The 121039-nt window shown below is 36.2% G+C and overlaps 3 protein-coding genes, 5 long non-coding RNA genes and 1 pseudogene across 16 annotated transcripts; 4 read left to right on the top strand and 5 right to left on the bottom strand.

Annotated features, from left to right (window-relative positions):
* Positions 1 to 25130: 25130 nt before the first annotated feature.
* LOC110800640 (uncharacterized) lies at positions 25131 to 52968 on the bottom strand. Its single transcript, XM_056842426.1, has 7 exons — positions 52960 to 52968; positions 37050 to 37236; positions 36568 to 36701; positions 36341 to 36453; positions 33416 to 33671; positions 32927 to 33076; positions 25131 to 25199 (listed from the first exon to the last, which is right to left on the bottom strand). Exons 1-7 carry the CDS (start codon positions 52966 to 52968, stop codon positions 25131 to 25133), a joined length of 918 nt encoding a protein of 305 aa, XP_056698404.1.
* Positions 52969 to 55825: 2857 nt separating this feature from the next.
* On the top strand, positions 55826 to 56466 carry LOC130459983 (uncharacterized). Its single transcript, XR_008919778.1, has 2 exons — positions 55826 to 55945; positions 56168 to 56466. It is a non-coding gene; the product is annotated as an uncharacterized lncRNA (long non-coding RNA).
* A 146-nt stretch (positions 56467 to 56612) lies between these two features.
* On the bottom strand, positions 56613 to 57519 carry LOC130459626 (uncharacterized). The gene is made up of 3 exons (XR_008919144.1): positions 57273 to 57519; positions 57139 to 57188; positions 56613 to 56961 (listed from the first exon to the last, which is right to left on the bottom strand). It is a non-coding gene; the product is annotated as an uncharacterized lncRNA (long non-coding RNA).
* Positions 57520 to 65253: 7734 nt separating this feature from the next.
* On the top strand, positions 65254 to 65886 carry LOC130460075 (uncharacterized). Its single transcript, XR_008919981.1, has 2 exons — positions 65254 to 65373; positions 65632 to 65886. It is a non-coding gene; the product is annotated as an uncharacterized lncRNA (long non-coding RNA).
* Positions 65887 to 66203: 317 nt separating this feature from the next.
* Positions 66204 to 81615, bottom strand: LOC110800639 (uncharacterized; annotated as a pseudogene).
* On the top strand, positions 70122 to 72010 carry LOC130459921 (uncharacterized). The gene is made up of 2 exons (XM_056827552.1): positions 70122 to 70636; positions 70860 to 72010. Exon 2 carries the CDS (start codon positions 70861 to 70863, stop codon positions 71647 to 71649), a length of 789 nt encoding a protein of 262 aa, XP_056683530.1. The 5' UTR covers positions 70122 to 70636; position 70860; the 3' UTR covers positions 71650 to 72010.
* A 1981-nt stretch (positions 81616 to 83596) lies between the features above and the next one.
* Positions 83597 to 84203, top strand: LOC130459920 (uncharacterized). The gene is made up of 2 exons (XR_008919655.1): positions 83597 to 83716; positions 83949 to 84203. It is a non-coding gene; the product is annotated as an uncharacterized lncRNA (long non-coding RNA).
* A 233-nt stretch (positions 84204 to 84436) lies between these two features.
* Positions 84437 to 100462, bottom strand: LOC110800631 (uncharacterized). 4 transcript variants are annotated; one of them, XM_056827547.1, is made up of 12 exons: positions 100390 to 100462; positions 97889 to 97963; positions 91601 to 91666; positions 90302 to 90546; positions 89044 to 89230; positions 88563 to 88696; positions 88336 to 88448; positions 85716 to 85971; positions 85226 to 85378; positions 85052 to 85131; positions 84918 to 84967; positions 84437 to 84740 (listed from the first exon to the last, which is right to left on the bottom strand). In XM_056827547.1, exons 2-12 carry the CDS (start codon positions 97944 to 97946, stop codon positions 84538 to 84540), a joined length of 1545 nt encoding a protein of 514 aa, XP_056683525.1. In that variant the 5' UTR covers positions 97947 to 97963; positions 100390 to 100462; the 3' UTR covers positions 84437 to 84537. The 4 variants fall into 4 exon arrangements, with proteins under 4 accessions (XP_056683525.1, XP_056683527.1, XP_056683526.1 ...); XM_056827549.1 differs by lacking the exon at positions 91601 to 91666 and having other exon boundaries at positions 100390 to 100446; XM_056827548.1 differs by lacking the exons at positions 91601 to 91666; positions 100390 to 100462 and having other exon boundaries at positions 97889 to 98066.
* Positions 92889 to 96783, bottom strand: LOC130459919 (uncharacterized). 6 transcript variants are annotated; one of them, XR_008919654.1, is made up of 6 exons: positions 96523 to 96783; positions 95218 to 95250; positions 95039 to 95130; positions 93833 to 93951; positions 93561 to 93670; positions 92889 to 93274 (listed from the first exon to the last, which is right to left on the bottom strand). It is a non-coding gene; the product is annotated as an uncharacterized lncRNA (long non-coding RNA). The 6 variants fall into 6 exon arrangements; XR_008919653.1 differs by having other exon boundaries at positions 93561 to 93667; positions 96523 to 96780; XR_008919650.1 differs by having other exon boundaries at positions 93561 to 93667; positions 93833 to 93934; positions 96523 to 96775.
* Positions 100463 to 121039: the final 20577 nt, after the last annotated feature.

Below are 121039 nucleotides of genomic sequence, written 5' to 3'. Positions count from 1 at the left end.
TGGTGGTTGCACGTGGCTGAGCAAGAAACAGAGAAGCAACAAGTGGAGAGATGAAGGAGGGCGGTGGCTGGTCCTTTCGGCGGCGGCGATACAGAGGGTACGGCGAAGGGCGACCGGTGGTCTGGTGATTGGTTGCCGGCAGTCGAGAGCTTGGTGGTTGCTGGGATTGCTGTCGGTGGTGGTGAGAGAAGCACGTAGAGGAGGAGGGAACTCCACGCGAATTGAAAGAGGAAGAGAGTAAGGGAGGGCGCCGACTGGTTGACGGCAGCGGTGCAGCCAGGGGCGTGGTTGGTCGACGATGGTGGCTGAAGCAGAGTTGTGTGGTGGTGGTGGCTGAAGCAAAGGGTGTAAGAGTTCACGTGAATTCTTGAAGAGGGTTTAAGGGTTTTTCTGCTTTTCTTTTCACGTGAAGGAGAGGAGAGGATTGAGAGTTTTACATGAATTTGGAATATGGGTAAGGGATGTGGGTTTACTTATTTTGGGCTTTGCTAACTTGGGCTAGGATTAGAATTAAGTTTGGTATTTGAATTCAACACCGCTTAAGATTGGTTTCTAAATTCAATCGATTTTCGTAATTTAAATTCTTTTTAACTTAAAATTCTAAAATTATTCTTTATTGCACAAACCGTTAAAATATTTAGAATATACTTAAATAAAATTAAATATACATTAAATATATAATAAAGTTCTAAAATCGTTAAATATTTAGAACGTACTTAAAATAAAATAAATATACGTTAATTATATATTTATTACTTAAAATTCATAAATTCTATTTAAATATAAATAATGTACGTTAAAATATATTAATAAAATTTATAAATTTACGGGGGATTACAGCTAAAATTACTACGCATCTACTAAATTCTATGGTAATCAAAGCATTCAAATAATTAATGTTTGATAGATATCTTTTTCTAGATTATACTCCGTATCTATTTATAGTTTCATTTGTTCTTGAGGTAGAGATATATTGTTGTATATATTGATTGATGGAATTACTATAGATTAAAAAAAAACAGGGTGTATTTGTTGGTTGTAGAAATAATCTTTATCCATATAAAGATATACGAGAACATAGTGGGTACTATATTGATAATGGGTATATAATTGATGGGTGTTAATTTAGGTGAAGATTAGAGTATGTCCGGCTTAAAAAGGTTAACTACAATCCTCAACAAATGTTTATATAGATACCATAGAGATGTGAAATAATTTAACTTAAAAGCAACAAGATAATATAAAAGTATTTTGAAGTTAACATGATAAATAATTAATGAGAAGAAATATTCGATACGAAAGAAAATCGTTATACATAAACCCCATTATCTAATTTTTATAAGTTAGTATATGTTCTTCTATTTTAATAAAATACTAATTAAAGTTCTAGATTTTATTTCTTAAATTGTCAATCCATTTATGAAGAAATATTATGCATCTCAAATAAAATTAATAATGACATGGAAGTTTAAAGCGAATAAAACGCTTAAAGGATAAACACAACCTTTTATGGAAAAAAAGATAAATGAGTATAATACCCGTGCGATGCACGATATAATCATCTAAATACCCGTGCGATGCACGATATAATCATCTAAATATAAATTTGTATGAAATCTGGTAGACAATATCATCAAAATAGTACTTATGGATATTTTCCAAATTAAAACTAACCAAATTAAAACTAAGGATGGATAAATTTGTTGTTTCTCATTCAATTTCTTATTTATTAAAACAAATAAGGATAGATATATAAAAAAATAAATTATTCCCACTTGTGTCAAGCATAAAATTATTTCGTTTACCCTTTACTAATTGGATAGTAATACCTACTTAATACTCGCACGGTCACCCCATCAACCTCATTACCTGATCACTTAGCACCTACATACACCACTTACTTTATTCATTTAGAGATGACTTGAGGCGGGGTTGGCTCTGCAGACACGTATCCACCAACAATTCTCTTCCCCATCTTCTCCATCAACAATAGGAATGATAGCCACCACTCCCAATCCACGTCTCGGGAGGTACAAAATAAATTTCATCCCCAATCATCACCCCCCCCCCCCCCGGTATACCCACACCCGCCTCAAACCCATCCCTAGGTTCAACTCTTTTTTTTATAAGAGTTTTTTTTAAATATATATATAATCAATTAGATGAAGATTAACGACGCACACAGGTCCAATCTAAAATCCACCATCGCCCCGTCGTCACCTGTGACGAATTCATTTTTTAACCCCGTCACCCACCAAACTTTCTTCAACCCCGCCCCACTTGGGAAGGATGCACGGGGGGATCTCCCATAAAACCCACTGACATCCCCATATTCGATAAATAATCCACTTTTCCTTTCAACTAACTTTTAAATATATTGACATAAGTTTATTACGAAGTATTAAAATTGATTGTTTTAGCTATAATATTGATGAAAATATAAAAAAGTGACATACATAATTAGGAGGTGAGTGTTCTCAAATCCAATCGATTCAAACTCGTCCCATTCGATGCACGATTTATGATATGAATATTAAATTTGCATATCTAAACTATAACTATAGACAATTATCATCGAAATAGAGCTTATAGATAATTTTCTTCTTAAACTAATGATTGCTCAGTATGTTACTGCTCATTCCATGTCTTATTTATTTAACAAATACAAAATAATAAAATAAGGGCATGTAGATAGATTTACGTTCTTCCTCTTTCATAACAAACCATGTCAAACATAAATTTATTCGCATCCATTCTTTACTTCGATAGTCATACCCACTTAATTCATAAATCATCTAAATCATTACCCGATCATTTAACACCTACCCCACCATATATTTTATTCAGCTAGAGATATCTTCGAAGCGGGGTGATGCTGGTCCCTCAACACAACCTGAAATTCTCATTCACATGCCCGTCACCACGATAAGTGTCATACTCATCCCAGTCCTAATTCCCGCCTCGTAAGCAAAAAATAAAATTAACCCCGCTTCATCCCCGTCCGTGTATCTACACCCGCCTCAAACCAAGCCCCGGACGGCTTGACCCAACATTATTTTTTGATAAGAGAGCTTTGAATTTTAAAACTCTAAGAGTATTAGACAATTTGGTTGTCTGGTTACATTATACTTTAGACACATATAACTTATAGATATTTTCCTAATTAATTAAAATTAATGATGGATAAATTTTTTATTCACTATTCGGTGTCTTATTTATTTGAAAAAAGAACCAAATAAGGGTACATAGACAAAATTATTTTCCTCCATATTCATCACACGTGTCAAACCTACCCCTAGACGACTGAACCCGACATTTTGGTAGGAGAGTTTATTTTAAAACTCTATTCTAGAGTATTTGACAATATTGTTGTCTGATTACATTATAATTTGGACACATATAGCTTATGGACATTCTCCTAATTAAAACTAATGATGGATAAATTTTTATTGCCCATTTGGTCTTACTTATTAAAAAATAAAAACAAATAAAGGTACATAGAACAAATTATTTTCATCCCCACTCATCACATGTGTCAAACCTAGCCCTAAACGGCTGAACTCAACATTATGTTTTGGTAAGAGAGTTTTGAATTTTAAAACTCAAATCTCAATTTGGTTATCTGGTTACACTATACTTTGGACACAACCTTATGATATTCTCTTAATTAAAAATAATGATGAAATTTTTTTCTATTTCCCCATTCGGTATCTTGTTTATCATAAAAATAAAGTCAAATAAAGGTACATAAACAAAGTTATTTTCATCGTTATTCATCACATGTGTCAATCATAGTGTTATTCTCATCCATCCTTTACTTTGATGGTCACATGTGTCAATCATAGTGTTATTCTCATCCATCTTTACTTTGATAGTCATATTTATATCATTATCCGAGCACTTAACAACTACTCCACTATTTTATTTATTCAGCTAGTCATGACTTTGAAGCTGGTCGGAGTCTCCACACTCGTACTCGTCCAAAATTCTTATCTCTATTCCCGTCACCCACGATGGGAAAAGTACTCACCCCTCCCAATCTCCTTCTAACGGGTTAAAAGTAAAACTCATCCCCAATCTATCACCTACACGTGTATCCACACTTGCCTCAAACCCACTCCATGACTCAATTTTTTTTGGTAAGAGAGTTTTGATTTTTAAAATTCTACTACTGAGTCTTCTTCAATTGCAGTATCTTATTAGAATAATTGATTAAATAAACAAAACATTATAATATGTACTCTCTCCGTCCGGATTTAATTGTTGTAATAGTATATTCACGGAGTTTTATGCGATAAGTTATTGTAAGATTATATTATATAATCTAATAGGAAAATAGGCATGATGGGATATAGTGAATATTTTTTATATAGAATAAAGTATAAGATAGGGAGTTAGAGAGAGAGACATTTTTATATAGAACAATTTCTTTTTTCAATAAGCATCTTTTACAAAACCTTGATAAATACTACTTTGAATATTAAAGTAAAGATAAATATTCGTTATACATATCCACGGTCAATATAAGACACATATTTTAAATAAAAATTGACAATATATACATACAGTTAGTCATTTTATTAAATTTTTATTATGATATGGGTATTAAATTTGTATTATGTAAGTATTATATAAATATTTAGATAAATCCAACAAAATGATACGGATTACAAGACTATGTTCATCATCTATATTAAAATTCACCAAATAACATTAAAATTACAGAGATGTGTGAATTTAATAGTTAGTGTAAAAACAAAAGAGTTGCAAAATTTTAAAAATTGAGGAGTTACATAGTAGAGTAGTAGATAGATAAGGTTACGCAAGTTTTTCTCGTGTTTAAGGAAGTTACAATACTCCGTACTTTCTTTTTTAAAGTAATAAAATATTACTTATAATTATCAAATTTAGTTGTTAAAATATTATATAGTATTATAGTAACCTTTTTTATACTATATTCATACTTCGTTGTTTTTCTAATTTATTTGTATTCTAATTATGTAAGTACAAATCGGTAGATTACATTAATTATTTTTTGTAAATATCCTACTACGTAATCCGTAAAATGGATTAATTTTTTTAATAAAAATATAAGCATATATTGTTATATTTGTTACCAAAATATAAAAACAGATTTTATATAGTATTCCTCATGTATAGAATGATATTTATTTTTTAGGAAAATAGAATCAAATCTTTATTGGGTAAAAAGGTAACAAAATAATTTACAATTAATTATTTTATTTTTTAATTTTTTTATATCTAAAAGAGAGGCCAATCAATGAGTGACATTTGTCATCACCACATTGATTTCCTCTCTTTTAGTATAATATATAGATTAGAGTATGTCCGGCTTAAAAAGGTTAACTACAATCCTCAACAAATGTTTATATAGATACCATAGAGATGTGAAATAATTTAACTTAAAAGCAACAAGATAATATAAAAGTATTTTGAAGTTAACATGATAAATAATTAATGAGAAGAAATATTCGATACGAAAGAAAATCGTTATACATAAATCCCATTATCTAATTTTTATAAGTTAGTATATGTTCTTCTATTTTAATAAAATACTAATTAAAGTTCTAGATTTTATTTCTTAAATTGTCAATCCATTTATGAAGAAATATTATGCATCTCAAATAAAATTAATAATGACATGGAAGTTTAAAGCGAATAAAACGCTTAAAGGATAAACACAACCTTTTATGGAAAAAAAGATAAATGAGTAAAAGAAAATAGAAATTACTCATAGAAAATTAAGTAGATAATAACTGGCACAAAAAAATGTGTTACTCCACTCTAAACAATATTTTAAAATCATGGCAAATTAAAAAATAAAGAACAACGCACGGCCTTATGTTAAAATACGGATTTTAAGAAAAATGGAATATAGTACAAGGAAAAATGGAATAAAATACATGGGTTTTCAATGCATTTTTAATTAATATAAAGAATTTAACCCGTGCATCGCACGGGCTTTAAATCTAGTATATATATATGGGAGTTTTTTTGGAGAGCATCTAGAGTGTCCACGTAGGATTTCCACGTCATCATATATAATTAACTAATATTAAAAATAAATAAATAATAGGAAAATTTGTAATTATTAATCCAACCTTTGCCCGGTTTTCTTTAATTAAGCCAACCTATGCGATATTTCTAAATAATCCAACCTTTATGACCCAACTACTATTATTAAGCCTGGATGACCGGTTACCTGCTACAAAGTCAAGGAAAATTTGTAATTATTAATCCAACCTTTGCCCGATTTTATTTAATTAAGCCTACCTATGCGATATTTCTAAATAATCCAACCTTTATGACCCAACTACTATTATTAAGCCTGGATAACCGATTACCTGCTACAAAGTCAACGTCAAAAACGTTGACAACCTAAAGTTGGTTTCCCTGCTAAAATATTGGACACGTCATCATCACTTGCCACCTAAACAAGGATTTAATTTTTTTTTCAAAAAACCCTTAACCCTTCTCTTCTCTGTACCGTGTTCCAATTCCTCTCTCCTCCATTACTGCTGCTTCAACCACAATTCTACTGGTTCATGACATCATCAACGAGTTTCTTGTGGAAATAGGTGACTTCATCCACGCGCATTCAAATTTCGTCTCCAAAATCGTACAATTGAAGGTGAACTTACGAACCTTAGCATTTTTGTTCCTGTTTTGTTAAATTTTGAATTTTGGGCTTCCTTGATGGTCAGTTCGTAAAAACCCGAGCTGTTGCAATAATATAGTTTTTTTTAATGTTGTGGGATGTTGGTTATTGTGGTCTGTTGATAATTTAGAAAGAAAAAAAACTTTGAATTTGAAGAAGATCCAGATCTAACAGGCAATTGCTTTACCCCAGCCATAGAAATTGCTGATTATTTTTTATGAACTTCGAATGGAGAGGTATGAGGGATCGACAATGGTGGAGAAGAGGTAGAAGAGAAATAATGGAGAGGAGTTCAGAGATGAAGCAGAAAATCGCAGAGGAGAGAGGAACGAAAATTAAAATAGCAATTAAAGAAAATAAGGGGGAAAAAAATTATAATTGTTATATGTCACGTAAGGATGAATACCGCCTATAGCAGGTTAGTAACTTGTTAGGCTTAATAATAGTAGTTGGGTCATAAAGGTTGGATTATTTAGAAATATCGCATATGTAGGCTTAATTAAAGAAAATCGGGCAAAGGTTGGATTAATAATTACAAATTTTCCTAAATAATATTAGAGTCTTGCTATCATTAAATTGTAGATAATACGATAAAGATATATTCCAATAAAAAATTATCCTACTTCTCTCATACCTATTTTTTTTTAAAATATATATACATATATAAGATTGGTGTTTTTCGGGAGCAGGAAGGCATGGTTCAGCAGCTGGAAACAAATTTAATCAAGGCCCGACCTCCATCGTGATGTACCTGTGCCTTTTAAATCTTAGTTCATGCTATACATAAAGCAATTTTAGTACTTCGTATGATAGATTCATCAGGTTTAAAGGAACATGGAAGTGGTTGTTACACCATATTGTGAGGGGGTCGAAAAAGCACGAGGCTAATGCGTGACCTCGTCCCTCGTGGGTGTGACGCTTCTTTTTGTCAAATCAAGTGTAATTGGATTTCCTGTGAGTTTACACCCAATTGACTAGTAATATAGGAGTCGCCATTCAGTTTTTAACGACAATGAGAAAAACTGACAAAACCCGGTTATCGTGACATAAAGGGAGTGCAATTATGTTTGACCACGACGACCGTAGGTTCCCTTGTGATCCATGGTGGTGGGGATCGCTCAACGTACACCCGCAGGGTAGAGATTGAGGGTTCGGGGGATTAACTACCGAGAGGAGTACTCGCTCTTCGATAACTCCAGAGGCAGGATATCCTTACTAGCTCAGCATAAATAATTGAAGGGACATGCGTTAACTATTAAACTAATCTGAGTTGATTTTATCAATATGCAACATATAGTACTAGATCGAACGCGATTATCTGATTTAGATTGTTTTAAGGGACCTAGCATGATAATCCAATTTCCCAAAAATATCATTTTTATTAAGCGTGATCGAACAATCAGATTTTAGTTAGTTTAACAGTTCATAAAAGGGCGAGGAAAGCAATTAAACCATGGAAAAGGGACACATTACGACGCACCCATGAGAGGTGCGTCACGGTTCTCAGAAAACTAACAACTTTGACTTTGCTATTTCTCCTTTTATTTAACGAATCTCAAATTATGGGACGGGATACGTTCTGTTCGATTTATGGATCGATTGCGATAGAACGCGTGATCAGTTTTGCAGCGTGAGGCTTAGGCTTAGGGGTTTAGAGTCAATACTCAGAATATAATTGTGTGTTGTTGTGTTGTTTTCACGTCGAACTTAAGGGTCTATTTATAGGAAAGAGTTCGTGGAAATATAGAATTGCAGAACTCTAATCCACGAGGAATTAGGAAAAAAACACGTACCAGGTATTTTCAGCGCCCAGAGCCAGGCGTTGAAAATAGGGTCTGGGCTGTTTTTCTTAGTCAGATTCGGATTCCTAGAATCCGGAGTATTTGAGATTTAATTGAGTCCTTTAGTGCATATTAACCTTGTGACGGGATGCGTCTGGGCCCGTTACGAACTCTAGGCTCGTTAGGATTTTAATTAATACGTGACTCTTACTTTCGAATCATATTAGGAATAGGATTCTCTCGCAATTTCTATCTCATTTAGGATTTATGTTGGAGTGCAACACCTAATTCTGACAGGTTTCTATCTTTTATGACTTGCCACTTTTAACAACTACCTATTACGGCAGTTACTATTTTTAGCAGGTTTCCATAAATAGCAGGTTTCTATAAATAGCAGGTTTCGGGTGAAATGAAAAGGGGATTTGAGATTCATTATTTTATAGGAGATGCGTTGTCAAGTGAAGATTTACGTTTTCATCATCGAACCTTTCCCTTTCGGGAATGGGGACAAAAGTAGGTGTCTACAGTTAGCCCCCACTTTGACTGAGTCTCGGGATGAGACGATGGTCAAAGTACTGGACGGAGTGCGCCACACAAGCCATGGTGTGTGTGACCTGTTTTGCGAGGGTCTCACGAGCCCCCGAGTGATAACATTTGACTTAAGGGTCATCACTTGAAATGTCGACATATCCCTCACGTGTCATTGGGATTTGTCAACGGATAGTATAGAATACTCCCTCACTTTGTCATTGGAAGTATCTAAAGAGGCGTAGAAACTCCCTCACTTTGTCATTGGGAGTAGCTACAGATGTTTTCGAAATCAAAGCTATAAAGTGTAATTGGGCCTGGCCAAGCCCAACCACGAGGTAAAAATGTTTTTTTTTCAAAGATTCTCATTTTCAAGGCTAGTTAAACGAGAAAACCCCCTTGTTTTAATGGGACGTAAAACGAAGGAAAACCCAGCACATCGTTCTTTTTTGGAAAAACGGAAAACCAATCCTTTAATTTTTGGAAAAAAGGGAAAACCAATTTCATCGTTCTTTTTTGGAAAAACGGAAAACCAATCCTTTAATTTTTGGAAAAAGGGAAAACCGATCCTTTAATTTTTGAAAAAAGGGAAAACCGATCCTTTAATTTTTGGAAAAAGGGAAAACCGATCCTTTAATTTTTGGAAAAAGGGAAAACCGATAAAGGTTATCGCTGCAGCGACTAAGGACCTGCGCGATTAGTGACGCAGACCCCGCCGGCTAAAGATGGCGAGCCTGTCCGCTAAGGGTGGACACCCCGTCCGATAGAAGTGGACGAATCTGTTTTTGAAATTTGAAGATAAGGACCTATGCGGTTTGTGACGTAGACCCCGCCGGCTAAAGATGGCGAGCCTATTTTGAATTTGAAGACTTTATTTTTCGAAAACTGAGGACCTGCGCGGCTAGTGACGCAGACCCCGCCCGTTGAAGGTGGGCGAGCCCATTTTGAATTTCTTTCTTTCTTTTCATTTTGCCTATGTAGAAGGGCTTTCGTGATTACAACCTGTTGGTGGGTCGCAATATTTCCTGATTAGGTGTGTCCTATAAGTGGGCCCACACTGAGTATATTTCTGTTAGCGATATTTTTAAAATACTGTTTTTTTTCTTTTCTTTTTTGAGATTATCCACACACCGGACTTGTGTATAGCGCAGCCCGGGAATGTGATTTTGATCGCGCGCTCTCTGTTGGAGTATACTTTTCTCGAGCCCCCAAGCACTCGGGCTTTGGTGGTCATTTTTCGCATACTTCACAACGTTTTTTAATCATGTTTGGGGTCGAGCTCGTATGTGCGAGCGACCTTTCATAGTGATGTGCTACTTTGGCGAAGTCATGGGGTGCGACTTCAGTCTTCGGGCGACGAAGTTTAATATTATTCGGTTCAGCTTGGCCCTATTTAACCCTTTGACAGACATTTTTTATTTGAAAAACCAACGACTTAACAACATTTTTTGGTGTTTCGAAGAATGACCTTGATATTTTTTGTTTTGAAAAGTGTACATATATGTTTCTTGAGACAAGTCTAAGTTTCGACCAAGTTTTACCATTCATTTTTGCTATTTGGGAACTTAAAGGTGCTTTTGGGCTTGACCTTAATTGTACATAGGGCCTCGTGTCTAGCAACACGGTTTTAAGTCTGTTCCTGTTCCGCATTTTGTGAAATCTGGGCCTTGGGCTGCATTTTTGGCGCCCAAGGCTGGGCGTTAAATATTTCGGCGCCCAGCTTCGGGCGCTGAAAGTCTTTTCCTGGCGAATTTTGACTTTCGGATTTCTTAACGCGTTTCCGAATGGGATCAGGATGTCACTTGATGCGTTCAGCTATATATAGGGGCTAGATACGTCCCTTATTTTCCATCACTCTCAATTTCCTTCTCTCTTTGCTGTGTTTTAATTACTCCCTGCTTTTGTCATGTCAATTCCCACTTTCTCACTCCAAGGGCTGTTAGGAGTTGGCTACGGGCCCTTAATCCTACAGAAAAGGCTTTATTGAAAGAATACCACTTAGAGGCACTTTTAGGCTTACAACAAATTAACATTGACTATAATTTTCTGCGCGCAGCCCTAAGCTTTTGGGATTCTGATCATCATGTTTTTGTCTTTCGGGGCAACGAAATATGTCATTTGCCAGATGAATTTGCTGCGATCCTTGGTTATCCTACTAATGCTATCCCTGCCACTCCTGGCACTATTGAAGAGAGTAAAACAACCATAGGGGCTTTCCTAGGACTAGATGCTAACATGCTTGCGGAAGTTGTTGTAGGTGATGAAGTTAATTTGGCAAAACTTGTAAAACACCACTTTAGGCCTAGTAAGAATATGACCGAACAGAAATTGAATATTCGAGCCCTTGTATTTTGCTTGTTGAATCATTATTTGCTGTTGAATAACAATGGCGAGTTCGGTGACATAAGGTTGATCCCCTTGATTAGCCAGATGGAAAGTTGCTATTCTATTATGCCGTTGGTTGTTGCCGAGACTTTGCTGAGTGCGGATGAGCTGAAGAAGGATGCCAAATCTAAACATTTTAAGGGAAGCCCCCTATTACTGTAGGTAATCGATTTTTTCTTGCGCACGTATACACGTTTTTTTTTTGCGTACACATTTTTTATTCGTCCTGCCTTGGGGCTGAGTTTCAGCGCCCAGGGCTGGGCGCTGGAATTTTCGGCGCCTGGTCCTGGGCGTTGAAACTGCGCCCCAGGAACCGTTTTCTTTTATTATTATTTTTTGATCGTGCCCGTTTTTTGCAGATTTGGCTCGTGGAACGGCTTAGACTCTTGGAAGCCCCTGCCGATCCTAAACATTATCGCCCTATAGCCTTGGGTAACCGAAAATACTTGCACCAAGGCCAGGACGAGCCCGAATGGACCTCCTTTTTTACCTATGGCATTTGTTCTATTAAGTGGGTGGTACCATGGTGGGGTTTGACTACTATGACGGGGGGTTCTGATGTATCGGTTTATGTTTCTTTGTTGGGGCTATCTCGTCCCATTTATATTTTCCCTTATCGAGTCATGCGTCAATATGGTTTAAGGCAGACTATCCCCTTTTCTGATAAGGTACCACCTAAGGTAGCGGCCTTTTCACAAGCACGGGTTCTAGCGTGGGCTAAGTATTATGATGGTCTCCCGCGTTGGGCCGTAGCTACAAATGGCTTTGTGGGTCTTTCTGAAAACTACAAGTTGTGGATGAGCTCCGATGATAAAGCTGTGAGGACCGAGGCTCGAAATGGGTAGCCGGCTGAGCTTTTGATACCTCGTATTCGTGTTAAGTATGAGGGTCCTGATTCTGCCAAACCTCGTACCTATAGTATTAAGAATGTGAAAGCTCGTCCTGATCGAAAGCGAAAGGAAGTTCCTCCCCGTTCCAGTTTCAGGCCTAAAAAGATGCCTAACATGAAGGGGCCTGCTGTTGTTAAAAGAAATGCAAGCTCTCGCGGAGATCGTCGCCGGAACAATGTATGGGTTGGGAAGGCTCAGCCGCCTGTAGAAACAGTGGCTAGTCTAGTTGATGATAATAATCCTTCTCCCACCATTGTCTGTGCCCTTGAGGCTGAGCGGGCTATAACTGAGAATGTTTCTGAAGCCTTGGCATCTTTGGAAGTTAGTGTCCAGGAGCCGGTTCTTATGGAGATTGATATTGGGGCAGCGCAGAAGACTTTGGGGGTGGATCATGCGAACATTGCCCTCTACAAGACTTTATTTGATGATCTAGAAGAACTAGAGTAGTGTAGTTCTTGCTAGGGTGTAGGTGCCCTTTATTTATTTCAGTTGTGTTTGTTTTTTTATTCCTTAGCACTTTGTTTTCCTTCTTATTATTTTTCAATAAAGGTGTATTTTATTTTTTTCATTTTCATTTTTTTGTTTCTCCTTCTTTTTATATTTTTACATGTCTAACACTTTTTGCACAATTTATGTATGTTTGTTTTTTGATTGGACCGAATCCTTGGTAAGGATTGCCTACGTATCTTGTCAGAATCAGGTCGCGCGTAGTTCTGGCTAGAATAAGTTCTAGGATGCCAGATTTTAATAGATATGCCCTGAGGTGGAAGCATATTACTTAATCGGTCAAACGAGTGAAGTGTTATCATTATTTTCGTCTGCCGTTTTTTTTGCCGTAAGTCACGTAAAAAATGAAATTCGACTACTTTTTGTATGGCTATATTTTTTGGTGAGCCTATTTGGATACGTGCTGTACCCCCCAAGTGTTCGTTATTTTTCCTTTATGTGCGGATAAAATGACGAGCTAGCACTTCTAAAAAAATTTAGGCAGGCAGAGAGTTTCAACGCCCAGGCTGGGGCGTCAAAGATTTCGGCGCCCAGCCCTGGGCGCTGAAAATGACTTGGGCGGTCAATTTTGACGCTTTGCTTCACGTGTTCTTGCATTTATTTCTTTTTTTTCCTTTTTTAGTGCTTTGATTTTGCTCGTATTTAAAATCAATTTTGAGGCTAATTCGGGGGCTTTTTTGACTGTTAGCGTGAGATGCATTTTTGTCCGGATTAATTTTTTCTATCCGTGACTTGAGACGGCTTTGAAAATGGAGTTAAGGTGTGGAAGATATGGAAATTTTGTGTAGGCTTTTTGGGTGGATTGAGGTGCGCGTTGTTAGTGAAGGGTATGATGGAATTATGTTTTATGAATCTGTTTTTTTGGTAATATTTGCATTGTTTGGATTTTGATTTCCTTTGTTTTTTTTTGGGTTGCATGGATTGACTCTTGTGATAACACTGGTTGACTTTTTAGGTTTTTGGGGATATGAATGGGATGGTGCGGTTTATTTTGTGGGTTTCGGGAACTGGTTCCCATAGCACTATTTCAAGACCGAATGGGCCTCGTTTGTTGGGCCTTAAAGTGGGCCGCCTCTTTATTTTTGTGTTTTGCAAGTACATTTGGTGTTTACTTAGTGTTAGAATAAAATTTTAGGAGAAATATTACGCCTTTATTAATTTGGAAAGTAAGGAAAACACACTGAAACAAACTTGACCTATATTCTAAGGGGTCTTAGGACCATCTAAAGTCTTTATTATTTTTCTACCAATCTAAAGAACTACTAGGCGCTTTTTACTACGGTGCTCTATGTGGCTCAAGCCTTGGGTTTAGTCTCGTAAAACTTTGGTCCTTCACCGGTACTCATCTTGAATTCTATTCCTTTTGCATTGACTCACTGATATGTCTTCACCCATCCGTTCTCGATCTCTTCTAGTGTTGATGCAGGAGCGATTAACCGGGTTGGATTGAAACCTTCATCTTGTAAAGCTAGGGTAGTCGTCACAGTCTCGTCCTCCATAGGCCTCGATTCGTTAAACAATATCCATAGAGCCTGGTCGTCCAATATTTCAGTTGTTTTAGTCTTGGTGAGGTGGGGTGCCTCATCCAAGGTGTGGCAGTCATGGAAGATTTCAAATCCTGGTTTTAGCAAGCCATCCTGAACGAAGGGTTCAGGGAAATCACAGCATGGGTGTCCTTCTCCTTCTCGAACGAACATCCCGTTAAGGGTTCTTTGATATGGGGAAAGGAGGGTGGTTTGTTTGGCCTTCTTAAGGCGTAGCCTAGACAGGCGGTCAACAATATCTTCCTCCGTTGGTTCATAGCCTAAGCCAAAGGGAGTAGATTTGTTGGGTAAAGGATGGAATGTGCATTCCTTCTTTCTTATGCCCAATGGGGTTCCAGGGAAATAACCTTGAGCTAACAGCATTCTAGGGATGACTCGGGATGCATGCGGGTCTAGGAATGCTGGATCATAATCTTCGATGAACTGGATTGTTTCTTCCATTTGAAACCCATAAAGGTCATCTGCAGTTTTGGCCGTTCCAACCATAGTACAACTGACGTCGAGAGGAGGGGCGCGGATTTCTAGTATTACCCCGTTATGGTAAGTTTAACCATTTGGTGCAAGGTAGAAGCCACACCTCCTAAGTCATGGAGCCAAGGTCGCCCTAAGAGGAGGTTGAAAGTGGGCTTGATGTCAATTATTTGAAACTCCGTGGTGCGTGCCACAGGCCCGGTTTGTATGGTGAGGTTGATTTTTCCCAACACAGGCCTTCGGGAGTTATCATAAGCTCGTACCCCTTGCGTGGAGGTTTGGAAGTCATCATTTCCCAGTCCCAAGCAATGGGCGGTTCGCAATGGGCAAACATTGACCGCCGAACCGTTATCTACGAGCGCTAGGGGGATGTTTTGTCCTTTGCATCCAACCACTAGATAAAGGGCTTTGTTGTGAGCACCCCCCCTCTTTGGGCAAGTCTTTGTCAGTGAAAACTATGGCCTTTTCTCCGGCATCTCTCGTGACATGGCTAACCAGTGAGTCAGGTGTGATATCTGTAGGTACTGAGATGAGGTCGAGTGAGCGAATAAGCTTTTCGCGATGTTCCTTTGAAGTACACATGAGATCCCAGATGGTAATTTCGGCTTTGGTTCTTTTTAGTTGTTTCAAGAGAGGATTTTCAATGACTTCCGCGACGGTGGTGTGCCGTCCATTCTCAGGAGTTTGCCTAACTGGGATATCGCCCATAGGAGGTGGGTGAATATCCGGTTGGTATATCCTTCCGGATCGGGTGAGGTTGTCGACCTCGGGCTCCTGAGGGGTGGTGTCAATGAGAGCATACCCGGGCCAAGTTTCAGTAAAGAGGTCCTGGCCCGACACTTGAGATAGGTAAATATCTTCAGCATCATCATTCCACACACCACACACTTCTCTCTCGATTCGATCCATAGGGACCACAGCGAGTGGTGCACCTTGGGGTGTAATGTACACCGTAGGGTCAAAGTTCTCATTTTCTGGTTGGTCGAGAGAGATGTGAAAAGAGCCGAGTGGGCTCTTGTTGTTGTTGGGCTTGCCAACGTTAGGGAGAGGTATCACTTCATCCTCTATCATGTCCTGGATCGTATGTTTTAGATTCCAGCAGTTTTCGATGTCATGCCCATTTCCTTGATGGAATTTGCAGTAAGTACCTTCGACCCAATATTTGTTCTTGACAGGAGGGTCACGGGTAGGGCCTATAGGTCTCAACTTTCCTTGATTGGTTAGTCTTTCAAAGGCTTGTACCAAAGTCGACCCGAGTGGGGCAAACTTTCGGTCTCGAACCCATCTTCCAGAGGTTCTTCGGGCGAGAGTCTCCTCTACGGCATGGACTTCTTGGGCTTGGGATGTGTTGCCCCTGTTGTAGGTATTGCTTTTGTATGCGGGTTTACTTTGTATTGTTTTTGCGAGATCATCCTCGATCTTTATTCCCACATCATAAACTCTTTTGAAAGTGTCAAGTCCCAGGTACCTAAGGTGCTGTCTGTAGGCCGGGTCCAGGTTGTCAATGAATTTTTGGACCAATTCTGTTTCGGGAGGCCTATTGATTAGCTGGGCCGCCTGATCCCTCCATCTAGCAAAGTAGGTTGTGAAACCCTCATTTTTCTTTTGGAAGAGAACTTCCAGCTCGCGCATGGCGACTTGAAAATCCATGTTCGACGGGTATTGCTTGATGAAGACATTGACAAAGTCTTCCCAAGTGGGGAGAGCTTAGGGTCCTGGTGATAGTACCATTTGAGCGGCACAGGTTGCAAGGACAAAGGAAAGGCAGGTAAATACATGGACTTGTCCACGCCTTTCAAGTTCATGGCATTCACAAAGCTTAATAGATGATCACAGGGATTGTCCGTGGCTTTAAACTTTGGTAAGTCAGATGAACTAAACTTTTCTGGTAGTTTTCCAGGAAAAGGTTCAGGATCGAGGGAGAAGTACTTGCTCCCCATGGTTTGCTGTAGGACCATTTTTTCAATCCTCTTCTCGTTATCGAGGTCATTTTTGGCTTGTGCAGCCGCTAAGGCTTCGTTTTCCATTTTCAGTTGGCCCATGAGTTGGGTCATTTGAGCCATCTGCTCTTGCAATTCTTCGATGGACATGTTTGAGGGTGGGAATCGAAGTTGGGGAAGCGGAGATCCTTGAAATGAGGGATGACGGACGGAGCTTGGAGTCACTAAACCTGGTGCTGGCGATGTATCTTCGAGGCGCACTAACCGTTGATTTCCTGATCGGCACCAAGTGGCAGGACCAGTCCTATGCATAAGATAAGCTAAAGTTTAGGTCCCAAAGTTTCAAGTGTTACTTAGTCTAGACTTCGACTCTCTCTATTGGTTTTTCACTCTTTCTTTTGTTGGTACACTTTTTAGTTTTTTTTTCTTTTGGTCATTCTTTGGATTTTCGAAACACTTGCCCGTGTGACATTCATAATTATTAGCATGTTCGGTTTTTAGTGCCGAGCATTGTCGTCGTAGGAGGCCTAACAACGATGCAAAGAGTTATTAATTTTTTACGAGTTGCTTTTGAAATCGAGTGCTTTTCTTACGCCCCCGTAGCAATTCTTTTTACGAACGTTTTTTTTGTGCTACGTATTTTCCTTTTGCGCGGGCACCGAGGCTGCTGCGCCTGACCAGAAGGCCAAGCAGCAACTTCAGCGCCCAGCGTAGGGCGTGAGAAATTCTGGCGCCCACCCAGGGGCGTTGAAAATGCGTCCCTGGCTGGTTCCTGTTTTCTGTTTGCGTCTACTTTTGTTTATGCGACTTCGATCTTGCGTGCTTGCCTAATAATGTCCTTTACGCGTTGTGCAGCGTTTTGTGGGATTCGTTACAGGCCATCCCGAGCGTCGCTTATTTTTGTGGCGATCGTTCGGGTTTGCGGAACACGTGTTTCGGTATAACTCTTTGGCAAATTGGTTTATGAATGTTTGGGCAATTTTTAAGGTCGTTGGTTTTTCTAGGACGGTTTGTCACACACAATCATATATTTCGCTACACATAACTAACATTCCATCATGAGGCAATAATAATATGTCACGTAGTTTATGATAGGCTTCTATTGGTAGTTATTTGCGCCTGGCTTGGTACCGCTTCTATCGTAGATCCAACACATGCCCCGGTCGAGGTAGTGTCTTCAGCAGACGAATTTCGCTCAAGAGGCCAACCCGCAAGTGCAAGCCAAGGGGGCATGCAGGCGAGAGAGACCTAATGGGCGAGCGATTGGGTTTTGGACGGGTGTACTACTAGCGAAACTGCCGAGTGGACAACATTCGAAGCGTATGCACCCCCCGGTTGGCGATGGGTATCCTTAGTCCCAACTCCCAAGATGAAACACCAAGGGAGCCAAGATTCGTTATGCGGTTCTGTCCGTTCACATTAATATGCTGATTTTCAGGTCGTCCCAACTTGATTGGGAAATAAACGCGGGGTAGGATCGTTTCACCCTTCGGCTATTTTGATTACCTACAAGCACGAGTATTTCCTTCACTATCCCAGTGGAGTCGCCACTGTGAGGGGGTCGAAAAAGCACGAGGCTAATGCGTGACCTCGTCCCTCGTGGGTGTGACGCTTCTCTTTGTCAAATCAAGTGTAATTGGATTTCCTGTGAGTTTACACCCAATTGACTAGTAATATAGGAATCGCCATTCAGTTTTTAACGACAATGAGCAAAACTGACAAAACCCGGTTATCGTGACATAAAGGGAGTGCAATTATGTTTGACCACGACGGCCGTAGGTTCCCTTGTGATCCCTGGTGGTGGGGATCGCTCAACGTACACCCGCAGGGTAGAGATTGAGGGTTCGGGGGACTGTAACTACCGAGAGGAGTACTCGCTCTTCGATAACTCCAGAGGCAGGATATCCTTACTAGCTCAGCATAAATAATTGAAGGGACATGCGTTAACTATTACACTAATCTGAGTTGATTTTATCAATATGCAACATATAGTACTAGATCGAACGCGATTATCTGATTTAGATTGTTTTAAGGGACCTAGCATGATAATCCAATTTCCCAAAAATATCATATTTATTAAGCATGATCGAACAATCAGATTTTAGTTAGTTTAACAGTTCATAAAAGGGCGAGGAAAGCAATTAAACCATGGAAAAGGGACACATTAATTACGACGCACCCTTGAGAGGTGCGTCACGGTTCTCAGAAAACTAACCACTTTGACTTTGCTATTTCTCCTTTTATTTAACGAATCTCAAATTATGGGACGGGATACGTTCTGTTCGATTTATGGATCGATTGCGACAGAACGCGTGATCAGTTTTGCAGCGTGAGGCTTAGGCTTAGGGGTTTAGAGTCAATACTCAGAATATAATTGTGTGTTGTTGTGTTGTTTTCACGTCGAACTTAAGGGTCTATTTATAGGAAAGAGTTCGTGGAAAGATAGAATTGCAGAACTCTAATCCACGAGGAATTAGGAAAAAACACGTACCAGGTATTTTCAGCGCCCAGGCCTGGGCGCCGATGATTTCGGCGCCCAGAGCCAGGCGTTGAAAATAGGGTCTGGGCTGTTTTTCTTAGTCAGATTCAGATTTCTAGAATCCGGAGTATTTGAGATTTAATTGAGTCCTTTAGTGCGTATTAACCTTGTCACGGGATGCGTCTGGGCCCGTTACGAACTCTAGGCTCGTTAGGATTTTAATTAATACGTGACTCTTACTTTCGAATCATATTAGGAATAGGATTCTCTCGCAATTTCTATCTCATTTAGGATATATGTTGGAGTGCAACACCTAATTCTGACAGGTTTCTATCTTTTATGACTTGCCACTTTTAACAACTACCTATTACGGCAGTTACTATTTTTAGCATGTTTCCATAAATAGCAGGTTTCTATAAATAGCAGGTTTCGGGTGAAATGAAAAGGGGATTTGAGATTCATTATTTTATAGGAGATGCGTTGTCAAGTGAAGATTTACGTTTTCATCATCGAACCTTTTCCTTTCGGAAATGGGGACAAAAGTAGGTGTCTACACATATGCATTTGTTTTAGCAACATATATACATAAAGTCTTGTAATTGAATTATGGTGACTTATTCCTATGATTATTTTTGGTGGATAATACGGTATATTACGTACGTAGTATCCTTCTTACCTGCTTTAAATTGATAGTCATATGGTAATCAGTTTATTCATACTTACGTAGTATAAAGCACAAACTTTAATTTAGGGAGGACGATTACTGCAGCAAATTATAGTAGGCTGCTACTGTGCAATTGAGGAATTTTAAAAAAGATTTTACTTGGATCGGTAGATGTTATTAGATAGCTTTGCTTTGTGGTCTTCTTTAATTTCTCCATTTATTTGTTTGTTGCCTTCGTCTCCGCTTTCTTTAGTTGTTAATGTTATCATAATTTTATCACAACGATTTCCTACAACCGTATACAGAGTACTAAATATTGTATTAGTAATCAAGTAAATAAAGTTATACATACACTAAATTCCAAATAATACATGTTTCTGGATAACTTTACGTCCAGTATACATTATTTTGAACCCGCGATAACATACACATAATATAAAATTAATTTATTTTTTTAGATAATTATCAAGTATGTAAAAGAGTTTTATTTACATTAAACCTTTGATAGTAAAAGATAATAAGAGAAAAAGATACAATTATCCCCTTTAAAAAAGTCCCCTCCAAAATAAATAAAAAATCTTATCTTAAAGTTTTTATTTTAAAAGGGAAAAAAAGTGCTCCGTACAAACCCGTGCATCGCACGGGCTTCAATACTAGTTCAATAGTGTTACGGAGTACCTTGCATCATCAATTCTGTACCAATTTTTTTCCTTTTTTTTTCTTATGTAGTTATTTCATTTAAAAAAACACCTTTTAGATAGATTAACCACGGCTGAGTTAAGCTTGAGTTTAGTGGTCAGAAAATGAGAAAGAGGTCTCAAAAGGTGAAAAAAAATGTATAGGTTTTGAATGATGAAAAATATGAAATGTTGGACCCCCAAACTTTACATTAACTCTCTCAACTTGTCGTACTGATGTCATATGGTCAGATACTCCTATTTATTTCATTTTGGTCCCTAGCTGCTCTATAAATAACAGCGATGCCTATGCCCATGCCCCTTGCTTTTTGTTTATTTCAAATTTCGTATGGACAACCTTTGGTTGGGATATTGACGACTAGATTAAATGGAGTAAATAAAGGAAAAGAAATAAAGGGCAGAAAATAAAGAGAAACGAGACAAGAGATGGTGACGCGGAAAATCCGAAAGGGATAAAAACCGCGGATGGCAATGAGTCCACCAATCCACTATGTTGTTGGCAAAAAAAGCCAAGTTGAATACAAGTACAACGTATCTCTGCGTATATGTAAGTGATGCTAATAGTAAAGTATAAGTACAAGATAATGGGGTGTGCAAAGAGAATACATAAATGGATGATATGCTTCGTACTATGTCAGTAGGTTATTTGGTTCAGTATGTATTTGCGACATAAGGTATTTAGGTAATGGTGATTGAGGTGAATGGAGGGAATAATATATAGTAGCTAAGGTATGGAGATTAATTGTGGAATGTCTACGTGGAGGATAAAAAGGGAAGTTTGCTAATCTTTGTTGATGAAGCTACGGGAAGGATTTGAAGTAATAATGTGAGAAGGGGAGTAGCAGTTAGCGAAGGATAATAGTAGAAGGTTGCCCCTCACCATAGGTCTTGGAGTGTCTTTCTATAGGTGTGACATTGTTGAGGGAATAAGGGTGGTAGTGCTCCTTGATAATCTCAATCGCTTCCTCGATCTTCTCAACTGTTTTGACCGAAGGTTGATCTCTTCCTTAGTCTTTGCTAACAAAATCGTCCTTTCCCAACAAGCCACCTTTGACCCGGCAGTGAAGTGGGGATTGTGCCCCCATAATTATAGGAAACACCACGAGAATAGCACCCATTTTCCTAATTACAGTGAGCAAAAAATTAGGAAAATAATCTTTGACGCCTGTTACCACGTTCATTTGCTATCGACGCCAATCTGTCATTGTCTTCGGCCTGTCTGTCGTCTTCCGTATCTAGTCTTTGATCAATGACGTCGCCTTCTGGTGTCATTCATGATCTCCGACGTCACTTGATGTCGTCATGCAACATTAATGCCTCCATGTCGACGTCGATGTTATCAATCTTTGACAAAAACACGATATCTTGTGAAAAAACGTTTTGCTTAACGAACATAAGACAACATCATGTAATTCTTAAGAAACCTACGCGGAAACATGTTAAGACGTAACGTTAGTTAGGTATCTGGCGTCATGGCCGACTTTCGTATCTTCGTTTGTCGTATGATGCTTACAGGCGTCGTGGCCAACTGTTGTATCTTAGTCTATCGTCTGATGATTACAGGCGTCGTGGCCAACTGTTGTATCTTAGTCTATCGTCTGATGTTTACAGGTGTCGTGGACAACTGTTGTATCTTAGTTTGTCGTCTGATGTTTACATGCGTTGTGGCCAACTGTTGTATCTTAGTCAGTCGTATGATGTTTACAGGCGTGCCTCTATTGTCGATGTTGTGTGACATCTATCATATGCAGGCGATTTAAGCATCTTCATTCGTTCGTAGTCATGCGAATAATTTGGAGAAGGAATTTGCGTCGTTAGCTTAAAACGTTGTTTAAGTTGTCGTTGTTGTTCGTTGTGGAATAGATGTCATCCGTGAGGTACTCGAAGAACGAAGTATGTGCACATAAATAGTACCTACGTCGTTTATTAGTCGCGCTTAGTGGCGACACATCGTCGTTGGGATCCAATAAGTTTAAGGGTCATGACCATGGAGACGTGTCGCTTGTAGTTGATGGCGTCATTCGTTAGTGTCGTTTTCAGATGATGTCGTTCGTTGCTGTTGTCGTTGATGATGTCGTCAACAAGTGATCTGTAGAAAACACAAAAGGTAGAGGTGGACGTTCGCTTGATGCGATGATAGCGTTGCTTTTCGAATAAATAAGATGAAACACGACTATAATATAATTGCGTTATCATTCATGACCACGGATATAATGTTTAGAAAGAGATTTTTAATGCGACATATAAGAAAAACTAAAATTGAAATTTAATCATATTGTAGCGAAATTAAGAATAAATTAATTATTTCACGGATTAAGTGTTAGATATTACTTAATTAGGGGTTGATGTAGCGGGATTACATCGTGTAGCTGAATGTCCCTTGATGATGACTCTACAATCAACAGCATTGTCCTGACGTCGTGACACCTCTCTTCGCCGATCATGTTGAGATCATTGTCATCACTTATACCGCCATCGTCACATCTGACGTCACCCCATCATGTTGAATGAGTTTGACACGTCAATGGTCTTGACGCTATCCACTCCAACGTTGGTCGACTTATTGGTTGATCCTCGCAATGTGACACAAGAAAGCTAACATTTGGTTAATGTGAGTTCCTTATACTTGTATTAAGTGGACTTTTTCTTGACGTCTTTAGTAAAACCATTTGACAAACTTACATAACAAAATATCGTTCATTAAAATACATGTGAACTCTTTATAAATTTCCTTTCTTATTAGTCGGTTGACATCCTGTCACTTATCGTCGTTAAGGAACCATGGGAGTTTACTTTATCCACCACTTCGATGTGGGATAGTGGTTGAGCCCCCAATAGTCTCATGAAAAGATCATCATGAAAAATATATGAAAAATAAATCATATTATCGCGTCGTTAGTAGCATTCAAAGTTATAACAAATATATTGAACTCAAAAGTAGTATATACTATCTTGCCCCTCTGTGGCGACTTTAGGAAGATGTTATGACTAAAGTCAACCACATATATGATGATGTTTGTTTATATTTGATGTCGTGCGTGCGTGCCGGTGTGATGCAACCTCTGGACGTCCTGTTAAATCAATTTACCTCAAATGTTTTTGATAAAATGGTTAGTCACTAAGAAAGTTGGGATAGTCGTGGTGCGACACAATAATTTATTAGTTAACTTAATGAATGTTAAATGCGAGACATGTTAAAATAAGAGGATGACATTAAACGAATTAAAATGAGAAAGTTGGTGCAAAATAGTTTAGAAGTTACTCATGTGTCATCATGATCGTGATGATGATTTTTTGACATTCGAATCTCCTTTGGTGTCGTAGTGGCCTTGTGGCGTCGTGTCACCGATCGTTGTCGTCTCGCGGCGTCGGGGTACGTATATCGTCATGATCAACCAGGCTAAGTGTGACATTGAGATAATCTGTAGTTATTAATATACGTATAGTCGCGCCATGTCATTAGCGGATAAAAAATAGTTACCACAAATAAAATGTGAGAAAGTATTGATACGGTATAAAGTGTTAGTTTATAAAAATAAGAAATTTTAACATAACTAATTAACATAAATGAATTGCGTCACTCATACCATTCGATTGTGTTGATGACCATCACGATCTGCGATGTACATGACAAGGATAGTACATATATATATATATAATAAATAAAAGGTAACTTACTTCGAAATTATGTTTGTATCCTTTAGCCCCCATTCCTGGTCATGTATCAACGATCTATTGGCAAACTTACGTAGAAATATATGGTTAAAATAAAGATGTTAGACAATTATTTCTATGTACCATGTTTAACGCCAAGAAACTCCTTGTCGTCAAGGGCATAACTGGGATGGATGAGTCATGCTGTCGAGACTTGGTGATGAGGAGATGGGAAAGGGACACGACGCCAGGTATATGATGTCAAGTGGTTTGATGTTAGGGGGGTTGAAAATATGTGACATGGAAAATATGATGGTGAAAGGTTGATCTTTTGAGGTGTGATTGTGTCGTAGGCTTGGCAATGTCGATGTGCGAAGTCACTTTGAGGTGTTACATTTTTTGGGTCTGGTTGTGTGAATAATCATTTGATGTCGAGCCCCCGACGTCACATACATGGCTAACATCTTGTCTTCAACCATATTCTCATATGAAAACTTTATTGTTAACTAAATTTGAAATCATAACAAGTGACATGCATAAACATGTAATAATAATTCAAATTACTTTCCGAAAATAAATAAGACAAAGTATACTGTATGATATTTAAATCAAATTAAGTATACTAGATGCTTCCCTGTGGCCACTTCAGGACAATTGCAAAGTCTCCTACTTGACACTTGGACTGAAGTTAGCCACAAGATATGGTGTTGCAGATAACTTGTTGTTGAATCTCTATTCATCACCTTCGTTCGCGGATAGACGTCGCCGACTGGCGTGGAGGGGACGCCGGACGAGACTACATTGACTTCATGTCGTTGATGGATGACATCACTTTCTCATATCTGTTTTAGCGACAACAGAGACTAAAACCTATGTTAGTTTAATTCAACAGCATTGTGGTATGCAGTCGTCATCCTTCTGTTTTCCTCATAACCTTGTCGCCAGCCTTCTGACGTCGGTCGTCTGCTTTACTCACGACCTAGACAAGCAACGCGTCAATACCTGCAGACAAGACAGTACCTGTAGACACCTACTTTTGTCCCCATTCCCGCAAGGGAAAGGTTCGATGATGAAAGCATAAAAACTCCACTTGACAACGCATCTCCTATAAAATAAACGAATCTCGATTCCCCATTTCATTTCACCCGAAACCTGCTATTTATGGAAACCTGCTAAAAATAGTAACTGCCGTAAAAAAGTAGCGTCTAAAAGTGGCAAATCATAAAAGATAGAAACCTGTCAGAATTAGGTGTTGCATTCCAACATAAATCCTAAATGAGATAGAAAACCGCGAGAATCCTATTCCTAATAGGATTCGGAAATAAGAGTTATGTAGGAAATAATGCCCTTGGTCCAAGTATGCATTCAATGTTAAGTCTAATAAATGCGGTTCAGTATTAATTAACAAGTTAATAATTCAGTGAGATCAAGTGAACTGAATGCCTAGCTAGAGGCCGCTTCAGTTCAAGTGGAATTAATGATATTAATCCACAGCTTACTCTTGACTGAACCCGTAGGGTCACACAAATAGTACGTAAACGGATCAAGTATTTAATGGCATTAAATACTCCATCTATGGATATTCGGAATCGACGGATCTTGGTTTCAGTGGGAGCTGAGATCGTCACAAGCAAGAAATGAATACTCCGGAAACGACGATATTGCCGGAAACGGAAATATGGATCGTATCGGAAATATTAATATTATCCAAGTCGTAGATGTTGCCGGAAACGGAAATATGGTACGTATCGGAAAAAATTATCGGAAATGGAAATATTGCCGGAATCGGAAATATTGCCGGAAACGGAAATATTGTCTGAATCGGAAAATAATTCCGGAAACGGAAATATTAAATATTTGTTCGAAACGGAAATTAATTCCGGAATCGGAAATGTTAAATATTGTTCGTATCGGAAATGAATTCCGGAATCGGAAAATTAATCGGAAGCGCGTCGTACGAATTAGCATTGGACGAGCTTGCTAGACGAAGGCCCAGCACGAAGCCAGGCCCACGTCCAGCAAGGGAAACGCGCGCCACAACACGCCAGCCCAAGGCTGCGCCAGGCCCACCGCAAGGCAGGCCCAGCGCGCGCCCAAGGCTGCGGTAGTCGTGGGCTGCGATGCTCGGGCTGTGCGCGCGCGCGCATGGCGCCCCTCGTGGGCTGCTGTGCGTGCGTGGGTGTTTGTGTTCACATACGAAACCTAAATCATACAGGATTCGTTTAATGATTAAATTCCTAATTCTATTTGATAAATTAATTAAATAAGAGTTTTATTGTGATTCTAATTTAATTAATTCGTATCCTAATTCGATTCCAATTCTCTTTCCATACCCCTATAAATATGTGGCCTGGGTTCACAATTTATAACAAGTTTTTCAAGTATTCAAAGTGAGTTTTTGAGAGAAAAATTCAGACACATTCCTTGCACAAAAGTGCCAAAATTTTTAGTACCTTAAGGGCGATTCTAGTTGGTCAATCTTAAGGCGGATCCGGACGTACTGTGGACTATCTACGGAGGGACGACACTTGGAGTCCTAAAGACTTGTTCTTGTTCGGTTCGGGCGCAGCTAGGGAAGGCACGCAACAAAGAGTATGCATCTAAACTATGCTAAATGATTATGTGTAAATAATATGTTTTCCTGGCTAAATGGTTTTTCCGCATGATTTATGAATTGTCATATGTATCATAACCTGACAGTGGTATCACGAGCCTCTTATTATTTTCATAATCTAAATTGCATGAACATGGTTAAATATTACAAATTTGCAAGAATTAAAAGGGGTGATTTATTTTCGTAATTGTTAATTAATTGCAAATTGCGTTTATTTAATTATACGTACGCAGTTTTTCGGCAGTTTCTTCGTTACTCATCCAAATCGAGTGATTTTTGTGTCAATTCCGCATGTAAAAGGCATTCTAAAATTTTGACAAAAATAGTGTTTTCCTGCCGAACCCAGAATTCTCAAATTCGAAACCTAACTATGACTTTTCGAAGGTTTTAGTTTTTCGAATGCAAAATTTCGTAAATTTAAGATGTTAAATTAAATATTTGCGATTCTTGTTGATAAATCTTGAATTTTTGATTGACCTACTGTATATGTTTAAAAAGGTTGAATGCCTAGACTTGTTAATTATGCAATCTAATTTGTAATTATGATTAATTTGTTGAAAATTAGAATAATTTAGAATTAATTTGATTTTCATAATTAATTATAATTTAATTAGATACCTATGATTAAAAACCACCATAAAAATTGTAAATTTATGATAAATTTTGAATTTTTATGACCTAGACTTGAATCCATGTTAATCGGAAATCAATTGAATAATAAATTTTCGATTTTTCGCCCTAAAATTATGAAATTAATATTAATTTATTAATTTGTCATTAATTTTAAATATAAATTTTTTAAATTTTATGCGATTCGTTCAAATAACTTGCACGCACAAAGCAATGGACGCTACATGTTACCCTTAAGGGGTGTTGTATAGTGCGGGCATGCGACGACGAGCAAGGGAGCTCGTCGCCCGTGCGGCACGAATGCAATGAGCAAGGGCATGGTGCACGAGCACAAGGCAGCAGCCCTGCCTTGTGTCGTGGGCTACGAGCACTGGACGAATGGGCATGGGCGAAGGCAAGGCACGGCAGTCGCGTGTGGGCAGCAAGCGAGCTGCGCCACAACGCGCACTGCCTCGCGCAAGCGCGCGCAGCCTCGCGCGCAGCGAGCACAAGCTCGCGTGCCACGAGTGCTGCGCCCAGCGTCGATGCTCGCGCACAGCGAGCGATGGCTCGCGCACAGCGAGCGTTGGCGAGCGCGCGCAGCGAGCGCTGGCGAGCGCGCACATCGAGCGATGGCTCACGTGCATCGAGCACTGGAGCGCGCGCAGCGAGCGCTGGCGAGCGCGCACAGCGAGCGATGGCTCGCGTGCATCGAGCGCTGGCGCGCGCGCAGCGAGCACCAACTCGTGCGATGGCTTGCGAAGGGTAGAAGCAGCAGCTATGCGACGAGCGCATGGGCTGCGCGCACATGGCCAGCGATGGCTGTGTGCGTGTGGCCCATGGGCGTGAGATGCGTAGGGTGTTTTGCGTTGCGATTAGATCGTTTTGAATGTTAATTTAAAATTTTCAGTTTACGTAATTTTAATTAATTTTAAAATTAATAATTTAAATTATTTTCTTGGATTTTAATTTTGAATATTGTAATTATAATAAATTTTATTTATTCTAATTATTTTACTAAAATTAAAATCATGAATTAATTTAAATACGACTGAAATTAAATTAAACTTTTTGGATTCAATTATAAATTTATATGAGCTTTAAATTTTAATTAAATTTGTATGTTTCCGGTTAGACTAGAAATACATTTTTATGTTTAAAATTAGTAAAGCATATGAATTTATTGGTTTGAGTGGGAGCCCTTTTTAGTCATAAAACTCTTGATTAGGTCTACAAATCCTTAAGGTTAAAACAACTTGATTAGAATTAATAAGGACTGAATAATTGGTAGATTATTGGTGCCCTTGATTAATTGCTGCAAATGTTTACGTGATGCATCATTTGTTTTACTAACCAGCTATGTGGGCCATTCATGATAATGAATGGGTGAATGATATATATTTTATGTACTATTTTGCAGGTTATGAAGTGACTAGTATGGCCCAAATATGATAGAAAATATGGTCTGCGTACCATTAATTTGAATGTAATTGGTCTAAAGTACCAAAGTTGTTTTTCAATTCAAATATGGTCTGCGTACCATCAAATAGTTGTAATTAGTTTTAATTATAGCTTATCCTATTTGAAGAAAATGGTGCCTCCCACGGAGATTTTCAAGACGGACTTTGAAGTCAAAGCTTCAAGATGAAGTCGGGCCATACTAGATCACATTTATCTTATGCATGTTTTAAGTTATTTATTGCTTTTAAATATGTCTTAAAATGCATGAGATCAAAAGCTTGATTATGTTGCATGATTAAGGATTTTAGTTCACTTAAAATCTAACCAACATAGTAAGAGCCTTAAGTTCCAAACTTAAAAATTGAGTTATAAGGTGCCATGCCAAAATATACACTTGCTTGGATATCCTTTACATCAATCTAGTAATAGTTTTCGCTCAGCGAGGTGTTACTTATTGGTCCTAAAGGGGCAAGGTACACAAATAATTGTGAGTACATGTTAGTTTTGGTGAAACTCAACGATATAAGTAAGGAGTCCTTTTATGTCGTGGCAAAATCGATAGGTTTACCTAATAAGTTCTTAGACGTACCTATCAACCAAGAATAGTTTCTAGACTATTAGCAAAAGGCTTTTGCTTACCTAAGATGTTTTAGGATTAAGTCGACAAACTGTGCTTAGTTCTTCAATGATTTTAGGATCTTGGAATCATTTTATTCACACCTGCCGGAACACATAACTTGAATAAAATGCGTAATGAACATTGAATTATGCATGAATGCTAGAATTTAAGTTTATTAAGAGAAACTGTGAATGGTTATTTATTTGTTTATTCTTTTCAATTGTAGTTTTAAATATGGCAAACAACAATCAAAACATCATCATAGGTTCTGAGCTTATGGTCAAGCTGAACCTGGCAAATTTTCTTGAATGGGAAGCTAAGCTAGTTGAAATAGTCAAACTCAATGGACTTGAATATGTACTGTCACATCCCATGCCAAGCTACTATGCCAGAGACATGACCCCTGAGAGATTTTACGCCTGGGATGCGGATCTCAAAAAGGTTATGAGTCTCATGCTGAACAATATCCCTGATGATTGGGCTAGAAGGTTTGTAGCCTATGAACCTTTTACGCTCATCAAGAATCTGAGGGATATCTGTCGTGGAAGCACGGAGGACAGGGACCTGAACGTCCATGAGTTGATTGAATCAATGTCTGGTCTAAAGGTTAGTTCTCCCAACAGGTGTTATAGGATGGAGGTCCAAGAAACACATGTTCAGCTCCTTCGCACTAAACAGAGGGTAGGCGTCCCACTGAGGTTCCATGTGGATCTTATGCGTTCATACTTTGATCGCCTAAGTCTACTAGGAACACCAATAAGCGAAAGGATGGCAGTCTCTATCTTGCTCAATTCACTACACAGTGGGTTTGGTCGCTTCAAGCAACTATACCTAAGTGAACCAAGAGAAGAAACAGTTGCAGAATTTGTTCACCTTGTCAGAAAGGCTGAAATAATACTGGACTGTGAAGCCAAAGATTTACTCAAGGCTAGAAGGAGACCGTTCAAGAAAGGTGGAAAGTCCAAGGGCAATGCTAAATCAAAGCAGGACAAGTCCACATCAAGCTGTCTTTATTGTGATGGAATAGGCCATTACAAAAGAGAATGTCCAAAGCTAAAGGAAGCTCAGAAGAACGGAACAGTCGTTCCATCTTCAGGTATTTTCGTTATAGACTGTATACTTGCTAATTCAACTTCTTGGGTATTAGATACAGGTTGTGGCTCACACTTATGTTCCAATCCACAGGGACTAAGAAGAAGTATAAAGTTAAGCAAGGGTGAAGTCGACCTACGAGTGGGAAATAGAGCACGGATTGCTGCATTAGCTGTAGGAACTTACTATTTGTCGTTGCCCTCCGGGCTAGTTTTGGAACTGGAAGAATGTTTCCATGTTCCAAGTCTTACTAAAAACATCATTTCAGTTTCTTGCTTAGATGCCAAGGGATTTTCTTTTTTAATAAAAGACAATAGTTGTTTGTTTTATTTTAAAGAGATGTTTTATGAATCTGCTAGATTAGTCAATGGACTTTATTTATTAGATCACGACAAACAAGTATATAACATAAATACCAAAAAGGCCAAAAAGGATGATTCAGATCTCACCTATCTGTGGCATTGTCGATTAGGCCATATAAACTTGAAACGCTTAGAAAGACTTCAAAAGGAAGGAATTCTAGAACCATTTGACTTAGAGGATTATGGTAAATGCGAATCATGTTTACTTGGCAAAATGACAAAGCAACCTTTCTCTAAAGTTGGAGAAAGAGCAAATGAACTATTGGGTTTAATCCATACAGATGTATGTGGACCAATGAGTACAAATGCTAGAGGTGGTTTCAGCTACTTTATCACTTTCACTGATGACTTCAGTAGATATGGTTATGTCTACCTAATGAAGCATAAGTCTGAATCCTTTGACAAATTCAAGGAATTTCAGAGTGAAGTAGAGAATCAATTAGGCAAGAAGATTAAGGCACTGCGATCTGATAGAGGCGGTGAATATCTGAGCTATGAATTTGATGACCATCTGAAAGAATGTGGAATTCTATCAGAATTGACTCCTCCAGGAACACCACAATGGAACGGTGTGTCAGAACGGAGGAACAGAACCTTGCTAGACATGGTCAGGTCAATGATGGGTCAGACCAAACTTCCATTAGAATTTTGGGGACATGCACTAAATACAGCTGCACTCACTATAAATAGAGCTTCGTCTAAAGCTGTCGAAAAAACTCCATACGAATTATGGTTTGGAAAGCCTCCAAATGTGTCTTTTCTTAAGATTTGGGGATGTGAAGTATACGTCAAACGATTAATTTCAGACAAACTTCATCCAAAATCTGACAAATGTATCCTTGTGGGCTATCCAAAGGAAACAAAGGGGTATTACTTCTACAATACATCTGAGAACAAGGTGTTTGTTGCTCGAGATGGTGTCTTTTTGGAGAAAGATCACATTTCCAAAATTACAAGTGGGAGAAAAGTAGACCTCGAAGTAATTCGAGTCGAACAACAAACTCTAGAGAATGCTCAAGATGACATTCAGGATGAAACTCAGAGATCTTTAGAAGAATCTGTTGAGAATCATGGTCAAACTAGAAATGTTACCCCGCGTAGATCGCAAAGATATAGATCTCAACCGGAAAGGTACTTAGGTATTTTGACGAACGAGAGCTATGACGTTCTATTACTTGAAAGTGATGAACCTGCGACTTACAAACAAGCTATGACGAGCCCTAGCTCCAAGCAATGGCAAGAAGCCATGCAATCTGAATTAGACTCCATGTCTGAAAACCAAGTATGGGATTTGGTCGATTTGCCAGATGGCTACCAAGCCATTGGAAGCAAATGGGTTTTCAAACTGAAAAAGGACAAGGATGGGAAACTTGAAGTTTTCAAAGCTAGATTGGTTGCAAAAGGTTACAGGCAAGTCCACGGTGTGGATTACGATGAAACCTTTTCACCAGTTGCAATGCTAAAGTCTATTCGGATAATGTTAGCAATCGCTGCATATTACGATTACGAAATATGGCAGATGGATGTCAAAACTGCTTTCTTAAACGGCGTTTTAACAGAAACTGTGTTTATGACACAGCCTGAAGGTTTTGAGGATCCAAAGAATGCTAGAAAGGTATGCAAGCTAAAGAAGTCAATCTACGGATTGAAGCAGGCATCCAGGAGCTGGAATATACGTTTTGATGAAGCAGTCAGTGACTTTGGTTTCATCAAGAACGCAGACGAATCTTGTGTATACAAGAAGGTCAGTGGGAGCAAAATTTCTTTCCTAGTATTGTATGTCGATGACATATTACTTATCGGAAATGACATTCCTATGTTGAACTCTGTCAAAATTTGGCTTGGGAAATGTTTTTCGATGAAAGATCTAGGAGAAGCACAAAAATAGATAAAACTTTAGAGGAAAAACAAGAATAATAAATAAATATGAAAAAAGTAGGATTGATTACCTTACTACCGAAGAAGCTAATCGGTGGTTGTGGGTTTGGTAAAACTCCAAACCTTGACTGGCATGATTTTTTAAATTCGATGAAGTTAAAAGGTTTGGCGGGAAGCATGGTCTCCTCGAGACATCCCACCGGGAAGATGAGCTTGCATCGCTGCCCCAAATATTTCAAAAAGTACGTACATTTAAGAATTATTTCAATTTTATGGAAAAAACGTGAAAAGATAAACATTATATTACTTAGGACATATTTGGTATCATTTTATACTTTGAGTATTTAGTTTTAATAAAACGAGAAACTATATAGAGGATATGCGTGATTTTTAAAACCAATATTTTGTAACCACTAAAGTGGTTTTTCCTTTTTGGTTTTAGTTTTGTCAAAACTAACCTAATTTTCGTTTTATTAAACAATACTCCCGAACAATTTTGTTAACAACGGAAAACGACTAATCAACAATGGTGGCGAAGAGCACCTTAATTAGTAATGTACCTGCCATTCCCAAGCAACTGTGTCATTTGCAAAAGGCTTGAATGGAGACTTGACTCCGATTATGTGATTTGGCAAACAGTTTTCCATTATTAGTTTTCCACGGATGGCAGTAGCTGCTCCGTCAATCGAACTGGGCTTGTTGACTGCATAATCGCAGATGGTCTTCACCCCGAGATTGTTAGGCTCATCATACTGTGCAGCTGCAGAGTACATTTGTGCCAGCCAATGTTTGATCTCCTCAGACGACTGTAACGGCCTACATTTAAAAAAAAAAAAGCAATTTACTAAATGATGGAGCGTAAAAGTGATTAAAAAGACTAGCCTAATAGACATTACAAAGTACTATATTAGCTAGCCAACTAGCCAAGCCATGTGGTAAGCCAAATTGACTTGGTCCTTCGGCCCTTTAATTAGAGGTTGTTTTTTCGCATATCAGATATGTGTGGCAACACACATATCAACTAAAAGACAAATAGCTAAAAGACAAAAAAGGAAGTACCATTCATGTTAAAAAAAGTACCATTCTGTAAAAAAAAAATACCATTCTGTAAAAAAAAGTACAATTTTTGTTTAAATAAGTACCATTTAATTACTTTTTTGTCCAAACTTGTAATAGCCTTTTAGGCATTCTGGTTGTGTATTAGAGCTTGTTTAGCTTTGTGTTTGCTGATTTCAAGGGCATAGAGTCCAACCTAGTTGGTTTGTATGACTTGGAATTGGCTTAAGTTGTATTTGTTTGATCCAATTAATATATTTCTCTCTTGCTTAGCAAAAAAATATTACTTTTTTGTCTTTTTTCCTATTTTGTCTTTTATTCTGATATGCATTTGCCCATACATATCTGATATGCGCAAATACTTCCTCCTTTAATTAGCCCATTTATAGTAAAGATGGATATGAGATGTGTCGAGCCCACTTATATTGGTTTTGGATAGGCCTGCCCTATGCCAAACCAACTAATAACATATTATGCCATGCCGAAAATGTCAAATTGCCGCCTAGTCTCTACCCAAGTCCATATGCAATAGCATATGGTGTTTACATACGGAGGATCTAATTTCATTTAACATGTATTATCGTGTGGGACCAAATTATACCGTTCCTTAATATACTTTATTTAAAAAAACATATGTCACAACTTCACGCCGTGTCATGCCATGCTTTTTAAAAAAAAATTATACAAGGCACGACATGAATTATACAATATTTTTGCATAAAAAATCTAATATACATATATAAAGGAGGCATATTTGCTGAACTATTAGAGCGCCACCTAGGATTACTAATGGTTTCGGCCAATGAAAAATAAGATTTCTAATTTATTTTTGAATTAAAAAAATCGAGTGTCACGTAGATAATTAATTAGGTGCCACGTAGATATTTAAATTAATTAATTAATTACTAATATATACAATTCCATCAAACGCTATAATAATTAAAAAAATAAATCTAAAATAAAATTCATCCAAAATCAAACATTAATCTAAAATAAAATTCAATCCAAAATCAAACATTAATCCAATATTAGAGCGCCACCTAAGAAATCTAATGGTTTCAGCCAATGAAAAATAAGAATTCAAAATTATTTTTGAAGTAAAAAGTCGAATGCCACGTAGATAAATAATTAGGTGCCACGTAAATATTTTTATTAAATAATTATTAATATTTCTTATATACAATTTCATCCAAAATCAAACACTATAATAATTAAAAAAATAAATCTAAAATGAAATTCAATCCAAAATAAATCTAATGAAGTATATAAATATAGCAGTTGATATATGTAGGAGATTTATTTTAGCGTAATAATTTAATAGAAATCGTGCATCGCACGGGCTAAAATCTAGTATTATACTATTGTACTCCCTCCGTCCCTTAATACTCGCACCGCTTTCCTTTTCGGGCCGTCCCTTAATACTTGCACCGCTTCTAAAAACGGAAATTTATACCAATATTATATTATTTTTCACACTTACTTACTAATCCCACCTACACTCCTATTTCCTACAAAAAATCATTTAAAAATTTACACCCCCACTCACCACTCTCCACCTCTTACACAATTTCCACTAACTATATTAAAAAAATACCCACTATCACAATACAAAATTATGGATTATTAGAGACGGAATTTGAGACGGAAACTATAAGCATCTCAAACTTGAGATGGATTACTAAAATTTCGCCTCTAAACTAAAATTGAGATGGGATTGTATATAGAGTTTCAAAATTTTCGTCTCAAATTTGTAATGGACTTGCCAAAATCCGTCTCAAAATTTTTTGAGACGCCCTCTACAGAGACGCCCCATTTCAGTCTCAAATCCGTCTCCAATCATCATTTTGAGACGGATTTGGACTATTTAGAGACAAAATCCCTCGTCTCTATAAAACGATTTTTTTGTAGTGTCAACTAACACCTATTAAATTAATAAGTCAATTCAAATGTTTTAAACTCCGCACTGGTCAAAACGGTGCGAATATTAAGGGACGGAGGCGGGGACGAAGCTACGTTAGGGCCCAAGGGGGCCCCGGCCCCTGTCACAAATCAGAAAGTATTCATATAGTTATATTATTGTCAGAAGTAGACAATGAAATGTGAGTTGTTGAAGTTGTTGAAATGTAAACTCTCTTGTACAAAGGTGAGAGGTTCGATTCTCAGGTTTTGCACTTTGCGTTACTATTTTCCTTCCCTCTTCTTTTTCTTTTCTTTCTTTCTCCTTTTTCTTCCATCGTAATTTCTTTCACAAATAACTAATTATAAAATTTATGTATCTTAAAATCATTTCTCGTTTTCTTTAATAATTTTTACTATATTTTTTTCGATTAAAAAAAAGAAGAATGAAATTGTTCGGCCCCCGTCAAGATAGGTTCCTGACTTCGTCCCTGGACGGAGGAAGTACTAATTTTCATAAATTATTTAGTTACCTGCAAGTATTGAAAATGTTGGTGAGTTCGGCCAACCCGTTTGGTTTAATAGCAATGTCATCGATTTCTTTCCATGAACGGCGTATTGACTCATAGCATTTCGGGTTCACATCCTACAGGGTAAGAAAAATATAGAGTATATAATCATATAATTAAGAAAATACGAAGTAATAAATAAATATACAAGTGATCTTTAATTACTGAGTAGTCAAGAAAATACTCTGTACCTTAAAGTCATTGCTCACGATGGAGCAATACCCATCAGATGTTGTACTATTACCGTAGTACAACAACGGTGTTGACGAGGCGAGGGCCCCAATTGCAATCTCCGGGTACCTCAACCGGAACCACGTCGCTAAAGCTATTTCCAAAAAAAAAAAACATTTACAAAAGGAAACAAAGTTAGAAAAATGAATTACGGAGTAGTACACTAGTATGTATGTACGGAGTATCATGTATCAAAAAGTACATATATATGCTCGTTAAAAATAAATCCTTATTTATGTTTAATCTATTATGTCCATTGTATTAAAGTATATAAGCCGCATAAGTGAAAGTCCAAAACTAAAAAAAGGTAAACCAAAATTCAATTGACTAGTGTTGTTCATATCTATCATAATAAACGGAGTTTCAAAAATAGAAAAAAAAATTCTATCATTAACGGCTTAACGTACCCTTTATGCATAAAAGTGGAGCAAGATTTATTTACCTCCGGCATATCCGATACCCATAACGATGACAGGTGAATTACGGGCAGAGTAGTTGACTTTCAGACTCTGGATAATGACCGCGTAATCTTGCAAGGCTTTGTCTGTAGCCAGGCAGCTCCTCACCTGATGATCGGCCATGGCCGACTCTATTGTCCCCAATGGAATAGAATCGCCATAGAACCAAGTCTGAAAAGAAGAAGGTGCGTCAACCCACTTCTGAATCCGAATGATTCTACTGCAAGAAGAAGGGGCATTGGAAGAGAGATTGCTTGAAGCTTAAGGAAGATCAGAAGAACGGAACAGTCGTTCCATCTTCAGGTATTTTCGTTATAGACTGTATGCTTGCTAATTCAACTTCTTGGGTATTAGATACAGGTTGTGGCTCACACTTATGTTCCAATTCACAGGGACTAAGAAGAAGTAGAAGGTTAAGCAAGGGTGAAGTCGACCTACGAGTGGGAAATGGAGCAGGGATTGTTGCATTAGCTGTAGGAACTTATTATTTTCGTTGCCCTCTGGGCTAGTTTTGGAACTGGAAGAATGTTTCCATGTTCCAAGTCTTACTAAAAACATCATTTCTGTTTCTTGCTTGGATGCTAAGGGATTTTCCTTTTTAATAAAAGACAATAGTTGCTCGTTTTATTTTAAAGAGATGTTTTATGGATCTGCTAGATTAGTCAATGGACTTTATTTATTAGATCACGACAAACAAGTTTATAACATAAATACCAAAAAGGCCAAAATGATGATTCAGATCTCACTTATCTGTGGCATTGTCGATTAGACCATATTAACTTGAAGCACATAGAAAGACTTCAAAAGGAAGGAATTCTAGAACCATTTGACTTGAGGATTATGGTAAGTGTGAATCATGTTTACTTGGCAAAATGATAAAGCAACCTTCCTCTAAAGTTGGAGAAAGAGCAAATGAACTATTGGGTTTAATCCATACAGATGTATGTGGACCAATGAGTACAAATGCTAGAGGTGGTTTCAGCAACTTTATCACTTTCACTGATGACTTCAGTAGATATGGTTATGTCTACCTGATGAATCATAAGTCTGAATCCTTTGACAAATTCAAGGAATTTCAGAGTGAAGTAGAGAATCAATTAGGCAAGAAGATTAAGTCACTGCGGTCTGATAGAGGCGGTGAATATCAGAGCTATGAATTTGATGACCATCTGAAAGAATGTGGAATTCTATTAGAATTGACTCCTCCTGGAACACCACAATGGAACGGTGTGTCGGAACGGAGGAATAGAACCTTGCTAGACATGGTTAGATCAATGATGGGTCAGGCCGAACTTCCAATAGAATTTTGGGGACATGCACTAAATACAGCTGCACTCACTATAAATAGAGCTCTGTCTAAAGCTCTTGAAAAGACTCCATATGAGTTATGGTTTGGAAAGCCTCCAAAAGTGTCTTTTCTTAAGATTTGGGGATGTGAAGTATACGTGAAACGATTAATTTCAAACAAACTTCATCCAAAATCTGACAAATGTATCCTTGTGGGCTATCCAAAGGAAACAAAGGGGTATTACTTCTACAATACATTTGAGAACAATGTGTTTGTTGCTCGAGATGGTATCTTTTTGGAAAGAGATCACATTTCCAAAATGACAAGTGGGAGAAAAGTAGACCTCGAAGAAATTCGAGTCGAACAACAAACTCTAGAGAATGCTCAAGATGACATTCAGGATGAAACTCAGAGATCTTTAGAAGCATCTGGTGAGAATCAAGGACCATCTAGAAATGTAACCCCGCTAGATCGCAGAGATATAGATCTCAACCGGAAAGGTACTTAGGTATTTTGACGAACGAGAGCTATGACGTTCTATTACTTGAAAGTGATGAACCTGCGACTTACAAACAAGCTATGACGAGCCCTAGCTCCAAGCAATGGCAAGAAGCCATGCAACCAGAATTAGACTCCATGTCTGAAAACCAAGTTTGGGATTTGGTCGATTTGCCAGATGGCTACCAAGCCATAGGAAGCAAATGGGTTTTCAAACTGAAAAGGACAAGGATGGGAAACTAGAAGTTTTCAAAGCTAGATTGGTTGCAAAAGGTTACAGGCAAGTCCACAGTGTGGATTACGATGAAACCTTTTCACCAGTTGCAATGCTAAAGTCTATTCGAGTAATGTTAGCAATCGCTGCACATTACGATTACGAAATATGGCAGATGGATGTCAAAAACCGCTTTCTTAAACGGCATTTTAACAGAAACTGTGTTTATGACACAGCCTGAGGGTTTTGAGGATCCAAAGAATGCTAAAAAGGTATGCAAGCTTAAGAAATCAATCTACGGATTCAAGCAAGCATCAAGGAGCTGGAATATACGTTTTGATGAAGCAGTCAGTGACTTTGGTTTTATCAAGAACGCAGACGAATCTTGTGTATACAAGAAGGTCAGTGGGAGCAAAATTGCTTTTCTAGTATTATATGTCGACGACATATTACTTATCGGAAATGACATTCCTATGTTGAACCCTATCAAGATTTGGCTTGGGAAATGTTATTCGATGAAGGATCTAGGAGAAGCACAGTACATACTGGGCATCAAGATTTACAGAGATAGATCTAAAAGGATGATTGGACTCAGTCAAAGCACTTATATCAATAAGGTGCTTGAGAGGTTCAATATGGCAGACTCCAAGCGAGGCTACCTACCCATGTCTCATGGAATGACTCTAAGCAAGACTCAGTGCCCAAAAACACTAGATGAGCGTAGACAAATGAATGGGATTCCATATGCATCATTAATTGGTTCAATAATGTATTCCATGATATGTACACGCCCGGATGTTGCGTATGCACTCAGTGCTACGAGAAGATACCAGTCAGACCCAGGAGAGGCACATTGGACTGCTGCCAAGAATATTCTGAAGTACCTGAAAAGGCACAAAGATGATTTCCTGGTCTATGGTGGAGATGATGAATTAATTGTTAAAGGCTATACGGACGCAAGTTTCCAAACCGACAAAGATGATTTCAGATCACAGTCTGGGTTTGTCTTCTGCCTTAACGGAGGTGCAGTAAGCTAGAAAAGTGCTAAGCAAAGCACTATTGCGGATTCTACAACTGAAGCGGAGTACATTGCTGCACATGAAGCAGCAAAGGAAACTATATGGCTAAGGAAGTTCATAGGTGAACTTGGTGTAGTCCCCTCCATTAAAGGACCAATAGCTCTATATTGTGATAATAACTGAGCTATTGCACAAGCAAAGGAGCCTAGACACCACCAGAGAGTCAAGCATGTACTTCGTAGATTTCACCTTCTACGAGAGTTCGTTGAAAGAAAAGAAGTCGAGATAAGAAAGATTGGAACTGATGACAACATCTCAGATCCATTGACTAAACCTCTCCCACATGCGAAGCACAACTCGCACACTGCAGCTATGGGAATCAAGCATGTTGGAGAATGGCTTTGATGTCCTTATTTAATGTTTTAAAGTTTTAGAGTTTAATGCTTTGTAAAACATTATTGGTTAATCATGAAGGAAATAATGCCCTTGGTCCAAGTATGCATTCTATGATAAGTCTAATAAATGCGGTTCAGTATTAATTAACAAGTTAATAATTCAGTGAGATCAAGTGAGCTGAATGCCTAGCTAGAGGCCGCTTCAGTTCAAGTGGAATTAATGATATTAATCCACAGCTTACTCTTGACTGAACTCGTAGGGTCACACAAATAGTACGTAAACGGATCAAGTATTTAATGGCATTAAATACTCTATCTATGGATATTCGGAATCGACGGATCTTGGTTTCAGTGGGAGCTGAGATCGTCACAGGCAAGAAATGAATACTCCGGAAACGATGATATTACCGGAAACGGAAATATGGATCGTATTGGAAATATAAATATTATCCAAGTCGTAGATGTTGCCGGAAACGGAAACATGGTACGTATCGGAAAATATTATCGGAAATGGAAATATTACCAGAATCGGAAATATTGCCGGAAACGGAAATATTGTCAGAATCGGAAATATTACCGGAATCGGAAAATAATTCCGGAAACGGAAATATTAAATATTTGTTCGAAACGGAAATTAATTCCGGAATCGGAAATGTTAAATATTGTTCGAATCGGAAATGAATTCCGGAATCGGAAATTTAATCGGAAGCGTATCGTACGAATAAGCATCGGACGAGGCCTGCCGGACGAGGGCCCAGCACGAAGCCAGGCCATCGCCCAGCAAGCCAAGCGCGCCACACAAACAGCCACGCCAGGCCCAGCGCAAGGCCAGGCCCAGCAGGCCGTGGCAGCGCGCAAAGCGCGCGCAGCGCCCGCGGGTGCTTGCGTGGGCTTGTGGCTCGCGCAGGCCTCGCTGCGTGGGCTGCTGCTCGCACGCACGCATGGGCGGCTCATCGAGGCTGCCGTGTGTGTGTGCGTAAGTGTTTGTGTTCGTGCACGTTTCCTAAAACGTGCAGAGTTCGGTTAATGATTAAATTCCTAATTCTATTTGATAAATTAATTAAATTAGAGTTCTTGTAGGATTCTAGGTTTAATTAATTTGTATCTGAATAGGATTCCAATTCCCTTTCCATAACCCTATAAATATGTGGCCTGGGTTCACAATTTATAACGAGTTTCAAAGTATTCAAAGTGAGTTTTTGAGAGAAAAATTCAGCCACACATCTTGCTCAAAAGTGCCGAAAATTCTAGTACCTTAAGGGCGATTCTAGTTGGTCAATCTTAAGGCGGATCCGGACGTGCTGTGGACTATCTACGGAGGGACGACACTTGGAGTCCTAAAGACTTGTTCTTGTTCGGTTCGGGCGCAGCTAGGGAGGGCACGCAACAAAGAGTATGCATCTAAATTATGCTATATGATTATGTGTAAATAATATGTATTCCTGGGTTAATGGTTGTTTCCGCATGATTTATGTAATATCATATGTATCATAACCTAACAGTGGTATCACGAGCCCCTTATTATTTTCATAATCTAAATTGCATAAACATGGTTAAATATTACAAATTTGCAAGAATTAAAAGGGGTGATTAATTTTCGTAATTGTTAATTAATTGCAAATTGCGTTTATTTAATTATACGTACGCAGTTTTTCGGCAGTTTCTTCGTTACTCATCCAAATCGAGTGATTTTTGTGTCAATTCCGCATGTAAAAGGCATTCTAAAATTTTGACAAAAATAATATTTTTCTGCCGAACCCAGAATTCTCAAATTCGAAGCCTAACTATGACTTTTCGAAGGTTTTAGTTTTTCGAATGCAAAATTTCGTAAATTTAAGATGTTAAATTAAATATTTGCGATTCTTGTTGATAAATCTTGAATTTTTGATTGACCTACTGCATATGTTTAACAAGTTTGAATGCCTAGTCTTGTTAATTATGCAATCTAATTTGTAATTATGATTAATTTGTTGAAAATTAGAATAATTTAGAATTAATTTGATTTTCATAATTAATTGTAATTTAATTAGAAACCTATGATTAAAAACCACCATAAAAATTGTAAATTTATGATAAATTTTAAATTTTTATGACCTAGACTTGAATCCATAACAATCGGAAATCAATTGGATAATAAATTTTCGATTTTTCGCCCTAAAATTATGAAATTAATAATATTTATTAATTTGTCATTAATTTTATAAATTTTAAATTTTTTATGCGATTCGTTCATATAACTTGCACGCACAAAGCAATGGACGCTTCGTGTTACCCTTAAGGGGTGTTGTATAATGCGGGCATGCGACGACGAGCAAGGGAGCTCGTCGCCCGTGCGGCACGAATGCAATGAGCAAGGGCGTAGTGCACGAGCACAAGGCAGCAGCCCTGCCTTGTGTCATGGGCCACGAGCAATGGACGAATGGGCATGGGCGAAGGGCGAGCCAAGGCAGTCGCGTGTGGGCAGCAAGCGAGCTGCGCCACAACGCGCACTGCCTCGCGCAAGAGCGCGCAGCCTCGCGCGCAGCGAGCGCAAGCTCGCGTGCCACGAGCGCTGCGCCCAGCGTTGCTCGCGCGCACAGCGAGCGATGGCTCGCGCGCACAGCGAGCGATGTCGCGCGCCCAGCGAGCGATGTCGCGCGCACAGCGAGCGATGTCGCGCGCACAGCGAGCGATGTCGCGCGCCTAGCGAGCGATGGCTCGCGCGCACTGCAAGCGATGGCTCGCGTGCGACGAGCGCTGGCGCGCGCGCAACAAGCACCACAGCGTGCGATGGCTTGCGATGGAGATGCAGCAGCTATGCGACGAGCGCATGGGCTGCGCGCATATGGCTAGCAATGGCTGTATGCGTGCGGCCCATGGGCGTGCAATGCGTAGGGTGTTTGCGTTACGATTAGATCATTTTGAATGTTTAATTTGAAAATTTCAGTTCACGTAATTTTATTTAATTTAAAATTAATAATTTAAATTATTTTCTTGGATTTTAATTTTGAATATTGTAATTATAATAAATGTTATTTATTCTAATTATTTTACTAAAATTAAAATCATGAATTAATTTAAATAACGACTGAAATTAAGTTAAACTTTTTGGATTCAATTATAAATTTATATGAGCTTTAAATTTTAATTAAATTTGTATGTTTCCGGTTAGACTAGAAATACATTTTTATGTTTAAAATTAGTAAAGCATATGAATTTATTGGTTTAAGTGGGAGCGCTTTTAGTCATAAACTCTTGATTAGGTCTACAAATCCTTAAGGTTAAAACAACTTGATTAGAATTAATAAGGACTGAATAATTGGTAGATTATTGGTGCCCTTGATTAATTGCTGCAAATGTTTACGTGATGCATAATGTGTTTTACTAACCAGCTATGTGGGCCATTCATGATAATGAATGGGTGAATGGTATATATTGTATATGTACTGTTTTGCAGGTTATGAAGTGACTAGTATGGCCCAAATAGGATAGAAAATATGGTCTGCGTACCATTAATTTGAATGTAATTGGTCTGAAGTACCAAAGTTATTTTTCAATTCAAATATGGTCTGCGTACCATCAAATAGTTGTAATTAGTTATAGCTTATCCTATTTGAAGAAAATGGTGCCTCCCACGGAGATTTTCAAGACGGACTTTGAAGTCAAAGCTTCAAGATAAAGTCGGGCCATACTAGATCACATTTATCTTATACATGCTTTAAGTTATTTATTGCTTTAAATATGTCTTAATTATGCATAAGATTATGGCTTGATTATGTTGCATGATTAAGGATTTTAGTTCACTTAAAATCTAACCAACATAGTAAGAGCCTTAAGTTCCAAACTTAAAAAAATTGAGTTAAAAGGTGCCATGCCAAAATATACACTTGCTTGGATATCCTTTACATCAATCTAGTAATAGTTTTCGCTCAGCGAGGTGTTACTTATTGGTCCTAAAGGGGCAAGGTACACAAATAATTGTGATTACATGTTAGTTTTGGTGAAACTCAACGATATAAGTAAGGAGTCCTTTTATGTCGTGGCAAAATCGATAGGTTTACCTAATAAGTTCTTAGACGTACCTATCAACCAAGAATAGTTTCTAAACTATTAGCAAAAGACTTTTGCTTACCTAAGATGTTATAGGATTAAGTCGACAAACTGTGCTTAGTTCTTCAATGATTTTAGGATCTTGGAATCATTTTATTCACACCTGCCGGAACAATAAATTCGAATAAAATGCTAATAACTTGTTGAAATTGCATGGTTGCTTTAATTTTCAAGTTATTACTCATGATAAATGTTTAGACTTTGCATGCTTCAATGTATGTTTTAATTATTGTTTATAATTAAATATCTTGCACTGCAATAAATCCTTTTAGAAAGGTAACAGTAAATTTCCTCGATTGGTAGTGAATCCAAGAACGATTCACGGAAATGAGAGAAAGTGAGCAATTTAAAATGTACGTTTCTTATAGCGACTTTTATGGTTGTTTTCGAACATCAAAGTCGAATGGCAACCCAATTGGTGCTTGTGAATTCAAAATACATTGTAGTTTTGAGATCATAAAGCATTGAGTTTAATACGCTCAGCTTTACCAATGGTTAACAACCTAATATCTTTGTCCATTTAATTCTCGAATGAGTCTAGTCACTAGACATTCGAATAGATCGATGCTTAGAGAACTTTAGAAGCTTCTGGTAAGATCATCTAGTTGAAACAGAATGTTCAACATAAATTAAATGGAAAGAACCTTGTTGGTGACATTGGACATGTCTAACAAAGTATAAAAGTCAACACTAAAGAATTCAATTCTTAAGACTATAAGAAAGGGTACAAGAAATAGGAAAACGAGGAACAAATGAAAGGAATTTACGATTCCGTTTCTACCTATAAGTTTATGTTTAAAGAGAAGTGACCTAGCAATCAAACTTCCTTGGTATCGTATACCGCTTGAGGTTCTTACTTCGGTAATAACTCAAATAATGGAAGCTAGGATACACTAATGACCTACAAGTGGGAAATGAAGCATGGCAATGCTACATTAGTTGTAGGGTCATCTAGTTTGTTTTAAGTCCTTTCAAGGCTGGAACTAAATGGCTATTTTGTTCCATAATCAGCATACCTAAATTTCTGCTTCAAACACAGAAAGACTCACATTCAGAAGAACAAAAACAATGCTTGTTTGTTTGTTTATTTGAATGAAATGGTCATTTACGGGATGAGTCAATATGCTTGATTAAAACAAACAACTCTTTAAAGAACTTTACTAGGTTCAAATCAACCCCTTGATTTGAGTTCCACTAATCTTTGGCATTGTTGCTTGGACCATATCAACAAGTTAACATTCAAAAGCTCTATTTTGATGGACTTTTGAAAGTTGATTGATTTCTAGATCATTTTAAGACAACTAGTCTTACTTGTTGAAAGTAACATAAGATATGAACTATTGTTAGAACGCCTAGACAATGGAGTTCAAAGCTAAAGAAAGATTTTATGACTTTATTATTTCACATGGATTTGAGTGAATATAGGTTTATTTACTCAAATGTGATATAAGTTGAATCTGTTTGGCTAGTTCAAAGATTCAGAAGTATAAAATCCACTTGGCAAGAAATCATAAAGATCTAGGTTAGATCATATTGATGATTACTTGAGACCAAATATGATCATCAATGATTGTGTGTTGTAATTTCACAATCTAGGTCCATAAGATATGGCATATCTTAGTTGGAATAATCGAAGTCAATTAGTACTTGATTCGATCAATGATGAATCATAAAGACTTTTCCTTTAATTTCTAAAACAAAATGCTTAACTACCACCAAACTAAACTAAATTCGTCAAAGCTATAGAAAAGAAATTTCAGAATATCTTTTCGATAATATATATCTAGAGAGTTGCTAAACTCAGTGGGAGCTTAGTGTTTGTTATTCAACAAACTAAGGCCCAAGTATAGATATATGTTTCATTGTGATTTATTCAAATGAGACACAAGTGTATTGTTTCTACCACGAATTTTTGAGAACAGAATGTTTGTTTGCTCGAAATGATGTCCTTTTGGAGATTCGTTTCCAAAATGACAAGTGGGAGAAAATAGACCTCGAAAGTTTTCGAGGCGAACAACAAACATAAACGGACATTCCGGAGGCTTTTCGAAGTGCTTCAGAAAATCCGAACTTATTCTTTAAAGACTTTAGAAGTGGCTTTAAAGAATAGACTTCTCTTCGAAGACTTTACAAGTGCTTCAAGGAGAACAGAATATTCAAAGGACTTTCAAGTGGCTATTGATATTCTATTGTTTGATGTTCTATACCCAAGTAGGCATAGAATTCAAATCACTGAAACTATGAGATTCTTCTATTAGATAGTGAAACTATGAGATTCTTCTATTAGATAGTGAAACTATGAGATTCTTCTATTAAATAGTGAAGAAACCTACAACTTGCAGTCAAACTATTATCATATAAATTAATGAGTTTGTGACTTGTAAGAAAGCTATGACGAAATATAGATTCCCTAAAATGGTTAGAGGCCATATATAGACTCGAATGTTTTAAATGGTTAGAGGCCATAAAACGTACTCAATGTTTTGATGACAAAATTGAAATTTTGTTGATTTGCAAGAATAGTTTCACACCTATTGGTTGCAAGTTTGTTTTAAGGATAAAAACCATCAAACATGAAATTGTGTTCACAACACAAAGCTAGATTAGTTGCTAAAAGGTTACAAGCAAATTCACGGTGTGGATTGTGTTGAAACCTCATGCATAATCGTAATGCTCAAGTCTATCATTCAAGCAATGATTGCATATTGGTACATATAGCAATTGGATGACAAAACGTATTCCTCAATCAAATGTTGGAATAAACTATGTACATGGTATGTCATAGGATTTGTGGATCAAAATAAATGCTTGAAAAAGGAATGCTAACTTATGAAATCTAAGTACAGATTTAAGCAAGCAATTGGGAATTGGAACTGTATTTTAGTGAAGCTAATAAGCATTTTAGTTTCATAAAATATACATGATTCTTATAGATATATAAGAATTTTAGTGGGAGTACGTAAAACTTATTTGGTCCTATGTGTATCACACATATCTCTCTATTGTGAAATAACATTCAAATGCTAATGACTTAGATTTGAAATTATTCATCAATGATGGACCATGGCGAAACTTAGTGCATACTGGGTATTAAGATCTATTCATAAAGATCTTATAATATTGTTTTGGATTAAGTAATGGCATTTACTAAATCAAACACGAAATACTCCATTGGAGATATTCGACCCATGTGAATAAATCTAAGTAAAAGAATGTTTGAACTATGTATAAGCATTTACTAAGTTAACATCAAAGAATCTAATGAGATTCTTCACCTATATTATATGTCAAAGAATTTAGCTGGGTTCAGTATCTACTGAAATTGAATGAGCTAAAGTTACATGAATAGAATTCAATTGAGAATTATTCTGCAAAAGAATTTATCATGTATGATATAATATGAGGATCGCCAAAAACGTATCGTATGACTTTAGGCATGACGAACATATACCAATCTCTATTGATCTAAGTGAAGATCAACTAGATTGAGATCAAGAATACTTATGGTACTTGAAAAGGTACATAGGAATAGTTCTTGATTCAAGGAAATAAAGATATGCTAAATATTGATGCTACACGCATAAACACTGGCAAAGGATCAAGCAAGACCCTTTGGAGTTAACCATTGATAAGGACGAGCTATAGAGCATCGTGTTTTGAAAATGGCAACATGGGTTGGAGACCATGAGTTGTTGCGTGGGAAATTAAAATAATAATTTCTATGTTCTAAGATATAGTTGGAGAGTCTTCCACATATCTATGAACTGCTTGGATAGGTAAATCCAAACAAAGCATCACTAGCAACCTATACAGTTGAAGTAAAATTAATTATTGCCTAAGAAGCAATAAAACAGGGTTGTTTAAAGTTCTTCACTGAACTTGGGTAGATCACCTATCTGCTGGCTTGATGGTTCTTCATTGAAAAATGCGTAGAACCACTTTTGAAGCAAGAAAAACGTCTGCTAACTTGATGGTTCTTCATTGCAAAATGAGTAAAACCACCATCGAAGTAAGAAAGACTAGATCACATAATAAACAAACTCGAAAAGATCTTATCATCATATCTCAAAGAACATTCGATGAAAAGGATGTTAAGATTGGCAAAGCATGATAACTAAACCTATGCAACAAGTGAAAACAACACTCACATTGTAGCACTGGAAATCAAGCATAGCTTTGAATTCCATGAAATGTTTTAAAGATGGGTTCGAGGCCCATGGTTGTAAAACATTGGGGTTGAACATTTATCATATATGAAATGTATTTTCATATTCCATTTAATCTTGGTTTAGTATTAAATGATGAGTCCCTTCAAATTTGACGATATATTCAAGATAGACTGTCAGGACCAGTCCTGTGACTAAGAAATGTCTATCAAGTGAACTTGAATGTCAAAGGTTGAAAATGGTCCCTAGTCGGAGTTTTCTATAAAATTGGACAAATAGAAAACGTTAGACGACTAGAATGCAAGATGACTAGTAGTTCTGTTTCTTGAACTATGTGGACATGGAAATGTCATAATCATTTGCATAGATACTTACTTTGGGAAGACTAGTATCGGACAAGACCTATGAAACTTTACTATAAGAGATGAAAATATGTCATAAGTAAATTTCATTAAATTATTAGACACTAAATCCTCAATACCTGAGTGATTTGAGATTACTTGTTTGAGAACTGGTTGCTTTGACGTTGACCAACCGTCGCACCGTAAAAGGAGGCTATAAAGGCAACGCTCAGGTAATCACCTATCAAACAAAGTCTAATCTCAAGATCGCAAGATTGGGATTGTCCTCCCATAAATCGGGATGAGATGCTTAAAAGTTGTACAAGGCCACTCGGAGAGCTAGAAACTGTGAAATGCATGGCCGTGCTCGGATGAATCATAGGCTATGATTATCTGTTTATTTGATCAGTTGAACTCTGAAACCGAGGAACACCTCTGGACATAATAAGGATGACAACTCTTACCTTATGTTCGAGAGCAAGCATCGAGCGACAAAGGAATTAGGAAATGCACACTTGTCCCTAAGGACAAGTGGGAGACTGAAGGAAATAATGCCCTTGGTCCAAGTATGCATTCTATGATAAGTCTAATAAATGCGGTTCAGTATTAATTAACAAGTTAATAATTCAGTGAGATCAAGTGAGCTGAATGCCTAGCTAGAGGCCGCTTCAGTTCAAGTGGAATTAATGATATTAATCCACAGCTTACTCTTGACTGAACCCGTAGGGTCACACAAATAGTACGTAAACGGATCAAGTATTTAATGGCATTAAATACTCTATCTATGGATATTCGGAATCGACGGATCTTGGTTTCAGTGGGAGCTGAGATCGTCACAGGCAAGAAATGAATACTCCGGAAACGATGATATTACCGGAAACGGAAATATGGATCGTATCGGAAATATAAATATTATCCAAGTCGTAGATGTTGCTGGAAACGGAAACATGGTACGTATCGGAAAATATTATCGGAAATGGAAATATTACCAGAATCGGAAATATTGCCGGAAACGGAAATATTGTCAGAATCGGAAATATTACCGGAATCGGAAAATAATTCCGGAAACGGAAATATTAAATATTTGTTCGAAACGGAAATTAATTCCGGAATCGGAAATGTTAAATATTGTTCGTATCGGAAATGAATTCCGGAATCGGAAATTTAATCGGAAGCGTATCGTACGAATAAGCATCGGACGAGGCCTGCCGGACGAGGGCCCAACACGAAGCCAGGCCATCGCCCAGCAAGCCAAGCGCGCCACACAAACAGCCACGCCAGGCCCAGCGCAAGGCCAGGCCCAGCAGGCCGTGGCAGCGCGCACAGCGCGCGCAGCGCGCGCGGGTGCTTGCGTGGGCTTGTGGCTCGCGCAGGCCTCGCTGCGTGGGCTGCTGCTCGCACGCACGCATGGGCGGCTCATCGAGGCTGCCGTGTGTGTGTGCGTAAGTGTTTGTGTTCGTGCACGTTTCCTAAAACGTGCAGAGTTCGGTTAATGATTAAATTCCTAATTCTATTTGATAAATTAATTAAATTAGAGTTCTTGTAGGATTCTAGGTTTAATTAATTTGTATCTGAATAGGATTCCAATTCCCTTTCCATAACCCTATAAATATGTGGCCTGGGTTCACAATTTATAACGAGTTTCAAAGTATTCAAAGTGAGTTTTTGAGAGAAAAATTCAGCCACACATCTTGCTCAAAAGTGCCGAAAATTCTAGTACCTTAAGGGCGATTCTAGTTGGTCAATCTTAAGGCGGATCCGGACGTGCTGTGGACTATCTACGGAGGGACGACACTTGGAGTCCTAAAGACTTGTTCTTGTTCGGTTCGGGCGCAGCTAGGGAGGGCACGCAACAAAGAGTATGCATCTAAATTATGCTATATGATTATGTGTAAATAATATGTATTCCTGGGTTAATGGTTGTTTCCGCATGATTTATGTAATATCATATGTATCATAACCTAACAAATCATTCACATTAATGAATATAATTCATTTTTCCATTTAATTTGTGGTTTATTAAATGACTAGTCCCTTCAATTTGACGATATATTCAAGATAGACTGTCAGGACCAGTCCTGTGACTAAGAAATGTCTATCAAGTGAACTTGAATGTCAAAAGATTGAAAATGGTCCCTGGTCGTTGTTTTCTATAAAGATGGAAGCATAGAAAACGTTGAACTATGTGGACATGGCGGTGTCGTAATCATTTGCATAGATACTTACTTTGGGAAGACTAGTATCGGACAGACCTATGAAACTTTACTGTAAGAGATGAAAATCTGTCATAAGTAAATTTCATTAAAATTATTAGACACTAATCCTCAATACCTGAGTGATTTGAGATTACTTTTTTGAGAACTGCTTACTTTGACGTTGTCAATCGTCGCAGCGTAAAAGGAGGCTATAAAGGCAACGCTCGGGTAATCACCTATCAAACGAATTCTAATCTCAAGATTGCAAGATTGGGATTGTCCTCCCATAAATCGGGATGAGATGCTGAAAGTTGTACAAGGCCGCTCGGAGAGCTAGAAACATTAAAATGCATGGTCGTGCTCAAATGAATCATAGGCTATGATTATCTGTTTATTTGATCAGTTGAACTCTGAAACCGAGAAACACCTCTGGACATAATAAGGATGACAACTCTTACCTTATGTTCAAGGGCAAGCATCGAGTGACAAAGGAATTAGGAAATGCACACTTGTCCCTACGGAAAAGTGGGAGACTGAAGAAAATAATGCCCTTGGTCCAAGTATGCATTTAATGTTAAGTCTAATGAATGCGGTTCAGTATTAATTATGCAAGTTAATAATTCAGTGAGATCAAGTGAACTGTATGCCTCGCTAGAGGCCGCTTCAGTTCAAGTGGATTAATGATATTAATCCACAGCTTACTCTTGACTGAACCCGTAGGGTCACACAAATAGTACGTAAACAGATCAAGTATTTAATAGCATTAAATACTCCATCTATGAATATTCGGAATCGACAGATCTTGGTTTCAGTGGAAGCTGAGATCGTCAAAGGCAAATAAATGAATACTCTGGAAACGATGATATTGCTGGAAACAGAAATATGGATCATATCGGAAATATAAATTTTATCCAAGTCGTAGATGTTGCCGGAAACGGAAACATGGTACGTATCGAAAAATATTATCGGAAATGGAAATATTGCCGGAATTGGAAATATTGCCGGAAACGGAAATATTGTCAGAATCGGAAATATTATCGGAATCGGAAAATAATTCCGGAAACGGAAATATTAAATATTTGTTCGAAACGGAAATTAATTCTGGAATCGGAAATGTTAAATATTGTTTCGTATCGGAAATGAATTCCGGAATCGGGAAATTAATCGGAAGCGCGTCGTACGAATTAGCATAGGACGAGCTTTCTAGACGAAGGCCCAGCATGAAGCCAGGCCCGCGTCCAGCAAGCCAACGCGCCTCACGAACAGCCAAGGCCACGCTAGGCCCAGCGCAAAGCCAGGCCCAACAGGCAGTGGCTGCGAGCGTAGCTGCGAGCAGTGGGTTGCGAGCAGGCTGCAAAGCTCGCGTAGGCTTGTAGCTCGCGTGGGCCGAGCGGCCGTGTGGGTTGTGCGCGGGCATGGCCTGCACGCTTGCAGGTCATGCTCGTGTAGTGTTTGTGCTTCCGTACGAAACCTTAAATGTATAGGATTCGTTTAATGATTAAATTCCTAATCCTAATGGATAAATTAATTAATAAGAGTTCTAATAAGATTCTACTTAATTAATTCGTATCCTAGTAGGATTCGATTACTTTTTCAATAGCCTATAAATATGAGATCAATGCTCATAATTTATAACGAGTTTTAAGTATTCTAAAAGTGAGAATTTTGAGCAAAAATTCAGTCATTTACTTTGCCCATATTGCCGAAAATTATAGTACCTTAAGGGCCATTCTAGTTAGTCAATCTTAAGGCGGATCCGGACGTGCTATGGACTTTCTACGGAGGGACGACACTTGGAGTCCTAAATAATTGTTCTTGTTCGGTTCGGGCGCAGCAAGGGAGGGCACGCTACAAAGAGTATGCATCCTAATTATGCTAATTGTTATGTGGCAATTAATTTGGAATCCTGGCTTTTATGGTTTTTCTGCATGATTTATATTTGTTTATATGTATCATAACCTAACAGGTGGTCCAAGATCTTGTGAGGCAGTATGGTAGGAAAGGGGTGAAACCTAGTTGCTTGATGAAGATTGATCTGCGAAAGGCTTATGATATTGTTGATTGGTTTTTTCTCAAGGAAATGTTGATTTGTTTGGATTTCCCTACTCAGTTTGTTGATCTAATTATGGAGTGTGTTTCAACACCAATGTTTTCTCTGATGCTTAATGGATCTATGCATGGTTTCTTCAAATCTCAGAGGGGATTGAGGCAGGGTGATCCAATCTCTCCTCTTCTTTTTGTTATATGTATGGAGTATTTGTCAAGACTACTTCACAAGATGAGTTACATGAATCAGTTCCAGTTCCACCCAAGGTGTAAAGAGCTTAAGCTTACACACTTATGCTTTGCTGATGATATAATCCTGTGTTGTAAAGGTGATTTTCCTTCTGCTAACCTATTTCTGCAAGCTTTCAAATTGTTTTCCACAACTTCTGGTTTACAGGCTAATCAGCAAAAGTCCTCTATTTACTGTCATGGAATGGCTAATGGTGACATTCAGAGAATTATTGATGTTTCTGGTTTTACCAGGATTAATTTGCCTTTCAAGTATCTTGGAGTCCCTATTTGTTCGCATTTTGGTGGATAAAATGGCAGCTAGAATTAAGATGTGGTGCTCTAGGAATCTGCCTTATACAGCTAGAATGCAGCTCATTAATTCTGCTTTAATCAGCTTGCACATGTACTGGTCTCAGATTTACATTCTTCCTAAGAATGTACTGCAGGAGATCATTAAAATCTGCAGGGCTTTCCTGTAGAGTAGTCATGCTTACAGCTCAAAACCTAGTAATGTTGCTTGGGATAAGACTTGCAATAGTAAACAGGTAGGTGGGCTAGGTTTTAGAGATGTTGTTCTCTAGAATACTGCAAACATGGGTAAATATGTGTGGGCTTTGGGGACACATAAATTTCCCTCATGAGCTGGCTTATATAATAGACTAGTATTCTATGCACGCAATGTGTGCAGATATTTTAAAAAATCTGATTTGATATATACGCAAATATGTTCTAACGTTTTATAAATTTTTTAACATTTTTTATAAGTGTATTATCGATATCTTATGTGGAAATCTAAGTGCTAAGTTATTAAACTAAAGTTTGAGCATAATGAACTAAAATAATACTTCAATGACTTTCTTCTCTAATTTGTTAATTAAAACATAGTCCTATATACTACACATTCTTAAAAGTATGTACATTTTCTAAAACATGTAAGAAAATTTATTTAAAACTAAAGAAAAAAATATACATATTTATATGTAATAAAATCTATTTAGGAATTAATCTAATAACAAATTAACTAAAATAAACGTAAAAGATTGTGTTTTTTTTACTTGTTCGTTTGTTTTGCGTTTTTTTGCCGCAAAGTGCTTGTATAACCATATAAAATTAGGGTATGATTATGGGTAAGAATAAGTTTAATTTGGTAATAATAAAATATTAGATTGAAGGGATGAATTCCAATTTTTTTTAACTTCCTTAATAATTTCTTTCATGTTTGGTATAGTTATTAAATTAAATTGTTGTTGACTTTAGGTTGTCACGTGCATTGAAATTTCACTTTTTACAGTATCACGTTAATCATCAGTTTTTTGAATTATTATAATTAAATTAAATTAAAACTTATTAAAGGTATTATAGTCTATTTCAAAGGGGACACCAAAATTCCATTTACTTAAATGACCTCATAAATTTCCTTATAAAATAGAGATATATATCATATATGCACGCGATGCAGGCAAAATTATTAAAAACTTAAAATTGTATTTTTACTTAATATTGATGTATTGGCGTAAGCAAAGATCTTGTACATACTACGTACAACTATACGCTTATAATCTTTTCTACAGAATCATATCTTACCATTCTTATGGAAAATAAAAGCCATAATGGTTTTCTAATTTTATGGAAAGTCAAAGATCTCCAAATATTAGACCATTAAATTTTACACGTATGGGGATTAGCCCGGAATGCTGGCACCAAAAAACTTTCCTGATTTGTTATTGCTTTTCAGTTTTTAAAATCAATAAATAATTTGATTTTTAAATCAATAAATAATTAGCTTTTTAATTGAATTTAATTGTGGAATTTTAGAGGGTAATATAGTTTTATTCTAGGGGTCACCAAAAGTGGTGTTATCGAAATACCCCTCCCCTCTTCACTTATTCATTCTGATTTTACAGAACAAATCATCAAGCTATTAAGTTAAAAAAAAGTTGTATATTGTGAATTTTACCATGTCGAGGCGATCGAATAAGCTAAGATGTTGTTTAAAAATCAATTAAAATATTTTTGGTAATTAATTTTCTTGCAAAAAAAAAAGTATTAGTTATGTATATGATCTTGAAGATTGACATCTACATGATCTCAATTTCCTTAAACCAACCAATAATGACTCCCGACTATGCATTTTTGAAAGGAAATATTAAATATAATCATATCAACCCTGATTTGGCTCCTAAAATAACAAATTTATTTCTAAGATCTTTAAAAAATTAAGAATATAGATATGCATGGTTTTAGTATAAATAAAGACCTAAAGTCATTAGCAAATATCATTAACCTCCGAAATAACCTCTCAATTAACCTCCCATTTTCATTAAGCTTTTCAATATGGCCGGAAAGTCAGTTTTTATTCCCCTTCTTTTGGTGCTAGTGATGGTTTGCATGCCCTACGGTTAGTGAATATGTCACTTTTACTCTCCCTATTTAAATTGGCAATGGGTAATATATTTCATAAAATAATAATAATATTATTATTATTATTATAAATCAAATATTTTAGAAATAGTTAGTGGGAAGTCAAATATTTTACAAATATTATTATTATTATTATTATTATTATTATTATTATTATTATTATTATTATGTTTCTAATATTGCTGATACATTTAAACAGGTGGAATTAGCAGGGAAATATCTCCAGTGTTCCATATACAGTCGTCGTGCGGTAGTAGCTGTTGCCCAATGCCTGGCGGCGGATGTGACCCGGCCAAATGCAATGACCTTTGCAAAGCCAGCCCAAGCAGCCCAGATGGTCGTTGTGATAGAAATACCAGAATGTGTTGTTGTGTCTGAACCATATACAAAACATGGCATTAAAGTTTTGTCAACCTTTTAACCAAATAATGATAATACCATTCATTTATCCCTATTTCTGTCTTTTTTTTATATAATATAAAGTTTTATTTTCTCCTACTCCACTTTTTATTCTTTAGAATATATATGCTTTTATTTCTAACATCAACCAATCACATGCATATTTACCTTAACTCGTTTAGAGTTAGTTGAAAGTCACGTTCAATTGTTCTTATATAGAGAATATTTAATTGTGACCATATAAATGACATGCCATAACTAATGGTTGATATTCTTGTCCTCTAAATAATTAACCAATCAACAAACAACATATGGTTAAAAACTTCTCAGGTAATTAATTAATACAATAATTAAAATATTAGTGGTTTTGTTTCAAAAAAAAAACCCTAGACTAAAGGGTCATAAATGAGAAAACAAGAATTTGTAAACAATAAGTAATAAATAGACTAAAACTTGTAGGGTAAGATCCACTGATATGGTGGAAATGGTCGATCCAGTCCTTGAAAATGTCCAATTCTTGTTTCCTCTGCGCTATCAACCATTCCGGGTCATTAAAATCGAGATTTGAGGATGTCATATCCATACAAGTTGTACCTTAATATTTGTGAGCGAGCAAATATTAAATATGTTAAAATACAATATAATTTGCCTCTAAAAAAAATACAGTATAATATAATTTTATTAAATAAGCAATCACGGAATTATCCATTTTTATACGGAGTACAAAACAAGAATGTAAACAATTAATGTTTCTAGTTTCTACATGCGTACCTTCAGTGGTTTTAATTGCCACAGTGGTCTTCGATAAATCCTGTAGAATCCTATATGATATAAAAATTTAAGCTATAAGTTAGTATATTATAATATTCTTGAAAAAAAAAATTAAAAGTTATTATGTTACTTACGATCCACTACTGAAAGGATCTCTGAGCCCATTGGAGAAGATAATGTTACCTCCAAAGCCGGTTAGAGATTCAATTATGTTCTAACAAAGATTTCAAGAGTTACGAAAAAATAGATAAAACTTTAGAGGAAAAACAAGAATAATAAATAAATATGAAAAAAGCAGGATTAAATAAATAATTGCAATCTCCGGGTACCTCAACCGGAACCACGTCGCTAAAGCTATTTCCAAAAAAAAAAAAAAACATTTACAAAAGGAAACAAAGTTAGAAAAATGAATTACGGAGTAGTACACTAGTATGTATGTTCGGAGTATCATGTATCAAAAAGTACATATATATGCTCGTTAAAAATGAATCCTTATTTATGTTTAATCTATTATGTCCATTGTATTAAAGTATATAAGCCGCATAAGTGAAAGTCCAAAACTAATAAAAGGTAAACCAAAATTCAATTGACTAGTGTTGTTCATATCTATCATAATAAACGGAGTTTCAAAAAAAGAAAAAAAAAGTTCTATCATTAACGGCTTATGGTAAGTGTAAATCATGTTTACTTGGCAAAATGACAAAGCAACCTTTCTCTAAAGTTTGAGAAAGAGCAAATGAACTATTGGGTTTAATCCATACAGATGTATGTGGACCAATGAGTACAAATGCTAGAGGTGGTTTCAGCAACTTTATCACTTTCACTGATGACTTCAGTAGATATGGTTATGTCTACCTGATGAATCATAAGTCTGAATCCTTTGACAAATTCAAGGAATTTCAGAGTGAAGTAGAGAATCAATTAGGCAAGAACATTAAGTCACTGCGGTCTGATAGAGGCGGTGAATATCAGAGCTATGAATTTGATGACCATCTGAAAGAATGTGGAATTCTATCAGAATTGACTCCTCTTGGAACACCACAATGGAAAGGTGTGTCGGAACGGAGGAATAGAACCTTGCTAGATATGGTTAGATCAATGATGGGTCAGGCCGAACTTCCAATAGAATTTTGGGGGCATGCACTAAATACAGTTGCACTCACTATAAATAGAGCTTCGTCTAAAGCTGTTGAAAAGACTCCATATGAGTTATGGTTTGGAAAGCCTCCAAAAGTGTCTTTTCTTAAGATTTGGGGATGTGAAGTATACGTCAAACGATTAATTTCAAACAAACTTCATCCAAAATCTGACAAATGTATCCTTGTGGGTTATCCAAAGGAAACAAAGGGGTATTACTTCTACAATACATTTGAGAACAAGGTGTTTGTTGCTCGAGATGGTATCTTTTTGGAAAGAGATCACATTTCCAAAATGACAAGTGGGAGAAAAGTAGACCTCGAAGAAATTCGAGTCGAACAACAAACTCTAGAGAATGCTCAAGATGACATTCAGGATGAAACTCAGAGATCTTTAGAAGCATCTGGTGAGAATCAAGGACCATCTAGAAATGTAACCCCGCGTAGATCGCAGAGATATAGATCTCAACCGGAAAGGTACTTAGGTATTTTGACGAACGAGAGCTATGACGTTCTATTACTTGAAAGTGATGAACCTGCGACTTACAAACAAGCTATGACGAGCCCTAGCTCCAAGCAATGGCAAGAAGCCATGCAATCTGAATTAGACTCCATGTCTGAAAACCAAGTTTGGGATTTGGTCGATTTGCCAGATGGCTACCAAGCCATAGGAAGCAAATGGGTTTTCAAACTGAAAAGGACAAGGATGGGAAACTAGAAGGTTTCAAAGCTAGATTGGTTGCAAAAGGTTACAGGCAAGTCCACAGTGTGGATTACGATGAAACCTTTTCACCAGTTGCAATGCTAAAGTCTATTCGAGTAATGTTAGCAATCGTTGCACATTACGATTAAGAAATGTGGCAGATGGATGTCAAAAACCGCTTTCTTAAACGGCATTTTAACATAAACAGTGTTTATGACACAGCCTGAGGGTTTTTAGGATCCAAAGAATGCTAAAAAGGTATGCAAGCTTAAGAAATCAATCTACGGATTGAAGCAAGCATTAAGGAGCTGGAATATACGTTTTGATGAAGCAGTCAGTGACTTTGGTTTTATCAAGAACGCAGACGAATCTTGTGTATACAAGAAGGTCAGTGGGAGCAAAATTGCTTTTCTAGTATTATATGTCGACGACATATTACTTATCGGAAATGACATTCCTATGTTGAACCCTGTCAAGATTTGGCTTGGGAAATGTTTTTCGATGAAGGATCTAGGAGAAGCACAGTACATACTGGGCATCAAGATTTATAGAGATAGATCTAAAAGGATGATTGGACTCAGTCAAAGCACTTATATCAATAAGGTGCTTGAGAGGTTCAATATGGCAGACTCCAAGCGAGGCTACCTACCCATGTCTCATGGAATGACTCTGAGCAAGACTCAGTGCCCAAAAACACTAGATGAGCGTAGACGAATGAATGGGATTCCATATGCATCATTAATTGGTTCAATAATGTATGCCATGATATGTACACGCCCGGATGTTGCGTATGCACTCAGTGCTACGAGAAGATACCAGTCAGACCTAGGAGAGGCACATTGGACTGCTGCCAAGAATATTCTGAAGTACCTGAAAAGGCACAAAGATGATTTCCTGGTCTATGGTGGAGATGATGAATTAATTGTTAAAGGCTATACGGACGCAAGTTTCCAAACCGACAAAGATGATTTCGGATCACAGTCTGGGTTTGTCTTCTGCCTCAACGGAGGTGCAGTAAGCTAGAAAAGTGCTAAGCAAAGCACCATTGCGGATTCTCCAACTGAAGCGGAGTACATTGCTGCACATGAAGCAGCAAAGGAAACTATATGGCTAAGGAAGTTCATAGGTGAACTTGGTGTAGTCCCCTCCATTAAAGGACCAATAGCTCTATATTGTGATAATAACTGAGCTATTGCACAGGCAAAGGAGCCTAGACACCACCAGAGAGTCAAGTATGTACTTCGTAGATTTCACCTTCTACGAGAGTTCCTTGAAAGAAAAGAAGTCGAGATAAGCAAGATTGGAACTGATGACAACATCTCAGATCCATTGACTAAACCTCTGCCACATGCGAAGCACAACTCGCACACTGCAGCTATGGGAATCAAGCATGTTGGAGAATGGCTTTGATGTCCTTATTTAATGTTTTAAAGTTTTAGAGTTTAATGCTTTGTAAAAAATTATTGGTTAATCATTCACATTAATGAATATAATTCATTTTTTCATTTAATTTGTGGTTTATTAAATGACTAGTCCCTTCAATTTGACGATATATTCAAGATAGACTGTCAGGACCAGTCCTGTGACTAAGAAATGTCTATCAAGTGAACTTGAATGTCAAAAGATTGAAAATGGTCCCTGGTCGTTGTTTTCTATAAAGATGGAAGCATAGAAAACGTTAGACGACTAGAATGCAAGATGACTAGTAGTTTTGTTTCTTGAACTATGTGGACATGGCGGTGTCGTAATCATTTGCATAGATACTTACTTTGGGAAGACTAGTATCGGACAGACCTATGAAACTTTACTGTAAGAGATGAAAATCTGTCATAAGTAAATTTCATTAAAATTATTAGACACTAATCCTCAATACCTGAGTGATTTGAGATTACTTGTTTGAGAACTGCTTACTTTGACGTTGTCAACAGTCGCAGCGTAAAAGGAGGCTATAAAGGCAACGCTCGGGTAATCACCTATCAAACGAAGTCTAATCTCAAGATTGCAAGATTGGGATTGTCCTCCCATAAATCGGGATGAGATGCTGAAAGTTGTACAAGGCCGCTCGGAGAGCTAGAAACATTAAAATGCATGGTCGTGCTCAGATGAATCATAGGCTATGATTATCTGTTTATTTGATCAGTTGAACTCTGAAATCGAGAAACACCTCTGGACATAATAAGGATGACAACTCTTACCTTATGTTCAAGGGCAAGCATCGAGTGACAAAGGAATTAGGAAATGCACACTTGTCCCTACGGAAAAGTGGGAGACTGAAGAAAATAATGCCCTTGGTCCAAGTATGCATTTAATGTTAAGTCTAATGAATGCGGTTCAGTATTAATTATGCAAGTTAAAAATTCAGTGAGATCAAGTGAACTGTATGCCTCGCTAGAGGCCGCTTCAGTTCAAGTGGATTAATGATATTAATCCACAGCTTACTCTTGACTGAACCCGTAGGGTCACACAAATAGTACGTAAACAGATCAAGTATTTAATAGCATTAAATACTCCATCTATGAATATTCGGAATCGACGGATCTTGGTTTCAGTGGAAGCTGAGATCGTCAAAGGCAAATAAATGAATACTCTGGAAACGATGATATTGCTGGAAACAGAAATATGGATCATATCGGAAATATAAATTTTATCCAAGTCGTAGATGTTGCCGGAAACGGAAACATGGTACGTATCGAAAAATATTATCGGAAATGGAAATATTGCCGGAATTGGAAATATTGCCGGAAACGGAAATATTGTCAGAATCGGAAATATTATCGGAATCGGAAAATAATTCCGGAAACGGAAATATTAAATATTTGTTCGAAACGGAAATTAATTCTGGAATCGGAAATGTAAAATATTGTTCGTATCGGAAATGAATTCCGGAATCGGGAAATTAATCGGAAGCGCGTCGTAAGAATTAGCATAGGACGAGCTTTCTAGACGAAGGCCCAGCATGAAGCCAGGCCCGCGTTCAGCAAGCCAGCGCGCCTCACGAACAGCCAAGGCCACGCCAGGCCCAGCAGGCAGTGGCTGCGAGCGTAGCTGCGAGCAGTGGGCTGCGAGCAGGCTGCAAAGCTCGCGTAGGCTTGTAGCTCGCGTGGGCCGAGCGGCCGTGTGGGTTGTGCGCGGGCATGGCCTGCACGCTTGCAGGTCATGCTCGTGTAGTGTTTGTGCTTCCGTACGAAACCTTAAATGTATAGGATTCGTTTAAAGATTAAATTCCTAATCCTAATGGATAAATTAATTAATAAGAGTTCTAATAAGATTCTACTTAATTAATTCGTATCCTAGTAGGATTCGATTACTTTTTCAATAGCCTATAAATATGAGATCAATGCTCATAATTTATAACGAGTTTTAAGTATTCTAAAAGTGAGAATTTTGAGCAAAAATTCAGTCATATACTTTGCCCATATTGCCGAAAATTATAGTACCTTAAGGGCCATTCTAGTTAGTCAATCTTAAGGCGGATCCGGACGTGCTATGGACTTTCTACGGAGGGACGACACTTGGAGTCCTAAATACTTGTTCTTGTTCGGTTCGGGCGCAGCAAGGGAGGGCACGCTACAAAGAGTATGCATCCTAATTATGCTAATTGTTATGTGGCAATTAATTTGGAATCCTGGCTTTTTTGGTTTTTCCGCATGATTTATATTTGTTTATATGTATCATAACCTAACAGGTGGTCCAAGATCTTGTGAGGCAGTATGGTAGGAAAGGGGTGAAACCTAGTTGCTTGATGAAGATTGATCTGCGAAAGGCTTATGATATTGTTGATTGGTTTTTTCTCAAGGAAATGTTGATTTGTTTGGATTTCCCTACTCAGTTTGTTGATCTAATTATGGAGTGTGTTTCAACACCAATGTTTTCTCTGATGCTTAATGGATCTATGCATGGTTTCTTCAAATCTCATAGGGGATTGAGGCAGGGTGATCCAATCTCTCCTCTTCTTTTTGTTATATGTATGGAGTATTTGTCAAGACTACTTCACAAGATGAGTTACATGAATCAGTTCCAGTTCCACCCAAGGTGTAAAGAGCTTAAGCTTACACACTTATGCTTTGCTGATGATATGCTCCTGTGTTGTAAAGGTGATTTTCCTTCTGCTAACCTATTTCTGCAAGCTTTCAAATTGTTTTCCACAACTTCTGGTTTACATGTTAATCAGCAAAAGTCCTCTATTTACTGTCATGGAATGCCTAATGGTGACATTCAGAGAATTATTGATGTTTCTGGTTTTACCACGATTAATTTGCCTTTCAAGTATCTTGGAGTCCCTATTTGTTCGCATTTTGGTGGATAAAATGGCAGCTAGAATTAAGATGTGGTGCTCTAGGAATCTGTCTTATACAGCTAGAATGCAGCTCATTAATTCTGCTTTAATCAGCTTGCACATGTACTGGTCTCAGATTTACATTCTTCCTAAGAATGTACTGCATGAGATCATTAAAATCTGCAGGGCTTTCCTGTGGAGTAGTCATGCTTACAGCTCAAAACCTAGTAATGTTGCTTGGGATAAGACTTGCAATAGTAAACAGGTAGGTGGGCTAGGTTTTAGAGATGTTGTTCTCTAGAATACTGCAAACATGGGTAAATATGTGTGGGCTTTGGGGACACATAAATTTCCCATATGAGCTGGCTTATATAATAGACTAGTATTCTATGCACGCAATGTGTGCAGATATTTTAAAAAATTCTGATTTGATATATACGCAAATATGTTCTAACGTTTTATAAATTTTTTAACATTTTTTATAAGTGTATTATCGATATCTTATGTGGAAATCTAAGTGCTAAGTTATTAAACTAAAGTTTGAGCATAAAGAACTAAAATAATACTTCAATGACTTTCTTCTCTAATTTGTTAATTAAAACATAGTCCTATATACTACACATTCTTAAAAGTATGTACATTTTCTAAAACATGTAAGAAAATTTATTTAAAACTAAACAAAAAAATATACATATTTATATGTAATAAAATCTATTTAGGAATTAATCTAATAACAAATTAACTAAAATAAACGTAAAAGATTGTGTTTCTTTTACTTGTTCGTTTGTTTTGCGTTTTTTTGCCGCAAAGTGCTTGTATAACCATATAAACTTAGGGTATGATTAAGGGTAAGAATAAGTTTAATTTGGTAATAAAAAAATATAAGATTGAAGGGATGAATTCCAATTTTTTTTAACTGCCTTAATAATTGCTTTCATGTTTGGTATAGTTATTAAATTAAATTGTTGTTGACTTTAGGTTGTCACGTGCATTGAAATTTCACTTTTTACAGTATCACGTTAATCATCAGTTTTTTGAATTATTATAATTAAATTAAATTAAAACTTATTAAAGGTATTATAGTCTATTTCAAAGGGGGACACCAAAATTCCATTTACTTAAATGACCTCATAAATTTCCTTATAAAATAGAGATATATATCATATATGCACGCGATGCATGCAAAATTATTAAAAACTTAAAATTGTATTTTTACTTAATATTGATGTATTGGCGTAAGCAAAGATCTTGTACATACTACGTACAACTATACTCTTATAATCTTTTCTACATAATCATATCTTACCATTCTTATGGAAAATAAAAGCCATAATAGTTTTCTAATTTTATGGAAAGTCAAAGATCTCCAAATATTAGACCATTAAATTTTACACGTATGGGGATTAGCCCGGAATGCTGGCACCAAAAAACTTTCCTGATTTGTTATTGCTTTTCAGTTTTTAAAATCAATAAATAATCTGATTTTTAAATCAATAAATAATTAGATTTTTAATTGAATTTAATTGTGGAATTTTAGAGGGTAATATAGTTTTATTCTAGGGGTCACCAAAAGTGGTGTTATCGAAATACCCCTCCCCTCTTCACTTATTCATTCTGATTTTACAGAACAAATCATCAAGCTATTAAGTTAAAAAAAAGTTGTATATTGTGAATTTTACCATGTCGAGGCGATCGAATAAGCTAAGATGTTGTTTAAAAATCAATTAAAATATTTTTGGTAATTAATTTTCTTGCAAAAAAAAAAAGTATCAGTTATGTATATGATCTTGAAGATTGACATCTACATGATCTCAATTTCCTTAATCCAACCAATAATGACTCCCGACTATGCATTTTTGAAAGGAAATATTAATATAATCATATCAACCCTGATTTGGCTCCTAAAATAACAAATTTATTTCTAAGATCTTTAAAAAATTAAGAATATAGATATGCATGGTTTTAGTATAAATAAAGACCTAAAGTCATTAGCAAATATCATTAACCTCCGAAATAACCTCTCAATTAACCTCCCATTTTCATTAAGCTTTTCAATATGGCCGGAAAGTCAGTTTTTATTCCCCTTCTTTTGGTGCTAGTGATGGTTTGCATGCCCTACGGTTAGTGAATATGTCACTTTTACTCTCCCTATTTAAATTGGCAATGGGTAATATATTTCATAAAATAATAATAATAATAATAATAATAATAATAATAATAATATTATTATTATAAATCAAATATTTTACAAATAGTTAGTGGGAAGTCAAATATTTTACAAATATTATTATTATTATTATTATTATTATTATTATTATTATTATTATTATTATTATTATTATTATTATGTTTCTAATATTGCTGATACATTTAAATAGGTGGAATTAGCAGGGAAATATCTCCAGTGTTCCATATACAGTCGTCGTGCGGTAGTAGCTGTTGCCCAATGCCTGGCGGCGGATGTGACCCGGCCAAATGCAATGACCTTTGCAAAGCCAGCCCAAGCAGCCCAGATGGTCGTTGTGATAGAAATACCAGAATGTGTTGTTGTGTCTGAACCATATACAAAACATGGCATTAAAGTTTTGTCAACCTTTTAACCAAATAATGATAATACCATTCATTTATCCCTATTTCTGTTTTTTTTATATATAATATAAAGTTTTATTTTCTCCTACTCCATTTTTTATTCTTTAGAATATATATGCTTTTATTTCTAACATCAACCAATCACATGCATATTTACCTTAACTCGTTTAGAGTTAGTTGAAAGTCACGTTCAATTGTTCTTATATAGAGAATATTTAATTGTGACCATATAAATGACATGCCATAACTAATGGTTGATATTCTTGTCCTCTAAATAATTAACCAATCAACAAACAACATATGGTTAAAAACTTCTCAGGTAATTAATTAATACAACAATTAAACTATTAGTGGTTTTGTTTCAAAAAAAAACCCTAGACAAAAGGGTCATAAATGAGAAAACAAGAATTTGTAAACAATAAGTAATAAATAGACTAAAACTTATAGGGTAAGATCCACTGATATGGTGGAAATGGTCGATCCAGTCCTTGAAAATGTCCAATTCTTGTTTCCTCTGCGCTATCAACCATTCCGGGTCATTAAAATCGAGATTTGAGGATGTCATATCCATACAAGTTGTACCTTAATATTTGTGAGCGAGCAAATATTAAATATGTTAAAATACAATATAATTTGCCTCTAAAAAAAATACAGTATAATATAATTTTATTAAATAAGCAATCACGGAATGATCCATTTTTATACGGAGTACAAAACAAGAATGTAAACAATTAATGTTTCTAGTTTCTACATGCGTACCTTCAGTGGTTTTAATTGCCACAATGGTCTTCGATAAATCCTGTAGAATCCTATATGATATAAAAATTTAAGCTATAAGTTAGTATATTATAATATTCTTGAAAAAAAAAATTAAAAGTTATTATGTTACTTACGATCCACTACTTAAAGGATCTCTAAGCCCATTGGAGAAGATAATGTTACCTCCAAAGCCGGTTAGAGATTCAATTATGTTCTAGCAAAGATTTCAAGAGTTAAGAAAAAATAGATAAAACTTTAGAGGAAAAACAAGAATAATAAATAAATATGAAAAAAGCAGGATTAATTACCTTACTACCGAAGAAGCTAATCGGTGAGTGTGGGTTTGGTAAAACTCCAAACCTTGACTAACATGATTTTTTAAATTCGATGAAGTTAAAAGGTTTGGCGGGAAGCATGGTCTCCTCGAGACATCCCACCGGGAAGATGAGCTCATTGCATCGCTGCCCCAAATATTTCAAAAAGTACGTACATTTAAGAATTATTTCAATTTTAAGGAAAACGTGAAAAGATAAACATTATATTACTTAGGACATATTCGGTATCATTTTATGCTTTGAGTATTTAGTTTTAATAAAACGAGAAACTATATAGAGGATATGCGTGATTTTTAAAACCAATATTTTGTAACCACTAAAGTGGTTTTGCCTTTTTGGTTTTAGTTTTGTCAAAACTAACCTAATTTTCGTTTTATTAAACAATACTCCCGAACAATTTTGTTAACAACGGAAAACGACTAATCAACAATGGTGGCGAAGAGCACCTTAATTAGTAATGTACCTGCCATTCCCAAGCAACTGTGTCATTTGCAAAAGACTCGAATGGAGACTTGACTCCGATTATGTGATTTTGCAAACAGTTTTCCATTATTAGTTTTCCACGGATGGTAGTAGCTACTCCGTCAATCAAACTGGGCTTGTTGACTGCGTAATCGCAGATGGACTTCACCCCGAGATTGTTAGGCTCATCATACTGTGCAGCTGCAGAGTACATTTGTGCCAGCCTACATTTAAAAAAAAAAAAGCAATTTACTAAATGATGGAGCGTAAAAGTGATTAAAAAGACTAGCCTAATAGACATTACAAAGTACTATATTAGCTAGCCAAGTAGCCAAGCCATGTGGTAAGCCAAATTGAGTTGGTCCTTCGGCCCTTTAATTAGAGGTTGTTTTTTCGCATATCAGATATGTGTGGCAACACACATATCAACTAAATGACAAATAGCTAAAAGATAAAAAAGGAAGTACCATTCATGTTAAAAAAAGTACCATTCTGTAAAAAAAAAATACCATTCTGTAAAAAAAAGTACCATTTTTGTTTAAATAAGTACCATTTAATTACTTTTTTGTCCAAACTTGTAATAGCCTTTTAGGCATTCTGGTTGTGTATTAGAGCTTGTTTAGCTTTGTGTTTGCGGATTTCAAGGGCATAGAGTCCAACCTAGTTGGTTTGTATGACTTGGAATTGGCTTAAGTTGTATTTGTTTGATCCAATTAATATATTTCTCTCTTGCTTAGCAAAAAAAAAAAATTACTTTTTTGTCTTTTTTCCTATTTTATCTTTTATTCTGATATGCATTTGCCCATACATATCTGATATGCGCAAATATTTCCTCCTTTAATTAGCCCATTTATAGTAAAGATGGATATGAGATGTGTCGAGCCCACTTATATTGGTTTTGGATAGGCCTGGCCTATGCCAAACCAACTAATAACATATTATGCCATGCCGAAAATGTCAAATTGCCGCCTAGTCTCTACCCAAGTCCATATGCAATAGCATATGGTGTTTACATACGGAGTATCTAATTTCATTTAACATGTATTATCGTGTGGGACCAAATTATACCGTTCCTTAATATACTTTATTTAAAAAAACATATGTCACCACTTCACGCCGTGTCATGCCATGCTTTTTAAAAAAAATTATACAAGGCACGACATGAATTATACAATATTTTTGCATAAAAAATCTAATATACATATATAAAGGAGGCATATTTGCTGAACTATTAGAGCGCCACCTAGGATTACTAATGGTTTCGGCCAATGAAAAATAAGATTTCTAATTTATTTTTGAATTAAAAAAATCGAGTGTCACGTAGATAATTAATTAGGTGCCACGTAGATATTTAAATTAATTAATTAATTACTAATATATACAATTCCATCCAAAATCAAACGCTATAATAATTAAAAAAATAAATCTAAAATAAAATTCATCCAAAATCAAACATTAATCTAAAAAAAAATTCAATCCAAAATCAAACATTAATCCAATATTAGAGCGCCACGTAAGAAATCTAATGGTTTCAGCCAATGAAAAATAAGAATTCAAAATTATTTTTGAAGTAAAAAGTCGAATGCCACGTAGATAAATAATTAGGTGCCACGTAAATATTTTTATTAAATAATTATTAATATTTCTTATATACAATTTCATCCAAAATCAAACACTATAATAATTAAAAAAATAAATCTAAAATGAAATTCAATCCAAAATAAATCTAATGAAGTATATAAATATAGCAGTTGATATATGTAGGAGATTTATTTTAGCGTAACAATTTAATAGAAATCGTGCATCGCACGGGCTAAAATCTAGTATTATACTATTGTACTCCCTCCGTCCCTTAATACTCGCACCGCTTTCCTTTTCGGGCGGTCCCTTAATACTTGCACCGCTTCTAAAACCGGAAATTAATACCAATATTATATTATTTTTCACACTTACTTACTAATCCCACCTACACTCCTATTTCCTACAAAAAATCATTTAAAAATTTACACCCCCACTCACCACTCTCCACCTCTTACACAATTTCCACTAACTATATTAAAAAAATACCCACTATCACACTACAAAATTATGGATTATTAGAGACGGAATTTGAGACGGAAACTATAAGCATCTCAAACTTGAGATGGATTACTAAAATTTCGCCTCTAAACTAAAATTGAGATGGGATTGTATATAGAGTTTCAAAATTTTCGTCTCAAATTTTTAATGGACTTGCCAAAATCCGTCTCAAAATTTTTTGAGACGCCCTCTACAGAGGCGCCCCATTTTAGTCTCAAATCCGTCTCCAATCATCATTTTGAGACGGATTTGGACTATTTAGAGACAAAATCCCTCGTCTCTATAAAACGATTTTTTTGTAGTGTCAACTAACACCTATTAAATTAATAAGTCAATTCAAATGTTTTAAACTCCGCACTGGTCAAAACGGTGCGAATATTAAGGGACGGAGGCGGGGACGAAGCTACGTTAGGGCCCAAGGGGGCCCCGGCCCCTGTCACAAATCAGAAAGTATTCATATAGTTATATTATTGTCAGAAGTAGACAATGAAATGTGAGTTGTTGCAGTTGTTGAAATGTAAACTCTCTTGTACAAAGGTGAGAGGTTCGATTCTCAGGTTTTGCACTTTGCGTTACTATTTTCCTTCCCTCTTCTTTTTCTTTTCTTTCTTTCTCCTTTTTCTTCCATCGTAATTTCTTTCACAAATAACTAATTATAAAATTTACGGATTTTTCACCAAATGCCCCTGAGGTTTACTTTAATGCACCAAATACCCCTAAACTTTCCAAAATGCACCAAACACCCCTGACGTATGCAATAATATCATTAAATGCCCTTTTGTCTGACGGACGTTAACCCTCCGTTACCATGTTTTTACCTTGTTGCCCTTACTTGTCCTTTCTGGCGCCATATCAAAAAAGAAAAAAAAAAGAAAAAAAAAAAATTCAAAACCTAACTTCCCAACTTCTTCCTCGACATTTCTCTCTGTTCTCTTACACCATTAGAGAGCACTTGAGTACCAAACCAAAGAGAGAGAAAGATCGAAATTCGCTGGGATTTGTGTAAAACAACTCGCAATAGTTAGTCGAAGTAAATCCCCACGAAAAGATCGACAATTTGGTCCAAAAATCTGCAGTTTTCGCGAGTCCTACAAAAGTGGGTGCAAGGAGAGCAAAGGACTGGAATTTGTGGCTTCAACTTCATCAAAATTGTGTCAAGGTTAGTTCACTCAATTCGTTTCTTGTTCTTGGTGCTATTTTTTGCGAATTTTGCTTTGATTAGGGTTAGGGTTTTGCTAAAATCGTGATTTTTCCATGAGATGGGTTAACTTGAATTTTGGGGTGTTAATGGTAAAACATAGTGTCTGGTTGTGCTTTGTTGTTTTGCCTAATGATTTAGTTCATTAATTTGAATTTTTGTGTTGTGTTTATTGTTTGTATAGGATGGTCGCAATTTGGTTGTTATGTCATTATAATGATCGGAATTTTGATGTGAGGGTACAAGATACTGATGAAACGAACTACATGGATTTGGTTGATGACTTGTTTGATGATTCTATTAAGCAAGATGTTCTGATTCCCAATTTATTTAGATTGTTTTATGTTAATCCTAGTACAAATAAAAGAGTAGAATTGTTGAATGATGTTGGTTTGATGGGCATGTGGGGTTTATTTAAGCGCACAGATACTGTGGAAATATGGATAGAGAAGGCAAATGAGAAGGAAACTTCAATCCAATTTAGGACTGCAGTTAAGAAAAGGAAGGATAGGAAGGAAAGGAAGGCTGCAGAACTTAGAAGGAAAGCTGAGGAGTTTGAGAGGGAGAGGGAAGAGGAAAGGAGAAGGTTAGAAAGGGAGGCTGAGATTCAAAGGGATTTGGAGGAGCAATTGGCAAACACAGTGGCAGTTGAGGTGCCTGTGTATGATGTTGAGGATTTAAGCGTAGAGTACGTACGTGTTTACAGCTCACAACATGCTGACTGCTTTTCCCCGGGAGGTTCCCAACCACCAAATACACAAAAAGAGCCTTCACCACCACCAAGAGAGCCCTCACCACCACCAAATAATCCATCACCACCACCAAGAAGTCCCTCACCACCACCAAATAATCCATCACCACCACCAAGAAGTCCCTCACCACCACCAAATAATCCATCACCACCACCAAGAAGTCCCTCACCACCACCAACCTCACCACAGACACAACCACAGCAACAACAACAACAGACATAACATCAGCAACAACAACAAACAGAACATCAACAACAACAACAAACAGAACAACAGCAACACCAACCCACAGAACAGCAGCAACAACATCAAACAGAACACCAGCCAGATCAGACACCCCCTCCTAACAGGGCTGAGTTAAACAAAGGGAGGGGTTTCAGAATTTCCAGAAGTCATGCTAAGAAGACGGGTGAGTTTGTTCCTAAGAAGAGGGGGGGAAGGCCTGCTGGTTCAAGGGTGAGGAAACCCACTGCATACAATGTGGAGGAAGAGGAGCAATGGGATGATGAGAGTGATGATGAAAATTTTGAGGAGAGTGAGAGTGATAGTGAAACTGGTTTCAACTCCGACGATTTCATTGATGAAGAAATTGAAGAAGATGAAGAACAAGATGTTCTTAAGGAGGTAATTTCTGAGAGAAGTTTTGAGGATCATTTAGATGGGAGTAATAAGCTGGATAATTTGTATGCAAATGGGAAAGTTGTGGGAAGCATGCCATGGGGGACTATCAAGTTGCAACCATGGATGATATTCCAAAGCAAGACACACTTCATGGAGGTCTTCAGAGACTTCTGTATTCAAGAGGGATTTGCTGTGAGTGTTGAAAAGGCTGATACAACCAGATTCACTGCAATATGTCTGGTTGAGTCATGCAATTGGAGGATCCATGCCTGTGTGTTGTTGGATGGGGTCAGTTGGGCCATTAAAACTCTTTTCAGTGAGCACAAGTCTTGTGGGAGACTTGAGGAGAATCCCATGGTGACATCTTAGTGGCTATGCACCAAACTACTTCCTGACATTGAAGCAAATCCAGAAATCCCAATTAAGACACTTCAAAGAAAGGCATTGGGGATTTATAGGGTACAAGTGAAACAGAGGTTGATGTACAAGGTGAGAAGCCTCGGGAGGCAGCAAATTTATGGAGGTTTTGATGAGTCATATGCCCTTTTACCATCCTATGCTGAAATGATCAAATCTACCAATCCTGGGAGTTATGCCTTGGTCACTTGGACTGCAGATTCTGGTAACGTGACACCCCGTTTCAAGGCTTGCTTTTTCTCCTTTGCTGCACAAGTTAGGGGTTTCTTAAGAGGTTGTAGGCCTATCATAGGCATTGATGGTGCACATTTGAGTGGATACTATAAGGGAATTCTCCTCACTGCAGTTGCTATCGATGGGAATAATGAGATTTTTCCATTAGCCTATAGCATTGTGAGTACGGAGAGTATGGACACATGGTCCTATTTTTTCAGAAGTTTGAAGGCTTTGTTTGTTCAACATGGGTGCCAGAGGGATGACTGGACTTTTATTAGTGACAGAATGAGGGTAATTACTCCTCCCTTTCTTGGTTTTTATTATTTGTAGTATTGTTTATATTTTTTTCAGTTTTCTGGTTCACTTCCCTAGTTATTGAAACTTGGAATTGTGTTATGCAGGGAGTAGAATCTGCTTTGTATGATGTTTTCCCCAAAGCAGTCAGGAGGGTCTGTGCTCAGCATCTGTATACCAACTGCAGACAAGCTGGATACAGTGGCATAACTAGAAGTAAGCTTAGGATTCAGTTTAGTATTTCTGTTTTAAAGCTTAGGTTTATTTTGAAAAACAACTTAGGTTGTGGCACATTTTGGCATTTTTTTGTAAAGCTACCCACAACTTGATGTTCGGTTTATTTTGGAAACAAACTATTTCAGTTACGAGTTCAAAGACTTGCATATTATTGATAAATGAAATTCATGTGCTCGTGCCATTACAACCATCATTGTTTGTCTTGATTACTTCTTTACTACAAACATTAGACACAAAAACATTACAATTCCTATTTTAATTGCTGCAGCTTGGAATTTTTTGAGCTCTTTCACTCTTTTCTTCAGTTTCTTCAGTTCGTCACTTATATTGTCGTTGTCTTCCGATGTTCCCTCATACTCTATATTGCTCTGTTGTTGTTGGTGTTGTTGATTTTGGTGTAGAACACTTCCTTTGCACCACATAAAATGGTTACAAGGATCACACTTGTAATATAGCCTCTGTGGATTTTTGGATGTCTCGGAGCTTTTTATTGCACATTTTTTGGAACAAATAGGACAACATTTGTTTGGAACAAGTATGTATGAAAACAGATTGGATGATGATGTATTGGAACAAGAACTCATGCTGTGTTGTTGTTCTTGCTGCTCTGTTGTTGCTGCTTCTGTTGTTGATGCTTCTGTTGTTGCTGCTTCTGTTGTTTGTTATTGTTGTTGTTGTGTTGTGTTGTTCTTGCTGCTGGTGTTGTCTATTCTTGTTGTTGCTGTGTTGTTCTTGCTGCTGGTGTTGTGCTGTGTTGAAGTCCTTGCTGCTGCTGCTATTGGTGTTTGTTCTTGTTGCTCTGCTGTCTTGTTATTCTTGTTGTTGCTGCTGCTGCTGTTGTTGTTTGTTCTTGCTGTTGCTGCTGCTGGTGTTGCAGGGTTCTGCTTGTTGTTGGTGCTCCTGTTGCAGTGTTCTGGTTGTGCAGGTGGGGGTTTGGGGTGGACTGTTTGTGCAGTTGGGGGGGATTGGGGTTTAGGGCAGTGTGGTGTTGTTGTTGGGTATGGTATATATAAGGGAAATTAGTGTATGGGTGACTGCAACGGCTATATTATTCAAATTCAACGGCTAGTTTTTGGAAAAAAAATTACCAAACCTCAGGGGTATTTGGTGCTTTTTACCAAACCTCAGGGGTATTCGGTGCATTATGTTTTAACGAACTAACTGCCTAACGGAGGGTTAACGTCCGTTAGACAAAAGGGCATTTAATGATATTATTGCATACGTCAGGGGTGTTTGGTGCATTTTGGAAAGTTTAGGGGTATTTGGTGCATTAAAGTAAACCTCAGGGGCATTTGGTGAAAAATCAGTAAAATTTATCTATCTTAAACTCATTTCTTGTTTTCTTTAATAATTTTTACTATATTTTTTTCGATTAAAAAAAAGAAGAATGAAATTGTTCGGCCCCCGTCAAGATAGGTTCCTGGCTTCGTCCCTGGACGGAGGGAGTACTAATTTTCATAAATTATTTAGTTACCTGCAAGTATTGAAAATGTTGGTGAGTTCGGCCAACCCGTTTGGTTTAATAGCAATGTCATCGATTTCTTTCCATGAACGGCGTATTGACTCATAGCATTTCGGGTTCACATCCTACAGGGTAAGAAAAATATAGAGTATATAATCATATAATTAAGAAAATACGAAGTAATAAATAAATATACAAGTGATCTTTAATTACTGAGTAGTCAAGAAAATACTATGTACCTTAAAGTCATTGCTCACGATGGAGCAATACCCATCAGATGCTGTACTATTACCGTAGTACAACAACGGTGTTGACGAGGCGAGGGCCCCAATTGCAATCTCCGGGTACCTCAACCGGAACCACGTCGCTAAAGCTATTTCCAAAAAAAAAAAAAAAACATTTACAAAAGGAAACAAAGTTAGAAAAATGAATTACGGAGTAGTACACTAGTACGTATGTTCGGAGTATCATGTATCAAAAAGTACATATATATGCTCGTTAAAAATGAATCCTTATTTATGTTTAATCTATTATGTCCATTGTATTAAAGTATATAAGCCGCATAAGTGAAAGTCCAAAACTAATAAAAGGTAAACCAAAATTCAATTGACTAGTGTTGTTCATATCTATCATAATAAACGGAGTTTCAAAAAAAGAAAAAAAAAATTCTATCATTAACGGCTTAACGTACCCTTTATGCATAAAAGTGGAGCAAGATTTATTTACCTCCGGCATATCCGATACCCATAACGATGACAGGTGAATTACGGGCAGAGTAGTTGACTTTCAGACTCTGGATAATGACCGCGTAATCTTGCAAGGCTTGGTCTGTAGCCAGGCAGCTCCTCACCTGATGATCGGCCATGGCCGACTCTATTGTCCCCAATGGAATAGAATCGCCATAGAACCAAGTCTGAAAAGAAGAAGGTGAGTCAACCCACTTCTGAATCCGAATGCTTTTACTGCAAGAAGAAGGGGCATTGGAAGAGAGATTGCTTGAAGCTTAAGGAAGATCAGAAGAACGGAACAGTCGTTCCATCTTCAGGTATTTTCGTTATAGACTGTATACTTGCTAATTCAACTTCTTGGGTATTAGATACAGGTTGTGGCTCACACTTATGTTCCAATTCACAGGGACTAAGAAGAAGTAGAAGGTTAAGCAAGGGTGAAGTCGACCTACGAGTGGGAAATGGAGCAGGGATTGTTGCATTAGCTGTAGGAACTTATTTTTTTCGTTGCCCTCTGGGGTAGTTTTGGAACTAGAAGAATGTTTCCATGTTCAAGTCTTACTAAAAACATCATTTCTGTTTCTTGCTTGGATGCTAAGGGATTTTCCTTTTTAATAAAAGACAATAGTTGCTCATTTTATTTTAAAGAGATGTTTTATGGATCTGCTAGATTAGTCAATGGACTTTATTTATTAGATCACGACAAACAAGTTTATAACATAAATACCAAAAAGGCCAAAATGATGATTCAGATCTCACTTATCTGTGGCATTGTCGATTAGACCATATTAACTTGAAGCACATAGAAAGACTTCAAAAGGAAGGAATTCTAGAACCATTTGACTTGAGGATTATGGTAAGTGTGAATCATGTTTACTTGGCAAAATGATAAAGCAACCTTTCTCTAAAGTTGGAGAAAGAGCAAATGAACTATTGGGTTTAATCCATACAGATGTATGTGGACCAATGAGTACAAATGCTAGAGCTGGTTTCAGCAACTTTATCACTTTCACTGATGACTTCAGTAGATATGGTTATGTCTACCTGATGAAGCATAAGTCTGAATCCTTTGACAAATTCAAGGAATTTCAGAGTGAAGTAGAGAATCAATTAGGCAAGAAGATTAAGTCACTGCGGTCTGATAGAGGCGGTGAATATCAGAGCTATGAATTTGATGACCATCTGAAAGAATGTGGAATTCTATCAGAATTGACTCCTCCTGGAACACCACAATGGAACGGTGTGTCGGAACGGAGGAATAGAACCTTGCTAGACATGGTTAGATCAATGATGGGTCAGGCCGAACTTCCAATAGAATTTTGGGACATGCACTAAATACAGCTGCACTCACTATAAATAGATCTCTGTCTAAAGCTCTTGAAAAGACTCCATATGAGTTATGGTTTGGAAAGCCTCCAAAAGTGTCTTTTCTTAAGATTTGGGGATGTGAAGTATACGTCAAACGATTAATTTCAAACAAACTTCATCCAAAATCTGACAAATGTATCCTTGTGGGCTATCCAAAGGAAACAAAGGGGTATTACTTCTACAATATATTTGAGAACAAGGTGTTTGTTGCTCGAGATGGTATCTTTTTGGAAAGGGATCACATTTCCAAAATGACAAGTGGGAGAAAAGTAGACCTCGAAGAAATTCGAGTCGAACAACAAACTCTAGAGAATGCTCAAGATGACATTCAGGATGAAACTCAGAGATCTTTAGAAGCATCTGGTGAGAATCAAGGACCATCTAGAAATGTAACCCCGCGTAGATCGCAGAGATATAGATCTCAACCGGAAAGGTACTTAGGTATTTTGACGAACGAGAGCTATGACGTTCTATTACTTGAAAGTGATGAACCTGCGACTTACAAACAAGCTATGACGAGCCCTAGCTCCAAGCAATGGCAAGAAGCCATGCAATCTGAATTAGACTCCATGTCTGAAAACCAAGTTTGGGATTTGGTCGATTTGCCAGATGGCTACCAAGCTATAGGAAGCAAATGGGTTTTCAAACTGAAAAGGACAAGGATGGGAAACTAGAAGTTTTCAATGGTAGATTGGTTGCAAAAGGTTACAGGCAAGTCCACAGTGTGGATTACGATGAAACCTTTTCACCAGTTGCAATGCTAAAGTCTATTCGAGTAATGTTAGCAATCGCTGCACATTACGATTACGAAATATGGCAGATGGATGTCAAAAACCGCTTTCTTAAACGACATTTTAACAGAAACTGTGTTTATGACACAGCCTGAGGGTTTTGAGGATCCAAAGAATGCTAAAAAGGTATGCAAGCTTAAGAAATCAATCTACGGATTGAAGCAAGCATAAAGGAGCTGGAATATACGTTTTGATGAAGCAGTCAGTGACTTTGGTTTTATCAAGAACGCAGACGAATCTTGTGTATACAAGAAGGTCAGTGGGAGCAAAATTTCTTTTCTAGTATTATATGTCGACGACATATTACTTATCGGAAATGACATTCCTATGTTGAACCCTGTCAAGATTTGGCTTGGGAAATGTTATTCGATGAAGGATCTAGGAGAAGCACAGTACATACTGGGCATCAAGATTTACAGAGATAGATCTAAAAGAATGATTGGACTCAGTCAAAGCACTTATATCAATAAGGTGCTTGAGAGGTTCAATATGGCAGACTCCAAGCGAGGCTACCTACCCATGTCTCATGGAATGACTCTAAGCAAGACTCAGTGCCCAAAAACACTAGATGAGCGTAGACGAATGAATGGGATTCCATATGCATCATTAATTGGTTCAATAATGTATGCCATGATATGTACACGCCCGAATGTTGCGTATGCACTCAGTGCTACGAGAAGATACCAGTCAGACCCAGGAGAGGAACATTGGACTGCTGCCAAGAATATTCTGAAGTACCTGAAAAGGCACAAAGATGATTTCCTGGTCTATGGTGGAGATGATGAATTAATTGTTAAAGGCTATACGGACGCAAGTTTCCAAACCGACAAAGATGATTTCAGATCACAGTCTGGGTTTGTCTTCTGCCTTAACGGAGGTGCAGTAAGCTAGAAAAGTGCTAAGCAAAGCACCATTGCGGATTCTACAACTGAAGCGGAGTACATTGCTGCACATGAAGCAGCAAAGGAAACTATATGGCTAAGGAAGTTCATAGGTGAACTTGGTGTAGTCCCCTCCATTAAAGGACCAATAGCTCTATATTGTGATAATAACTGAGCTATTGCACAGGCAAAGGAGCCTAGACACCACCAAAGAGTCAAGCATGTACTTCGTAGATTTCACCTTCTACGAGAGTTCGTTGAAAGAAAAGAAGTCGAGATAAGAAAGATTGGAACTGATGACAACATCTCAGATCCATTGACTAAACCTCTGCCACATGCGAAGCACAACTCGCACACTGCAGCTATGGGAATCAAGCATGTTGGAGAACGGCTTTGATGTCCTTATTTAATGTTTTACAGTTTTAGAGTTTAATGCTTTGTAAAACATTATTGGTTAATCATTCACATTAATGAATATAATTCATTTTTCCATTTAATTTGTGGTTTATTAAATGACTAGTCCCTTCAATTTGACGATATATTCAAGATAGACTGTCAGGACCAGTCCTGTGACTAAGAAATGTCTATCAAGTGAACTTGAATGTCAAAAGATTGAAAATGGTCCCTGGTCATTGTTTTCTATAAAGATGGAAGCATAGAAAACGTTAGACGACTAGAATGCAAGATGACTAGTAGTTTTGTTTCTTGAACTATGTGGACATGGCGGTGTCGTAATCATTTGCATAGATACTTACTTTGGGAAGACTAGTATCGGACAGGCCTATGAAACTTTACTGTAAGAGATGAAAATCTGTCATAAGTAAATTTCATTAAAATTATTAGACACTAATCCTCAATACCTGAGTGATTTGAGATTACTTGTTTGAGAACTGCTTACTTTGACGTTGTCAACCGTCGCAGCGTAAAAGGAGGCTATAAAGGCAACGCTTGGGTAATCACCTATCAAACGAAGTCTAATATCAAGATCGCAAGATTGGGATTGTCCTTCCATAAATCGGGATGAGATGCTGAAAGTTGTACAAGGCCGCTCGGAGAGCTAGAAACATTAAAATGCATGGCCGTGCTCAGATGAATCATAGGCTATGATTATCTGTTTATTTGATCAGTTGAACTCTGAAACCGAGAAACACATCTGGACATAATAAGGATGAGAACTCTTACCTTATGTTCAAGGGCAAGCATCGAGTGACAAAGGAATTAGGAAATGCACACTTGTCCCTAAGGAAAAGTGGGAGACTGAAGGAAATAATGCCCTTGGTCCAAGTATGCATTTAATGTTAAGTCTAATAAATGCGGTTCAGTATTAATTATGCAAGTTAATAATTCAGTGAGATCAAGTGAACTGTATGCCTCGCTAGAGGCCGCTTCAGTTCAAGTGGATTAATGATATTAATCCACAGCTTACTCTTGACTGAACCCGTAGGGTCACACAAATAGTACGTAAACAGATCAAGTATTTAATAGCATTAAATACTCCATCTATGAATATTCGGAATCGACGGATCTTGGTTTCAGTGGAAGCTGAGATCGTCAAAGGCAAATAAATGAATACTCTGGAAACGATGATATTGCTAGAAACAGAAATTTGGATCATATCGGAAATATAAATTTTATCCAAGTCGTAGATGTTGCCGGAAACGCAAACATGGTACGTATCGAAAAATATTATCGGAAATGGAAATATTGCCGGAATCGGAAATATTGCCGGAAACGGAAATATTGTCAGAATCGGAAATATTATCGGAATCGGAAAATAATTCCGGAAACGGAAATATTAAATATTTGTTCGAAACGGAAATTAATTCTGGAATCGGAAATGTTAAATATTGTTCGTAACGGAAATGAATTCCGGAATCGGGAAATTAAACGGAAGCGCGTCGTACGAATTAGCATAGGACGAGCTTTCTAGACGAAGGCCCAGCACGAAGCCAGGCCCGCGTCCAGCAAGCCAGCGCGCCTCACGAACAGCCAAGGCCACGCCAGGCCCAGCGCAAGGCCAGGACCAGCAGGTCGTGGCTGCGAGCGTAGCTGCGAGCAGTGGGCTGTGAGTAGGTTGCAAAGCTCGCGTGGGCTTGTAGCTCGCGTGGGCCGAGCGGCCGTGTGGGTTGTGCGCGGGCATGGCCTACACGCTTGCAGGTCATGCTCGTGTAGTGTTTGTGCTTCCGTACGAAACCTTAAATGTATAGGATTCGTTTAATGATTAAATTCCTAATCCTAATGGATAAATTAATTAATAAGAGTTCTAATAAGATTCTACTTAATTAATTCGTATCCTAGTAGGATTCGATTACTTTTTCAATAGCCTATAAATATGAGATCAATGCTCATAATTTATAACGAGTTTTAAGTATTCTAAAAGTGAGAATTTTGAGCAAAAATTCAGTCATATACTTTGCCCATATTGCCGAAAACTATAGTACCTTAAGGGCCATTCTAGTTAGTCAATCTTAAGGCGGATCCGGACGTGCTATGGACTTTCTACGGAGGGACGACACTTGGAGTCCTAAATACTTGTTCTTGTTCGGTTCGGGCGCAGCAAGGGAGGGCACGCTACAAAGAGTATGCATCCTAATTATGCTAATTGTTATGTGGCAATTAATTTGGAATCCTGGCTTTTATGGTTTTTCCGCATGATTTATATTCGTTTATATGTATCATAACCTAACAGGTGGTCCAAGATCTTGTGAGGCAGTATGGTAGGAAAGGGGTGAAACCTAGTTGCTTGATGAAGATTGATCTGCGAAAGGCTTATGATATTATTGATTGGTTTTTTCTCAAGGAAATGTTGATTTGTTTGGATTTCCCTACTCAGTTTGTTGATCTAATTATGGAGTGTGTTTCAACACCAATGTTTTCTCTGATGCTTAATGGATCTATGCATGGTTTCTTCAAATCTCAGAGGGGATCGAGGCAGGGTGATCCAATCTCTCCTCTTCTTTTTGTTATATGTAGGTGATTTTCCTTCTACTAACCTATTTCTGCAAGCTTTCAAATTGTTTTCCACAACTTCTGGTTTACAGGCTAATCAGCAAAAGTCCTCTATTTACTGTCATGGAATGGCTAATGGTGACATTCAGAGAATTATTGATGTTTCTGGTTTTACCAGGATTAATTTGCCTTTCAAGTATCTTGGAGTCCCTATTTGTTCGCATTTTGGTGGATAAAATGGCAGCTAGAATTAAGATGTGGAGCTCTAGGAATCTGTCTTATACAGCTAGAATGCAGCTCATTAATTCTGCTTTATTCAGCTTGCACATGTACTGGTCTCAGATTTACATTCTTCCTAAGAATGTACTACAGGAGATCATGAAAATCTGCAGGGCTTTCCTGTGGAGTAGTCATGCTTACAGCTCAAAACCTAGTAATGTTGCTTGGGATAAGACTTGCAATAGTAAACAGGTAGGTGGGCTAGGTTTTAGAGATGTTGTTCTCTAGAATACTGCAAACATGGGTAAATATGTGTGGGCTTTGGGGACACATAAATTTCCCTCATGAGCTGGCTTATATAATAGACTAGTATTCTATGCACGCAATGTGTACAGATATTTTTAAAAATCTGATTTGATATATACGCAAATATGTTCTAACGTTTTATAAGTTTTTCAACATTTTTTATAAGTGTATTATCGATATCTTATGTGGAAATCTAAGTGCTAAGTTATTAAACTAAAGTTTGATCATAATGAACTAAAATAATACTTCAATGACTTTCTTCTCTAATTTGTTAATTAAAACATAGTCCTATACACTACACATTCTTAAAAGTATGTACATTTTCTAAAACATGTAAGAAAATTTATTTAAAACTAAAGAAAAAAATATACATATTTATATGTAATAAAATCTATTTAGGAATTAATCTAATAACAAATTAACTAAAATAAACGTAAAAGATTGTGTTTTTTTTACTTGTTCGTTTGTTTTGCGTTTTTTTGCCGCAAAGTGCTTGTATAACCATATAAAATTAGGGTATGATTAAGGGTAAGAATAAGTTTAATTTGGTAATAAAAAAATATAAGATTGAAGGGATGAATTCCAATTTTTTTAACTGCCTTAATAATTGCTTTCATGTTTGGTATAGTTATTAAATTAAATTGTTGTTGACTTTAGGTTGTCACGTGCATTGAAATTTCACTTTTTACAGTATCACGTTAATCATCAGTTTTTTGAATTATTATAATTAAATTAAATTAAAACTTATTAAAGGTATTATAGTCTATTTCAAAGGGGGACACCAAAATTCCATTTACTTAAATGACCTCATAAATTTCCTTATAAAATAGAGATATATATCATATATGCACGCGATGCATGCAAAATTATTAAAAACTTAAAATTGTATTTTTACTTAATATTGATGTATTGGCGTAAGCAAAGATCTTGTACATACTACGTACAACTATACTCTTATAATCTTTTCTACATAATCATATCTTACCATTCTTATGGAAAATAAAAGCCATAATAGTTTTCTAATTTTATGGAAAGTCAAAGATCTCCAAATATTAGACCATTAAATTTTACACGTATGGGGATTAGCCCGGAATGCTGGCACCAAAAAACTTTCCTGATTTGTTATTGCTTTTCAGTTTTTAAAATCAATAAATAATCTGATTTTTAAATCAATAAATAATTAGATTTTTAATTGAATTTAATTGTGGAATTTTAGAGGGTAATATAGTTTTATTCTAGGGGTCACCAAAAGTGGTGTTATCGAAATACCCCTCCCCTCTTCACTTATTCATTCTGATTTTACAGAACAAATCATCAAGCTATTAAGTTAAAAAAAAGTTGTATATTGTGAATTTTACCATGTCGAGGCGATCGAATAAGCTAAGATGTTGTTTAAAAATCAATTAAAATATTTTTGGTAATTAATTTTCTTGCAAAAAAAAAAAGTATCAGTTATGTATATGATCTTGAAGATTGACATCTACATGATCTCAATTTCCTTAATCCAACCAATAATGACTCCCGACTATGCATTTTTGAAAGGAAATATTAAATATAATCATATCAACCCTGATTTGGCTCCTAAAATAACAAATTTATTTCTAAGATCTTTAAAAAATTAAGAATATAGATATGCATGGTTTTAGTATAAATAAAGACCTAAAGTCATTAGCAAATATCATTAACCTCCGAAATAACCTCTCAATTAACCTCCCATTTTCATTAAGCTTTTCAATATGGCCGGAAAGTCAGTTTTTATTCCCCTTCTTTTGGTGCTAGTGATGGTTTGCATGCCCTACGGTTAGTGAATATGTCACTTTTACTCTCCCTATTTAAATTGGCAATGGGTAATATATTTCATAAAATAATAATAATAATATTATTATTATTATAAATCAAATATTTTAGAAATAGTTAGTGGGAAGTCAAATATTTTACAAATAGTTATTATTATTATTATTATTATTATTATTATTATTATTATTATTATTATTATTATTATGTTTCTAATATTGCTGATACATTTAAACAGGTGGAATTAGCAGGGAAATATCTCCAGTGTTCCATATACAGTCGTCGTGCGGTAGTAGCTGTTGCCCAATGCCTGGCGGCGGATGTGACCCGGCCAAATGCAATGACCTTTGCAAAGCCAGCCCAAGCAGCCCAGATGGTCGTTGTGATAGAAATACCAGAATGTGTTGTTGTGTCTGAACCATATACAAAACATGGCATTAAAGTTTTGTCAACCTTTTAACCAAATAATGATAATACCATTCATTTATCCCTATTTCTGTCTTTTTTTATATAATATAAAGTTTTATTTTCTCCTACTCCATTTTTTATTCTTTAGAATATATATGCTTTTATTTCTAACATCAACCAATCACATGCATAATTACCTTAACTCGTTTAGAGTTAGTTGAAAGTCACGTTTAATTGTTCTTATATCGAGAATATTTAATTGTGACCATATAAATGACATGCCATAACTAATGGTTGATATTCTTGTCCTCTAAATAATTAACCAATCAACAAACAACATATGGTTAAAAACTTCTCAGGTAATTAATTAATACAATAATTAAACTATTAGTGGTTTTGTTTCAAAAAAAAACCCTAGACTAAAGGGTCATAAATGAGAAAACAAGAATTTGTAAACAATAAGTAATAAATAGACTAAAACTTGTAGGGTAAGATCCACTGATATGGTGGAAATGGTCGATCCAGTCCTTGAAAATGTCCAATTCTTGTTTCCTCTGCGCTATCAACCATTCCGGGTCATTAAAATCGAGATTTGAGGATGTCATATCCATACAAGTTGTACCTTAATATTTGTGAGCGAGCAAATATTAAATATATTAAAATACAATATAATTTGCCTCTAAAAAGAATACAGTATAATATAATTTTATTAAATAAGCAATCACGGAATTATCCATTTTTATACGGAGTACAAAACAAGAATGTAAACAATTAATGTTTCTAGTTTCTACATGCGTACCTTCAGTGGTTTTGATTGCCACAATGGTCTTCGATAAATCCTGTAGAATCCTATATGATATAAAAATTTAAGCTATCAGTTAGTATATTATAATATTCTTGTAAAAAAAAATTAAAAGTTATTATGTTACTTACGATCCACTACTGAAAGGATCTCTGAGCCCATTGGAGAAGATAATGTTACCTCCAAAGCCGGTTAGAGATTCAATTATGTTCTAACAAAGATTTCAAGAGTTAAGAAAAAATAGATAAAACTTTAGAGGAAAAACAAGAATAATAAATAAATATGAAAAAAGCAGGATTAATTACCTTACTACCGAAGAAGCTAATCGGTGAGTGTGGGTTTGGTAAAACTCCAAACCTTGACTGACATGATTTTTTAAATTCGATGAAGTTAAATGGTTTGGCGGGAAGCATGGTCTCCTCGAGACATCCCACCGGGAAGATGAGCTCATTGCATCGCTGCCCCAAATAATTCAAAAAGTACGTATATTTAAGAATTATTTCAATTTTATGGAAAACGTGAAAAGATAAACATTATATTACTTTGGACATATTCGGTATCATTTTATGCTTTGAGTATTTAGTTTTAATAAAACGAGAAACTATATAGAGGATATTCGTGATTTTTAAAACCAATATTTTGTAACCACTAAAGTGGTTTTGCCTTTTTGGTTTTAGTTTTGTCAAAACTAACCTAATTTTCGTTTTTTTAAACAATACTCCCGAACAATTTTGTTAACAACGGAAAACGACTAATCAACAATGGTGGCGAAGAGCACCTTAATTAGTAATGTACCTGCCATTCCCAAGCAACTGTGTCATTTGCAAAAGGCTCGAATGGAGACTTGACTCCGATTATGTGATTTTGCAAACAGTTTTCCATTATTAGTTTTCCACGGATGGCAGTAGCTACTCCGTCAATCGAACTGGGCTTGTTGACTGCGTAATCGCAGATGGTCTTCACCCCGAGATTGTTAGGCTCATCATACTGTACAGCTGCAGAGTACATTTGTGCCAGCCAATGTTTGATCTCCTCAGACGACTGTAACGGCCTACATTTATAAAAAAAAAAAAAAAAAAAAAAAAAAGCAGTTTACTAAATGATGGAGCGTAAAAGTGATTAAAAAGACTAGCCTAATAGACATTATAAAGTACTATATTAGCTAGCCAACTAGCCAAGCCATGTGGTAAGCCAAATTGACTTGGTCCTTCGGCCCTTTAATTAGAGGTTGTTTTTTCGCATATCAGATATGTGTGGCAACACACATATCCACTAAAAGACAAATAGCTAAAAGACAAAAAAGGAAGTACCATTCATGTTAAAAAAAGTACCATTCTGTAAAAAAAAAAGTACCATTTTTGTTTAAATAAGTACCATTTAATTACTTTTTTGTCCAAACTTGTAATAGCCTTTTAGGCATTCTGGTTGTGTATTAGAGCTTGTTTAGCTTTGTGTTTGCTGATTTCAAGGGCATAGAGTCCAACCTAGTTGGTTTGTATGACTTGGAATTGGCTTAAGTTGTATTTGTTTGATCCAATTAATATATTTCTCTCTTGCTTAGCAAAAATAATTACTTATTTGTCTTTTTTCCTATTTTGTCTTTTATTCTGATATGCATTTGCCCATACATATCTGATATGCGCAAATACTTCCTCCTTTAATTAGCCCATTTATAGTAAAGATGGATATGAGATGTGTCGAGCCCACTTATATTGGTTTTGGATAGGCCTGGCCTATGCCAAACCAACTAATAACATATTATGCCATGCCGAAAATGTCAAATTGCCGCCTAGTCTCTACCCAAGTCCATATGCAATAGCATATGGTGTTTACATAGGGAGTATCTAATTTCATTTAACATGTATTATCGTGTGGGACCAAATTATACCGTTCCTTAATATACTTTATTTAAAAAAACATATGTCACCACTTCATGCCGTGTCATGCAATGCTTTTTAAAAAAAATTATACAAGGCACGACATGAATTATACAATATTTTTGCATAAAAAATCTAATATACATATATAAAGGAGGCATATTTGCTGAACTATTAGAGCGTCACCTAGGATTACTAATGGTTTCGGCCAATGAAAAATAAGATTTCTAATTTATTTTTGAATTAAAAAAATCGAGTGTCACGTAGATAATTAATTAGGTGCCACGTAGATATTTAAATTAATTAATTAATTACTAATTTAGACAATTCCATCCAAAATCAAACGCTCTAATAATTAAAAAAATAAATCTAAAATAAAATTCATCCAAAATCAAACATTAATCTAAAATAAAATTCAATCCAAAAGCAAACATTAATCCAATATTAGAGCGCCACGTAAGAAATCTAATGGTTTCAGCCAATGAAAAATAAGAATTCAAAATTATTTTTGAAGTAAAAAGTCGAATGCCACGTAGATAAATAATTAGGTGCCACGTAAATATTTTTATTAAATAATTATTAATATTTCTTATATACAATTTCATCCAAAATCAAACACTATAATAATTAAAAAAATAAATCTAAAATGAAATTCATTCCAAAATAAATCTAATGAAGTATATAAATATAGCAGTTGATATATGTAGGAGATTTATTTTAGCGGTACAATTTAATAAAAATCGTGCATCGCACGGGCTAAAATCTAGTATTATACTATTGTACTCCCTCCGTCCCTTAATACACGCACCGCTTTCCTTTTCGGGCCGTCCCTTAATACTTGCACTGCTTCTAAAAACGGAAATTTATACCAATATTATATTATTTTTCACACTTACTTACTAATCCCACCTACACTCCTATTTCCTACAAAAAATCATTTAAAAATTTACACCCCCACTCACCACTCTCCACCTCTTACACAATTTCCACTAACTATATTAAAAAAATACTCACTATCGATCAACTAACACCTATTAAATTAATAAGTCAATTCAAATGTTTTAAACTCCGCACTGGTCAAAACGGTACGAATATTAAGGGACGGAAGCGGGGACGAAGCTACGTTAGGGCCCAAGGGGGCCCCGGCCCCTGTCACAAATCAGAAAGTATTCATATAGTTATATTATTGTCCGAAGTAGACAATGAAATGTGAGTTGTTGTAGTTGTTGAAATGTAAACTCTCTTGTACAAAGGTGAGAGGTTCGATTCTCAGGTTTTGCACTTTGCGTTACTATTTTCCTTCCCTCTTCTTTTTCTTTTCTTTCTTTCTCCTTTTTCTTCCATCGTAATTTCTTTCACAAATAACTAATTATAAATTTATCTATCTTAAAATCATTTCTTGTTTTCTTTAATAATTTTTACTATATTTTTTTCGATTAAAAAAAAGAAGAATGAAATTGTTCGGCCCCCGTCAAGATAGGTTCCTGACTTCGTCCCTGGACGGAGGGAGTACTAATTTTCATAAATTATTTAGTTACCTGCAAGTATTGAAAATGTTGGTGAGTTCGGCCAACCCGTTTGGTTTAATAGCAATGTCATCGATTTCTTTCCATGAACGGCGTATTGACTCATAGCATTTCGGGTTCACATCCTACAGGGTAAGAAAAATATAGAGTATATAATCATATAATTAAGAAAATACGAAGTAATAAATAAATATACAAGTGATCTTTAATTACTGAGTAGTCAAGAAAATACTCTGTACCTTAAAGTCATTGCTCACGATGGAGCAATACCCATCAGATGTTGTACTATTACCGTAGTACAACAACGGTGTTGATGAGGCGAGGGCCCCAATTGCAATCTCCGGGTACCTCAACCGGAACCACGTCGCTAAAGCTATTTCCAAAAAAAAAACATTTACAAAAGGAAACAAAGTTAGAAAAATGAATTACGGAGTAGTACACTAGTATGTATGTACGGAGTATCATGTATCAAAAAGTACATATATATGCTTGTTAAAAATAAATCCTTATTTATCTTTAATCTATTATGTCCATTGTATTAAAGTATATAAGCCGCATAAGTGAAAGTCCAAAACTAATAAAAGGTAAACCAAAATTCAATTGACTAGTGTTGTTCATATCTATCATAATAAACGGAGTTTCAAAAAAAGAAAAAAAAAATTCTATCATTAACGGCTTAACGTACCCTTTATGCATAAAAGTGGAGCAAGATTTATTTACCTCCGGCATATCCGATACCCATAACGATGACAGGTGAATTACGGGCAGAGTAGTTGACTTTCAGACTCTGGATAATGACCGCGTAATCCTGCAAGGCTTGGTCTGTAGCCAGGCAGCTCCTCACCTGATGATCGGCCATGGCCGACTCTATTGTCCCCAATGGAATAGAATCGCCATAGAACCGATGCTAAAAGAATTGGGCGACACAAATTTAAGAAAATTATGTTAGAAATAAATGTCAAATAACTACTGGTTGAAATAACTGTAGCATAACTTGGCCTACAAGTTTTGTTTGAATTTTTACAGTTTAAAACTTTTATCGTAAACTCATGTTTTTCTTCAAAAAATAAACTAATTACTCTGTAGCTAGTGGCGGATTCACGTAGGTGCAAGGGTGATCCACCGACAATCCAAAAAAATGAAAAATAAATAAGTTATAGTTGAGAGCTAAGATACCTATTATAATGTAGAACTGGTCTTTAGGTAATACTTAAAAAAACTGAGCCATGCACATAAGGCACTGCGTATAACTATAGCGACAAACCTAAGAGACCGGTCTTTAGAAACAACCCGGTCTCTTAGAATTTTGATTAACAAATCCGCCACCAACAATTCTTATATGAACTTGGTCCACACTAAATTTATTGTGGAACATGCCTTAAAATAAAGTTAACAAATTGTTCCTAATATTTTTTTTGCATTTTATTAGGATTATTATGAAAAAAGTATCAAATGAGTGTTGTTGATACATGTTATGCTTGAATAATGTGATTTTAAGCCACAATTCGCTTTTAAAAACATAGGGTTACTATGTTTCAAAAAATGGTTACTATGTCTAAGAATTTTGGTGTTTAATTTATTATAGTTACTATATGAACAATAAAGGTCACTATGAGTGTAAAAATGGTGCTTTAAAAAACTATTGATTTTGGGTCGACATTAATGTTATTGTGAACCAGTCCACGCAAGAATAATCCGCAACCAAATTCAATTCAAATCAAACAGACCAGTTATTAAATACCTGGTCTCTTAAATTAAGTTATTCTTTTCACAATTCACATAAAAATGGTAGAGAAATCCGACAATTCAAAATAAAAATCCTGACTCCGTCACTACTGTCAGTAACTAACACATGTGAATTGAAAATAACATTACCAGACAAAGAAAAGTACAAACAGTTTCATCATGAACTTAATTTCGACCATTTCACGAAATAAATAACAAAAATGACGACTAATTAAACAAACTGAAAATTTACCTGAATGTGAATTATCATTGCCTTGAACTCGTCGGCGCTCTTAGCAAGAGTCCCGTAGCGTTCAGGGGCGAACAATTCTCCATCCTCGCCCCCAAAAAGCACGAAGATAGGTGCTCTTGTCTGAGCTCCTCCCCAGCGGGTATCGTCAACAAGCAAGTTCTGGGTAAATGTTAAATTACCCAGATTGCTAGATCCGAAATGGTCAACCCGCTGGGTAAAATTGAACAACTTACTATTGTCATCACCTACTCAATTAATAAAAATTAAAACAAAGAAAAAAGAACACGCAAATTAGAGTTAGCTAGATGAATACTACTCCACGTAAGTAACTGGTAGTTGTACACAATACCAAATGAAAAGAACCAAAAGACCGTCACAAAAATAAAATAAAAAGATAAAAGAAGGAAATTAAAAATATTCACATTGCCATGGTCTCCGACATGAAATTTGAAATATTGGAATTATTTATTACAAATTTTAATTTAATTCTAAAACCGATTTCTTTTTATTCTTTTTTTATAAAAAAAAGGTCTTGTTTTTTCCTGGTTTTTACGGTGCAAATTGATTGCAACTTGCAAGACATCAAACATATGTATAACTTTTTCATAATCGATCAAACCAAATTAGTGATTTTTCTTTGATAAATTTTCTTTTAAGTCTAAATTCATGTACACCATATAGGATAAAATCAATCAAAAACTAAATCAAAGTTAGTTATCCGTACAATTAAGTAAGAAACGTTTATAAATACTACTTAAATAATACAAAGATTAATTAAATATGCGTTTTGTTAAGCTGATTTTTATTTATTTTGTTCTAAATTTATATTATATGAACTTATTAAATTTTATTTTTCTTAAACTTATCTTTTAACTTATTTTTTTATGGAATTAGTGAAAATAAGATGAGTTAATACTTTATTTTTAAAGAAGGAAAGAATGTTTCTTTATTTGATTGATAAGAAACTCATGTTCCTTCCCCCATAGAGAAAGAAATGTTAGATGTTTAATGACATTGTATGCTGTCGAAAAATTAAAATCATTTAGGGGCATAATACCGAGGAAGTATTTTCGGATATCAGATATGTGTGGGCAAATGCATATCATAGCAAAAGACAAAATAAGAAAAGTGACAAAAAAGAAATTAAATGGTACTTTTTTTAACTGAATGGTACTTTTTTTTACAGAATGGTACTTTTTTAACATAAATGGTACTTCCTTTTTTGTCTTTTAGCTATTTGTCTTTTAGCTGATATGTGTGTTCTGATATCCGAAAAAACAACCTCACATAATACCTTACCCATTATTGATGTCATCAGCCCCAATAACAATATGATCATGGTTGTTGACTTCGTGATGTATCCGCCTACAAAAAAATCAGGAAATAAATAAATTTTTAAAAAAATTATTCAGTATGGCTTTCATGCTAAGAAAATCTCCGTACAAACTACTCCGTACATGTATATGAATTATTCAATCCAACCAACTTAGTCAACTTTACAAATGGTTTTTACTGTAAAAGCGAATGCAAGTTCCTCACAAGCTTTAGTTTAGAAATTTTTATGAACATGGCTGCTTAATTTTGATCTTCTTCAAGGACAACCGAATCTTTGGTTCGCCTCAAAATTTAGAAAAGCCAAAAGACTTATTCCATAAAAGAAAACTTCTAATTCATCATCTTTGTTGAAAATATGCCTTTCAAATTCCCATCAAAAGTTCAAAACCATGTTGCCAAGAAGTAAATGAACCATCTAAAAGACCATTTGCAACTTAAATCAGGCTTCGGAATTAGGATTATTTGTTGAGTTGATAACAGTCCCACCTTACCAGTAGATATATTACTCCGTAATTTTTTTTATTTAAAAAAATATATATTTAAATCCTTCTCTGTTCTTCCTTAGAACCACCATATCTAAGCTACTAACACCACCACCGCCACCCAACCCACCTGCCCCTATTACTCTCCTCTGACACTCACACCATCACCACACCTTCTCTGCCATTGTCCTTCCCTTTGCAGTCTTCACTTAACCCATTTCAAGTTCAAGCTAATAAACATCGACAAGTACAAAATATTGCGGAAATCTCACTACTACAAAAAAGGGCATAGAGTACTGTTGAAATACACCTTATAGGACGCCTTAGAGGCGTTCTCCAACTCAGCGCGCTATAAAGTTTATAAAACGGGTAAAAGAAGCGTTATATATACCTAGTTATAAAGTACGATGATAAGAGATAAGCGTCCTCTATTCCCTTCCTAAAATCAGAAAATGGAGAAGGAATATAGAACGCTTAACGTACATAACCGTCTCCTATACTTTATTATAAAGCGCGCCTTCCGTACATAACCGTCCTCTATTCTTTCTGTTAAATATTGAGATACAGAACATCTTCCGTACATAGGCGTACTATATACTTCATGTTTAATATTAAGATAGAAAGTCGTTTCCTTACACAACCATTCTATATTCTACCCCTTTTTTTAATATTATTTAAAAATAGCAGCACACGCATCCCTAAAATAGGATACAATTCTAGTATGTAAACCAAATCTAAAAAGATATAATAAAAATGATATCCACACGATCTGTCCAAAAATCCTTTCATTAAATAACAAAATAATATTGTTTATTCAATAACAATCCTATTAATCATTGATAAAATATAAATGATCCAAGGTACATCAAAAAAAAAATCCAATATCACTACAAAAAAAAAACAGATTCTGCAGCAAGAACAGATTATGTAGCAACAACAGCTTCTGCAGCAACAACAGAAACCAGACTTGGTTCATCTGCAGGACTGAACTGAGATAACCATCTCCTTGAGCTAGCTTAAGTCACAATAGATCATCGTCATCATGATCTTCCTCTTCATCATTATTTGGTCGGTGATATTCGCTAACGTATGAGATCCACCTCTCCCTTAGCTCGTCAATCGTAGTTTGAGAATACGTGGGAGCTTTGATAAAATACTACAAGACAAGTTAAAATGTAAGAGTAAGAAATGAACATGATAGCAAGCAGAAATAGTATTTAACAAAGAACATGCAGCAAGCAACAGAACCAGTAAGTGATGAGTATATACAAGCAGGAAAGTACATATACAACCAGGACAGTTCATATACAAGCAGGTCAGAACCAGTAAGTGATGACTAATATTTGCAATTAGATGTGCTAAGTCACGCTTAAAATTTCTCAACTCAAGCAAAGTAAGTGCGAGCAGGAAGTAATGAGTATATACAAGAAGAAAAGTTTTACCGCAGGTTTATTGATGCAGGTGTGAAGATTCATCTGCAGGTGGCTGATTCTGCCTATAATTTTCTCGGTATTTCTTTCATTGAACTTGTAATTAAACCTTCCTCTATCTGCTACAAAGGCCATAGGCTCAGTATGAGATGCATTCAAATTAAATTCAATGCGTCTAACTTTCCTACGACACTTATGACTCCATGAGATACACATTTCCCTAATATGCCAGTTACTGTCAAATTGACCCCAAGATAGATAAATTGAGTATCTGTAACTTTTACCAGGTCCAAAAGCTCTAGCACAAACAGTATGCATCCGAATCACACTGTTCATTTTCCTCTCAACTCAATTTTTAGAGGTCTAGAGTCTTCACACCTTTGTACCTGAGTAGAGAGTCACGCTGTGTACATATCAAGAAAGAGTAACCGGAATGGAAGCAAATCTTTGCTATTACTCGACAATATAAGCAAATAATTGCAGCACGGTACAGGGATAAAATTTCAGTACCATCAAATTCACATTCTCACTATAGTTAGAGCAATGAAAATGTTTATCAATAAGCCTACAAAATCTTGGATTGATCTGTTACAACGCAATCCCATAGCATACTAAAGATTAAAGCAACAGAAATTCTAACGTTTGTCAAACAATTAGCGGAGACCTTTAAATATTCAAGCAAACCCAAGAGAATTACCTCCAAGTGGGTCAGCATGTCAACTACAACACCCAAGTCGTATGTAAATGCCTTAGTAATCATCATTACCATGTACTCTGACTTATGTAAATGCCAAGCAGACTCAGCAAATGCCTTAGTAAGCAGACTCAGTAAGCAGACTCATGACTTATGTCAAGCAGACTCAATAAATGCCTTAGTAATCATCATTACCATGTACTCTGTGTATATAATGTAGTCGCGTCATATCTAGCATAAGTACACCTAATGGAGAATGAATGACTTCAGTAGTAATGAAGGTTAACATGCTTAGGGACAAGGGAAGATCTAGGAAATAGGGAAAAAGTCTGAAAAGATTCACTATGATACATGTGTACTTTGATTTGCTGCAGTCTGAAAAGTTCACCCACTGCTTTTCTGCTAAGTTACTCAGGCTCATTTACTTAAGATAACCCTAGCTCTTCTATATTCAGACATGACTATGTCAGTATGTCTGTATGTTCACTTGACATTTCATTTTGGATCCAATAAATGTAGAATTTTCAGTTTATAGCAGGGAGGTGCAGACAGACAGGTTATGTAAAAATTCTCTAGAGCAAATATATATATATATATATATATATATATATATATATATATATATATATATATGACAACAAGAAAGAAGCTACAAGATGATAAGTAGAAGCTGGTTTTCTTTAGCCATCTTTCCATTTTAAAGTCTTATTAAGAATATGTTTCTCCAAATAGAAATTTATACACAAATTTACATTATTTGGCCACCTTGCCATTTCAGTAATATAGTTGTACGTACCTTCCTAGCATAGCCACCATATGCCATACCACCAATTAGAGAATTGCATGAACTAGATATTTCTCAGGTCAAGATCTCATCATCCGGGTTCCCTGCAAAACGGGTTTAATAAAGGGTTAAGTATTTCAATTAAAGACAAAACTAGAGCAATAAGGACACTTAAAGGGTCAGAATATTACTCATGGTTTGAAAAAGTCTGTGTTCCTTCAACCCTTTTATTGTGTGAGCATTTGTGCCACCAGCCAATTAAAGAAATCATGTGAAAGTTAACTATTGATAGAAACAAAAGAAGATAGAAAAAAGAAAAAAAACAGCAACAGAAAATTGACCATAAATACACTTCACTGAAAGCAATTATTCTGAAAACATCTAAGAAGAGGATACATTTTATTTTTATTGCTTTTTAGTTCAACTTTGTTCTATTAATCGAAACCTAACTAACCATCATCGACTTAAGTTGCAAGGAGTAAACAAAAACTCCTTATGTAGGACTTATACCTGAAAACTGAGCTTAACTTTACAAGGAATAAACAGAGAGCTGTGCTAAGCTAGTCTTAATTGTCGTCTGTTGGGCAGGAAAAACAGCGCTCAACTCTTACCAATTACCAAACAACCAATTATGAGCCCCCTCACTACTCAAACATCAAGAGAACATCAAATATACAACTTTTTCTAAGAGTGGAGGTCAGGTAAATGCATTTTATCCATAAGGCAGAAAGGGTCTGATATTTATATTCAATGTCTGGTAAATGTTAAGGGTGTCCACCACATTTGGATTCCCGAAGGAAAGAAACTATCACCTCGACTAGTCTGATTATGTACCGTGATTAGTGTTATGAACTACATTCATCAGCAAAGCTGCAGAGGCGATGTTCCACTTCAATGGCCTCGTCTACATGTTATATGATGCAAATTTATGGATAAGGCACTCAGGGTTATATTGCCTGGCTATAGGCTCAAAGAAAGTGAGGGTAAGGTGTCCGTATTAGCATTTCACCAACAAAGGAATGCTCACATTGGGTATGATCTGAAGAACAACTTGTTCAGTTTAGCCTATTCAGGAGCTTGTCCTGACGACACTGTCGATTTTCGGCAAAGGTGAAGGCAGCATGCGCTTATTCTAACAACTACACATTGCATCTACATATAACACTCAATAGACAACAAATCAGTACTAAAAGTAGAAAATTCAAAGATAATCCAGATCCTTGAAGAATTCAATTTTTCATTATCCCCTTTCTTTCCCTAACTGCAAATTTCAATTTAATCAAACTTAAATCATATTAACTAAAAAATTCAGTTTAATTTGACTAAATTCACCAGATTTTTTTGCAATAATCCTACTAAATTAAATGTAATTCGATTTAATTATTACACCCTCCTTTATGATTCGACCTAAAACATCAATTCGACATTACAATTTCGTAATTAAGAACATTATTAGTTGCAGGATAAAGATTTAGAACAAAACTAAGAATACTAACCTCGAAATTCGGAGTGTGGAGAGGCGATGGTCACCAGAGGTTGAAAAGAAGCAGCGGAACAGTAGCGCGGTGGCGGTACATTTGTGCGGCGGTGATCTGGTGGTGGTGCGCGATTATAGTCTAGATTTTGCGGGAGATTGAATTTGGGGGTTTTGTTAGAAGGGTTTTTGTTTTGCACGATTATGGTTAAGGTTTTGTAGGAGATAGAGTAGAATGTTTAGGTTTTGGTTTTGCTAGAGGTTTTTTATTCTAAGGTTTGATTAATTTAATCCCGCAGAATTAGTTTTTTTTTTTTTTAATGAGAATATAGTACGCAGTTATCAAGGACTTAAAACACCGCTCTATATGTTATTGATTTAAATATTGTATATATTAAATATTTTTTTTTATTATGGTAAAAAATATGAAACGGTTAAGTGATGTAACCGTTCTGTATTCTTTCTCCCATAGAACTGTTATTAGAGAAAACCGTATTCTATTATCCTATGAAACGCTTAAAACACTTAACCGTACTCTATTTAGCGTTACATATTCTAACTTTTGTAGTAGTGTCTATCAAATTTACCAGACCCGTGTACGAGAAACTAACGACATAATTTCAGAAAAATAAATACTCCGTATTTGAAAACCAATTTCAAACCACTCTAAAATAAATCAAAACCCACATAAATTCAGAGTACCAAAAGAGTCACAACTTCGCGAAAGAAAAATGCTACAGAAAGAGTGAATATCAGTTTGATTAACAATTTTTATGGAATTGAAGAGAGAGGAGATTGCCTGTAAGAAGAGATAACAACATAATGTCCTTCTCCTCCCTATTCTGCAATACCACCCCATTCTCTATTTTATGCAGATGATAAAATGTTATTCCAACTGGGCCGCCTTCCCTATAAATTTGGGCGGCTCGAAAAATCCGCTATTTTTGGCTTGAAATAGCGGGTTTTGGGTATAAAAATTGGCCCGACATATCGAACAGATTTTTATGCCCTCGATTCGACCCGCCTTTTGATCAGGTCTAGTCCATAGTTGAAATTATTAACATTAATTTTTCCTATATAAAAATTCATGATGGAGGAGAATTCAACATGATGCTTGTACCCTTGTATATATATTACTATATTAGTCCCTCCTAGCCTAGCAACTCTTTTTGTTATGTGAAAATAGAAAAAAAGGTGGAGAAATATATATGGACTCCGCTTTAGAGTGCCAGAAAACACCCTTTAAATCCTAGGGTCTATGACTATCAACTCAACAAATAAGGTAAGCATCATATTCAACTTTTAAAAATGAAAAATGAAAAATGAAAAATGAAAAATGAAATTGAAATTTATTCAAATATCAAATGCAAAAAAGATGTTATGCTCACCCCTAGTTGATGTTGTCAGCTCAAAAAAGATCATCGATGAGAACACGGCCGACTTCATGATGTACTCGTATAAGCCTATCAATCACAAAACCAGAGTATTCACTTAGAAACTAGTATTTTGAAGTTTATATATATGCAGAGTGTTGAGGTAGATGCGTGTTTTTATTTAAGCTCATAAGAAAAGTTAAGTTAGCAAATTTAAATCAAAATATTAATTACTTTTTACTTTCACTTAAAGACGCAATTATTCCTTTATTTTTTTTGTTGTTGATAGAAACTAAAGTCGTACACAGCTCACAGGGTAGATCAAATAATTGAGCTTTCTTTATCAAGTTAGTTTTAATGCATTTTACAAGTCCTCGTATCAACAAATCCAACAACATAAATCAACGGTAATAACCATCAGTCAATCACTACCATATTCTGGTTACAATAATAACGTACCTAGCTAGGCACGTAGATGAATAAATTTGAACATCTAAAGTCTAAGAAAGTGGAGTATTAGCAAAGAAGCTTTCCTAAGAAAATCCAACTTCTGATGTAAAATCATCAATGGATATGTCCTTTTCTTCCATCCATCACAATGGCGGAATCAATTAAAACGAAGGCTACACAGGTGCATACCCTTCACGCGGGAAAAAATAAGTTATTTCTCCTTTAAAAAAATGTCAACAACTACTTCACGTGAAAACCTAGGAAGTACTCCGTAGGAGTTTACTCTCCCTGTATTTATTTAAGGGATACACTTGTCTTTTCTGCCCGTATTTATTTAAGAGATACACTTGCCATTTTTAGTAACTTATCAATCCTACCATCTAATTAAATAATATATCTAATTTACCTTATGACCCACTATCCTATTAAACAAATAATTTGATAAACCCACCACACCTCCCACCCAACAAAATGACATGGTTCCACTTGTTTACTTATTAAAATATCTACCCAACCCAACTTGCTTTATTATTTTATTTTATTCAATTCTCCTTCTTAATACCCATACCCGATCAAGTGCATCTTTTCACTACAAGAATATGTATCTTTAACGACAACCCATTTACGACGGTCAAAAAACCCGTCGTAAAAGCCTTTTGCGACGGGGCTAACATCCAAACAAGGACGGGAATAACCGTCGCAAATGTCTTTTACGACGGGCTTACGACGGATTTACGACGGGATTCCTATTTACCACGACCTCTTTTATGACGGGTTCGCGACAGGAAATCCCGTCGTTAATCAACGATTATTGGCCTTTCGCGACGGGATTTCCCGTCGTTAATAGTACAATTTCTTGTAGTGTTTAAATAAATACGGAGGGAGTAATAAAGTAATACGAGTAATTCTAAAAAGTGGTCCCACACTTTTCAACATCCTATAAACTTTAATGTTAAATTAAATTAAAATTAAAATATTGATTATTACTCCAATACTTTTTTAAAAAATTATCTTATGATTTTATTTTCTTTTTACCCCAAAGATCGATAAAATGTTGGCTTTTCATCTTCTTTCTTTACTTGTTTCATGCTTTCATTGTTTGGCATATGTGTTGAAAATAAATGACGAAAACATTTTGAATGAGAAATTATCGAGAGCAGTTATTTCTTTTTTCCTTAGAATTTTTTTTACTTGAACATCAAATTCTGATTGTATATACGATGATTTTAGTGTCCGGATGTCATAAAATTTTCAATATTAACATAATATTGTATACCCTATTTTGAAATCCTGGATACGTCACTGATCCATCATAAAGACGGGGCAACTTAACAAGTGGCTGAGATGGTCCTCTACCTTGTGAATTTGTCAAATTAACTATATTAGGAAGTTGATTTTATCTTTATCATCAAATATAACAATGATATTGATAAATTTGAATTGAACGAGAATTATATGACAACTAAATTAGATCAAGATTCTTGTCCAAAAGCTGTGTAGTATTAATTAAATAATTACCAAAATAGCAACTGAATATATATTTATTGAAGAAGTCAAGGAAGGAGATAGAGAAAGAGACAACACATATAGAACAAAGGGTATTAAAGAAAGAACAATAGAACAATGCCTACGGTCTCTCATTTTCTATATTTATTTGTAACCCACACACTTAAAATCATCATTCAACATACAAATTTTTCTAAGGCCGATTATAGCAAGCGCCTCTATTTTATTAATTATCGGGTATTCCTAGAACACAATGTATTTAACAAGCAAAACAAAAAGAGATTATGAATCTGTAAAATCAGAATTTCGATCAAATCACACATTCGATCAAATCACACATCACAGTATACTAGGCACTCTAATTCTTTAAGAGATTTATCTAAAAAAATCGCGATCGAGATGGCGGCAAAACTTATGGGTTTACAATTGGGATGAACTTTACTACTCCGTACAAAGTACGGATTATTACTTCTTTGAGAAATTTATTTTCAAAGTGATAAAGTGATTTATGTGATACTCCGTAGTCTTCAAAAGTGGTAGCTAAGTAAAATCAAGCTTACCTCAGATATAGATGAGTTTTACAATAGTATGCGCAACCTACAAGTACGACAAGACGCACTTTCTCAGTTCCTCTTACGTACGTATTGAACTTCAAAGCGACCTGAAATTAAATAAAATTTAAAGATAACCATGATAGATGGTAGAATATTTGACACAATTTTCTTTGTTAACCTTTGGAAACCAAAAGAACCTGAAATTTTAAAATATAAATTAAGCATAATTACTTAATTATTACACTAATTATGTTGTTCACTTTGTTGTAGAGTAAATGACCCATGTGCGAAGTTGTTGGCCCTGTTTGGTAATTAGAGTTTAGCGTTTAGCTGTTTACTGTTTACATTAGCAGTTAGCTGATTACCTTTTTATTTAGCAGATTTGACTGCGGATTTGACTAGCTGTTTATATAAACGTGTTTGGTAACACTTAGAGGTTTGATAAAAGTTGTTCACCATTTAATTGTGCAAAAAGACACTTATGGACATTAGTCTTATTATTGCCTTTTTCATTTTTTATTAATCAATAATTGTGATATAAAATGTGATTTGCTTATTTAGAAAATATTGTACAACTTTAGAAAACACAAATAAATACCACGTACATCATTAGTATTTAATATGTGATATTATTAATTACCAATAACAACAATAATAATTAATAATCATCTTCTCACATCATACACACAAAAATATCAGAAAAACGGAGATAAAAAACATCTACAAAAAAATGGGCATTTAAGAACCCAATATAAAACCCACCCCTAAGAATAAAAGCCCATTAGATAATTATTAAGTAAAAGTAATAAAAGGAAAAAAAATATTCAAAGTCCTCCTAAACCCACACTCCATTTCCGTTCTCCAACAATCCATCTTCGTCTTCACCTTCTTGTCATCTCCGCCCGACATTCCTCCATCCCCATCTCCTCAAATATAACTATTTTCCAGTCCTAAAATATTTCCCATATTAATTATCAACAAACATCAACAATTCAAGGCAAATAACCATCTCTGATAGAGCTCATTAGCTCAACATGCAACAAAATCTTGAAGTAGGAGAAGTAATTTGGTAGGGATATATTCAACTTTTAATTTTAATTTCTTCAGGTATTCTACCAAACGAATGTTTTCCCCCAATAATTATCACTGAATATCCAATTAAAAGTTTGATATTTTATTTATATTGTCCATATCAAATAGGTTTTCCGGACTTTTTTTTTGGGTTAGATTTATGGATGTTCAATTGTGAATTAGTTTGGTAAATCACTGATCAATCAGAGTTGTGGAGATGTAGCTCAAGGATTCAACAGGGAGGACAAGATCGTCTTTTACAATTTTGTACTTACAAAACTCTCAACAAAACGTTGCTCAAAGCAGTGTGTTGATAATTAGAGGTTTTAGGCCAAAACTCTAATGCAAACCTCTTTCTACCAAACACCACTATTAGAGTATTTGACTAGTCAAACCTCTAATAGTGGTCCAAACCTCTAATTTTCTCCAAAACCTCTATCTACCAAACAAGGCCGTTGTGTTTTATCTCAATTTGGTATTGTTACTTAATTACAACAATAGACAAAATAAATATCATATTCTTGTATATAAAGTTCTAAACCCAGATTAAAATATATGTGGAGATGATTGGATTTTAATTTTTCAATTATAATATGAAATCTTTGGGAAAATGTTGCCATAGTAATAATACGTGTCATTAATTAGTTTCTTGGTAAATAACGTTAATAAAGGGTAAATATATAATATGGAAAATTTGCCAAATACAACCCTAACAACTTTATATTTTACGGGTTACAACCTCACACTTTCATTTTTCTTAATTACAACCTCAAACTTAATCTCACACTTTAAATTACAACCATGAATCGGATTCCGGCGAAAACAATCGTGATGTGATGTCATTATTATATTTTCATTCTAATTAAATGATTTCCGAGAAAACAAAAAACATTAATCAAAAATAATAACCAGAAACTTTAAATTACCATTTCTCAACTCCCTCCCTCGATTATTCATCCTCAATAACTCCATCTTTCCAAGAAATATAAAGTTTCATTTTTTTTTGTCAATTAACTCGTTTTTACAATAATAAAAATGAAATGACTGGTGTTTTGTGTGTGGGGCTGGAGGAAATTTGTAGATCATTTAGGGGAAACTTGTGGGTTTGATTGATAAGTTTTACCTGATTTCATTGATAATTGAATGTTTTTGTTGCATTTGATTGTATTTGGAGATGATTGAATTTTAATTTTTCAATTATAATATGGAATCTTTGAGAAAATGTTGCCATAGTAATAATGCGTGTCATTAGTTTCTTGGTAAATAAAGTTAATGAAGGATAAATAATATAGATAGAATGACATTCAAATTTTCATTACAACATTAATGTGAAATACTACCTTCTTATGCAAATATACACTCGTTCTTAATTTAGTCTCCAAAGATTGACCAGGACATATATGTGGAGTATATATAAGAATATTCTCTCGTAGAGTTTTTTTTAAGTAGCCAATTAAATATTTGAAGAGATGCATTGGTACGTACTTTTTGTTTTTGTTATGTGACACTACAACACAAGTGAAGTTGAATCAAAGAAGAAAGTCAACAAGAAAAGTGACCTTAACACTTTTTTATTGTTTGTTGTTGTCGTTGATTTGGATTCAAGTCGAATTCGAAAAGTTGTGTATATTTTGAAATTATACAACATTGTGATATGATTGACATAATATTTGTGAAAGAAAACTTTAATTTGCTTACAATTAGTTACATCCATCTTTCGCCACAACCGTAGTGTCAAGTTGAAGTAGATTCTTCGCTTGTAAGTTGTATCCTATATTTTGAAAAATTTGTACTATAATTATTCACCACTCCAACTTAGGTAGTACGGAGTAGCTGTTAAAAAATTGTCCAATGTTATCAAAACTTATGTAGTACTTCACAAATTTATATAATTTTCTTGAATGTGAAAAAAAGAACACATAAGCGTGGTGGATTCCATTTCCTTCCATATATAATCACATCCTATATACGTTATTTTTAAAGTAAATTAATTAATATTCTTTGACTGTAGAAAGTCATGCCAGTAAGTTTGTGGCCAAACTGACTGAACAATAGTAGTATGAGGGTGCTTTTGTAAGTTAGTACGAGTAATACTTAGTTAAAAATACAAAATTAAACATATAAAAATACAAAATTAAAGATATACGAAGGACTATACGTACATACACTTGGGTTATGTCATAAGGGGAAGAGGGATATAAGGCTTGATTCCCTATATAATTAATTAAGCTACCCCGGCCCCTTATCTTGTTTCCTTGATTAACTAATCTACATATATAAATAAATAAAAATAAATTAATTTATATGTTTACTCCGTACTATATATGAAATTTGGAAGAAAGTTAATACTTTAAACTAATCTCCATGAGTATATGGTATTTATTGTTATATGCTGGCATCACTTTTGAGCCTTTTGGATTGTGGCATAGATTTTTGGTAAAAGAAACTGGTTTGAAACCCATGTGATGCACGGTTCTTATTTTGTTTTTAAGGCGACTTTTAGTTTTATTCCGTCGTATATGGTTTTGTGATGTTTTAAAAAGGAGCTGAGGATAAAAAATATATATCATAAAATAAGTTGTTACAATATTTTTCAATTTCTTCTTAGAAATGTAAAAAGGAGGTAACATTATTATTTGCAATTGAGCATCACAAGACATTAATAATAAGTACAAAAATGAAAAGAAAAATTTGACTGATTATAAATATATATTAATATATATAAACATCCATTATGATAAGGAATTATGAAATGAAACATGTAAATAGAAAATCAACCCATTAAATAGAAAATCCATCAACTTAGATCATCAACTAAGATACTTTACTACCTACATTGTTTTTACATTTATTATTGACTAGTTGTTGGACCGTGCGCTAACGCGCACGATCCCCCAAGGTATACAAACTTATTTTGCATAAGTGTTACGTAAAAGAATATATGTCATTTACAAGTTTACGTTAATCCTAGATTAGCAATGCTAAAGTTCGATTTGCATGTAAATTGATAATACGAAATCATAAATACGTTTACAACATTAGTGTCATTGATATTGTAGCATTCCACAAGCAACATTTGAAGAAAAACGAAACAGAATGGAAAATATTGATTGAAAGAAGAAGAAGAAAGCAGAATCTTATTTCTGTTTTTCTGTATTAGATGATGAAATAAATATTACAGCAATGAAGTATATATAGTACAGCTTAGGGATCTAGATTGTTCTAAAGTTTGTTATAACAAACTCATAACTAACTTGCTGACTGTGTGCTGACAAAGCAGCATCAGCAGCAAAACAACAGCATAGCATCAGCAGTAACACTACAGCATTAGGAAAACAGCATCACTAAACTGTTAGTATGCATAGAATGATAATGCTATAATCAACATCCCCCCTCAAGATGGAGCGTCACAAGCTCCAATCTTGGAAAGAAGTGTCTGAAATTGTGTAGAACACAATGGCTTAGTGAAGATATCTGCTAATTGTTGCTGAGTAGGCAAGTAATTTAGATGCAGTAGCCCTTCCAAAACCTTATCTCTGGTGAAGTGACAGTCAATCTCTATGTGTTTAGTGCGTTCATGAAACACTGGATTTTTAGCAATGTGGAGGGCTGACTGATTATCACAGTGTAATGTGATTGGCTTCAAATGATGAACTCCCAAGTCCTCTAACAGGTTGACAATCCAAGTAACTTCTGAGGCAGCTGCTGCCATTGCTCTATATTCAGCTTCTGCAGAGGATTTGGAAACTGTCCCTTGCTTCTTAGACTTCCATGAGATTGGTGATCCACCAAGCAATAAAATGTACCCTGTGACTGATCTTCTAGTATCAGGACAAGATGCCCAATCTGAGTCAGAAAATGCTTGTAAACTAACAGCATCTGATGCTTTCAACAATATCCCTTGACCTTCAGTGTGTGCTAGATATCTTAGAGTGTGGTGCAGAGCTGCCACATGGTGTTCTCTAGGATTCTTCAAAAATTGACTGAGAGTTTGGACAGCATAAGAAAGGTCAGGTCTTGTGTGGGTTAGGAAATTGAGTTTTCCTACTAAAGACCTATATTTCTCAGTATCAGAATAGAACTCTCCTTCTGTGTTTGATAATTTAACAGTCATGGGCAAAGGAGTAATTGCTCTCTTAGTGGTATCAAAACCACAAGATTCAATAAGTTCTCTAGTGAACTTCTTCTGGCTCAGAATAATCCCATCTGTAGTATAGCCCACCTCCATACCAAGGAAATAGTTTAACCTCCCTAGATCCTTAATACTGAATGTTTGATGAAGATATGCTTTTAATGCTTTCAGTGTATCAACATCTGTTCCTGTCAAAATGATGTCATCTACATAAACTGCTGCAATGTTGATGTGACCATTTTGTTTGTTGATGAACAAACTGTAGTCATACTTGGATTGTATGAAACCTTGTGTCTCTAAAGCAGTCAACAACTTCTCATGCCATTGTCTTGATGCTTGTTTTAAGCCATAAATGGATTTAACCAATCTGCAAACTTTGTTGGTTGGATTGTCTACCCCTTCAGGCATCTGCATATACACTTCTTCTTTGAGATCCCCATGTAGGAAAGCATTATTGACATCTAGCTGAAAAAGGGGCCATTTTCTACTAGCTGCAACTGCTAGCAAGCATCTAATAGTACTCATCTTCACAACAGGGCTAAAAGTTTCCTCATAATCAATACCATACTTCTGGTTGTACCCTTTAGCCACTAATCTGGCTTTGCACCTTTCCAGTGCACCTGTGGATCTCAATTTCACTTTGAACACCCACTTGCACCCTATAGCCTTTTTTCCTTTTGGTAATTCCACTAATTCCCAAGTGTAGTTTCTATCCAAGGCTTCCAGTTCTTTCTTCATTGCTTCAAGCCATAATGGATGTTTAGCAGCTTGAGTATAGGACACTGGTTCTGTGATAGTACAAACTTGAGACAAAAAAGCTTGAAATTCATCTGGAAATGTGACATATGAAACTAGATTACACCAATGCTTGGTGACAACAGGGGTGTCTGTGTTGGTGGATGATACTGCAAAACACTCATAAGCATCTAAGTAACCTGGTGGTTTATGTATTCTTGCAGATTGTCTGATAATAGGATAAGGGAGAGGTGAATTGGAGGAACTGGAAGTGGAATCTGTGGAATGAGTGGTGTTTGGGTGGGATTCAGAAGAAGAGTTAGAGTTATTAGGAGTTTGAGTGGTGTTGGAGGGAGGTGGTGTTGGAGATGGAGAAGAAGTGAACTGTGTATGCACAGAATCTGTAGATGTGGCTGATTCTGTGGGTGGTGGTGAATGTACAGGCAAAGAGTGAGGTGGAAAGATGTTTGCAGAAGAAGTGAAATCAGGTGGATCAAAAATTGTAGGTGACATGAAGCTAGGTAAGTAGATGGCATTAGTATAGGGAGAAGGTGAAAGGCTGTGTTTTAGATAGAGATGAAAAGGAAAATGTTTCTCATGAAAATGGATATCTCTGGTTACAAAGAATCTATTTGTGTCTATCTCCAGTACTTTGTATCCCTTCTGAGTAGTAGAGTATCCCATGAACACACAAGGTGTTGCTCTAGGATTCATCTTGTTTCTCCCTACCTTAGATGTGGATACATAACAAAGACAACCAAAGGTTCTTAAATGTGAGAGGTTTGGAGTTTGTTTAAACAATCTGTAGTAAGGTGTTTCAAGATCTAAGGATTGTAGAGGCATCCTGTTGATCAGATAAGCAGCACAAAGGACACACTCTCCCCAATACCTCTCTGGCACCTTAGATTGTATGTACAATGCTCTTGCTGTTTCTAGTAAATGCTTGTGTTTCCTTTCTACAACACCATTCTGTTGTGGAGTATGACTACAGCTAGTTTGAGTCAAAATACCAAGAGTCTGATATAATTTTTTCATGTCACCTTCACAAAACTCTTTAGCATTGTCTGATCTGATGCATTTCACTGTCATTCCAAACTGTGTTTTCACCATGTTTAAGAAATTGCTCATGACAGTAACACAATCACTTTTCTGTTTCAGAAAATGTAACCAAGTAAATCTGGTATAATCATCCACAATTGTCAGAAATTGATTACATCCAGTAGGAGTTTTTACAGAATGAGGGCCCCAAATATCTATGTGTATAAGATCAAAAGGACTAGTTGACTTAATGCTACTAGAAGGAAAGCTAAGTCTAGTCTGTTTGGCAGCAGGACATACTTGACAGATAGTATCCTGTAAGCAAGGTGTGATCACACAGCTAGGGTTTATTAGTTTCAACCTACTGAAAGGTAAATGACCAAGTCTTAAGTGCCACAACTTGGCATTGTCTACAGTAGAAAGACAAGCTACACTACATGTGTGTGTCTGCACAGAATTAGCTTCTCCCAACTTCTTTTCTGCCAAATTGTATAAGCCTGACTTCACATCACCAAGAGGAATCAACTTCCCTTGCTGACAGCAAACAAAACACTTGTCATGAGTAAAGTGAATCTCACAATCCAAATCTTGACACAGTTTGTGCACAGATATTAAGTTGTACTTAAAATCTGGTACATACAGCACATTATTTAGGGTTATGTCATCATTAAGAGTTACTGAACCAATGTGAGTGACAGCTATTTTACTCCCATCAGGTATAGTTATGTAGGTGTTTTGTTTCTTAACAGCTTCATAACTAGTAAATTGTGTCAGGTCATAGCAATAATGGTCTGAAGCACCACTGTCTAAAAGCCACTTAGAATTTGTATGAGACAGTAAACAAATATTACCTGCCATCATAGCTGAGTTTGTTCCAGTCCCTGCACTCTGCTGTTGCTTAGCCAACATATCCATGAGCTGTTGATATTGGTCCATAGTAATCACTGGATTAGTTTCAGATTGTGGCACTGTTGTTTCTCCTTCATTAGAATCACCTCCAAAAGAAACAGCAGCTGTTTTGTTGTCCCTAGTCTTAAAACCAGGTGGATAACCATGGATCTTGAAGCATCTCTCCACACTGTGACCCTGGATTTGGCAATGAGTGCAATAATAGTTGGATCCTGGTTTACCATATCTTGTATTAGTTCCAGTTTTCTGAAAACCAGACTGAAATCCTGTTTGCTGAGTCTTGTAGCTCTTGTTGTTATTGTTCCAGTGATCTCCATTGAATCTTCTCTTTTCAGCTGCAAATGCCAATGTTTCCACTTGATTACTAGCCTGAGACACCTCTTTGTGTCTTTCTTCTTGAGCAAACAACCTGTAGGCTTCAGAAACTTTTGGCAAAGTAGGCACCATGAGTACATTGCCTCTAATTGTAGCAAACTGATCATTGAGCTTCATCATGAACTGCATGACCATTTTTTCCTGTTGTCTTTGGAAAAATTTCTTGGTCACATTGCAAGTACAATTGTTGCAGGTGCAATAAGGCAAGGGATGAGCCTCTTCAATTGCATCCCATATAGACTTGATTTCAGTAAAAAATTCAGACACAGACTTGTTTCCTTGTGCTATCTCAGCTAATTTTTGTTCGAGTGAATAAATTTGAGCCAAAGAAGCAAATCCAAATCTATCCTCTAAATCAAGCCAAATGTCTCTTGCAGATTTGAGAAACATAACACTCTTAGCAATTACCTCATTCAGATTGCCTAGGATCAGAGAGCATACCAAATCATTGCACCTTTCCCAAGCTTTGCATTTTACTGTTCCAGCATCTGGCTTCATGTAACTTCCATCAACAAATCCAATTTTGTTCTTTGCTGATAAAGCTAATAGCATCGATCTTTTCCAGCTAGTGAATCCTTCTTCACCATTGAACTTGAATGAAACCAGTTGTACTGAATTAGCATCAGATGGATGTATGTAATATATGCTAGTTGGATCTTGATTTGGTGGAAGATCTTTGTGTGAATTGGTGTTAACATTCTCATCACCAGCAGCCATTTTTCAGCAGTTTTGTTCAAAATATCAGCAGTTTTGATCAAGATGATCAAGACAAAATCAGAAACCAATGGAAACACAAATCCAGAATCAGAAAGAATACCACAAATTCCAGTGAACAAACACTAGAATCGATTGATCAATTTGACAACAAACAAAGACAGAACTGCTAACAGTTTTGCGGAATTTTTCAGAAAAAATGAGCCAAGGATCGTTGATCCTGCTCTGATACCATGAAGAAAAACGAAACAGAATGGAAAATATTGATTGAAAGAAGAAGAAGAAAGCAGAATCTTATTTCTGTTTTTCTGTATTAGATGATGAAATAAATATTACAGCAATGAAGTATATATAGTACAGCTTAGGGATCTAGATTGTTCTAAAGTTTGTTATAACAAACTCATAACTAACTTGCTGACTGTGTGCTGACAAAGCAGCATCAGCAGCAAAACAACAGCATAGCATCAGCAGTAACACTACAGCATTAGGAAAACAGCATCACTAAACTGTTAGTATGCATAGAATGATAATGCTATAATCAACAACATTAAAATCACTACAATTGTTATTGTAGCATTCCACGGGCAACATTAGCAACGTGCTTCTATATTAATAAAGCTATTTAATGAGGAAAGACATAAATTTTACAACCCGTCATTAGAAAACCAATAAAGAATCACAAAAACCTCTAATTATATTAACACAAGGTCGCATCTTCAATCGTGACAACATTAATAAGGCAAAGGTTATAACCGTAAGTACTCTATTCTTAAGGAAAAGACAAAAATATAAACATGAAGGAAATTGGGGATAATTCAGGTAATTCACTATTGTGTGAATAGTAACCAAAATATGAGACTTTATAAGTGTTAGGATTTTCTGTCACGCCTTATTGATTCTTTTGTTTTCACTTAATCTTGACATTGTTTTTTTTTTTTATACAAATAGTTGAAGAGATGCTTAATTGTCTTTGTTCCATCATAATTCTCCGCATGTCTGTCGACGTTAGTAAGCATTAACCTATTATGAGGGTTGACAATATTCTTTCACCGAAATTGCTTTTTTCTCACCAAAAAATAGGATTAATCTTACCAACCTAAATTTTCTTCTTTGTTTGACTTAAGATACTCTGATTAATTGATTTGTTATAAATTTTGAAAAGATTTGATCAAGACGAAGGCGTTTAAGGATTAATTTAGGGCATGCAACTTTTAAAATAAAATTTGATATGCAATACAATACGCAATCGTCATATTCATGATGTACAGATGTACTGGCTATCCGTAAGTGTTAAAACTTGGAATATACTCCCTATGTCCCTTAATACTTGCACCGTTTTGACTTTTCGCACTATTCACATAATTCACTTTGACCCTATTTTATTTTTAGTATATGAAAACAAATGTTAGTATATAATATATTATTTGCTTCATCTTAATATATATTTTTAAAATATTAATATTTTTACAAGTTTTTATAATATGTAGTTAAAGATATTGGTGGTCAAAGTTGTGCATTGACAAACGTGTCAAGTAGAAACGGTGCGAATATTAAGGGAGTGGAATAATTCATTCAACCTAGGTCGGCTCTTCTTTCATCTGGTCCTCTCCTTGCAATGCTGCAGAAAAAGAAGATTTGTTGCAATGTAGCTCGGAGGGAGTACTAAGTACTCGTATAATGTAATTTCGCTTATTTGCTACGAAGTGCTAAATGGAACATGGTAGGTGATTATGTTAAGTTTATTTAGGTGTTGGGGACGCTGTATTCGCTCAATTATCAACAAAATTTCAAGTCTTTATTTATAACATAACACAAATATACATTATACTTACCATAAATGACACATAATAATCGTCCAATTCGATCGAATGAATTTAATTCATTCATCTAATCCTATCGCTGCCCATGATCACTGTATATTACTATCCACCTTAATTGGGCAAATATAAATTAAGTAAGTGTTGAATAATAATTACCATCACATTAATACACACTAGTTGTTTGTTTTGTTCAATAAAATAAATTTATCATAGGAAGTATATATCTTCCTCAAATGTTCATATTTATTTTTGATTTCTGTAAAAAAAATCCAACGGAAATGGTAATATAAGTTGCAAGGGCATACAACTTCTGGAAGAGCATAGAACTTACCATGTAGTTTGAATAACAAATCTGGACTTAAAATAGCAAATAGTCCTGCAAGTACCACTATCATGAGATCGAAGTATGAACTTACCAACTTGGAGTGTAGACGTCGTAAACTCGTACGTGTATAATACGTTCGTTTTTCAGTTGCAATATACTCCAATTTTCAACTAATTATAAAGCCAAATGAGAGAGGTTTTGAGAAATGAATTTGATAATTAAATAGAGCATATATAGATGAATTTAATACTACCCGGAACGTACGTTAATAATCAGTTTAGATTCTTTTGGGATTAGAAGAGCTAGAAGATGAAAATGGTGAAAGGAAGGAAAAAGAGCTAGATACTCCACGCTTTAAGAGAAAAAATCAAGGAGAAATTAAGACTTGAAGCAAGCTAGCAAGGCCTATAAATGGAAGCTGAAAAGTAGAAAGGATTCCGTACTACTTAGTTCTTAAGATTTCTCCTACGTTACTAAAAAAGCATAATTCTAGCCACGCCTATAAATTCACTAAAATGTGCAAAATCATATACTTAACTAATCAATTAAAACTTTAAAACAAATAATCGCATGTATTAATATACTTTCTGCCGGTCAATTTTTTATTTTTTTACTCTCACTTAAATGAAGAGCGAGGATCCCATTCTTTATTATCGAAACTGAAGTAATAGTCACGAGTAGGGTGGTGTGTCTAATATCGGACCAGATCGAAACTAGTTAGACCGAAGGAGTAGAATTTTCAAGTTTTCTGGATTGAGGGCCGTTTTTGAACCGGACATGAAAATTCTAAGGAAATTGAACCCGTATCACCAAGTAGCCACTACCCTAGCTAACTAGGAAAACACTTCATTTTAGGAAAAAACATGATGTAACCACTAGTCACAGGATACAAATACGCGGACAAAATATGTCACATGATCCTCTAAGATAGTCCAATAGAGTGTACAAATCCAAGGTTAATCAACAATTATTTTTTTAGAAACATCAACAAATACTTGTCCTTTTTTTTTTTTTTTTTTTTGACATAAGTCATTTTACTTTTTTAATGTAATAATCCGTACGATGAGTACTTGACGGTTGACAAATAAAGACATTCTTTTTGGGAAGCAAATTTGAGATCACAAAATTTACAAGTTGAACAACATTGTCATTTTATTATTGACTCTTTCTACTTTCATGCATGAAAAATTGAAAAGTCTTTGTTAAAACTACAAAAGTTGTTCACATGTTTATTTTTCTTTTGTTTCCTTTTTCAATGTACTAATGGTAGTCATAGGATCATGTATGGAAATATGAAACTTTTCGATTTTAGGTGAAGTGTTTGGTGAAAAGATATTAAAAAAAATTATATAAATTTGTTACGTTATTTTCACAAAATATACTTTGACCATATTTTTTATTAATATAAAAATAATGTTAAATTGTAAAATATTATTAGATTTTTCCTTAATGTATACATTTTTTTTTTTACTAATATATACGTAGTAGATCGATCATATAATCAAAATACGTTTATGATCTGGATTGTGAGTTGACTAGTGTGAAAGTCACAATGATACGCTTAAAAGAGATCGGACGAAAACAATCACTAATGAGATTCACAACAAAGCATTTAAATTTGTATGAAGAATAATAATTACAACATTAATTGAACAAAATAAAGGCTAAAAAAAGGAAAATAATTTTAAAAGTACAATTATAATGGTAACATACTATATAAATTAGTAGCAAATCTATTAATTACATTCTACTGCCCTTCGAACCAGGGAAATGATAAATCCAAGGAATAATTCACTTCTTCCAAGGAAATCATCTTTGAAAAAATATGGATTTCCTTGGAAGAAGTAAAAATTTCCTTGGATTTATCACTTCCCTTCGAACCATCCTAACAAGGGAGTTTGTGTGAAGGGGGTTATTTTTTTTTTTTTTACTCCGTATTGCTTTTGGAATTTAAACTTTATGTACGGAGTAATAAGGAGAACACCTTAAAATTTTCATTTATGTATTGAAGTATTATTTTATTTTATTTGAAGGAAATGTATTGAAGTATTATAATGATAAAAAATAAAAATACATTACTCCAGTCTTGGATAGAAAAAAGACAATTAATTAAGTCAGTTTTGTGACAAAATCAAATAATTGTCGGAAAAAATATTATTTCAGTTACGTAAAAGATAAGTACAAGTATTATAAGATTCTTATCAATCAAACTACTTGTAAAATAGCGTAAGCTGAATAATAAAAGTTACCAGCATCGAACAAAAAGGGGCAAAAAAGAAAAGGAAGAGACTAATGCCCTGTTCTTTTGGACTTAATTTCAGTTTCATTCAATTCATTTCAGTTTAGTTAGGGTCCATTCGGTTAAGTTCAATTCGGTTCAGTTTAGATCAGTTCAGCTCCATTTGGTTCAGTTCAATTCAGCTTCATTCGGTTACATTTGGTTAAGGTCATTGTCAGATCGGGTTCGATCATTGTCCGGTCGGGTAAGTTCAGCTATCGGTTATCTTTCGGTCGGGTTTGGGTTCTGGTCATACAATATCGGTTATAGATTTTTTTGGGTCGGGTACATGTTAGGTTACAAGTTACCTATTTAACCAAAATTTCGGATCATGACCGTTTACGAGTTTCGTTGGTTCAAGTTAGATCAGTTTTTGACAACTCGATCTAGGCTCGTTGTTTCTGTTGGGTTTAACTTTTTATTGTTTGGCCTTTTAATTTTATGACTACGAAACAGTCGAACACTATACCCACCACTACTAACAGTCGAACACTAGCTAGTGTAGTTAAATCAGTTAACAAAGTTGGTATTTCGTTACAAGCTAGAGGTACGGTGTGTAGGAAATTAATCTCCAAAAAACATGATTATCGGAAAATTATAGAATAGTCATCTATTTCGTACATACTATAAAGCTATGATATGATGGTCTAGTTTTTGTACGAGATATTTATATGCTTTTGAATGTTTTGATATACTCCCTCCGTCCCTTAATACTCGCACCGCTTTCTTTTTCGGGCCGTCCTTTAATACTTGTACTGTTTCTACAAATGGAAATTCTTACCAATATTATATTATTTTTCACACTTACCTACTAACCCACCTACATCACTATTCCCTACAAAAAATCATTTAAAAATTCACATTCCCCACTCACCACTCCTCATCCCTTACACATTTCCCACTAATTATATTAAAAAAATACTCCACTATCAACTAACACTATTAAATTAATAAGTCAATTTAAGTGTCTTAAACTCCACACCGGTCAAACCGGTGCAAGTATTAAGGGACGGAGGGAGTACTTCTTACGTACCTACAGCTCTATGAATATCCACTGCCAAGTGCCGATCGAGCTCAACTAGCTCTACGCCCTCTCTAACACCGAACGTACATATACCATATTAATTATCAAACGGTTGGTAACAATTTGGCATTATTAATTACTATATAAGGCAATATGACCTGTAAAGAGTTCTCCTATTTTTGTAACATCAGAACCCTTAATTAGGCCTTAACTAGCTAGCTAGCATATATTACATTCAGTGAAGCACTAGCTGATGTCAAATAGTATTCTCATGTTACATACGGACGTTATATATAAAACAAACATAGGCATTTCAAGAATAATGGAGTACGTGCTGTGCATGATATATAATCAACTTGCGTGATGTAACGTTTGAAAAGCTTAATGATGCCCTTTATGAATGGTATGCAACTATGCATTTGGAATTGTTATACATTAAAGAGAAACTCCAGTCATGCTACCTGCTTTCTTAATTAGCGATTACTACTACCGCCTGTTAACTATAAAATTAGAACAACTTAACTGGATATTGTGTACGTACGAACTGAACAACTTGTTGCGCCGTGGCCGAATCACTGCTCTAAAAGGCAATTCCGCGCTACCTCCAATGCAGTAGAACACTTGCGGTTGCCCTCTAGGGTTAACACGACACCAAGGTTTGTGTGCACTCACAAAACCTCGATTGGAGACCATAATTAGTTTTTGTGATAATGTTTATGAAAAACGTAAGAGAAGTATTTATAGGAAAAACGTAAGAGAAATATTTGTAGGAAAAGCTGTAACAACCATAAAACGACTAGTAATGGGAAAACAGAAAGTAGTGGGTGGTTACCACGATTTACTGTTTGATTAATGGGGCAGTTACAACAGCATTAGTGGGTTAATTAATTCTGACCGTTAGATCGAATTAATCAAAACCACTTTCTACCAAAAAGAATAATCCGACCCACAAAACCCACCCTACGCCCGCGAACCACAAGTACTAAGTACCAAGCCCCAAGGCCCATGTCCCGAGGCCCACAACCAAAGGCCAAACCCCCGCGCCCGCGCGTGTGTGTTTTGTGTCCACCCATGCCACTCTCACGCTTTCTTCAACAAATGTTTCCCTCAAGTCTCCGAATATAAACATGGAACTTGTATCTTGAAGTGTTTGTATGAGTGTGTTTTGTAGAGAACTTATGTTGAATATTGAAGGATTTGAAGTTTGAACATTGAACGATTTGAATATTGAATTTTGAAGAGTTTTGAAGTTGGCAGAGCTTCGCTACTCGGAATTGAGTGATTCTTCCTCCGTTTGTTCATGGAAAAAATGGGGTATTTATAGGAAAACTTGTTGGGATTAGGGCACAGCAGCGCCAGGCGCAGGTACACATGGCACAGGACAGCTGGTACAAGCCAGCGCGCCGCTTTTGTCCTTTTGTGCGTTTTGGCGGTTTGCAAAAGATGCTCTTTGTACCTTCTCCGTCCTTTTGCTTGGAGGTTAAGGAATGGATATTTATGAATTTTAAAGATATATTTTTGAGGAAGATTCTTGAGATTGCTGATCTGTACGGGTTTCGCTTGGTTTTAAGGTCGGCGCCTGGAATGCTCGGTTTTCGGGACGGCGCCCGAATTTGACTTTCCTTATATGATTTTGAGTGGAAAAGTGCCACAGAGAATGATGGTGGTATCCGTTTCTTGAGATTGAACTTGGATTTGAAATTGTATTTTGGAAATATGTTTGGGCCTGAATTGGAACCCGAGGTTAGGAGTTGGGCCCAAGGTTTTGTATCTTTGAATTGGAAGTTCGGAATAGAAATTGAACTTAGGAATTGAACTTGTTTGGATTTGAATTATGAATTGGAGTTGGATTTTTGGATTGAGAATGTGAATGGATTGGAATTGTGTTTGCTTTGAGATTTGTACTTGAATTTTGAACGAAAGTTCAGGATTGAATTGAAATATGTCCTTTGCAACTGGTCGTTTGTACTTGGAAATAAATCGCCTAAACCTATTGGAGGTATCGTCATTGGACTCTAGAGGAGACACAAATTAGGTGTCTAAAATTACCCATGAAGACATTTTCACCATCAATTTTTTCGTAGGCAGTGAACATGTCTTTGTTGGTGCAGATGTGTCTCGTTGCTCCAGTATCAACAATCCATTCAGCAACGTTACATGTCAAGTTAGCTTCTGAAACAACAGCAACAAAATGGTTAGGATCAGAAACTTCATTAGGTTCAGCAAGATTGGCTTGGTTCTGATTCGGCTTCTTCTTGGACCTGCAATCCATAGACTTGTGACCATTTTTCCACATTCAAAACATTTCCCCTTAAACTTATACTTCATTGGCTTCCCTTGAGGCTTGAAAGAACTACCCTTTCCCTTGAACTTATCACAATATAAATTAGGCTTGGGTTCTACAAGGTTAGCCTTAGCGGAACCAGAAAACACAAAATGACCCTTATCTTTAATACGATTTTCCTCAACTTGAAAACCTAACCACTTACTTGAAGGAAATAATACCCTTGGTCCAAGTATGCATTTAATGGTAAGTCTAATAAATGCGGTTCAATATTAATTATACAAGTTAATAATTCAGTGAGATCAAGTGAACTGTATGCCTAGCTAGAGGCCGCTTCAGTTCAAGTGGATTAATGATATTAATCCACAGCTTACTCTTGACTGAACCAGTAGGGTCACACAAATAGTACATAAACGGATCAAGTATTTAATGGCATTAAATACTCCATCTATGAATATTCGGAATCGACGGATCTTGGTTTCAGTGGGAGCTAAGATCGTCAAAGGCAAATAGTGAATACTCCGGAAACGATGATATTGCCGGAAACGGAAATATGGATCGTATCAGAAATATAAATATTATCCAAGTCGTAGATGTTGCCGGAAACGGAAACATGGTACGTGTCGGAAAATATTATTGGAAATGGAAATATTGCCGGAATCGGAAATATTGCCGGAAACGGAAATATTGTCAGAATCGGAAATATTATCGGAATCGGAAAATAATTCTGGAAACGGAAATATTAAATATTCGTTAGAAACGGAAATTAATTCCGGAATCGGAAATGTTAAATATTGTTCGTATCGGAAATGAATTCCGGAATCGGGAAATTAATCGGAAGCACGTCGTACGAATTAGCATCGGACGAGCTTGCTAGACGAAGGCCCAACACGAAGCCAGGCCCACGTCCAGCAAGCATAGGCGCGCCACACACAACCCAAGGCCACGCCAGGCCCAGCGCAAGGCCAGGCCCAGCGCGCGCCTAGGATGTGGGCACAAGGCAGCCTCGTGGGCTTCGTAGCTCGCGTGGGCTGCGACGCTGCTCGGGCTCAGCGCGCGCATGACGCCCCTCGTGGGCTGTTGTGCATGCGTGTGTGTTTGTGTTCGGATACGAAACCTAAACCGTATAGGATTCGTTTAATGATGATTCAGATCTCACCTATCTGTGACATTGTCGATTAGGCCATATTAACTTAAAACACATAGAAAGACTTCAAAAGGAAGGAATTCTAGAACCATTTGACTTAGAGGATTATGGTAAGTGCGAATCATGTTTACTTGGCAAAATGACAAAGCAACCTTTCTCTAAAGTTGGAGAAAGAGCAAATGAACTATTGGGTTTAATCCATACAGATGTATGTGGACCAATGAGTACAAATGCTAGAGGTGGTTTCAGCTACTTTTATCACTTTCACTAACGACTTCAGTAGATATGGTTATGTCTACCTAATGAAGCATAAGTCTGAATCCTTTGACAAATTCAAGGAACTTCAGAGTGAAGTAAAGAATCAATTAGGCAATAAGATTAAGGCACTGCGGTCTGATCGAGGCGGTGAATATCTGAGCTATGAATTTGATGACCATCTGAAAGAATGTGGAATTCTATCAGAATTGAATCCTCCTGGAACACCTCAATGGAACGGTGTGTCAGAACGGAGGAATAGAACCTTGCTAGACATGGTTAGATCAATGATGGGTCAGGCCGAACTTCCAATAGAATTTTGGGGACATGCACTAAATACAGCTGCACTCACTATAAATAGAGCTCCGTCTAAAGCTGTTGAAAAGACTCCATATGAGTTATGGTTTGGAAAGCCTCCAAAAGTGTCTTTTCTTAAGATTTGGGGATGTGAAGTATACGTCAAACGATTAGTTTCAGACAAACTTCATCCAAAATCTGACAAATGTATCCTTGTGGGCTATCCAAAGGAAACAAAGGGGTATTACTTCTACAATACATCTGAGAACAAGGTGTTTGTTGCTCGAGATGGTATCTTTTTGGAAAGAGATCACATTTCCAAAATAACAAGTGGGAGAAAAGTAGACCTCGAAGAAATTCGAGTCGAACAACAAACTCTAGAGAATGCTCAAGATGACATTCAGGATGAAACTCATAGATCTTTAGAAGTATCTGGTGAGAATCAAGGACCATCTAGAAATGTAACCCCGCGTAGATCGCAGAGATGTAAATCTCAACCGGAAAGGTACTTAGGTATTTTGACGAACGAGAGCTATGAAGTTCTATTACTTGAAAGTGATGAACCTGCGACTTACAAACAAGCTATGACGAGCCCTAGCTCCAAGCAATGGCAAGAAGCCATGCAATCTGAATTAGACTCCATATCTGAAAACCAAGTTTGGGATTTGGTCGACTTGCCAGATGGCTACCAAGCCATAGGAAGCAAATGGGTTTTCAAACTGAAAAAGGACAAGGATGGGAAAATTGAAGTTTTCATAGCTAGATTGGTTGCAAAAGGTTACAGGCAAGTCCACGGTGTGGATTACGATGAAACCTTTTCACCAGTTGCAATGCTTAAGTCTATTCGGATAATGTTAGCAATCGCTGCATATTACGATTACGAAATATGGTAGATGGATGTCAAAACCTCTTTCTTAAACGGTGTTTTAACAGAAACTGTGTTTATGACACAGCCTGAGGGTTTTGAGGATCCAAAGAATGCTAAAAAGGTATGCAAGCTTAAGAAATCAATCTACGGATTGAAGCAAGCATCAAGGAGCTGCAATATACATTTTGATGAAGCAGTCAGTGACTTTGGTTTTATCAAGAACGCAGACGAATCTTGTGTATACAAGAAGGTCAGTGGGAGCAAAATTGCTTTTCTAGTATTATATGTCGACGACATATTACTTATCGGAAATGACATTTCTATGTTGAACTCTGTCAAGATTTGGCTCGGGAAATGTTTTTCGATGAAGGATCTAGGAGAAGCACAGTACATACTGGGAATCAAGATTTACAGAGCTAGATCTAAAAAGATGATTGGACTCAGTCAAAGCACTTATATGAATATAAACATGGAACTTGTATCTTGAAGTGTTTGTATGAGTGTATTTTGTAGAGAATTTATGTTGAATATTGAAGGATTTGAAGTTTGAACATTGAACGATTTGAATATTGAATTTTGAAGAGTTTTGAAGTTGGCAGAGCTTCTGTAATACCTCGTATTTTTATAATATTTATAAGTATATTTTATTATATTTATAAAGCATTTTACGATTTATTAACATTTAAATAATATTTAAATGTATTTTATTTAATGTATTTTAATTAATTAGAATATTTATTATTTTAATTAATTACGAAACGAATTTAATTCTTGAGTCGGGAAATTAAATGAGTTGCAAATGATTTTTTTAAGGCTTCGGGTTTTAAATAAAAAGTCCAATTCGTTTCATTAAACGAGCCCAATCCAAACAGTTTAATTTAAATCCTAAGCTAGCCCAATTCATTTAATTCCTAAGCCCAACTCAAATATCCTAAGCCTAGCCCATCAAGGGATTAGGGAGCCTATAAATAGACTCCCCCATCATTAAATGAACCCCTAAAATTTCATAAAGCCCCTTTTTGATTTCTTGCACCTCACTTCTCTCCTCTCTTTGCTCGGCACCCGCACGGCCTCGTGCCTCGAGCATTCGTGCTCGCCCGCCTCTCGCCCACACACTCGCCCTCGCCTCTCCTCTCTTACCTGCAGCCGCAGCGAGCACTCGTGCGCTGCTGCTGTCCCCTTGCTCGTGTGCTCGCGCACGCCCCTGCTCGCCTCCCTTGCTCGTGTGCTCGTGCACACCCCTGCTGCCCCTCTCTCTCGCTCGTTCCCTCGCGCACAGTGCTGCACCCCCGCTCGCCCTCTCGCTCTCCTTCGCGCCCAGCGCGCGCGCGCCCCTCTCCCTGCTCGCGCCCGTCGCTGCTCGTCGCCCTTGCTGCGCGCACAC

This window comes from Spinacia oleracea, chromosome 4 (assembly GCF_020520425.1).
Source record: "Spinacia oleracea cultivar Varoflay chromosome 4, BTI_SOV_V1, whole genome shotgun sequence".
Taxonomy (NCBI): domain Eukaryota; kingdom Viridiplantae; phylum Streptophyta; class Magnoliopsida; order Caryophyllales; family Amaranthaceae; genus Spinacia; species Spinacia oleracea.
Note: the sequence above shows the minus strand (reverse complement) of the source record. Positions and strands in the feature narration are given on the sequence as shown.

What these genes read in the sequence shown, in the direction of transcription:
- LOC110800640 (XM_056842426.1), bottom strand. An exon ending in GGGTATCGGATATGCCGGAG is followed by an intron (nt 36,702 to 37,049) that starts GTAAATAAATCT and finishes TTTTGGAAATAG; the next exon opens with CTTTAGCGACGTGGTTCCGG. An exon ending in AACATTTTCAATACTTGCAG is followed by an intron (nt 33,672 to 36,340) that starts GTAACTAAATAA and finishes TTTTAAATGTAG; the next exon opens with GCCGTTACAGTCGTCTGAGG.
- LOC130459921 (XM_056827552.1), top strand. Translation starts at nt 70,861, where the DNA reads ATGGTCGCAATTTGGTTGTTATGTCATTATAATGATCGGAATTTTGAT.
- LOC110800631 (XM_056827547.1), bottom strand. Translation starts at nt 97,946, where the DNA reads ATGAAGTCGGCCGTGTTCTCATCGATGATCTTTTTTGAGCTGACAACA. An exon ending in CAATGATAATTCACATTCAG is followed by an intron (nt 89,231 to 90,301) that starts GTAAATTTTCAG and finishes CAATTCTTTTAG; the next exon opens with CATCGGTTCTATGGCGATTC. An exon ending in AACATTTTCAATACTTGCAG is followed by an intron (nt 85,972 to 88,335) that starts GTAACTAAATAA and finishes TTATAAATGTAG; the next exon opens with GCCGTTACAGTCGTCTGAGG.